The sequence below is a fragment of the Vigna umbellata genome, chromosome 8, assembly GCF_029865625.1.
Source record: "Vigna umbellata cultivar VRB3 chromosome 8, Vumbellata_1.0, whole genome shotgun sequence".
NCBI classification, from domain to species: domain Eukaryota; kingdom Viridiplantae; phylum Streptophyta; class Magnoliopsida; order Fabales; family Fabaceae; genus Vigna; species Vigna umbellata.
The window spans coordinates 7,358,758-7,488,294 of NC_142172.1; the positions used below are offsets into that span (position 1 = coordinate 7,358,758).

The following is a 129,537-nucleotide window of genomic DNA, read 5'->3' on the forward strand; positions in this document are numbered from 1 at the left end:
CAACGACGACCACGTCTTCTTCGCCACCGTCTACACTCTCCCCAACGCCAACACTTGGGTGGTAGCACTGAGACTCCATGTCTCCGCTTGTGACCGTACCACCGCGCTGTTACTTCTCAGGGAGTTACTTACTCTGATGGAAGGAGATCACGGCGATGGCCAGGACAACGGTAATCATAAAGACGAACCTAGTCTGGCCATTGAAGATCTCGTGCCACGTGGCAAGGGCAAGAAGCCTGTCTGGACACGTGGCCTTGACATGCTGGCGTACTCGCTCAACTCTCTCAGACTGTCCAATTTGAAGTTTGTTGACGCCAAAAACCCTAGGTTTTCGCAGGTGGTTAGGTTGCAACTCAACCAAAACGAGACCAAGGGAGTTCTAGCGGTAAGCTTACACTCATCTCATCTTTCTCATCATACATTACACTGATACCAACAGACAAATAACACCCCTCAACAATTCAAAATAATAAACACCCTATTTTCGAGAAAATATCTTAGCAATCTTTTATACCATTTTACTCTATGGTAATAATGGTTTCACACCTAAACGCAGTTATTACGGGTGAGACGGGTGGGATAAAATGAATGGATGGTAAACGTAATAAATGCGATTAGTCAATTACAAGTTTTCTCAGAAGGAAAAATGGCGAAAATACCTTGATTTGGGTGCCTAAAATGATTAGAATTCAAGTATAAACAGTGAGATCATTTATTATCTAATAACTTTTACAAAAGTCAATAAAGTTACTTACCCTGACCTAATTTGAAAAGGTAGGATTTTCAGTAACACAGAATGAGTTTTACAGGGTTGCAAGTTGAGTGGGATAAAACTGTGTGGAGCACTGGTTGCTTCGGGGTTAATGGCTACCCATGGCTCAAAAATGAGGTCCAAGAAGTATGGAGTGGTCACCCTCACCGATTGCCGATCCAGTCTTCAATCGCCCCTCACTGACAATTTTGGTAAGTATATCTGATTAATGATTCACTTTCCGCTTTTATCAAATCAATTACTTACACAATAATATTTTTTCAATTCATCCTATTAATCTGTTCTCGTAAGTTTCTCCCTCATAAGTTGTTGAACCAGTGAAACAAATACACCATGTTAGAACCAACATCCTAATATACATACATACATACATATATATATATATATATATATATATATATATATATATATATATATATATATATATATATATATATATATATATATATATATATATATATATATATATATATATATATATAAAGTACGAAAGTGATCGATCTATCTTCCCATGAATTAATTGCGAAGTTGATATTACAGTTTTGTTTTCTGTTCCAGTAAGAAGATGGTCTCCGCCATTAACCTTCTTTACTATAAACGACAATAAATAAATATGTTTCTAATTGAGAGTGGACGGTTTACAAGAAAAATTTAATCATAGTATTATTACTATTATGGCGTAAAATACATGTATTAATTTTTTATGATAAAAAATAATAAAAATATAATTATAAAACAAATATAAATAATTTATGCAATTTAATTGTACATAATTTTTATTTATTTATATTAAAAAATAATTAAATGTAAAAGAAACGATTTAAAAAATAGTTAAATATAGAAATATCATTTGAAAGGTAAAATTAAAAACATGTTAACACAGAAAAATATTATTGACATAAAAAATAGTAAAAAAACGTATTTATATTTTTTATGATAATAAATAATAATAAAATTATTATTTATTATTGTAATTATTAAAGTAAAATAATTTTTTAATTTTATTGTAAAAGTTTTTATTTATTTTGTAAGTAATTTTATAATTAAAAAATAGATAAATAATAAAATTGAAAAAGAAATAGTTAAATTTAAATAAAAAATATCTTAAAATGTAAAATTTATAAAAAATTTATTTTAATCTAAAAGAATATTTATTTAAAGAATAAAATTAAAAAATATGAAAAAAATATTTTATATATATAAATATATTATTATCATTGTTATTTTATCTTTGATATTTGTAAGGAGATAGATATACCAGTGTTCCCACCAAAATAAATAAGCCCACCAACAATTCTATCCAAAAAAAAGGGAGAGGTGTAAATTGTCTAAATATCCTAAAACAGTGAGAATGACCGGAATACAACGACAGGGCAAAGACAAAAGGAGCATTAAAAGGAATAATAAAAACGTTGGAAGTCCTGTATTAATTGAAACAAAAAATGTTTCCACTGACGAGAAAGGGCTTGCAATGTTCAGGATTTTACCACTCCGCCATTCTGAATTCGCACGAGATGAAGGGAGGGGAAACCCTATGGGAGCTAGCCAAGAGGACTTACCAAACGCTCGGCCAGTCCAAAAACTGCAACAAGCATTTTTCAGACATGGCAGATTTGAACTTTCTCATGTGCAGGGCAATAGAGAACCCTAGCTTGACGCCCGCCGCGTCGCTCAGGACCTCCTTGATGTCGGTCTTTGAGGAGACCGTGGTGGACAACGGCGGCGCCAAGCAGCGCGAGATCGGGGTTGAGGACTACATGGGGTGCGCCTCCGTGCACGGTGTGGGACCCTCCATCGCTATTTTTGACACCATTAGGGATGGGAGTTTGGATTGTGTGTGCGTCTACCCGGCGCCGTTGCACTCGCGGGAGCTGATGCAGGAGCTTGTTGGGAAGATGAAGGCTATCCTCGTTGAAGCTGCAAACGGATACACGGAATAATTCTCCTTGATTTCTCTATGGATATTTATAGTTAAAAACTTGTCATTTTTATATTTGTTACATTAAATTCTTAATTTAGTTTATTTATATAAGAGCTTATTTTATTAGGTAAGGATCATATATTATGCATTTGGCACCTGTTATTTATTATACATTGATACTTCACTCTTTATTAATTTTAATTTAATTCACATCTTGTAATGTATTATTGATTTGATCATTATTAGGGTTTATCATCGTACTAAAAGATAATCAATGCCCTTACATTAAATACAATTTTTCGATGGTAGGAATTTGAACTTAATTATACGCAAAAATATGGATAAGACCCATAATTTTATGCGGGTTAGGCTCACTATCCATGTTAACCGCTTGGAAGATACTTTGGTATATAATTTTTTTGAAAAAGTATAAAATAGTCAATATGAGATTTTTGTGCATTTTGGAATTTTATTATTAATCATCCCATGTGTTGCAAAAGATAAAAGAAAAAAAAAGAAGATAACATTTGGTCGGATATAAGATGTAATATTCCGCAGATAATGTTGCAAGATACATGCAATCATTGAGAAACTTATTAAAAGTGTACTTAATGGAATAAGTTATAAGAATCAAAATATTAACAAGATAAAAGAAAGAAAAAGAATATAACATTGGTTTGATATAAAATATCTTGTAGGTAATGTTGTAACTTATATTTAATCTTCAGCGTGTTGTCTTATTCAGTTTGACCACTGGTGCATGTTGATTCGTCTTAAACATTAATCAAGTTCGACTTGTCTCAAATTTTAATTAAGGTCGACTCGTCTCAAACTTTGATTAAGATTGATTTGTCTCGATCTTTGTCGAAGGTTGAATGTCTTGAGATTGTTAGGTTGACTTAGCTTGACCTTCGACTAGAATTAAATCATCTTGCCTGAATCGACTCATCTCAAACTTTAGCTAGGGTCAACTCATCTCTACTTCGACCAGATTTGATTTGTCTCGAAATTTGGTCATGTTTGACTTGTGTCAATTGTCTTTTTCTGAGTAAACTTTGCTCAACTCGAGGCTCGACCTTTTATCCAAGTCTACTCAGCTTGACCTTCTGTTCACACTGACTTTTCTCAACCATTGTCTTAGTCTAACTCATCTCAATAATTGACTCATCTTTATCTTCGACCAAGGTCAACTTGTCTTTTCCTTCTATCAAAGCCAATTCTTCAAGACCTTAGGCTAGGACCAACTAGTCTTAACCTTTACTTAGGATTGAGTAGTCTTGACCTTTGTCCTAGACCGACTAGGCTAGACCTTCTGCTGGAGTAGACTCGGCTCAACCTTCCAACTTAGACGATTTAGCTCGACCTTCCGACCTAATCGACTTGGCTCGACCCTTTGACTCAAACTGACTTAACTCAACCTTTGATGTTGAAGCTTGAGCCAATTCAGCCTTAAACGAATGATGAGGAGAGTCGACCATGGTCGAGAGTGTAGACGAGTTGACTTGGATCGAAGGTCGAAACAAGTTGACTCGTGTAGAAGATTAAACTGAACTAGCCTGATCCACAAGTCAAGCTAAATATTTTTAAAAAATAATTTTGTCTTGAAAGAAATTAATTTGCTTTATCCAAAGAAGAAAATTAATATCCAAGATATTCAATTACTTCATCCAAACAAAATATTTAAGAAATAAAGATAATTCAAGTGTAAGTAATTAAAAGACAATGTATTTCAATTTCTTAGAATTGTTAAATTTTCTAACACAAACACAAGGTTAGGCTAAGGTCATCTTTCAATGGTCTTTAAAATAGATATAAAGACTAAAGAAAAGTTTGAAGAAAGGATAAAGATGGAGAACATTAAGATAAAATGTACAAAACTAAAGCTTAAGAAAGATAAAGATAAAGCTTATAGGAAGTAGAAAGATCAATACTAAAAAAATGCTTTCTAGGAGATGAAGATAAAAGAAGGAAAAGAAGAAGACATAAAAAGGAGCATAAAGGGGTTACTTAAATGAAAGAGATAAACAAATGATGTTTGTTTAAAGGGAGTAAACAAGAAGAAGCAGAAGAGATAATATATTTTCTTTAATTTCTTTTACTTTATGCATTATTTTATGTTTTATGAAAATTTGTTTGTGAAAACTTGATTTGATGAAATTATTTTTGAAAAATATGCATATTTAAACTTTATTGTTTTAAGCACCATAAAAAAGGGAGACATTAGAGCACAATTCAATAAACCATACTATATTTGACATTGATCTTGTGCTTAACAACAAAACATATGAAACATGATTTTATAAGCATTAGTTCTTTATGTGTAATTGTTTCGTCTGTCTCCTTGGAGAATATGTCTAAAGTTTCTTCACACAAATAACTTTTCAGAAAAGACAAAATGTTAGTCCTATGAAGATGTTACTCTTATTAGGTCTTATGTTTTACTCTAGTTTGGGAGAAAGTTACCTAACTTAGGATTAAAAAGTTGTGTATCATATATTTGCATTAAGGAAAAGAATCTAATGATACACAAAGTACATTTAATGCATATTCAAGCTTGAGCATGGACATAAATAATCAATAAGGAACGAACAAAATAATCAATATTGTTTCGATTATTAACACATCAGAATAGTTTCTAAACTCAATGTAATATTTACATAACAAAGTTTCTAAATATATTTACCTAACAAAATTACTTAACATAGTTACACATAAAATAATTCCTAAATTCAAAATGTAATATTGAATACATTAATCATCTACGAATATTTAGAATAAATTCAGCCCACTGCTCCCGAACATCATTTATGACATGTTGCTCCATTGGAGACGTGTCATCAAATATCTACACGATGAATAGTTTGAGTTAAGTTATAATATTAATGGCTTAAGATGTTAGTTATAAAATGTTCATGTTACCAAATTCCACGAGTCAAACGACATTTGTGAATATAATTTTCTACATGTGCCTCATGACATAATTTTCACACTCAAAGCTCCCGGTTGACACATGAGTACTACAAGTTAAAATTATAAAGTATCATAAAACTTATAATTGTATTTATAGTGTGAAAGATTAACTATTTCTAGAGGTGATATGTGTTCCCTACAACCTTTGTTACCAATAAGGAGTATTGGTAAATCTTGAAGAAATTTGTTTTGATGATGCTACAAGATGTTTAGTTGAAGAAGATATTAAAATTAGTTAAAAGCAATTTGTAGAAATTAAATGTAGTAGGAAATTCTTGTAAACCTTGTAAGCTTGCATTTTTATCTTCAATAATCGATTATAGAATAGCAATAATCGATTATCACAGAGTCATACAGGAATAATCGATTATCACTTCATATAATCGATTATCACTTTTTGAAAACCCTGTAACGGACTTGAATAATCGATTATCACTTACAATAATCGATTATTCATGGCAGTTGGGAGTTGACCTTTGGCATTCAGTGTACTTGGCTATATATTTTGTTTTGGTGAAATTAGAAAAACAACAGTTGAACAAAAAGCTTTTGAGAATACAGTGTGATCTGAGGAAGTTCCAAAAGCTTGTTCATTACATTGCCTGGTCTTGTGAAAAGGAGAAGCTCGCGCTTTGTGGGTCAAAGGTCGGAGCGGTTCTCTTCAAGTTAGCAAAGTTTCTGTTCTTCTGGTTCGTTCGTTCGAAGGAAGGTTTTATCTGTTTTCTGTTTCATTCACTCTATTGTAAACTTGTGAAACTATTTTTAGTGAAAACGTTAATCACTTTTTATAGTGATTAACAACTGGACGTAGATTCTTTTGAATCGAACCAGGATAAAAATTCTGTGTTGAATTTTCTTGCTCTCTATACTCTTTACTGTTTTATACACATCAACTGTTTGGAAATTTGTCTCTAAGTAAATTAAATTTATAAAACTGACCATCTTATTAAGAGTTTGACTGAACACGCTTTCCGCTTTATAAGTTATTCCGCTGTGCAAGATTCTATAACGGTACCGATTGTTCCAACAATTGGTATCAGAGCTTGCTTTGATATTTTTTCAAATCTTTTCGAAAATGGCCGGTCATCAAACTCAAGTATATGCCGAGGGTGCTTCCATCAACAGACCACCACTCTTTACTAGTGATAACTATGCATTCTGGAAAGTCAGAATGGAAATTTTTATGGGGTCTGTTGACAGAGGCATCTGGGAAGCTGTACTAAATGGTCCCTATATTCCAAAAAGAACTATTGATGGTGTAGAAGTAGAAAAACCATACTTTAACTGGACTCCAGAGGAAAATAGAAGAGCTCAATTTGATATTAAGGCTCGCAACATTATTTCATCTGCTGTTGTACTTGATGAGTTTTATAGAATTTCAGTTTGTAAGACAGCACAAGAAATGTGGGAGGTTCTCAGAGTCACACATGAAGGAACAGAGGACGTGAAACGTGCAAGGAAGAACACTCTCATTCAGGAGTATGAGATGTTCAGAATGCAACCTGGAGAAACAATTTCTGATGTCCAAAAGCGATTCATTCACATAGTGAACCACTTGACAGGGTTGGGTAAGACTTTTGATACTGATGAATTAAATGTAAAAATCTTGAAATCATTGGACAGGTCTTGGCAACCAAAAGTGACTGCCATCTCTGAGTCTTAAAATCTTACTCAAATGTCTATGCCAATCTTGTTTGGGAAACTCCGTGAGCATGAACTTGACTTGAGAAGATTGACGGCTGAAGAAGATCAAGGCAAAAGAAAGACACTAGCCTTCAAGTCCGAGATCTCCAAAGGAAAGAACTCTAAAAGGATTGAAGATGATGACTCCGATGATGATGAAGAAAACATGAGTCTTATGATTAAGAAGTTTGCAAAATTTATGAAAGCAAAGGGAAAAGACAAATACCGTGAAGAAAGGAAAGAAAATCATGGATCTTCTTCAAGCATTAAATGTTATGGATGTGGAGAAAGAGGTCATGTGAAGACTGACTGTCCTAAAAATAAGAAAAGTGAAGAAAAGAAAGAAAGAAAGTTTCCAAAGAAGAAGAAAGCTTACATAGCTTGGGAAGAGAATGCTTCTAGTTCTTCAAGCTCAAGCGAATCAGATGAAGAAGCAAATTTGTGCTTAATGGCAGACCTAGAAGATGCAGGAAGCCAAGAACTTATTAAGTCAAAGAAGTCACTGTGGTATCTTGACAGTGGTTGTTCAAGACACATGACTGGTGACAAGAAAAAGTTTATTTCTTTTGAGAAGAAGAAGCAAGGCTTTGTGACTTATGGAGATAACAACAAAGGTAGAATCATTGGAAATGGAGACATTGGAGGAGGAAACACATTGACTATAAAGGATGTATTATGTGTTAAAGGTCTCAAACATAATCTCCTAAGCATAAGTCAATTATGTGACAAGGGTCTCAAGGTAACTTTTGAACGTGATAGATGCACCGTATATTTTAAAGATTCTACTGAAATTGCTTTGCAAGGTGTTAGGCATAATAACATTTACTTGATTGATATTGAAAATGCATCTAGTCATAATATAACATGTTTAGTTGCTAAAGAGGAAAACCCTTGGCTATGGCATAAAAGAGCTGCACATATACATATGCAACATTTGAATAAATTGATTTCAAAAAATCTTGTGATTGGTTTGCCAAATTTAAAATTTGAGAAAAATAAACTTTGCTCTGCATGTCAAAAGGGAAAGCAAACCAAATCCTCATTCTCATCTAAAACTATGATTTCAACATCAAAACCTTTAGAACTTCTGCATATGGACTTGTTTGGTCCATCTAGAATTAAAAGTTTTGGTGGAAACTACTATGCTCTTGTGATTGTTGATGATTACACTAGATTTACTTGGACATTCTTCTTAACCCTTAAAAATGAAGCTTTTAAAGCATTCAAATCGTTTGCAAAACGTGTTCAAAATGAAAAGGAATTGAAAATCAAAACCTTGAGAAGTGATCACGGTGGTGAGTTTGAAAATGAATCTTTTGAAAAGTTTTGTGAAAAACATGGAATTGCTCATAATTTCTCTGCTCCAAGAACTCCCCAACAAAATGGTGTTGTTGAAAGGAAAAATAGGTCATTAGAAGAACTAGCTAGGACTCTTTTAAATGAATCAAATGTGCCAAAATATTTTTGGGCTGATGCAGTTAGTACTGCTTGTTACGTGTTGAACAGAATGCTAATTAGGCCTATTCTTAAGCTAACTCCCTATGAACTGTTTAACGGTAGAAAACCAAATGTATCTCACTTGAAAATCTTTGGATGTAAATGTTTTGTTTTGAATAATGGTAAAGATAATTTAGGCAAATTTGATGCTAAATCTGATGAGGCAATCTTCTTAGGATATTCTTTAACTAGCAAAGCATATAGGGTGTTTAATAGAAGAACCTTGACAATTGAAGAATCAATGCATGTTGTCTTTGATGAAATTGTGGACCTTGAGGTGAACCCTCTTGAGTCAAATAAATCAATTGCAGGTGATGAGGATTATTTGAGGGAAGCTCTTGAAGAGATGTATCTAAATGAAAACTATCCACCAGAAACTCAAAATGAACATCAAGTAGTTGATCCTAAAAGCTATCAACAACCAAGAGGACTTTCTCTGGACAACATCATCGGAGATATATTAAAAGGGGTAACTCCTAGACACAATCTTAATAATTTCTGCTTAACAGTAGCTTTTGTGTCTCAGGTAGAACCTAAGAACATAAAGGAAGCTCTTCAAGATGATAAATGGTGTGTTGCTATGCAAGAAGAACTTAATCAATTTGAAAGGAATGATGTTTGGCAACTCATTCCTAGACAAGATGATTTTCAAGTCATTGGAACAAAGTGGGTGTTTAGAAACAAGCTTGATGAAGATGGAAACATCACAAAGAACAAAGCCAGGTTAGTTGCAAAGGGCTACTGTCAAGAGGAAGGTATCGACTATGATGAAACTTACGCTCCAGTAGCCAGGTTAGAAGCAATTAGATTATTACTTGCTTATGCCTCTTTGATGAAGTTTAAATTGTACCAAATGGATGTGAAAAGCGCATTTTTGAATGGTTTTATTAAAGAAGAGGTATATGTTAGTCAACCTCCTGGTTTTGAGGATTTTAAATATCCTAATCATGTTTATAAGTTAAAAAAGGCCTTGTATGGTCTTAAACAGGCACCTAGATCTTGGTATGAAAGACTTAGTACCTTCTTGATTGAAAATGATTTCTCTAGAGGAAAGGTTGATTCCACCCTATTTATTAAGAAAGTAGGAAAACATATCTTGATTGTTCAAGTATACGTAGATGACATTATTTTTGGGTCTACAAATAATTCATTATGTGAAGGATTTGCACAAATAATGCAAGGTGAATTTGAGATGTCTATGATGGGTGAGCTTACCTTCTTCTTAGGGCTGCAAATAAAGCAAATAGATGGGGGGACTTTTGTCTCTCAAACTAAATATTGTAGAGAAGTACTTAAGAAGTTTGGTATGGATACTTGTAGAGAAGCCAACACACCTATGGCAACGTCTTGCTATTTAGATAAGGATGAATCTGGTGAAGGGGTAAATGAAACCATGTTTAGAGGAATGATAGGATCCTTACTGTATCTAACTGCTAGTAGACCAGACATTATGCAAAGTGTATGTGTGTGTGCTAGGTACCAAGCTAATCCTAAAGAATCTCATCTAATTGCTGTCAAAAGGATTTTGAAATACCTTAAAGGAACCACTTCTTTTGGACTCTGGTATCCATCTGATGCTTCACTTAGTTTAATAGGTTATTCTGATGCAGACTATGGTGGCTGTAAAATTGATAGGAAAAGTACTAGTGGCACTTGTCATTTTCTGGGTTGTTCTTTAGTGTCTTGGCATTCAAAGAAACAGGCTTGTGTAGCTTTATCTACTACTGAAGCTGAATACATTGCTGCTGGCAATTGTTGTGCCCAAATCTTATGGATGAAACAGCAACTGGAGGATTTTGATATCTTCCTTGATCACATTCCTTTGAAATGTGATAATACTAGTGCTATCAACCTAACTAAGAACCCCATAATGCACTCAAGAACTAAGCACATTGAAATTAGACATCATTTCTTGAGAGATCACATTCAAAAGGGAGATTGCCAAATTGAATACATTGACACGATACATCAATTAGCTGATATCTTTACTAAAGCCCTGCCTAAAGATAGATTCTATGAGCTTAGAAGAGAGTTAGGGGTATTAGACATGTCTTAGACTCCACATTTATGGTTCTTTGCAAATTTTTGTAAGATCAGCGTTCATAATTGATTATCATCAGGTCATAATCGATTATTACAAACCTGGGATACATCCTCTACACTAAGATAATCGATTATCTTACTCCATAATCGATTATGAATTTTCAAACTCATACCTGGAAAATCATGAGCAAATAATCGATTATCTTCATACATAATCGATTATCGTACAATTTCTGGAAAGTGACCAACGAGCAGATAATCGATTATCACTTACGATAATCGATTATCACGCTACCAGTTTCAAAAATAAAGCCGTTGGAGACTCCATAACGGCTCAAAACGGTCATAAACGGCTAGTTCTTCCCTTCTTCTTATAAATAGGCCTCTATAATCGATTGTTAGCCATCTCTTTGCACCTAGAAACTACTGAAATCGAAATCTTGAGCTTCAAATCCCTCCAATTTTACTCACTCTCTCAAACTATCACTCCCTCAACCTTTCTCCATGGCAGATTCAAGGAGACATCGCCGCAGAGCTGTTGGAGCATCCTCTTCCTCTCAACCACGTCCGGCAACGATTGATGGATGGATTTCAGATCAAGAAAGACATGCGGACTATGTTTCTTCCTGGCAAGAGAGACGAATCATGGCAGTAAAGTATATTCGCCTTGATTTTTTTCGTTTCTATGGATTTCAATTTCCAGCGCTGTTTAATGATCAAGGACTCTCAAATCTGGTGGAGCAAAACGGTTGCATTTATCCCGATCTCATCAGAGTGTTCTACTTCAACTTGCGATATCGAGATGGGATTATTTCCACCAAAGTCAAGGGTGTCCCTATAATTTTAGATGATGATGTGTGGACCAACGTTGCCCAACTACCCATCTGGGATGATGCTGTTAAAGTTCATCTCGGACTCCAAGATTTCGATCGATTATCGACCTTCCAATCCTTCCTACGTCACCCTGAACAACAGACTAATCGAAGGCAATTGCTTGTTGGAGGTTTCAAGGTTGAAGCAAGGATGATTCACTACTTACTTGTCTGGATCCTATGTCCTAGAGCAACCAATCATGCTCAATGTTCTGAACAGGATCTACTTCTTCTGTATGGGATCCTGAATCACATCCACATCGATTGGCCTGCTCTCATTGCTGACACTATGGTAAAAGCTAAGAAATCCCATTCTTATCACCTTCCTTATGCTCTTCTTATTTCTAGAATCTTGGAGTACAAAGGGGTCAATATTGAAGGAGAACTTGTCCAAGCCACTCAAGTTGTTGGCTCGGAAATTGGCGATACTACCTTTCGTCAGATGGGATTCATTACTAGAGGCAGGGTCCTTATTCACAAAGATGATGATCATCCTGATGTAGATGAAGATGATGACATGGACACTCATATGGCTGACCCCGTAAGTGCCGCTGCTCCGTCTGATGCTGGACCATCCAACATACCCTCCTCTTCCTCAATTTCTATGGAAGAACATTTTGCAAGGTTATCTAAACAATTGGAGGATATGAGTCTTGCACAAAAGACTCACTTTGAGGCGATTTATGATTGGCAACGATCTGTTGATGAGCACATGGTTGATCAATTTCTTGATCTTGATGTTCGCCTATCTAACATCGAGAATCATCTCAACATTCAACCTCCCGCGAGATCTCCTAGTCCTGAGTTTTAGATATAGGTTCTCTGTTAGACTGTTTTGTTGTTTACTTGCCATTTCATCTATGTTAAAATTCAGTCTGTTATGTGTCTTCTTATAATGTACTTTTCTTTTCATAAATAAAATGATCTCTTGATTATATGCATCCTTTGATTAATTGAGGGGGAGATCATATTTAGGGGGAGCCTTTACCATTCGATCTTTTTGCTTCTGATCAAAAAAGGGGGAGAAGAATAATACAAAGGGAAAAGTATAAATTATTACAGGTATTGCTAACCTTGTTGCTGTTTGTTAGCTTATATGTTTTGCAGGTAAGCCAAACTTGCTTTTAAAATTGAATTTTTGATCATCATCAAAAAGGGGGGAGATTGTTACCAATAAGGAGTATTGGTAAATCTTGAAGAAATTTGTTTTGATGATGCTACAAGATGTTTAGTTGAAGAAGATATTAAAATTAGTTAAAAGCAATTTGTAGAAATTAAATGTAGTAGGAAATTCTTGTAAACCTTGTAAGCTTGCATTTTTATCTTCAATAATCGATTATAGAATAGCAATAATCGATTATCACAGAGTCATACAGGAATAATCGATTATCACTTCATATAATCGATTATCACTTTTTGAAAACCCTGTAACGGACTTGAATAATCGATTATCACTTACAATAATCGATTATTCATGGCAGTTGGGAGTTGACCTTTGGCATTCAGTGTACTTGGCTATATATTTTGTTTTGGTGAAATTAGAAAAACAACAGTTGAACAAAAAGCTTTTGAGAATACAGTGTGATCTGAGGAAGTTCCAAAAGCTTGTTCATTACATTGCCTGGTCTTGTGAAAAGGAGAAGCTCGCGCTTTGTGGGTCAAAGGTCGGAGCGGTTCTCTTCAAGTTGGCAAAGTTTCTGTTCTTCCGGTTCGTTCGTTCGAAGGAAGGTTTTATCTGTTTTCTGTTTCATTCACTCTATTGTAAACTTGTGAAACTATTTTTAGTGAAAACGTTAATCACTTTTTATAGTGATTAACAACTGGACGTAGATTCTTTTGAATCGAACCAGGATAAAAATTCTGTGTTGAATTTTCTTGCTCTCTATACTCTTTACTGTTTTATACACATCAACTGTTTGGAAATTTGTCTCTAAGTAAATTAAATTTATAAAACTGACCATCTTATTAAGAGTTTGACTGAACACGCTTTCCGCTTTATAAGTTATTCCGCTGTGCAAGATTCTATAACGGTACCGATTGTTCCAACAACCTTAAATATGCCTCAATAAAATTAAATGTACATTGAAATGAGTGTTATGGAATTTAGTAAAATCAATTATGTGTACACAACAAATAAATTATTAAAAAACTTACGATATTAGTGTGCTTTTAATTGCCAAAGTGTGAAGTTTTGCAAGACATCTCGATACTTTCCTCTGTCATAGTTTTTGTGACCTTCACACTGTCAAATATATCAGAAACACAAACCCATGTCTTTAAATTAAATATCAACTTTAGCTTTCTATCGTTATGCACAAATCGGACCAAAGTGGTTTTTCCAACCCCACCCATGCCTACAATAGGAATCACAAACACTTAAACAAACAACTATAAGTAAAATTGATGCTTAAACAAGATTCTCTTCCAAACTCCATTACTTGCATCACTTAAACAAAGCCTAATATATATATATATATATATATATATATATATATATATATATATATATATATATATATATATATAATTGAAGCTACATTATAAAAATCCAGAGAAGGAAAACAAAATTTTGCACTAATTCAAGTTAAAACCAACAAACCAAGTTCCTTACCTTATTCACCATGACGCACACCAACACACCAAGGAACACCCAACAGACCACGAAGTTCACCACGTGATGAGGGCACACCGCAGACAAGGGCGAAATGCACATCAGCGCACCACTACACACTAGGACACATTTACAAACCCATCATAGTATCGAAGCACTATAGGACCAACCACGACGAGAGCTTCACCCATCACAGACGAGAACTTCAACCACGATGAACAACTTCAATAATGTAAATAAGAGCCTCAATATGAAGGAGAAGGAGAACGAATGATCGACAGTGAAAGAGAAGGAGAAAGAAAGAAGGAGAACGAGAATGACCAAGAAATCGCATAATAGAAAGTATTGTGAGAAATGAGAAATTGAATAGAGATGTAAAATAATCTATACTGATTATAATATCTAACCAGTATAGAAAAATAATCTATACATGTTCTATTTTAACAAGTAAAGGAAAAAGACTTTCTATACCTGTTTTGATTGCAAGCGGTGTAGAAAAGTTTCCTTATATTTACAAACTCTTACTGCGCCATTTTCTATATCTATTCTCAGTATAACTGGTGTAGAAAAGTTTCTTATATCTACAAAATTGCCACGATGCCACTTTCTATATTTGGTGGATTTCAACAAGCACAAAAAGTCGCTATAAAAAATATATTTTCCATTAGTGATTGTTAATCTTGTATTTTGTCTTTAGACATTATCCTATTTTAGTTAATAGACTTATGATAAATTAACCACACTCTTTATGTAAACAAATTGTTTAGACAAGAGTGATTAGGTCTAAATAATACTTAATGTTTAGTCACGAGTGATGATGTGTTCAAAGAATATCTTAGTGTTAGCTGGGAATGACTCCGGTCTCAATAATAGTTTAGGGTTAACAACACTGATGGTCCCTATTTTTTTTGGGTTTGTTCGAAATGGTCCTAGTGTTTTTTTTTGTTCAATGTTGTCTTAAAGAATGTAATTTATGTTCAATTTAGTCTTTTTTGCAAACGACATTTAAATCGTTAACGGCCGACAGTCTAGGTGTGCAAAAGACTAATGAGATGACATTTACCTGCCCATGTGGACACCTTAAGACACAAATGATTTTTATCCTGGTTCGAATCAAAATATTCTACGTCCAGTCGTTAATCACTATGAATAGTAATTAACCTTTTCACTAAAACAGTTTCACAGTTACAATGAAAGTGAATAGAAAATAATAATAACAAACATACATTACTTCGACAAACGAACCGGAAGAGTGTAGCAAAAACCTTCCTTCGACAAACTAACCGGAAGAGCTTCCTTCGACAAACGAATCGGAAGCAACAACTCTGCTAACTTGAAGAGAACCGCTCCGACCTTTGACACACGAAGCGCGAGCTTCTCCTATTCACAAGACTTGATAAGAGTAGGAACTTGCACTTGAGAACTTCCTCAGATTTCACTGTATTCTCAAATTCGCGAAAGTTACCTTCTAAAGTGTTTTGCAAAGGTATATATAGCCTACTGGTCCGAAACTGAAAAGACGCATTACAACTGCCAGTGATAATCGATTATTATAAGTGATAATCGATTATCTACGAGACTTGGAATAATTTAGAATATTTATTATTCAACCCATCGGTTTCAGTTCTTCACCTCCTTCTACCGTTCAGTTTGAATTGCCTTCTGCTGTTCGATTTGAGTTTGACACTGTTCGGTCTTCAACTTGTGTTCGGCCAGTGTTAGTGATCGTTCGGTATTACTAAGTTTCGCCAATGTTCAACTTCGTTCGGTCGCGAATTGTGTTTGACCAGTGTTCACCCTATGTTCGGTCTTGAACTGCTATACACTGCCAAGCCTGCAACTACTACATATCGTTCGGTCTTTGACTAATAGTGACCGTTTGGGTGTTTACATATAGGTATCGTTCGATCTTCTAACTGTGTTCGGCCATGAACAGTGTTCAGTCTTTATCGATGATTCGGTCTTCTAGCTGTATTCGACCATGAACAGTGTTCGACCTTTATCTATTATATGTTGTTCGACCTTCAACTGCTGAGTGACCGTTCAGCCTTAATTTGATACGACCGTTCGGTCACGGTCATGCCTTCCACTGCTTGGTCTTGGTCATAACTTTACCGCTCGGTCCTAAGTTCTTGGTCATGACTGCTCGTGTCTTGAGTGCTTGGTCTTGGTCATGAAGTCTACCGTTCGGTCCTTATGTATTCTCTTGTGCAGAAATGCTTTTAAACTCTCATACAACAGAAGTCTTCTTTTTCTTCACTTTGTAACATCATCAAAATTACTAACTTCAAAACACCAATGCTCCTCATTGGTAACAATCTCCCCCTTTTTTATGATGATCAAAAATTCCTTGTTTAAAAGCATCTTTGTGTATCTGCATAGAATACAAACTTACAAACAGGTTAGTAGTAACTACCCTAGGAGTTTGTTCAGTTTGTTCTTCTCCCCCTTTTTTATCATAAGCAAAAAGCAAGAAGAAGTACTCTCCCTCAAAATGTTCTCCCCCTCAACAAATCAATTTATGCAAGAAATAACAACAAGAAGAGAAAAAAAAACTTAATGTACCATATGAACCGTCTGGTCGGTATCACAATTATAACCAAACAGTGGAGCATGCGTCGTTCGGTAAATACACCAGGCAACTGGCTTAAGTATTATAAAATTTGATTTTTAATAAAGAGAGAGGCAAATACATGATGAAATACCAGAGAATAGAAAAATAACAAGGTATCTAACAACCTTATATATCTCCCCCTCAAATGGATACCAGGTATCACAAGATCATGACATAAGATGTAAACAAAAATTTCTCCCCATAAATGTCATATCCCTCTGTTCAAGCCGATCGGCATGCCTCTGTTACCGCTCGGTGTCTCTTGTCAATACCGTTCGGTTGCCTAGATTACCGTTCGGTCACTATTCCAGACCCCATCTAGCCTATCCTCTATATCTTAACAAAATCGGTTTTGATTGCACTCGAGGATAATCGATTATTCCATGCAATAATCGATTATTTGCGAACCTAAAACTTTTTCTTAAAGCTTAGAATAATCGATTATATCCTTATGGTAATCGATTAAAGATGCTGGAAGTACGAAAAACTTGAAAAAGTTCTAAATCTTAATTGTAAGACAGATCTATAAGTCCTAACTATCTTCTAAGATCATAGAACCTATCTTTGGGTGTTGCTTTTGTGAAAGTATCTGGCAATTGATGCAAAGTATCATTATATTCTATTTTGCAGTCCAATTCTATGCATAATTGTTTACAAATCAGTTCCAATGGTTTTTTTTGCAAATCAAAAATCATCTTTTAGCAGACTCAATTAATCCATGAATTCAACTATCATTTTTTAAATAGTTAAGATATCAATGATTCAGCAACCAATTTATAAACTAAAATGAATGCAATAGTAGCTTAAATGGATATGATCACAGCTGATTAATGCAACACAATAGTGTTTTTAAGATTCACTTATCCAAATCCAATTATATGTCAGTTCAAACAACTCCACCAATCAATTTTAGATATAATGAGTCAAATAACTTCTGGACACTTAACTGGTCTCAAGAAACAGTTAAGAAAACTTGAATAAGGCAATATGAAAAGATTTCAAGATGTTTAGCAATGAAATAGTGGTAAACCAGAATTTAAAACTGGAAAATTGACTCAAACAAGGAAATGCAGTTTCGGCTAACTGCTTTTAAAGACTATTCTGCAGTGCTTTTCACAATGGCAACCAAATAATGGAAGATTAAAAAGACAAGCAGAACAAAATGCAACACAGTTTAAACAACACTTAGCTCAATCATGTGGTGCTCAAACCAAGGCTTTGGATACCACTTGAGGAAGTTACTCCCTGGCCTGGAACATTAATTTCAAAAGCATAATACCATAGAGCTATCTTATCCTTTTGAAAACTTATCCTGCAAAACAAAGCAATAGAGTTTTTGGTCCCCATAATCTCATTTGGGTCCTTTGAGGTTAGAGACAAATTACTTTATAATAGGAATCCAAGCATATTTTCCATTTGGAACATCAAAATGTTTAATTCTACATTTGTTAGAAGTGTGTCCCTTTTTCATACAGTAAAAACATGTGACAACATTTGAATTTCTATAACAGACAGATCCTTTTTCAACCCATACCCTATGGGTTCTTTTAATTTGGTTCTTACTTTTAAGAACACTTTTATTTTTATAAACCTTTTTAACAAGTATAGCCATTTCAACATTATTCTTTGTAGTTGCGACTTCAAGAAGATTTTCAAGGATATCAATATCAAGCATGTGACTCTTACATGAAAGACATTCAACAGGATGCTCAATATTTGAAGAGTCTTTCATTTCTAAATTGCAGATTTTATTCCTTAAAATAACTTCTTCATCTAATGCCTTCTCATATTTAATTTTCAAATCCTTAAACTCATTTTTCAAAATTTTATGAGCAACATCCAATTTTTCATATTCATTTAGCAATTCAAGAAAGGCTTTTTGCAAGTCAAACTCAGAAGTTTCAGAACTAGAACAACTTACTTGGCTTGCAGAGTCATCAATATTTACCATCAAACACAAGTTTGCTTCTTCATCAGAATCACTTGAGCTACTTGAGTCATTATCAACCCAAACAATGTGGACCTTCTTCTTTTTGTGAATTTTCTTGATAATTGGACAAACGACTTTTACATGGCCTCTTTCACCACATCCATAACATTTATAGCTTGATGAGAAGCCTTGATTGTCCTTCTTTTTCTTCAAGAATTTGCTTCCAGATGATTCACCATTGACCATCAAGCATAAATTTTCTTGCTCATTAGAATCGCTTGAGCTTGAGGAGTTTGATGTAGAGCATGAATAAAAAAATGTCAACTTATCCACAACTGTGACTCTTAAAAACTCCCACATTTCTTGAGCACTTTCATAAACATAAACTTTGAAAAAATCATCAAGGGTTAGTGTAGATAAAATTATATTTCTAGCCCTAACATCATATTGTGCCATTTTGTTTTCATCCACAGTCCACAAAAAATATGGTTTTTCTACTTCTACACCATCAACAATACTTTTTGGAATATAAGGACCATTTAGTACAGCTTCCTAGATGTCACTGTCAACAGACCCCATAAAAATTTCCATTCTGACTTTCCAGAAGACATAGTTATCACCAGTAAGAAGAGGTGGTCTGTTGATGGAAGCACGCTCAACATATACTAGATTTTGATGACTGGCCATTTTTGAAAAAAATTGAAAGAATATCAAAGCAAGCTCTGATACCAATTGTTGGAACAACCGGTACCGATTTTGCGCGGCGAAAATATCAAAACAGAGTATGATACAGATTGTTTGAAAGCGAAGAGTTTGTTCAGTCAATTTAAGAAAATGGTTCCTTTAATTTTCTCTTAAACATTTTATCAAACAATTGATGTGCAAAAAATGTAAAAAGTGTAGGAAGTAGAAAAAACACACAAATGATTTTTATCTTGGTTAGAAATAAAAAGATTCTACGTTCAGTCGTTAATCACTATGAATAGTGATTAACCTTTTCACTAAAACAGTTTCACAATTACAATGAAAGTGAATAGAAAATAATAATAACAAAAACACCTTCCTTCGACAAACGAACAGGAAGAGTCCAACAAAAACCTTCCTTCGACAAACGAACTAGAAGAGCTTCCTTCGACAAATGAGCCGAAAGCAACAACTCTACCAACTTGAAGAGAACTGCTCCGACCTTTGATACACAAAGCGCGAGCTTCTCCTATTCACAAGACTTGACAAGAGCAAGAGCTTGCACTTGAGAACTTCCTCAGATTTCACTGTATTCTCAAATTCGCAAAAGTTACCTTCTAAAGTGTTTGGCAAAGGTATATATAGCCTACTGGTCCAAAACTGAAAAGACGCATTACAACTGCCAATGATAATCGATTATTATAAGTGATAATCGATTATCTGCGAGACTTGGAATAATTTAGAATATTTATTCTTCAACCGATCGGTTCCACTTCTTCACCTCCTTCTATGTTTGGTTTGAGCCCTGATTGCCTTCTGCTGTTCGGTTTGAGTTTGACATTGTTCAGTCTTCAACTTGTGTTCGGCCAGTGTTAGTGACCGATCGGTATTACTGAGTTTCGCCAATATTCAACTTCGTTCGATCCCGAACTGTCTTTGACCAGTGTTCACCCTATGTTCAGTCTTGAACTACTATACACTGACAAGCCTTCAACTACTACATATTGTTCGGTCTTTGACTATGTTCGGCCATGAACAATGTTTGATCTTTATCGACCATTTGGTCTTCTAGCTGTATTCGGCCATGAACAGTGTTCGGCCTTTATCTATTATATGTCGTTCGACCTTCAACTGTTGAGTGACCGTAAAGCCTTAATTTGATACGACCGTGTGGTCACGATCATGCCTTCCGCTGCTTGGTCTTTGTCATAACTTTACTACTCGGTCCTAAGTTCTTGGTCATGACTGCTTGGTCTTGGTCATGAAGTCTACCGTTCGGTCTTGATGTCTTCTCTTATGTAGAAATGTTTTTAAACTCTCATACAGCAGAAGTCTTCTTATTCTTCACTTTTTAACATCATCAAAATTATTAACTTCAAAACACCAATGGTGCTCATTGGTAACACATTGTTCCAGTGGAGGAAGGAAGGCTTCCTTGGCGTATAGAAGTTCATTACATTCGTTATACAGCAATAAACATACAACATTTACCTTGGGGGAATACCTATGAGGTATTTATATGCTTCAATATTGACTTCTTTAATTTTCAGCATTTCTCTCACCCAAGCCTGGGGATATGTGCATGTGGCAACCCTCCACATCAGATTCTTTAATATTTGACCACCAAACCTCTTCCTAAAGTTTGCATAGAGGTGCCTCAAGCAGAATCTTTGTTCTGCCCCAGGAAGAAGGTCCTAGATATCTGGCACCAACCCCTGCCCCAATGAATATAGTAATGAAACTTAAAGTTTTAACAAAGCATAAATTAAAAATGAATATAAGTATTACATTTACCTTTTGCTGGTCAGACATCCACATGCACCTCCCACATACTTCACTTCCCCCGAGGTCTTCAATTAATAATTGCAAATACCAGGTCCAATTGTCTTTGTTCTCCACTTCTACTACTGCATAGGCAAGGGGTAGTATTTGGTCGTTTGGGTCCCTACCAACAGTAGTAAGCAACTCCCCCTTATAGTGACCTTTCAAAAAACACTCATATAAACATATAATGGTCCTACAACTCATGAAACTGTCTTTACAAGCTTTGAGACAAACATACATTCTTTGGAAAATTGGGCCACCATTATTAGGGTCAAATTTAACCTTCACTGTTGACCCTGGGTTACATCTTAACAACTCATGTCCATAGTCATAGATCCTTTCAAACTGTTCTTTGAAATCTCCTTCAAGTTGTCTTGTGGCAATTAACTTTCCCCTTCGTGCCTTGGATATTGACACATCGGTATTCCATTTTCTTAATGCTTTACTACGTATGTCGTTCACCTTTAAATTAGGATTGTCAACTAAAGATCTATCTATTTCCTGACTCAACCACTTAGCATTCATCAGTTTAATGTTAAGTTGCCTACTACAAGTATGAGTATCAATTATCTTCCTCAATTGTCAAATTTTGCGTGATGGCAAATACCCATAGTAAGCTACCCATGGACACTTACTTTGGCCACCCATGCATCTGACCTTCACCCTACGGTTATCATTTTTCACAAATTTTAGAGCCCTCCAGCATGAACAACATATCTTCTAATGGCATCCTTAAAGTCATCATTATCGCTAAATATGGTGCCCACTTGCCACTTGTAATCTGCCATGGAATTCTGTTTTGCATATTTTGAAAAGGGACCTACACATACTCTATCCTCGCTGACATCCTCCCCACTTCCACTGTTTTCTGGAGTTAAAAGCACATCAGACTCCCAATCATCATCTAACAAACCCCTAGTTTGTTGTTGGGCTTCATTATCACTGTCTTCATCCACGTATTCATCACCACTCAGATCATCCATTCCTGGTTCATCCTCACTGTCCAATTCCACTTCTTCTTCACTCTCAACCTCAACTTCAACCTCACTGTCCACTTCCACTGCTTCTTTACTCTCAACCTCAACTCCACCAACACTATGAACCTCAACTCCAAACTCACTGTCCACATCCATTGCTTGTTCATTATCAACCTCAACTCCACCTCACTATTTATGAGTATCAATTATCTTCCTCAATTGTCAAATTTTGCGTGATGGCAAATACCCATAGTAAGCTACCCATGGACACTTACTTTGGCCACCCATGCATCTGACCCTCACCCTACGGTTATCATTTTTCACAAATTTTAGAGCCCTCCAGCATGAACAACATATCTTCTAATGGCATCCTTAAAGTCATCATTATCGCTAAATATGGTGCCCACTTGCCACTTGTAATCTGCCATGGACTTCTGTTTTGCATATTTTGAAAAGGGACCTACACATACTCTATCCTCGCTGACATCCTCCCCACTTCCACTGTTTTCTGGAGTTAAAAGCACATCAGACTCCCAATCATCATCTAACAAACCCCTAGTTTGTTGTTGGGCTTCATTATCACTGTCTTCATCCACGTATTCATCACCACTCAGATCATCCATTCCTGGTTCATCCTCACTGTCCAATTCCACTTCTTCTTCACTCTCAACCTCAACTTCAACCTCACTGTCCACTTCCACTGCTTTTTTACTCTCAACCTCAACTCCACCAACACTATGAACCTCAACTCCAAACTCACTGTCCACATCCATTGCTTGTTCATTATCAACCTCAACTCCAGCCTCACTGTCAACCTCCATTCCACCCTCACTGTGAACATCAACTTCGCCCTCATTCTCAACCTCCATTCCACCCACATTATCAACCTCCATTGCATCCTAATTCTCAACATGTGCTTCACCTCCAACACCACTACCCTCAGCACTCTCTGCAGGTCCTTCACATAAGTAAAGAATCTCATCCACATCATTTTCAATTATCACTGGATCATCCACCCCATGCACAACATACAAGTTTACTTCTCCCAAATAATTAGCCACCTTCATCATGTTCATAGCTCCTTTATCATCATACAACTTATGTAAAACATGTTGGACATTGTAATATAATTCTTGTACTTCATTGCAACCTAGATGTTTAAGTGAACCTACTACTCCAAAATAACTCCATTTATCGGGGTCAACGTCCCAATAAACTATCTCCCCACCTATGTACTTAAAGGACACTTCTTTTATAAGGTCCCACCGTGGTGGACCACTACCTGAAACTTGTCATTAGACATCCCAACCCGAACCCTGCAAATGCAAACAGGGACCACTATATTAAGTTAAACTAAGAACTATGGGACCACTATCAACCCTCAAAACGCGACAACTTTTCACATACAACAATTTTACCTATAGTTAAACCCCCCAAAAATGCGACAGCTATCACAACCAAACAATAAACAAAGTCAGAAAATTATAAATCATAACATTAACCTGACTTACGCTTTTTCAATTCCCTCTTCAAACTTCAGCTTCAACGACACCCCAATTTCAACACCACTTTCACCACAATGTGTAATCCCAATTCGCGATTATGAACTAACCCTAACCCATCTTTTTTTAACCTCGCAGAGTACATTACAGTGCCACACAATCCTTTTTTTATCCAATTTTTTTTCCAATTTTAACCTCACATAGGCACGCAGGACACATTATAAAGTTTTCTCCAGAGTGAGAACTGCACCATTAGAAATTTGACGCTGTAACAAAAAATGATTAACTTGACCAGTTTTTTCAAAAGTTGGAACCGTTTTGAACTTTTTAAAAAAATAGAACGATTATGAACATTTCCCTTCTTTTGAAGAACCAAAAGAAGTATTAAACCTAAATATTATTAGAGAAGGTATTAGGCCTAAATATTATTAGAAAATAGTTCTATAAGCCTGTTTGGATCGGGTTATTTACTGTTTATAGGACCAGAAAAAAAAGAGGGTATGAGTTTACAGTTTTCCTATATATGAGAAAGAAGGGTGAGAAATCATATCATGATATGTAAAATTACTCTCGTGCCCTCATTTTTTTTTATGTTTCTCCCTTCATTTGTCTCTTCTGCATTTGAAAGAAAAAAATAAGCACCTATGTTGTCCTCTTCTTTTTATCCTTCTCCCTCCATTTTATGCCTTTGTATTTGAGAAAAAAAAACCTATACAACATCTCAAAAGTAATAAAAATAATTATTATAATAAGAATAATAATAATAAATAATATTTATATTACATTTATTTTATAAATAAAATAATAATAATTTAATATTTTTAAATTTTTTTTTCAATATAACATATTTATTATATTGTTTTATTAATTCAAACAATCTCATTTTTCACTTTTTTTTTTCTTTCTCAAATTCACTGTAATTCTACTTTGAAATCCAAATACTATTAAGGAAAGGTACTCCGCCAAACCCCACCCTACCTGCCAAAACGTGACTGAGTTTTCATCTTGTTTTGTATGTAGGACCATCAATTTGAGGTTACATTAATGGAACACAAACTTTTATCTGCCGATATAAATATAATAAAAACTATTCAAAATAAGAACTTCCCAAAAGCACCCTTCTATCCGAATTTTGTCGTAAGAAAATTAATTATTAATAAATCAACTAGTATTTTCTTTTTCAATTTTTTAATGTATCATTATTTTCAACTTTTTGTTACTTATATATATATATATATATATATATATATATATATATATATATATATATATATATTAATTATATATAGTACATATTTACGGTGATTTGAAAATTAAAAACTAAAATATCTTATAAATGTTTATTAAATAGTTTTTATTATATTGCTTACCTTTTCTAAAAAAGCCCTAAATCATTACTTAAAGGGAACCAGATAATTTCACATTGAATAAAAGAATTAATGCAACAATCGTTTTTCGACGAAATACAGTGGTCCCAAACCATGAAGATGACATATTTTCCACGTTATCTTATCCCCCTTCACTTCCTTCTCCACTTCTCTGTATCACTCACTCGTTACTTTTTACTTCCATCCAAATGGCCCAAAACAGCTATAACGAGGCCCAAAGTCCAGAAACGTCCGAGCCCACCGAATCCCGCCCCGTCGGCGGAAATGAGTTTAGCTGGTGCAAGGCTGTTCCCATCGGCACCGGCGTCACCGTGCTCAGCCTCCTCCTCTCAAAACCACCCGAAATCACTATTCTCAAAAATGCCCTCCACAATCTCCAGAATTCCCATCCTATCCTCCGCTCCAAGCTCCACCTCGACCCCTCCACCAACACCTTCCACTTCCTCATCCCTGCCTCACCCAACGTCCAAGTCGAACACTTCGATCTCGCTTCAACGGCTAGCATCGTCCAGGCCCAGTCCAATGGTCACGATGATCCCTTTCACACACTCCTCGAGGACCAGATGAACCACGACACTTGGCGCGATTATGAACCACGCGACCTCGACGTGCTCTACGCCTCCATCTTTACCCTCTCCCACGACCGATTCGCCGTGTTCCTCCGCCTCCACACCTCCGCGTGCGACCGCGCCGCAGCTGTGGCGCTGCTCATGGAGCTCCTGCGCCTCTTCTCCGACGACGGAACCGGCAATATTGGGGAGGAGAAGGTGAGTTCTGCAATCGAGGATCTGATACCCGAGGGGAAGTTGCACAAGCCTTTCTGGGCGCGTGGATTGGACGTGCTTGGGTACTCGCTCAACGCTTTCAGGTTCTCGAATTTGAACTTCGTGGACGCCGCTTCGCCTCGAAGATCGAGGATAGTGAGGTTGCAACTGAATGTTGAAGAAACCAAGAACCTTCTAGCTGTGAGTTACCAACTCAACCTTCTTTCTTTGTTGTTCATTGCTTTCGTAGTGGTGTGAAATCCTAATCAGTGAATTTGTTAAACGAAAATATATTTTTTATTTGATGAAATGTATACAAATATGTGCTGTGTGTTTTTTTTATGGGTTTTAAAGCATTTTTATACATTTTTAAATATATTTTTTAATTTATTAATCCGGAAGCACAACCATTTTTATTTGAGGTAAGTTATATAACTGAATAGTTAATTAGGTAAAATAAATCCTTTTAAAGATTTTTCTCATGCTAAATGATATTTCATTTTTCTTTTTTTTCTTTCTATTGTAAAAATATAGCACTTACTTTTCGTATAAATTATTTTAAATTATATTAATTTTCTCAGTTCTTTAAATAGTTTGAAGTGACCCTACAGATAAATTAATTATAAATGTTTAAAAAAGGAAATTGTATACTAGGTGAACGTTTTTAAAAATCGGTATAATTTACTCAGTTAATTATTACTTCTAATAGTATACATATAACTTTTTTTTTATGAATATAGAATTTATTTAAGTAATCAAGACAATAATTGCATTTATTCAATTAGAAGTATAGTTAGTATAATATTTTTATTTTATTCTCTTGATTTTCTAATTAATTAACGTAATAAAAGTATTACTGTATATTTTTACTTAACTTTTAAATTTACAGCGGTTAATGTTCTAATATAAAGATATTGTTGTCTTTTTTCTTTGACTTATTTTTCACTATTATGATTGCCTAACAGATAACTAGATATGTCAATGGGTTCGACCATTTAATTATATTTGTATAAACTCTGGTCCTTGTGTTTTAACTTTTACAAACCACAACCGTCCTGTAAAACTTCCACGTTAAACGGTTCAGTATAACGGAAAAGATGTATAACATTTCTTTTACATAATAATTAGACATAATGACGTGGTTTACCCCAACGGTTGTATAGATTAGATATAAAACATAGAGCTAGGACCACCAACTAAGGGGGCAAAATAAAATTCCAATCTCCAAAGCTTCCTTTCAATTCTTTCAAATGTGAGTTAGGATTTGATCCCAACAAGACTTCAATTAACTCTTAAAACATTACACCTTTAGTCTAGACTAGATCAAAGGTCGAAGGATATACCATAAACGGGCCAAACCCGATGGTGAGAATAAATCCAGTTGGACCTAAAGGTTAAGGTAGATTAACTCGAATTGAAAGTTAAAGTGAGTCAATCCAAATTAAAGATCGAGATGAGTCGGTCTAAGTTAAAGACCGAGACACAATATCCTAAACTAAAGATCAAGACGAGGAGTCATCATGGTCTGAAGACCAAAACAACCTGGCCTAGGCTAAAGGCTAACACAAACCAACCTAAAATAAAGGTCATGATGGTAGTCCCCAATCAAAAGTCAAAACGAACCATCCCTAGATCGAAGGTTGAAATGGGGGCCAACTCTCTCAAATTACCTATGTTTAAACTTTACCAAAAAAGGAAAATCTGTATCCACACGGGATGGAGTGGTTCGCATTGTGCAAATACCCAACTCTATACCTAACTTTCGTTCTCAAAATTGGTCATATTTATGTGTTGTTGTGATCCGAGTTATGGATAACAGGGGTGGTCCACAAACTTTTGTTCTAATACCAAATTCTGTTCCTAACTTTTGTTTTCGAAGTTGGTCATATTTATGTGTTGCTGTCACTTCGTATCTTTATAGTAGACTTTTAAAATTTTGGTCACATATGATGTATATGTATTAGTACCCAAAATATGCTTGATTTTTAATGTTATTTATGAAGCCAAAGAGTCTTAGTTCCAATAAATATTTTTGCAATATAGAACATAATCTATCAATTAAAAGATAATTTTTGAAATTGAAAACTAAATATTTAGAGAACACTTAGGCTATATATACTTTAAAATCTGAAGTAATATGAACTTAAATGTGAGCTATAACTAGGTCTATAAGTGCTATTTCAAAGATCCAAGAAAAAGCAAGGTAAAACAAATCTGTATGGCTTTCTTTACAAAAATTCAGCAAATTTATCCCAATTTCTCAAAATCGTAGTTGAATATAGTGAAAATTATGTATGAGATTAATCTTCCTTTTATTAAATATACACATAGGGTCCTCTGTTTATAATATAAGAAACATGGGCTAAGCTTAAAATACAAATAAGAAATAATTACAAACTAACTAAAGATAAAAGATAAATATAAAATAAAGATAATGTATCTAACACTCCTCCTTAAGCTAGTGCATACAAATCGTATGTACCAAGCTTGTTACTAATATAATCTTAGCGAAAATATCTGCATTTGCACTCGAGTGATACCAAATTACTAATGATTTGCAAGACGATAAAAAAAACGAAATATCAACCCAAAAGACTCCCCTGAGCAACAAACTAGGAGATTGTTCCATGTAAATCTCTTCTTACAAATCGCCGTTGAGGAATGCATTGTTGACATCCAGTGGATAAAGAAGGTCAAAAGAGACACCAGTAGAAGAAGTCATGGATGAATAGGAGAGAGAAACCTTAAAAATCTTAGACTTTTAAATCAAGACACCTGAAGAAGGAAACAAATCAACCTCGATACACTAAATAGCTGCCTGAAAGGAGACAGGACGTGCGACAACTTACAAAAGAACGACCTTGACACTCTAAATCGTTGCCTAGGAGGAGACGAGATGTGCTACCATGAACGATGGAAAAAAAACAGCAGATCCACAATTTCAAAAGGTGCTAAGAGCGCGTAGGAGCTTCAATGAAGGCGTCATTTACTGTAAGGTGGTCATTTAGCCAAGACAATCAAAATCGTGTGATCGTCGGTCGAAACTGAAACATCAGTAGTTGTAACGGTAAGCAATGGCAGTAGACGATGGCGTCGCTGCCGGCAGCGGCGGGTGTATTGACAGAGCCAACATAAATTTTTTCCTCAAAAGAATCTTAGGTGTTGATACCATGTTGAATATAATGAAAATTATATATGAGATTAATCTTTCCTTGTGTTGAATATGCACATAGGATCCTTTATTTATAATAGAAGAAATATGAGATAAGCCTAAAATACAAATAAAAAATAATAAAAAATCAACTAAAAATAAAACATAAATATAAAATAAAGATAATATATCTAACAATAGTAAAAAATAACATAGAACTATAAATGCAACAAACCATATGTCCATTTTGTAACATCCCAAATAAGGATACGATAAAACAGTTACTAACTATCATATAAAGTAAAATCTTACAGTCATCCCAAAATAACTATAAAATTTAGACTTTATATACAAACATCCTACAACAAAACTATTTACAAACTACAACTATGAAGATAGATACTCCGCAACATCACCTCCATCGAGAACCTGCTCCAGGGACACCTCATCTGCCTCTGCTCACACCCATAGGATGATCATAGCAAAGAGAGAAAGTAAGGAAAACCATACAACACAAACACAAATAGAAGGGTAAGCTAGAAGAAAAATAAGTAATTATATATGAATACAATTAAGTTTTCAAGTAAGATAACACAACCATATTAAACCAAACTAACTTTATATTTAACCAACCCTTGACTTGACCATCCGGATTAGTATGAATATGTAGCTATGGCAGTTTGTGCACTTGTTGTGGTGAAACAACTAGTCCACCCCAAGCTACCACACAAGGTTAGTCCATTATCACTCATCTTAGGCCAAGGAAAAGCCCCTAGGCTAGGACCTCCCGCTATTCTCACGACATGCCTCACCTCTCTCTACTTTAGAATAGGTGACCATTAGAATGCCAGGATGAACCCCAAGACCGAGCTTCCCATGTTCATACCTACAAACTTGACAATCACCACTGAGAAATTCCTCCTTCGAATTCTCTTCCACATCATTTGAAACCATAAACCTTACTTTCATACTTCTATAATATTCATACGTAATCATACATTATCCACAAATAAATCAAGTTCATTACTTCAACCAATAAGGCACAAAGGAGAAAAAAATGCATGATAACCTGGAACAGTCGCTCAGCGCAACCACTTGTTGTCCAACCACAGACTTTATTCGCACAGTGACCCAACTCGCTGTGCGACTCCAGTGATAGTAACCCCAACCTCCAAACCGCTCGCTCAGCGACCCAACTCACTGTGCGAATAAAATCACCAGTGGTACCAGACCCCAACCTCTTTCTTAGCGCCCCAATCCGCTATGCGAAAGTCTAGACAGTGGTTCAGACCCTCCAAACACACATTGAGCGCAACCATTCACTGATTGAATAAAATTGACAATGCTCCTAGACCTCAACCATTCGCTCAGCGTACCTTCTCGTTGTGGGAATCCTCAAACAGTGAGCCAACCTCCACGACCACTCGCTGAGCGACTCCACTCGCTCAGTGAGTCTACATAATCTGCATCACAAAATCTGCAGAATTACGCAACCTATACCAAATTACCAATTCCAACAATTTTTCCCAACTTCTAACCCTCTTAGATTGTGTTATACACCAAATTCTACTAAACTAAGTGTGCCTAAACTATCCTAGCATCATTCTAAAGTGTTCACTAACCATCTTGCACTCCAAAAACTACAAAACAACAACTTATAGACCCAAATCCCGTTCTACCACTTTTGGCACCGTTTTAAACAACTTAGGGGCTCTAGCATGTCCCAAATAACTTACCTAAACCATTGCAACTGACCATTTGAGTACACAACCCCAGATTCCAAATTTCACTACTCCACTTCCTCAAAACTAACCCAAAACCAAATGTAAACTATGCCTACTCATCACCAAACCTTCTTATAACAGATTTCCGACATATAATACATTCCATCACAGTCCAAACATCATCCAATTCAGTTCATAAACACCATTTATCAATCCATACTCAAAATAGACAACTTACACATAAAACGTCTACCCTAAAACCTCAATTCAATTGAAATAACCCAATACTCATAAATTCATCACACATACAAACTTTAACCACAAATTAAAGTAAATCTAGCTTCCCTTACCTTAGAGAAATCTAGACATCTCTGTAAAACCCTGACAATTGATTGCACCGCAAGGAAACTCTAGAAAAATATACAAATCACCGATTGATGATAGAAAGCCAACCTTAGAACCTAAATTGAGCTAAGAATCAAGAAAGAGGAACTTTCTTCACATGCAAAGACAAAATATTTGTATGATAACCGATTGAAGAAAACCTAGAAAAGAGGAATGAAACTTACTTGCTCAAATCAAGAAATTAATTGGTTGAAAAGGTAGCTCTCGACACCAGGATCGCCTAGACACTTCCTGATCGTCGAACAAATGACCCAAAGGTGAGAAAGAGTAGAGAGAAGTGAGAGAAAGCAAAGAGAACAGTGTTTTAGGGAGATAGAAGTACTTTAAATAATGAACCGAGCTTTAGAAAGTTTTATTTATATTATAAGATTATTTTATAATAAAATACTCAGTCTCATTATTTTAATGCACCTATCTACTCTAATACTCTATTTTCTAGGTTCTTACACATTTTAAAGTCCTACAAATGTAAACTCTAATGCAAGTAGAATAAAATAAATTTATATCTATAAACATTGTTATGGCCAAGGCAATAAGGAAATGTTAAGTTTGCTGAAAATACAAAATTAAAACAAATATATTCATTGAACCTAATTTATTATTACTAGAAGGAAATGAGTTAAAAAAATGGAAATAAAGCATAAGGAAAGTGCTTCCTATGTACAATAAAGCTATAAATGTGTGCACAAAATATTATCAATGACCAATTTTGAAACTCACAAGTTGTGTAATAACATTTTAGGTTAATAGTATTTTTAGTCTCTCAACTTTGATGCGAAATTGGAATTCATCTCTATCCGAAACTTTGATATATTTTTTTTCCTAAACTTTAAAAATGAATGAATATAGTTCTTTTAGCCCAATTATGATAATATTTTTTGTGTCAACGCATTTCCAGCAAATATTGAAGCGAAAACATATCAAAGAGGGTAAACAACTCAAATGCTAGCATGAAATGCATTTGACATGGTAAAAAAAATTTTAACTTAATTTAGTTAAAATAACTATATTAATTCATTTTTAAAGTTTGAAGACTAAATTGTATCAAATTTTCAGATAGGGATGACTTTTAATTTCACGTTAAAGTTCAGAAATTAAATATATATATATATATATATATATATATATATATATATATATATATATATATATATATATATATATATATCCCTAATTGCCAAAGTAGAGCACAAAGTTGAAAATCAGTTTTCTTCCACGGTTGAATTTGGTTTGGTGGCACTCAACTCCCATCATTTTTCTAAATGATCATGGAAACCTTGGCCAAGGAACTAAAATTTCCTCTGAGATAGACCAAGACCAGTAAGTTCTTCCATTTAATTATTCAGAGATTATGGAAGAAGTCCCAAAAAAAGATGATATAGCCCCTGAAGATATGATGAGTGGTACAGAGGCAAGGACACAGGCCAGAATGCAGTAGAGAAGAGAAAAAGAAAAACAACCTAAGGGTTCAAGAGAGAGAACATGAAATTAATGACTCTAATTTCATGACTCCCTTTTCCACGTGTCGATACCATGGCCAAAGATTCAGTAGATTCTTCAAATTTTCTACTTTTAAGAGTTGGTACATGAAGAATTCCTGTTGTTAAAATTTTTATGATTAGAACTTGACAAGTTAAGATTTGATCCCTAATATGATTTTATGAGATCATTGCCCAAAGGATCATAGCCATATTTGTCCAACTTGATTTCTTCATGGGAATGAGCGTTTAAAAACATCCGTAGTTCTTCCACAACAAATGACTGTCAACAATAAAAGGCATCATATCATGATCTGCTTGCTTGACATATACTAGCTTGAGGGTAGAATCATAAGACACTAATGTCATTTGCGAAGATACCTTGAGCCTTCTTCCAAAAGTTGTGCTAGTTTAAAAGTTCCGAGGATTCCCAATGTATTGCTTTCCATATATTGCCACAACATAGCACAACGTTGAAAATCCAGCTTTTGTTGTTGTTGTAGAATTTTCTAATGAGATCTCATTCACATCTTTTGCCAAGTGATCCTGAAATCCTTGCCCAAGAGACCAAAGTCCCACATAAGCTGTCGAAGAAAAATATCAGCTGTAATGTCATATTATGTTCTTTTTTATCTCTAGGTTTTTTAATTAACAACATCCATGCTCTGGATAACATAAGAGAAAAGAAATAGTATTGGCCTTTGTGCCTAATAAATGTTTTGCCTTTTCTAATTAACTTCCATTCTTTCAAGGTGTCTCAGTCTGATTGTTGTGAAGTATGAATATGGCATCTACTCTAGAGTCTGTTCTCCTTTTTTGCTTATGGTCTAATTAATTTGATAAATTAAGTTAAGTGTGAATGACCATGCAGGGATGCAAGTCCAGAGGAATTAAACTTTGTGGGGCACTTGCAGCAGCCGGAATGATGGCATCATGGACCTCTAAAGGCCTTCCTAATTATCAAAGAGAAAAGTATGCTGTTGTAACACTTGTTGATTGCCGCTCACTTCTTGATCCTGTCCTTCCCAGCAACCATGCTGGTAAGCCATATTTTGTAGTAATTATTTGTTTCCTTAGTTATCCTGCTGCTACTACTTTGACATCATACCCAGCTGATTTATACATACATGCCTTCTTTTTATTTTTCAGCCTTTCATATTTGTAATAAATTGGAAAGATTTGTTTCTTTTATTTGTCATAATATAAAGATTTTTAGTTCCTCTATGTACTACTAATTTTTAAGTGAAACTGCAAGACCTTATTAAATTCACATATATTTGAGTGGGCTACAAAGTGACAGCTGCAACATAAACAAATATCAAACCTTGTCAGTGTTCCATGTGTCTTGAATTCTTTTACGTTATTTTAGTTTTTAGAGAGTGGTAAAAGCATTCCTTGGATGGACAGGAAGGGAAGGCTGCTCCTTGTACTATTGAAATCAAACTTTTTCCTATCATTGTTGCAAGTTAGTTAATTAATTAGTCTAAGTTTTTGGGATAGTTGATTCATGACAGATTAGATAATTTCCTGATGCTTGTTCTTTTGAAATATGAAAGCTATGAAATTGGGTACCTCTAAGGCACTGGAGTTTTAATTTTTTTTTTTAAATTATTAATAATCCGAGCGTACAAAGGGATTTTATACATTTTTTAATTCCTTGGTATAATTTTAACATTCTGCTGCCAATGCTTCCCATTGTTTGATTCAGGATTTTATCATTCCGCCATCCTGAACACACATGACGTGGCTGAAGAAACCTTATGGGAGTTGGCAAAGAGAAGCTATACCTCCTTTGTAAATGCTATGAACTGCAACAAGCATTTTTCAGACATGTCTGACCTGAACTACCTCATGTGCAAGGCTATTGAGAACCCCGGTTTGACACCTTCATCGTCACTTAGAACTGCCTTGATCTCTGTGTTCGAAGATCCTGTCTTTGTTGACTCGGGTGAAATGGATGGGGAGATTGGTTTGGAAGACTTTGTGGGCTGTGCTTCTGCTCATGGTGTTGGCCCATCCTTAGCCTTATTTGATACCATACGGAATGGAAAGTTGGATTGTGCTTGTATATATCCATGGCCCCTGCATTCAATAGAGCAGATTGAGGGACTAGTCGATCATATGAAGAGAATACTTGTGGAAGGTTGTAGCAGTGAAAATCAACAAACTGAACCATAAGCCAATGCTGAGGCTGAGCAAGTATGTATAATGTCATGGTCAAACTCATAAACTTCGATTCCCCTTCTATTTCAGTTTGATTCTCCTTTTACGAGGCCGGGTTTTCAAAATGAAGGGAGAAATATATATTACAATTCTCAGTGAAGGATAAAGACATATGCAAGCGCTGCCATTGCATTGTTAAATAGCCTTTGAAATCCAAGATTTCTTTGTTTTTAAAGGTTATTGATTTATTTCATTCTCAATTCGACAATCTTAAGACCAAAATAGGTTAGAATGATAAAGTTCCTTGGTGTAGAAGGTGTTTACATGGAGGAAGAAGCCATGAGTTGGAGAGGAGAAGTACTCTGGTTTCCAATAGCTTTTAAGAGAAGCCAAGTTTTTACAAACCAAGGTTTCTTTTAGAGGAAATTTAAGGGAGAATTTTCTCCATTGGAAGCAGAAATGTGTTTTCTGGAAAGGCTTGTGAACTACATTCATCTTCCAGTTCATGTCCATATCAATATCATCGTCACTCGAGCACAGCTCAACCTTATCAGATATCTCGGTTCCATATTATTTTCTACCATAAATCAATAGAGAAAATAAAAAAACCGTTATTTTTTAAATTTTGAAAAAAGATTTTTCAAAGTAGGTCTTGTGTGTTTCAGATCCGATAACAAAAATGTATTTTTCAATAAGAACATTTCAGAAATGTCAAATTTAATTTTGAAATGAACAATGCGTTTATAACAGAAATTATTTAGACATTAGTAATTGTGAATTTGCATTTGTTAATTAAATAAAAAGGTGTGATATGTTTCTATACTTATTTGATAATAGGACCTCTTGCATTGACATGAAAGATGGCATATAATTTTGATTTGTGATTGTCAAACTAAGGTTGGACAAAAAAATTCAACAACGAAGGAAGATGTGTGTATTATTTGGTTGTGATTAGATAGACTATAAACAAAACTTAAAAATTAGTAACCGTGAAAGTACGAAATGTTGTATTAATTCAAATATGTTTATTTACTTTTAAAAATGTTTTAGTTTAGATTCTTGTAGACTCTATAAATAAAAGTAATTTATTCTTTTCATATGGTGAGTGTAAACAATATTTCTTATTAGATTTTTTCTCTTTGAGTACGCATGTATTCTCTGTTTTGCCTCCTCTCTATTTTCTTTTTTTCAAACCAACAGTGGTATCTAGAGCAAGGTTGATTCTGGGTTTGTGTAGTGAGAAATGACAAATGGAGGTCGAAATTTTCTCGGTAATCTACCAGTTCTTGATGGGAAAAATTATAACCATTGGGTTATAAAGATGGAAGTTATTCTTGGATATGAAGAGTTGCTAGAGGTTGTGGAACATGGTGTCCAAGAAAAGGATGAAGCCGCAAATAAGAAAAAAGATTGCAAAGCTCATTGTCTTCTCCATCAGTGCGTGGATACGGTGAACTTTGAGAAGATTTCCAAAGCAAAAACAACAAAAAAGGCTTGAGATATATTACAGAAGGCACATGGAGGTGCGGAGAAAACCAAGAAAGTGAGATTGCAGTCCCTTAGAAGGAAATATGAGTTATTGTCTATGTATGATTATGAAACAATGGGAGAATACCTAAATCGATTGCAATTATTGGTAAACTCAATGAGAGCGTGTGAGGAGACTGTGACTGATCAGAACATGATTGAGAAAATATTGCTACGTTGTCTCCAAAGTTCGACTACATCGTGGTGGAAATAGAGAAGTCTAAAGATGTAGAGAAGATTACAGTGGAAGAGCTGCAAGGCTCTTTGGAGGCACATGAATTGAAGTTGTTATCGCGAAATGTTGAGAAGGTTGGAGAGGAACAAGCCTTGCAGGCGTAGTTGACAAAGAAAGGGGTTTTTTTTTTCAGGGAAAGTGGAAAAAGAACAAAGGTGGAAGATTCAATAAAGATCCGAAACAAGATCAGAATGAAAGGGATCAATCAGAAAACATAAAGTCTGGTATAGGGAGTTTTAGCAAAGGAAGAGGAGGAAAGAATAATCAAGACAGAAAGCCTATACAGTGTTAAAATTGTGGAAAATGGGGGACACTATGCGCTGATTGTTGGTATGGAAAGGGCAAGCTGAAAAGGGAAACTGAGATTGAAGCTCATGTGGCTCAAGATGAATCAGATGAAGAGCCTGTAGTGTAGATGGTCACAACTAATGAAGAGGGGTTCGTTGATGAAAATTGGTTTCTTGATATTGGATGTTCCAACCATATGACTGGACACAAGAATTGGATATCAAATCTTGATACTAGAAAGACTAGCAAGATTAGGCTTGCAGATGATAACACAATGGAGGCTGCTAGAGTTGGTAATATTGTAATCAAGAAAGAAGGTGAGGAGGTTGCTATAATTGAAAATGTGATGTGTGTTCCTGGGATGAAATGCAATCTGTTGAGTGTTGGTCAGTTATATGTTGAGAGTATATGACTCAAAGAAAAGACTAGTGCTGAAATCACCATTGTCATGAAACAAAACTTTCCAAACAAGATTGCATCCAATGGAGAATCAATGTCTTTCTGCAACGGCTGTAGACAAGATCAGTTAGCTATGACACAAGAGGTTTGGTCACTTGAACTTTTACAGTCTGAAAATGTTAGTTGTCAATAGAATGGTAATTGGGCTACTTGAAATAATTGTTCCTGTGAAGAGTGTTTGCAAGGCAAACAACCCCGAAATGCTTTCAAATCACATATGCACATGAGAGCAAAGGAAGTGCTACATGTGGTGTTTTCTGATGTGTATGGACCTTTTGAGGAGTTGTCTTTGGGGAACAATAGATACTTTGTGACCTTTGTAGATGAGTATAGTCATATGATATGACTGTATTTGATAAAAGTTAAAAGTGATGTGTTTTTTGTCTTTAAAAAGTTCAAGTTGTTGGTTGAAAAGCAAAATGGGAAGGCACTTCAAATACTCAAAACAAATGGAGGAGGAGAATATGTTTCAAAAGAGTTCAAGGATTATTGCACTGAGAATGGAATTCAGCATGAAATAACAACACCATATATTCCACAACATAATGGTTTTGTTGAAAGAATAAATAGGACCATACTTGACATGAAAAGGAGTATGCTAAAATAGAAAGATTTATCACATGCCTTCTAGGGAAAAGCAATGTCCACAACAGTGTATGTGTTGAATAAGTGTCCAACCAAGAAGCTGAAAGACAAAGTTCTAGAAGAGGTATGGTCTGAAAGGAAGCTAGTGGTGAATCATTTGAAGATTTTTGGTTCAGTTTGCTACAAACATGTGCCAAGTGTAAAGAGGAGTAAACTGCAAGACAAAAGTGAGGTCATGATATTTGTAGGATATCATTCCACTAGATGCTACAAATTATACAATCCTATAACAAAGGAAATATGTGTATGCAGGGATGTTGTGCTGAAACATGGAACTGGTCAGATAAAGTAAATGATCCAAAACAGAATGTTTCAATTTTTGAAGAGGAGGAAGAGAGACTAGGTGATGAATCTAATAAGAATAGACAAGTTGATGATGAGGTGGAACCTACATGGCCACAACCACAAAGATCATTAAGACAAATAACTATGCCAAGATCACTAGTGGATTTTGAGATTTTTTCAAATAGTGTAGTAACTAATGAAGGAGATTTGGTGCATTTTGCATTGCTAGCAGAGGCTAAACCCATCAATCATAAAGAGGCATGCATGATTTGTGGAAAAATGCCATGGTAGAAGAATGAGAGTTATTGAGAAGAGTCAGACTTGGGTATTGACTGAGTTACCTTTGAATAAAACACTCATTGACGTTAAATGGGTATTCAAGCTAAAACGCAATCCTAATGGGATTATATTCAAGCAAAAGGCTAGGTTGGTTGTTAGAGTTTTCTTACAAAAACAAGGATTGAACTATACAGAAGTGTTTGCTCCTATGGCAAGGATTAAAACCATAAGATTGGTTGTGGCATTGACTAATGGAAGAAGGTGGCCTTTATTCCAATTAGATGTAAAATCTGTTTTTTTCAATGGGCTACTTGAAGAAGAGGTTTATGTCACCCAACCTTTTATGTTTGAGGTTACAAGGTGTGGAAGCAAGGTGTATAGGTTGAGGAAAGCTTTATATGGCCTAAAGTAGACACCAAGAGCTTGGAATAAGGTGATGGATTTGTTTATGTTAAGCATAAATTTCTGAAATGTCCAGTGGAACATGGTGTGTATGTAAGGTTCTAAGGTGATGTAAATTTACTCCTAATGTGCATTTATGTGGATGACTTATTGATCACAAGGAGTAATCTTTCAAAAATTGAGAAATTTAAAGGATTGTTGATGGCTGAATTTGAAATGACTGATATGGGTAAGTTGAGGTATTTTATTGGGCTTGAATTCGTTGAATCCAACAGTGGAATTATTCTCCACCAAAGAAAATATGCAGAGATCTTGAAGAAATTTAATATGGAGACTTGTAATGCAGCAACACTCTTTATAAACAAATGGTCGGTTCACTCAGGTATCTATGTAATAGCAGGCTTGATATTTGCTTTGTAGTTGGGATTCTTAGCATATTCATGCATTAGCCAAATAAATTGCATTTGTTAGTTGCAAAGAGGGTGCTAAGATATATAAAGGGAACATTAGAGTCTTGAGTTTTGTTTCCTAAAAACTTTAAGATGTAGGATGTCTTAAAGGGCTGGTCTGATTCTGATTGATATGGGGATAACAGTGACATGAGAAACACTACTGATTTTTTATTCAAGTTTATGGGTGCACCGATCTCTTAGTATAGTAAAAAGCAACAAGTGGTGGCTTTGTCTACCTATGAGGCAAAATATATTGTTGGATCTTCTACTGCATGCCAAGTTGTGTGGTTTGCCTCTATTTTGACAACAATAGAGGTGGAATTTAGGAGACTCATCCAGTTGTTTGTGGATAACAAATCAGCAATTAATTTGGCTAATAATCAAGTGTCACACGGATGGAGGAAACACATAGAAAATAGATTTCATTTTTTGAGAGAATAAGTTAACAATGGAAGGTTAAAACTAATCTACTGCCTTATTCAAATGTTTTTATTAAACCTTTGAAGAAGGAAACATTTGGTAGCCTAAGATCTGATTTAGGCTTAGTTAATTTTAGTACTTGAATTAAGGGGAAATGTTGTATTAATTCAAGTATGTTTTTCTACTTTAAAAGATGTTTTGTTTTAGACTCTTGTAGACTCTATAAATAAGAGTCATTTATTCTTTTCATACTCTAAGTCTAAATAATATTTCTTACAAGATTTTCTCTCCTTGAGTGCGTGTGTATCCTCTGTTTTGCCTCTCCTTTGTTTTCTTATTTTCTAACCAACACAAAATGGGACCGTTAGGGATGGCAACGAGTCAGGTCGGGCACGGATAGTGTGATTCCCAAACCCAATCCGCATGTAAAAAATTGTACCCGTACCTGCCCCACTACCCGTCAGATACCCGCATAAAAAAAAACCCGCGGATTTTTTTCAATCCGCAGATACCCGTTGGATACCCGTTTCAACCTGCAATTTTTTTTAAAAAATTAATATTTTATGATTTTTAAAATACATGAGAGTTCACAAGGTTACATCATTCCCCAACAACAAATTGAGTTTAGTTTCCCATAGACATAGAGAAACTAGATGAATAAACGAAAAACATGAGATAGCAAAACCCTAAAAGTAGAGGATGGAAGCTTCCGCCTCCAAATCCGCCTTTAGAGAGTGAAAGAGTGTGTTGTTGTGCTGCTCCAGCCAAAGATACAAAACCTAGGACGCTTGGGTCCTTTAAATAGAACAGAAGTAGAGCATAAACAAAGCCAAGGCCCGAGTCGCCGACGCTCAAGCGCCCCACTTATGGAGCCCGGGCGGTGAGCAGTGATCTTCCACGCTCAAGCCTCCCCGATGTCGCCCAAGCCTTCTACATCCGGTGCTTAAGAGCCCCCAAAAGGGGCGCCCGCGCGATGAGCGACACTTCTTGCGCTTAAGCCTTCTAGAGGTCGCCCAAGCCTTCTACATTCGACACTCAAGCGCCCCCAAAAGGGGCGCCCGAGCGGTGAGCGGTACTTCCTACGCTTAAGCCTTGCAGAGGACGCCCAAGCTTCGTGCAGTTGGCGCTTAAGCACCCAAAAAGGGCCACGAGCGGTGGTTTGCTGCGCTCAAGCCTCCGAAAGGGCGCCCAAGTCTCGAGCCTCTTTCCTTTTGGTGCTTTTTCTGGACCTTTCTGAGCTCTATCTCCTTAGCACTTTATCCCTACTTTCCATATTAACTCATTTTCTATCAAAAACAAAGGGAATCAGTCATAAAATCATCAAATTCAATCTCAACTCTCTTATTCACACAACTTAACAGAAAAACATTATTCCAAGCAAGTTTCTAAGCAGAAAAGGGTGCATTTAGTATTAAAATTTGCATCACAGATAACGGTATGTTCAACCGTTATCACTTACATCTATCAAGATCTTATGCTTATTAAATAACTTTTTATACTCTTGTTAACGACATAACCAAAATTATATATAGGGTTTGTTGAACTATGATCTAGCAAAAACAGTTGGAGATTGTTCTCTATGCACAACACTATAGCACTCATAGGAGAGAAGGACCAAAAAACCTTGGTCAAGACATGCCAAACCTTGGGCCCTACAACATAGTAACATTGTTCAATTTTATTTTCATCCTTTTTTCTCTCTTTGACCAAAAATCACAACACAAATGGGCATAGCCCATATTGTTTATGTCAACTCTGAAGCTTAATAAAAAAATGGGTTAAATATGTTTTTAGTCCCTAAACTATTGGCCGTTTCTGGTTTTCGTCCCTCTTCCAAAGTAAGGTACAATTTGGTCCTCATTCTTTAGAAAAACGTTCGTTTTAGTCCTCAAAATTTTGTTTTTAGTCCTCGTTTTAGTCCTCAAAACGTTCGTTTTTTCGACTAAAACGAACGTTTTTTAAAGATTGAGGACTAAATTGTACCTTACTTTGGAAGAGGGACGAAAACCAGAAACGGTCAATAGTTTAGGGACTAAAAACATATTTAACCCTAAAAAAATTTACAATCCTATGGTGAAAAATTTAACAACGTAATACTTGCAAAAGATAAAGAGTGATGAAATTTTAGTTAATATATATGTATTAATTAAATTTTTATTAAAAATTGAGGCGCAAAACTAACCCACTTATGACTCTAAAAATGATACGAGTTGATTCATGAATTGTATCACAAAACAACACAGTATGAACTATGATGCATAACACAGACTGAAATTTAAGCCAAAGAAAAAAGAAGTATGTGGTTCAAGTCTCCTATGCAAATTGGAAGATGAACGCCACAAATGAATGTGCTTGGAAAGAAATCTTACCAAGCCACTTGGAGGTGCTCCAAAATGAATAAGGATTGAGTTGCCACTTGTACCTATGTGGAAGGGACTCACCCTTGAGGGGGAGATGTTGGTATCAAAGTGTGAGTCTAAGTCCCACATTGGATAGAAATGAGAAAGTAGAGTAGTATATAAAGATGAAAGACCCATTAACCCATTGCTTTAAGGTTTTGGGTAAAGAGTAGTGTTGATCCCTTATATAGTTGGCTCAGATGTTATTGGTGTTTATGTAACCCAAAGGGAACCTCCTTCTCGATAAACCCAACATGAAGATGATACTCACAAATAAGATAGAACAAATCCAAATTTGAATGTGATAAAAGTGCAACTCTCTTATTTATAAGAAGAGAAGTTGATCTCGTCAAGTAGCTAATCACTTCCTAATTAAAAATTAAAGATGAGTATACTACAAGATATCCACTAATTAGAAGCATGATATGCAAGGTACTCCTAATGTGAAGTGTGTTAAAGAAGATACTAAAATGTGTACTCTAAACTTCCACTTCATGACAGTTGCATTGAGCAAAGAACACCTTTCGCTGAGCAAGTTATCCATCATAGGGAACAAAAGAAATCTCATTAGGCACCACCTAATTTTGTATAAAGGAATGGTGAGTGTTGATACATGATTTAAGGTCACGTAAAAAACCACCTAAAATTATAAGAAAAAAGTGTACACATTTTCAATTTCTTCGTAGTAGAGTCTTCATCATTAAGGCTTCATCTTATTTTTTTCCTCTTACTCGTGGTGTTGTTTCATTAGTTTAATGCAAATTTGGTAGTCATAAATCAAGTTAGTGTTAGCATTAGAAAAAGGGGTTTAATAGAGCTTTTAGAATATTCTCACAAAAAAACTAAACTAGACCATCTAGCTAATAAGAAACTAGAAATAATATAACATAGGTTTATTCTTGTTCACCCAACTCATGCGCTACATTTAGTTTTTTCTTAAGAGCAAAACTTAAAAGGTTTCACTAATCAAATAAATGATTGCAACAAGTGTAAAAACCACTTTTGATTATAATGAGTATAAAATCACTTCTAAATATCTCAAGTACTCAAACTACTCCTAATTGTTAGAATTTCAAGTGTGAGTCTAAGTTCCAGATAGAAATGAGAAAGTTGAGCGTTATATAAAGGTGAAAACTCATTAACTCATTGCCTTAAGGTTTTAGGTAGAGAGTGATGTCTATCCCTTATGTAGTTGGGTTCAGATCTCATTAGTGCTGTATTTCCTCTTATATCTCTCTAGCATCTTAATATTTTACTCTGAACAAAAGTTCACTGTATGATCAATATTATTTGTATTTCTCATAAATTCTTATGGGTTTTTTATCTTCATCTTGATGCTTTATATAGGATTTCAAAGATGATACTTGACATGGAAAGTCTTGATTTTGAGGAGTATTTTTCTTTTGATATATATATATATATATATATATATATATATATATATATATATATATATATATATATATATATATATATATATATATATATATATATATATATATATATATATATATATATATATATATATATATATATATATATATATATATATATATATATATATATATATATATATATACACACACACACGAAAATATAATATAGATTGATGTAAGATTGTTTAGAGATAGAGTCATAACAATAACTAATCTACATTGACATTTAACGTGCTGAAAATTATATATTAGTTTAGTATGATATAATTACAAGTATTAAAATATTTAATGATCAATTTGAAGTTTTGATCAATTTCAAAAGGCTTATACATAATTATTAATAGAAAACATTACATTTCTTATATTAGGAGTTAATTAGTTAGTTTCTCACTCTCAAACTATCACATACTTTGGTTTTATTATTTTAGTTATTAATTTAAATAAGTATTCCTCCAAGTTGAGGGTGTCACATTCTATTATTTATTCTTGGTTTGAAGTTGTGTTAGAATTAATTATAATAGGTTAACTCCTTTATTCTTGATTTGAAGTTGAGGGTGTCACATTCTATTATTTATTCCTCAAACTTTAATAGGTTAACTCCTTTAATTAGATATATTACTTTTGCCAACTAAAGGATGTTTTAAAATGACTTTGGAACCCAGAAATTGGTTTTTGGGTTCAAATGAAGAAATAAAGGTTTTCTATTCAAAATAAATCCAAGTTTTATTCAATAGGAGGTGAACATTTTGAAGCGTCAGAAAGGATCAATGATATTGTTTACATGCTGCAATTACCAAGTGATTATGAGAATGGGGAGATCAACCTTCCATATGACTGATTTATTTTTATTTGATGTAGGCGATGAAATTGATTTATGGATGAATGCTTCTGGAAAAGGAAAGAGTAATGAAAATCCAACGTATTAATTTAGGGAGGATCTAAGACATGAGAAAGTTTTGCTAAACCTAATGAAATAGGTAAAACAAGATCATGATGGATTAAAAGTTAAATCATAATGGAACACGCTTTTACAAGTAAAAGTAAAAGAAGGCTCTAGAATTAATACAACTTAGGCTAAATAGTCGATTAAAATTCATTTCCTACTTTCTTTTTTTATGATTTTTTTTTTAATTTTAATCTTCACAGTAGTAACTAATGGAAGTAATGGATCAAATCTAATTTTTCCACTGTGAAAGGGGTGTTGCTCCATCCTCCACCACCACTTCTCCCTTCACCTTTCTAACCTTCTACAAAAAAATTTTAATTACAAAAATAATTTTTTTTTACTTTTAACCCTATTTATTTACTTTAAACTCAAACCCTATCTTTCTATGCATTTTTACTTTTCACTCAGTCTTACCTCCCAACTCTCCTTCTATCTCTTTTCAGATTCTCACCCCCTCAAACTCCACCACATCCGTTTGTTTTAATTACAAAAATATTAATATAATAAAATTATATATTTAATATAATTAAACTAATAAATAATTTTTTATATAATTATAAAATTGTTAAAGAATACAAAAACCATATATAAAAAATATATATTATACAAAAACATTAAAACAAAAAACTAATTATATATAACTGCAAAATACAAAAAAAATATAAATATAAATTAATAACAATAAAAATCTTCAAAAATACATTATTAAAATACATCAAAAATATACTCAAAAATAATACATCAAAACATATAAATTACATTATTAAAATATCTCCAAAATTAATATAAAAAGATAAACTAATAAAAATAAACTAGAAAATAAACATGTAACTTTAAACGGATGTGAGCATCCGTCAACGGATGTCAACATCCGTCAACGGATGTCAACATCTGTTTAAGGCAAAACGGATATCGACATCCGTTTCCGTTTTGTCTTAAACGGATGTTAACATCCACTGAGGGATGCTCACATCCGTTTAAAGATTATACGTTTATTTTTTTAGGGTTTATTACGCACCTTCACAACGAATCATTCAAGCACCACCACACCACCGCCACACACCGATCTTGGCATGGCTGATCAATTGCTTCCACCACCACTTGCAATCTCTCACTAAGCACACCAGCTAATGAAAGTCCATCACACTCTCAGACCACGATTTTATCACAATTAAAGAATGAGAGGAAGAAGTGGAACGTGAAAAAGAGGAAGAAGAGCACAATGAAACAATGAGGGGATGAACGATAAAGAAGAAGAAGAGTGGTCGCTGCATACATGTAAAAGATTGGAGTGGGTAGCGGTTAAAAAATATTAACCCTAAAATTTTACTAAGAATAAAATAGGAATGACAAAATAAAGAGAGGGATAAAATAGGAATGGGATGGTGGAAGGAGCAAGAAGTAGTGGTGGAGGGAGCAACACCCTTGTGAAAACTTTCTTTGCTGGTTAAAATTTTGGCCCCATTCCTCTTTCTTTTCTTTATTTCTTTTATATTTCAAGACTATCCATACATCAAATTTATAAATATCACGTAAAAAGAAAATCATTATATGAAAAAATCATCATTTTTGATTTACACATTTCGTTTTTCAATTTTATCCTTAATAATTATTTCTTAAATGATTATTTAGATATATAAAATAATTATTTTACCAATTTTATTTCTTAAATGATTATTTTTCTAATTTTTTTTTCATTTGACCGTTTTTTAAAACTTAAATTTTTTTAAAACTAAAACAACTATCTGTAATAAAAAATACCTATAAAATAAATAAAAATTATCTTTTATGGTAAATATTTAATAATTATAATTTTATTAATTTTTGTTATTTGCAGTGATCAAATGTACACAACACATGTTTTTAGAAGTGATAATAATCGACATAATTCATCATCTAACAGACTACATATAAATTGACAAACAACTATCATAAACCAACGTATTGGTTTTTCTCTTCATCCGAGGAAGATGTATAAGATCACATCCAACTCATCCAAGATCAAGATATGGTGGCAGAGGAGAGACTATTACAGCATCTTTGTCCATATGCCCAAAAATGGAAAAATTGCAATAAGCAATCGAAACAGCAGAGGTGTGTCACTTTTTCTTTCTCTCCTACTCAACCTACCACCATCTGAAGGAATCGTTGGTGATCCATCCATGGCAAAGGAAGACTTTTTCACGGGTCTTGACCTCTCCAAGTGATCCCATCCACCAAAACTCTGTGCTGCTTCTTGGCTGCCCTTATCAACTGAACCATTATCTTCAACTACCCATGATTGGTACCCATTTTTGGTTCTCTGGTTTTCAGCAGGTTCTTCCTCAAAGATTGTGCCTTTAGCACGGCGAGGTTTCCTCCTCGTCCTGTTCTTGCGTTTTGGTTTGCTCTCTGACTGTCTCCATAATTTATCAAATGCTAGTGCAAGTGCTGACTGACCAAGAGGAAGAGCTAATGCCATGAGGAAAGCTTTAGGGCCACTAGATAGCAACCATGATGCAAGGATGACCGGTAGAGTCCAACCATAGGATTTGAAAATCTGCATTTAAAGAAAAATGGAATGCATCGTAACACATCATGCACACAAAAATATTTCAATCCATCTGTAGACACAAGGTGTTGTAAGCTTATGTAATAAAAATAACAACAGCAACAACCACAAAAATCTGGTAAACCATTAGGTGTTGAAAAAGGTGCTACACAGATTTCTGGAAAGTTACCAATTATGGCACTTCTTTCTCAGTATAAATTTTACCAAAAGAAATTCTGAGTGCTTAATTAATTAAGGCTTTTGGGAAGTATTATACTTTTAAATAGCAAAGCAATGATGGATAATATATTTATAGACAGAATAAATTACACATACATAAGTGATATGTAACTAGCAATTACTTTTGAAAGCTTTTCAATCCTTTAATGCAAGGATAATTAGAAAGTGTTGTGGATATATAATTTTATGGTGATAGTGTTAGGATAGAGAATATAAATAGAAGGATACTGGGGTAAAGGGGAGACATTCAGATTAGTAAGGATTTGTAGGAATAGAGCAGTAGCTCTTTTTATAAAAGGGGAAACCCTTGAGGAAGAGTGTTCTCCTCTCTGGTTTTTTCATCTATTTCAATGAAATATTTTATCTCCCACTCTCAATTCTTGGTTCCTAACCAAAAGGAAAAGCAACACCCCTTTAGTGACTTAAAGAAGAGAGAATAACAATTATGGAAATGAGAATGAGAGTAAACAAGGTACTGATTTTGAGAAAATGCCAATAAATATACTTCAGTTTTGGATTAAGATTGACTGTGCGGCCAGTGGTAAAAATGCTACAAGAATTGTCTAGAAACCAAGCATTAAAAACAATGATCTCTCCACTCTAGGATGGTTTCATGATTTAGTCCCAGCAACAATTATTAATAAGCAAGGCTTGAATCTTCCCTTAATTTTTTTGTTTAAGTTTGGAACCAAAAGCACTTGAGAAAAAAATTAATTTGAATTTCCGAAACATACTCTTACAAAATGCAAAAGAAATACGAAGATAAAAGTGTAAAACAAATGTTCTAAAACTTAGATGCAATATTAATTGTTGATTCATTTTATTTGGGAAATTAGCTCACTTAATTGTGGTTGTCTTAATCTGTTACCAAGCATTCTCTTATTAGCTTTTAATCCTACATTACTTAAGTAGACTCTAGTTTTTTAAATGTGCTTTATCTATGTCATAATCTAGTTTTGTCACGCATTTCTTACATTTGGCTTAGCTTAATCTTGTTAGATACCTTTTCAGTTTGTCTTAAAATTGTTAAGTTTTGTCTTGGACTTTTGTTTTCAAAATCTCTTAACTCTCTTGGTAGAATTGTTTCTCTTTCACTTGACACCCTAGTACAAGAAAATTTGATAATAAACTCGTTATCACTTTTAAAAAGTATTGAGAGAATTGGGGTAATCTTACCTTGTCTAAAATAAAATAGCCGAAAGACTTGTGAAGATTATATTGACTAATTTTATTTTCTAATCCTAATTGTTTAATTTTTGTTTCTTTTCTGCAAATTGTTTTAGGAAACATGTCAAGCTCTTCTCCTCTTTCTCCCATTGCCGTCAACTTCAAGATTGAAAATGAATAATTAAAAAGAAACCACACATGAGATATGAAAAAAGAAAGATAAATCAAAGAATTTGGTGATGCTAGGAGGAGATTTGAAGAAGGGAAAAAGTGTTATGATCTAAGGTAGGGGTAATAATAAGGGTTGGAAAATATATGAGCAGAGAGAATATTTAGTATAAGTTAATTAGAGTAAATAAATATAGTATAAGTTAATTAGAGTAAATAAATATATATTTAGGGAAATATTCAATATAAGATATTTATAATTAAGGATATATGCTAGGATAATATACGGAGAGATATTTATATTAAATATAGGGATATTTATATTAAATATTAAATATAAGGATATTTATATTAAATGCAGATATATTCTAGAGGAATGTTTAATAAGATATGGGCGGGAAATAATTAATATAAATAAGGTTAGAGTCCAGGGTTAAAGACAGGCTTTTGATTATTGAGTTTTGTGACAGACATTATTGTCTTGTGAGGGAGGTTATGCTCCCAAAGTAATTGAAGGAGGTTATGCTCCCAATTATTGTTTACCCTTGTTTATTCAGATATTACCATCAATAAAAGAGATTCATTCATCCATTGTTATTAGTTTATTGTTCTATTACGTGTGTGAGAGTGTGAAAGGGTGTATTTGGCTAGTTTACGTACTCAGGTACGTAACAAAAAGACTCTTCGAAGAGTCAAAACATTAAGAAGAAAGGAGAAGGATTTCATGAAGTCCTTCTCATCATGGAAGCCAAGAGGAAGAGGATCAGCGGGAGCTCCATAGATACAATTGAAGAAGACATGAATCCATGAACTTCAAAGTGTAAAAGCCCAACATCAAGATTCCAAAATCTTATGGTACCAATGATCCAGCAAAGTACATTGAATGGAGGCTAAAGTTGAACAAATTTTTAGATTTTCTAATTTTGATGAGGACTAAAAGGTCCAAATAGCTAGCTTATTAGAATTTGAAGACTATGTCATGACTTGGCGGCACAAATAATGATAGACATTGGGCAAAAGGAGAGGTCATGCGTGGTCTCTTGGGTATCAGAGTAGGTTTCTGTCCCTTAATCTACACATTCTTTAGTTCCATTTGCCTATGATAGTAATTAAAAATTGTTCAATCCAATAACAGTATTGACCTCTACAAAAACAACAGTATGTTAAACATACATTTTTGCTTATGTTTACTAAAATTTGCTTGCTGAGGACATGTCATATCTGGAGAAAACTGTTGAGATCGTTATTCATGGTGAGTTTGGTGCATTAATCTTTTATCATGGTTAAGCAATGTTGTTTTGTGGTCGTGTACCCTAAATTATATGCATTGAAATAAAGCCAACAGAATCTGCAAGACAAGTCCTTGTCTCTAGCAATGGAAATCCACAATAGGAACTACTACAATTCCTGTAGCTTAGCTGAGACAATCCTAATCAGGATACACTGCATCAGTCACTCAAGAGATGACCTCAACAAAAATCCATTGAAAATAATTGTCTGCCAATCTCATGTAGTAGAATATTTTTCAAATAGAAATATATGAATGTGAGGAACGGTTTCATCCTATGACACTCAACTAAAAGATATATTTCCATTACATTGGTTACAAGTGTGAAATTTTGATAGCAAGATGAGCAATATTGTTAGCATTATACATAGAGAAAGCTATGAATATTAGAGAGAAATTGAACACAAGTTTTCCCTCTCCAGATTTCAAAGGCCTGAGATCTCTCCCAAACCAATCTCTCACTCAACAGAATGCGCTAATCTTCTCTCACTATCTCTGTATAGCCTGTCTGTCAAAAATCTGTTATATGTTTAATTAACAGTCACTAACTCTAGCTCTTGCTCCCTAGCTAACAGATTTCATATCCCAGCCCATTAGGTCAAGTTTCTAACAGAATACATTACATGAAGGATTAACAGAACCCATGGTTACAAGACATTTAGGTAAAGGGTCAAGCCAATACTCGAGGTTTGTCTGACAATAAAATCAAATTAAATGTATTAAAGTATGTCTGCCCCAACCCATATGTATTTTTCCATATGACACACCGTTCTTGTGTCAGCTCCATGCATTAAAACAGCTCACAAGAAAATATGTGTGACATTTAAGGTCCAGAGCCAAAATGCCTCTCTTTCTTGTAGTAAGAGAAAGATATGATACTGACAGAATATGCAAATTATATCACTTTTCAAGCTAATCACAGTCATGGCAGCATGGGCAAATGATGGGAAATCATTCATTAACACAGTAGTATCTTCTTTGACACATTTTCACACTTCAACAGTATACGAGTCCTGATTTCATCATGAATGGTAAGGAAACAAGAAAGAAATTAAAAAATCTTTACGAGTATGTAGTATCTGATTTAGAGCAAGGGATGTTGCTGTAGTTAAACTATAAAGCAGGAAAAGCCTCCAAGTTAAAAATAACCTTTGCAGAAAAACTTGCATCCATCTCTTATCATATAAAGTCGTGTAAAGGGGTTCAATTTGATGACTAATTAGATGCAAGATTTTGTAATATCTACTCAACCAACTTGGAGTTTCTATCATGGATTATAGAGTTTAAATTATATGTACTATCAATATAACTTTTTTACATAAATATTTGATGAAATTCATCATTACCACATCATAAAAAAATGAATACGATGATGTAATAAAATGATCAAAATCTATTGCAGGTCTTCCTATACACGATGCATACAAATCAGTTCTAGTACATAAAATTTATTTACCTGTGCAAACATTCAACAAATCTTAAAATTGTAAGACACAAGGTAATATTTTACTCATTTATCAATACACTTCCATCTATACCCATAAATTATAAAAAGCGACCATTCTCTAAACAAAACACATAACTAAAAAAATGTCTACCTTCCTTATAAACTACTTATATCTTCCATATAAAAATTAAAAAGGCATCATTCAAACAATTCAAAACACCAAGTCTCACACTCTCAGATTATGCTTAATCCCGTAGCAAGCTGTTACACACGTAACAGAGAAAAAATAAAGACAAATGTTAACCAGTACTTTTAGGATACCCTGAAGGAATGTTTTTGATGGAATGCATAAATGCACGTTCCGTGTAATTTTCACTGCATTCTCGTTTTATCAATGCACTTCCATCTATATCATAAATTCTAAAAGGAAATCATTCCCTAAACAAAAACATTACTAAAAAAATGTCTACTTTCCTTCTAAACTACTTACATCTTCTCCATAAAAACTAAAAAGGCATCTTTCAAACAACCCAAAATATCAAGTCTCACACTCTCAGGGATGCTTAATTCCGCGGAAGCTGCTACACACATAACAGTGAGACAAAAAAATAAGACAAATGTTAACCTGCACTTTTAGGATACCCCGAAGGAATTTTTTTAATAGAATGCATAAAAGCACGTTCCCATGTAATTTCACTGTATTCTTCAGTAATTTACCATAAAAATAAAAAATAAAAAAATCTTATTTTAATTCTTCAACCACATTTGCAAGGCCCAAAAAAAAACCAAACACGGACTTGATACGGAAACAATATAGAGAGATAGCTTCACCTGCAGAAACCAGACACCATCAATGGCTTCTTCCACAATTCCACTAGAAATGTCTTCTTCATCTTCCGGGAATTCTCTTTCCTCATCAGACCACCAGCGTCTCTTCCTCCCATATCCTTGTTCTTGTTCTTCCCGTTCCTTGCCTCTGGGGCCGTTGGAGGTGAAATTTCGGGGTCGAAAGGATTCGGCGTTGGAATCCCAACGTGGGAAGTTGTTGGAGGAGCAAGAGACGAGAGAAGGGCAAAAGGGTCTAGCCAGAAGAAAGGGTCGCCATGAGGAAGATAGCTGTGAAGGTGGAATAGGGTGACCCAGAAATTTGGAAGAGTACCAGTAGCATTGGTGAAGATGGGTCTCCATTCGACACCACACCTCTTCATTATCTTTCTTCGTTTATTTCACAAAATTATAAAATGTCCGAAACTTGACATAAAACAAATGTTTAAATACAATATATATATATATATATATATATATATATATATATATATATATATATATATATATATATATATTTCAATTCATCTATAAAATGAAATATTAAAAATAAATTAAATTTTAGAAAATATTGTGTAAATTTAATTTGTGTTTTGATGACAACTAAAATTATTTTTAGTTCTCATTTATGAAATATAAAAAAAGTGGATTAGAAAAAAATACATGGTTTAATAGAAATTTATAGAAAGGATGAAGAAATAATACGTTTTTTTTTTGTTATCTTAGTTTGTAATACTTTTTTTAGTATAATACTTTGTTTAAAGAAAAATTTATAAAAAATTATTTTTAGGTGATAGAAATAAAGATATAACTATCGAAAACAAAAATAATAAATTAAGAATTAGGATAACATGATAATAATTAGTTTGGGATGTATATTTAAAAACATAATTTTTTTTTGGTTTGGATGATAGGTTATGTATTCTCATTTCTTGTTAGTATAACTACGAAAGACATAATATCTCAACTAGGTTCATACTTCATCCATGAATAATCATGATTCATAAGGATATGTATGGAAAAGAAAGAAAGAAAAAAAAATGAGAGACCAAATCCAAATCCAAATCCGTATAATCAAAAGAACATATATGGATGTAAATCAAACTTATTTCTAGAAAAAATCTTAACTAATATAGGTAGAAAAACTTTCAAACAAGTCTTTATTATTATCATTATTGCAAAAGTTACAGTTGATAGACAATGTATAACTCTTTCTATTTAATAGTGTAGTAACTCAAATGTTATGGTTTGATGACCCATTTAATTTTTGCCATGGAACAATTGATGACTTGCAATAGAGTATTTTGTCCAAGGCTTATAAACTATTTAAAATAACTTGATTTATCACAAACATATTATTTACACTTTCACCATCCTTTATGGTAAATAATTTGTGTGGACGAGTGAGGATGACAATTTTTAAAAAATGAACATTTTTATTCCCTTCGTAGTTAACTATTAGGGAGTCCCATATTTCCTTTGAAATATGTGCTCTTTCTTGTATTCATTTTTAAGTGCATAAACGAGGGTGTACCTAGTTTTGTTATTTAGTGGCCTTTGTATTTTTGTTTTCATAGTCCTTCCTTGGAAAGTGATTTTAGTGTCTCCTCTTAAGATGATTAAGCACAGTAGACTTAATGTATATCTCTATTCTATCTTTTCAGTATGGGAGTTTTCTTCCAAGAATGGAAGGGGTTTAGGGAAGGATGATCCTTCATAAAATAGTTGGTTCCATGCTTGTATCTTTAGACTCAACCATTTAGATCTTAAGCTCGGATACCAATTGTGAAAAACAAAAATTAACACTAGAAAGGAATGTTGAATTGTGTTTTACAATTTCACAGTTTTTTGCTTATATTGTCTAAGTAGGCATAGTCAGATAATTTGTAAGTTGATGTGAGAAAATATATCAAATTTTTTGTAAAAGTTTTGATGGCATACCTCTGGCCATGACCTAGCATATTCATGAAGAGTTGGAGAATCTATGGAAGATGGGCCTAGACTCTTTCTCTTGGGTCATCTTAAGTCATCATGAAGATTTAGTAGAGTAAGAATAATTCTGGGACTTGTATTTTTGGCCAAGTAGTCTAGATTTTATATTAGCTTTGTATTTTAGGCCAAATAGTCTAGATTTTATTTGGGCTTTGTATTATGGGGCTAGTAGTGTAGAATTTCAATTGAGCCTTGTATTTTAGGCCAAGTAGAATAGGATTTTGACCAAACAAGTCCACAAAGGGCCAAGGCCCAAAGTTGACTATGCTTGGACATCCAAAAATGGGTGTATTGACCAAGGAGTCAACATTTTGGCTAAGCTTGGAGGACAAGGGAGCAAGATTTTTTCCAAGGCATATGGAGGTTTCCCATTGGAGGGTTTTCCTCCTAGTTAGTGTCCATGTGTCACTCTAAGAATGAGAGTTTTTTCATAGGTAGTGGCCACATGTCACTCTCTCATTTTAGAGGATTTTTTCCACTTGTCTCCCTCTTATTAGAGAGAATTTCTCCTTGCTCTCCAAGCCAACCAAGGTGGCTCTTTTAGGTTAAAGTGTCTGTCCATTTTGAGACACCTTAGCCTATAAATAGAGATGCCCTCCATCATGTAATCACCTTTGATTTAGAGTAAAGTTATGCTATCTTTTTTATGTCATACTACTCTTTTAAGGTCACCCTAGGCTAGAGCAATCCAAATGGCCTCCTCTAGCCACCTTCCTCCAAGAGTTGGCCCAACCTCTCTTAGAGAACCATTAAACACATCTTCCCTCACCATACAAGTCACCAAAACCATGAGCTATCAACACCTTTCACCACCACCAAATTTTGCAACCTTAATCCATGAACTTATGGCTCAATTTGCTTATAGATTTGGCTTGTCCTAGTTAATGCATTGCCATCATTTGGTATAAAGAGCTTTTGTTCTTCAAGAGCTAAGTCTTTTGGTCCTTATCTGTCCTTTATTGTTCTGTGTTGTTGATGTTATTTATTACTTGTCTTGTGTTCTTTCTTTCCATCTATCATTGTTTTTATCTGGAGTAAACTGTGACAATTTTCAAGCTTAAACTACATCTAGCCCAATTGTCCAAAAAATATGTAAAATACTTAGCAAAGGTCAGAGCTATCAAAATGTTGTCATCAGCGTTTTCCAAGTTATGTTTTGGTAGTTTTGGCTATTGTTTTGTGCTTTTTTCTTTTTTTAGTCATTCCTTAATGTTTTGTTTGGTCAATACATGTTTGTTTGAGTCATTTTAAGTTTCAAATCATTCCATGTTGTCTAGAGTCATGTTTAGTCCTTTTGATGTCTCTATTTCCTAGTTGAAACTTTTGAAATTCATAAAAAATATATATAACTTAGTTTGCAAAACTGAACCATATACAACCATTTGAGGGTCTTATCTTTGATGTCTTTGGTTCATTTGGTTCATACTTGTCATTAGATCATTGGCAAGCTCTTAAAAAAATTTTCTCTATTGACGTTTCTAGTTTTCAACTCCATTTTGATTCTAGTAGGATTTTCTTTTATGTTGTGTTTATTGTCATTGTTGCTTTTAAAACCCATATATCATCTTTGTTCCAAGTGTGTGGTGGTTTTATTTTGAACCTTAAAAGAATGGAAAAAGAAGTGAAAAAGCTTTTAAGCATAAGGCTTCAAAGGAGTACAGAAAGAGAGCCTAAAAAGTGCTAAAAAAAGTGTGTGCTTTGACCACTACCACTATTTTTGTGAAAACTGTTTGGAACATTTTGCTCACTGTTTTTGGGATTTTTCTCTTCACTTTCCAATGGCTAAAAGTCTTGGCTATGATGTTCAAAGAGTGAGCTTAGTATCCCATTTGCTCAAAGTTGAAAAGAACCACCCACTTTTCTTCTAGTAATTTTTGTTTTGTGAATCTATTCTAACACCTTTTATTAGAATTTCTTTTGAGTGCTAAGATTTCTTTCTTAACCTTTAATTTCTTGCTTGTCTTCTTGGATTTCTTAGTTTATTTATAATTAAATTCCTTTTGCAAAGCCTTTCTTGTTTTTGGACTGTTTTATTGCTTTTATTCCTTGTTTCTTCTTGAACAATTTCAGTTTTGGTTACTTTGTGTGGTGTAGGTTCTTTTTGTGAGGTGATCCAATATCTTAGAGGTAACCTTCTAGGTGGTGGAGACCCAAAGGAAGCTTGAAGTCTAGAGTGGTAGCCAAAAAGAAAGGAGAGAAACACCTTGGGAGGTAGCTTTGATTTGGTTGTAATTTTTGGCTTTGTAATCTTTCTTTCTGTTTTTCTCTTGTAACTCACGACCTTGTTAGGTGTCTTGGAGGAGTCCTTGGTGCTCAATCCCATCTCCTGACAAGAACCTTTATTTCTTAGTAAATTTCGTTTTTAGTTGGTTGGTTGGAGGAACCAAAGTTCTTCTAACTTAATCATTAGACCACACAACTAGTTTATTTGTTTTCTTTAATTGTGATAACTTAGTGTGTGTCAACTTTAATTTCAACTTTAGTTCCCTTTGAGAAATATGGTTCAAGAGTGCCTAAGGTAAACTTTGGTTAGGAAAGGTTTGGTATTTAAGAAATTCATTATGATTCACCTCCCTTTCGTGGAAGTGAACTTGGGTGTCTTTTGCCTCCTTAAATCTCTTAAGGAACTTTCTTTGAAATTTAGGTATTTGTTTGTTGCATTAAATCTTTTTGAAAACCTTTAAGGATGTCTAAGACTAATTCCTTCGAAATTGGAAGTGACTCTAGTAAGGATGTAAAACCCACTTTGAAAAATTTAGCAAAAGAGCTAAAGTCACTTAAAATTTGGCAAAGGAAAGAAACTCTTTTCAAAGAAAAAGAAAGAATTGAAAGAGAAGAGTATCTTGCTAAGTTGGAAGAACAACTTAGAGTCCTTAATGAGAAACAACCAAAAGTCCAAGAGGAAATAGAAAGAAGGGTTAAATATGTTTTTAGTCCCTAAACTATCAAGCGATTTTGTTTTTAGTCCCTCTTTCAAATTTTGGCCCACTTTGATCATTTTCCTTAAGGAAACTATAATTTTTCATCCTCCAAAAACCAACGACGTTAAAAAGAAGCTGAGGTGGCTAACGGTGGTGTGTCATGCCATTTTTTTTTTCTGACACTAAGTCAATCTTTCCATGTTTCTCTCCTTCCCTCTCCCTTTCGTCTCCTTCCTTGCATTTGCAGGTCAGTCATGGGTTCTAAAGCCTCATGAAAACCTTTCAACTCTTTTCATCTTTCAATTTGCAACTTCTTCAGAGAAGGACTGAACACCCATCTTGGGAAACGACCACCTCTATATCTTGTTAATGTCAAACTCACAAGTTGTTGGGTATCTGGTTGAAGCACTTGAAGAATCTCCTCAGCTTTTTCTCTTAATTTGTTTTCTTCATTTTTGTCCCATGACAACCTGAACCCCTTCAATCTCTTACTTGACATATTGGCTTCCATCGTATCCTCTACACTTTTTACTCTTCCCAGATGCTTCATCTCAAGATCTTCTCTGAGTCTCCTTCTTCTTAATTCCACCAAAAGAAACCCTCTTTCGTTGCCAAAAAAGAACAAGGTTAAACTCCTCAGGGAAATCAACTTCCCATCTCAGGAGGCAAGCTTGATAATTTGTGGCAACCCTTAGAAAATAGCTTTTGAAGACATTTTAAGTTTATCAAATTGTCGGGCAACTTTTGGAGATGTTTACAGTGATTTAATTTAAAGATTTGCAAATTCAACAATTTACATAGATATTCTGGAAGAGTTTTGAAGTCACTCTTACAAAGATTCAAGTACCTTAGATGCTTTAAATCACTGATTAAAGGTGACAACTCTCTCTTTAGTCGTAAATGAAGCACCCGCAAAGAATGACATTTCAATACATTAAGAGAAAGTCGATCACTACACTAATTTGACATTAGATAAGTCCTCAAAAAGTTTACATGCTGCCACTTATATGAATCGAGGTCAATTCTCCAGAGAGATGGTGGATTCTATTATGAATAAATCCTTTATCACCTCTTAAGCATTCTCCTTACTTCCACCCTTCTTGTTCATTAGTTTGTGAACGATCCCCAGTCCACAGTTTTCATCGATTGATGATGGGACAAGGTCAATCATCCCCACCAGGCAGCGTGCAAAGAATGCGATTCAACTTGCGATGTCGCGACTAGAGGACGAGATGCAACACATGTTGATTTGCAACAGGATCCCGCTCGATGCCATGAGCCGCAACGGTTCGATCGGGAGGGTTTCCTTCTTGTTCGACTCGCACGACGGCGCCATCAACGATACCCTAGAGAGCTTCGGTGAGGTCGGCTCAAGTCGCTTCAACGAGTGAGGCGCGAGCCTCGGCGATGATTTGTTCGTCGATTTGGTGCAACCCAAAGTGGTTTAGGATCTCAGGTAAATTATCGATCGCATGGTTAGGTATGGATATGAGAGAGAGTGTCTTCAAGTTTATAGTAGTGTCCGTCGCGATGCTCTGGATGAGTGTTTAGTTATTCTGGGTGTTAAGTGATTGAGTATTGAAGAGGTTCAAAGGGAGAGAAGCATGTTCCATTGACTCAGTGTCAAAAAAAAATGTGGCACACCACCGTTAGCCTCCTCAGCTTCTTTTTAATGTCGTTGGTTTTGGAGGACGAAAAATTATGGTTTCCTTAAGGAGAAGGATCAAAGTGTGCCAAAGTTTGAAAGAGGGACTAAAAACAAAATCACTTGATAGTTTAGGGACTAAAAGCATATTTAACCCTAAAAAGAAGTAAGAGTCATACAAGGAGGAGGTCTAAAACTCTAACTCAACTCACACACCATGAGGTAGATAGTAGGCTTGCAATCCAATACTATTAACCTCACCCACATAGAACTCATGATGGAGAGCACACTCCAAGAGAGTTTAGAATAGACCTCTCCCCATTTCCATGGTAAAGAAGATGTTGAGGCATACTTAGATTGGGAGAGGAAAGTTGAACAACTCTTTGAGTGTCATCAAGTAAGTGAGGAGAGAAAGGTCACGTTGGCCACATTGAGTTTCCAAGGGAATACCATGTATTGGTGGACCTCCCTTGTGAGAGTGAGAAGACTCTTTAATTTTCCCCAAGTCACCTATTGGAATGACTTGAAAAGTTTCATGAGAAGAAGGCACAATAATCAACCTAGTTCACAAGAGCACACGTAAAAAAATGAGGAAAGTGAGAGTAAGAGTGAGAGAAGTGGTGCAAAGAAACAAGAAAGCGCTAGTGAGGATGCCCATCCTTGTGAGGGAGAACTTCTTATGATGAAAAGGGTTTTCCATAATCAACCTAGTTCACAAGAGCACACAAAAAAAGATAACATCTTCCATACTAGATGTAAAATCTTAGACAAAACATGTTCCCTTGTTGGAGATAGTGGCTCAAGTTCAAATTGTTGTAGCACTAGGTTGGTTAACAAGCTTGGATTAGCTACTTTTCCTCATCCTCAATCTTATAAACTTCAATGGATCAATGAGGATAAGGAATTGGAAGTTAATTAGCAAGTGATGGTCAAGCTATCCATAGGGAATTATGAAGATAGTGTGCCATGTGATATACCTATGAATTCTTGTCACATTTTATTGGGAAGACCTTGGCTTTTTGATAGAGAATCTCTACATAATGGCCACACCAATGAAATAAATATCACTCACAATAAAAAAGAAGCTTGTACTTCATCCTCTCACACCTTGTCAAATGGAAGAGGATCAAACACAAATGACAAAGAAAATAGAAAAAGAAAGAGAAAAGGAAGAAGGTAAAAAGAAAATAAAAGAAACCTTTTGTTCTAAGTGTCAAAGCATGATGCACAACTCTCAAGAATTCCCCAACAAGAAAATTATGATGTTAAAGGCAAAAAGCTTGTGTAAAAGTGTAAAGGTCTCCTTGTCATCTTCCTCTAGAAGCATGGCAAGAAAAGACCCAAAGCATCCTTGTATGGGAAATAAAATTTTCAAGAAAAGTGCTCCAACTTTCCAAGACCTTAATCATTCATTGGATTTAAGGTGCATCCTTATTGAGAGCTATATCCTTCACATACTCAGTATTATAACACTTCTTCTAACTTGTGTTATAAAATGAGTATTTGACCCTGGTGGAAAAATAAGGAAGAATTGAAGATTATGAAGAAAAGTAAGTTGCCTTTAGCCCATGTTGAAGATTTGAGGGCAAATCATTTTCAAGAGGGAAGGGATGATGGCATACCCCTTGTCATGACCTAGCACATTCATGAAGAGTTGGATGAATCTATGGAAGATGGGCCTACACTATTTTCTTGGGCCATCTTAAGTCATCATGAAGGTTTAGTAGAGTAAGAATAATTTTTGGGCCTTGTATTTTTTGTCAAGTAGTCTAAATTTTATTTGGGCTTTGTATTTTGGGCCAAGTAGTCTAGATTTTATTTGGGCCTTGTATTATGGGCCTAGTAGTGTAGGATTTCAATTGGCCTTGTGTTTTAGGCCAAGTAGAATAGGATTTTGACCAAACAAGTCCATAAATGGCCAAGGCCCAAAGTTGACTATGCTTGGACATTCAAAATGGTTGTAATGACCAAGGAGTCAACATTTTGTCTAAGCTTGGAGGACAAGGGAGATAGATTTCGTCCAAGGCATGTGAAGGCTTCCCATTGGAGAGTTTTTCTCCCAGTTATTGGTCATGTGTCCCTCTAGGAATAAGAGTTTTTCCATAGGTAGTGGCCACATGTCACTCTTTCATTTGAGAGGATTTTTGCCACTTGTCTCCCTCCTATTGGAGAGGATTTCTCCTTGCTCTCCAAGCCAACCAAGGTGGCTCTTTTAGGTTAAAGTTTCTGTCCATTTTGAGACACCTTAACCTATAAATAGAGGTGTCCTCCATCATGTAATCACCTTTGATTTAGAGTAAAGTTATGCTACCATTTTTGTTCCATACTACTCTTTTAAGGTCACCCTAGGCTAGACCAACCCAAGTGGCCTCCTCTAGCCACCTTCCTCCAAGATTTGGCCCAACCTCTCATAGAGAACCATTAATGATGGAATCCATTTTGGGAACTAAATGGAGATCCATGAAGGGAGCATGAACTTAAGTTAAGGCTAGGAGAAGAAGAAGGACTTTCAAGCTTATTCTTGGTTTCCCTTAATCCTTAGAAGACATTGGACCTCTCATAAAGAGTCATGGTAAAAGAAGATGGAAGAAGAAGATGGAGCTTGAAGGATTTTACTCTTATGGAGAATCACTTACTAATCTTCTTCTTTTATCTTTGTAAATATGTAAAATTTTGTTTAGCTTTGTTTTAGAAGCTTAGTAGCTTTTAGAGTAAAGTAGTGCACCATAAACCTTGATGTAGGTGAATATGTACTTAAAATGGGTCATAGGAAGCCTTTGGAAGCCTTTAGAACATGTTAACATCAAGGAAGGCTCTTATATATTGAACTTGGACGGTAGTTAGGGGGGAAGGCTCCTAGACATTGAACTTGGATGTAGTTAGGGGGAAGGCTCCCATTCATCCACCCTTTCCATAGGAAGCTTCTAGTTCATTTCTAGTGCATTAAAATGCTAGCCTACTCCTTCACCTATAAAAGGAGAGGCAACTTTTTATAATTTTTTAGAACTATTTTGAATGCTAAAGTTTATTTGCCAAAGTTTCAAGTCTCCTTCTCCTTAGTTCTCACTCTAAGAAATGTCTTTTTCTAGACTTTTTCTTACCTTCTACTTCAAGGTTGGCCTCACCTCCTAGAAGAACTTCTACCTAGACCATCCAACACCATCAACTACATCTCTTCATCTTGAAAAGTTTCTGCAACATTCATCATCTCACATGGAGTCCATCCTTTGAAGAGCTTCATCAACGCACCTTGGAGAATATCTCTTGTTGAAGAAGCATCCTTAAAGCAACCTCCATCAATTAAACACATCTTCCCTCACCATACAACTCACCAAAACCATGAGCTATCAACACCTTTCACCACCACCAAATTCCGCAACCTTCGTCCATGAACTTATGGCTTGATTTGCTTCTAGATTTGGCTTGTCCTAGTTAGAGCATTGCTATCAAGTTTAGTTTTTATTTCTCCTCTCTCTTTAGTTAGAAGTTATTAGACACAATATAAAGTATTTGGAAAGAAAAAAATATAAAGTATTTGGAAAGACAAGTGATTACATAATGTAATCACCTTTGATTTTGAGACAATATAAGATTAAGGTGATTACATGATACTCAATATTTTTTTATAGTGGTTTGCTTGACCACACATATCCACCTCTTAACCAACCGGTCCCACTAAGAAAACTAATATGGTGAAGTACACTCGAATATTGTTTCTCCAAGTTACTATTGGGTTAACAAAGTATTTTATCAACAACTCACATTGACGCAAATCTCTTAACAACATATGGTGAATACATTCTCTACTTGTAGACTGAAGTTTTATAATATTCTTTGAGTACATATTAGCTTAAAGTCATAGTGTACCTATTGTTTGATTGGTTAACATATGTTTATCAAATGAGGTGGAGCTAAACAAAGTGCTTTATCATATGCTAAACGAAGCATACATACTCGTGATCTGAGTGTACATATTCATGTTTTAAACTCTAAGCTTTATTATATTTAATTACTGAATCAAAATAATGTGTTAGAAATTTTTGCTTTAACAAACTTGCTATTTAAATATTCACATATATTTGAGTTTGCACTTATTTTTTTGAAAACTTGATTTGTTGAACATATCTTTTGAAAATATCATGTTCTAACTTGAATGTTTCAAACATAATGAGAGAAGAGAGAAAAAAATGTTAGAATAAACAATAAACAATAAACAATAAACAAAAAAAGTAAAAAATAAAACTTAATTAAAAATATAAAATCTTTGAATAATTAATTAAACAAAAAATGTTTAAAAACTTAATTAAAAATGTCTATATTTATGAGACACTTTAAATTTAATTACACCATAATACAAATCCTGTAAATATAGAAAGTAAATATATGTTATTCTTTTGATATAGGAAGCAAGTAATAGGATCCATAATGTAGCAGCAGTGCACAGGCAATTTAGACATAGAGATGGGGAATGTGAGCTATTATGGGCCAGTCCTCTCCGTTTTCCTTCTCACATCGCTTGCTTAACTCAAGATTGCAATCTAGAATACACAATACTTCCACACTACTAAGGCTTAGGCTTGTTGGAAGACGCATCAACTTGTAACACCCAACAATGTTTAATTCACGAAGCAAGGCAAGCTCTCCAAAGCAGTCAGGCAAGGATTCCATGTTTGGAAGATTCCTTAATGATAACTTCTTTAATGCAGTCATATATTGCAAACCTTCCACCTCATCACATCCGGTAATCCCCAAAACCTCAAGAGATGTTAGGCATTGCAAACCTGCCCACACTTTCACCTTAGGAAGCCTCATAATTTCTAATGTCTTGAGAGAGTGCAAACCATGCAGAGAAAAGTTTGGACAATCGCTAACTTTAAGTGTGAAAAGGCACGGAAATTGGTTTTCTCCATCCTCACTTGATAACCTCATTAGGCTTGGAAGACTTTCGAATGATAGATATTCTAGAGCCATGAAACCAACATGATCATCATCATCGTTGGACTCTTCCTGCACGTATTTTACATATTTTGCCCCAGCTATCAGCAGCCTCTTTAGCGAAGGTAATTTCCTCAACACCGGAAGTTTTATACAGTTTCTGCAAAACCACAGCTTTAGATAAGTTAAACTTTTGAAACAAGGACTAGACATCCATTGTGGGAAATTGACACCTTGGTAACCTTCCAGTCTCAAACTCTGGAGAGTCTGACTACAAGGTTTAAGGGCTTCAAGAACCTCCTCGTCATTTCTTGCTAACTCCCCCTCTCTGAAACCCTCCCATCTCAACGTCAACTTATTCAGCTGCTTACTTGACATATTGCTTTCTTTGGCATCATTCATACTTTTCACTCTCTCTAGATGTTTGATGTCAATACATCCTTTAAGCTTCAGTGGTCCCAATTCTGCCAACAAGAACCCTCTTCCCTCGCCAACAATGTACATGGATAAATTCCTTAAGGAAGTTAACTTGCCCATATGAGGTGTCAAGCGTGATAGCAACTTGCATTCTTTAAGAGACAGTTGTTGCAGGGCTTTTAAGCGTACCAAACTGTCCGGCAACTTTTTGAAAGTATAACAATAGTCTAATTTTAGTATCTGTAAATTCAGTAATTTACATAGGGATTCTGGAAGAGTTTGGAAATTACCACGAGAAAGATTTAAGTACCTTAGATGTTTCAAATCACCAATTGCAGATAAGAATTCTTTCCGTGGTTTAAACTGAAGCAGCCTTAAAGAATAACGTTTCACCACGTCCGGAGAAAGTTGGACATTTTTTCCTAAGTAAGTCCTTAAAGATTTCACTTGATGCAACTGAGCTGGATGAAGCTCCCATCCATAGTCTGAGATATGGTGGATTCTTTTTCTTTCAAATAAGGCATGTATGTCATCGTCTTTTGTGATACAACAAACCTCCTCTGCAACAAATTGTGCAAGATCACAAACAAGATCATGCATCTTGAAACTTTCAACTTCGCCAAATTCATCCTTCTCAATGTCTTGAAAAAATGATCTCCAGTACAATTCATTCCAGATACCATCACCTACATCTTCAGCATCTAACTTTCCATCAGAGGAAATGAATCCATTAGTCATCCAAAGTTCAACTAAATATTGCTTTTCTATTCTTTCATCTTTGGGAAATATTGCACAATAAGCAAAACATTGCTTAAGATGTATCGGTAAGTTCAAATAACTTAATCTTAAGGCAGGCATTATATTGTGCGTTAAACCCCAGATGTTGCTTTCCTTAACTTTGAGCCACTCTCTTACCTCTCTTTTGAAGCGTAAAAGACCTCCTAGCACTTTTGCTGCCAGAGGAACTCCCCCACATTTCTTTACTATCTCCTTACCTATCACTACAAGCTCCTCCTGTTGTACTTCATCCGCTACAAAAGCTCGGCGTTTAAACAATCTCCAACAATCATTGTCAGATAGATTTGATAATTCATGAGGTGGCACTGTTCCCATTATTGCAGCAACCTTTGTAAGACGAGTAGTGACCAAAACGGAGGCACCCAACGCCCCACAAGCCAATACTGATTTCAACCTCTCCCAACTTTCTGGATCATCGTCCCATACGTCATCCAAAACAAGTAAATACCTCTTATTTTGGAGCAGATCTTGAAGTTTTCTTTGCAGTGGATCTAGATCTAAATCTTCACAGGCATGCCCAGACACTGCTTCAATGATAGCTTTGGTCATTCTCCTCAAACCAAAATCTTCCGAAACACATATCCAAACTCTTGGTTCAAAGTGTTTTCTTACCCTCTCATGATTGAAGATGAGTTGGGAAAGTGTTGTTTTTCCAAGTCCACCTAAACCTATGATTGGATAGACTGATAAATTATCATCATGAGAAGCATCATGAACCAAGAAATCTATAAGTTTATCCCGATCTTGTTCTCTTCCATACACATGTGGTTCGGAAATGAATGAGCTCGTTTGGCGCCACTCAATTACTCCACTTCTTCTCTCGGGAACCATCTCGGCCAAATGAAACCTAGTCCTTTCATCAGCAATTTCTTCCAATCTCTCGCATATCCTTTTCATTTTCTTGGCTATTTTATAACGGAAAACAGTACGCTTGGGATGAAAAGTGGAGAAGCCAGAGCATTTTACCTTGTTTGATGGACAAAGTTTGACTCCTTGGTACTCCAACCTCAATGCTTCATAGGCACACTCGTCCAAAATGTCATCAAGAATGTAAGTGGCTTCTTTTAGCTTTTGTAGCCAATCCTTTATAGATCTGTTGGAGAATTGTTGCTCCTCAGCATCTGCAAGGGTAGCCTTGATTGTGGTGAACAAGCTGGCAAGCCTTTCTAAGTCTTGATCAAAATCCAAAAACAGTCCCAACTCCTTTTGAACAAGTGAATTCAAATTCCCTAGCACAACTTCAATTACTGCTTCAGCCATCTTCCAAATTCTTATTCACAAAATGAAATTGCAAGATAGATTGTATGCTTCAGAAATGGAAATACAATGATATCTTCAAGTGATAAAGAGGAGACATAACCCTCTTATCAACCAACACATTTGAAAAGTCAGAGAATTAAACATCACGTTGTAATATATGAAATTTAGAAAGAAAAAATACAAATAATTTTAAATTTGTGGTTGGTCCAATACTCATGAAAATTCCCTTTAGATTTATGTCTTGATTAATGTTGGATATTTTTTCTACTTTTATCAAGTGTACTGAATTATTTGTAATACATAAATAACATGTTATATCCACGTATATTTATGCAAAATTTCAATTAATTTTAATTTGTCACTTGTAATAAAACTTTCGATAAATAGTGTTTAACAAATCCCTTGAAATAGTTATTATTAATTATCATAATATTATTGAAGAATGTGTAATTTTTTAATAAATAATTATTTTTTCTCTTGTTCAATTTTTTTTAGGTATCTAATTTCTCTGTCACTCTCTTTTTCCCATTTCATTTTGAAACAATCAAAACAATTTTTCTTCCCAAAATTACAAATTCTAACATTTATATTATTTAAAAACTCGATTTTATGTCAAGATAAATGAAGATTTGATAAAAAGAAATTTTATATTTAAAATTGAAAATACGTAGAAAGAGAATATAGATGTAAGCTTTTGAATGAATTTTATCATCTTTGTCAGCAGAAATAACCACATTAACGATGAGTGTTGCTCCATGCACATTACCTATCTCTACTTGCACCTCTCATTTTATATATTTTTTCTTCGTTTATTAAAGTCAAAACAAACTTAATGATGAGTTAATGATTTTCCAACAACAAACAACCCTTAACTCCTCTGTTTGTATAAACTCAACATACACCCTTTTCCTATTTTTTCACTTTCTTCACTTCTTCACTTCTTTACTTAGTATTATTTTCTTCATTTATACTGTTTCATTGTTTCCTGAGTTGAAAGTTGAGAGCTTGTGTTTTGTTGTAGTTATTAGAGGAGGAAGGTGGAGACGAAGGTGGTGACAGAGTTTATAAAGACACTGGGATTAGTTCATGTAATATGTAAACACCTTAAGTGATGTTGGAACTACGGTTAAGGATTCACCAGCATTCTAACACGGATTTTATATTGTCGCAGATTGAATTTCAACAGCCCTCAACCTTCGAAGTTCGGTTGAGGGTGAACGCATTTCCAACTTCAAACTTCGTTTATATATTTGAATGTGTTTTTTATTTGTTATGTTTTGTATCGCACTTCGACTTTGAGTGTTTTTGTTTTATCATGTTTTAGTTTTAAACTAATATATATATATATATATATATATATATATATATATATATATATATATATATATATATATATATATATATATATATAATGTTATACGTTGTTTTTTATATTTAGTTTGATGTTGTTTTAGTTGTATGTTGTTTTAATTTTATGTTTTTATTTAGATGTTTTAGTTTTATGTTGTTTTTTTATTTCGTCATATATATTTTTACAATAAATATGTTTAAAATATTTTGTATTTAAATTATAATATGTTAATGTTTTATGTCATTATTTAAATTGTAATAATTTTCGTTGTATTTTATTTTTTATGTTTTATTTATTAAATTGTAATAATTGTTATGAATTTTTAAATATTTTGTTGTCATTAATTGTGTTATGTGATTTTTTATACATATTGTTACTACTGAGTAGGTTAGACTGACCGGCCATGCAGGGGTGGTGGAAGTCAATCATTTCCGGTCGGCCACTAGAATAATACTCGTGTGAACTCTCCAGTCATTTGTTGGAGACAATCTTCGTTTGCTGGAGACAACCTTTAAATGTCAATAAATGCATAATTAATGATGTAACGGTCACCGTGGAGTGGTTAAGATTTGCATTGATCGTCATTAAGAGGTAAATTAATGGATTATATTCCTTGAAACCCTATAAATAACAACTGATTAGGAAGGTAAAAGCTCTGATTTCTAATTTTAACTAGACTTATGGAGATAAATTCTTACTTGAGCGTCGAAGTGTTTCTTGCAGGTCACCCCCATTTTGGCATTGAGAGAGGAAGATCCAAGCGGTGAGACCAGAGCAAGGATGACCGATCAGCAGAGGCGGAGCATTCCCGAGCAGAAGCAGCAGGAGTTTTCCTCGTCCCATTCCAACAGAAACATTTTGGCACCCACCGTGGGGCCGAGGATTTTTGAAGACACCATATTGAAGCCATAAGGATGGAGCAGGACCCGACAGCGTTTATGCATGAGATGAGAAGAAGAATGGAGGCAATGCAGGCAAAGATTGAAACCCTTAGGGGCGAGCGTGATGCGGCTAGAGGGGCGTAAGCTAATCAACAATCTTCCACACGCGCTGCAACACCACCTATCGTAGAAATGCCGGAAACGGAGTCGGACTCGGAAGAAGACACAAATCCTGCCGGTGACAGTCATCACCAAGGTGAGGGTTAGGCCCGCCATCAAGGGGAGGATCATAGCGAGGTCGGCTCGCGTCGGACCACAAATCGTCCGGTCCCAACCGGCCGAGTGAGAGCACTTCATCCGTTCACAGCGGCGGTCATGGAGGAACAAATTCCAGAGAGAGCATTCCTAGTCCTGGAGAAGTATGATGGAGCAGGTGATCCGGAGGAGCACTTGAGGTCCTTCGTTGACGCTATGACCACCTACTCCCCCAATGAAAATGTGTGGTACAAAGTTTTTTCCTTATCGATAAAGGGAGAAGCATTAGCATGGTTCCATTCACTTAGACCCTTAACCATCAACGATTTTGCTACCTTGAGGGACATGTTTGAACGACAGTTCTCTACTAGTAAAGCTCGAAATTTGACGTACCTGGAGTTGACGAACATTAAGCAACAGAAGGGAGAAAGCCTTAGAGATTTCATGGATTGGTTCAATAAGACCGCTCGACAAGTAAGGGGAGTAGGCAAGAAGTTTACAATTAGCACTCTGGCCACCGCGTTGAGGCCTTCCCCTTTCACCGATAATCTGTTTGTAGAACCCCCATTAACCCATGATGAGTTGCAAGAAAGAGCAGCAAGGTTCATCAGAATAGAGGAGATGAGGGCTGTTAAGAGGCGACAACAGGAGCAGAGCTCAACTTCAGGGCAAGAAAAGAAGGAAGGGAAGAAGTCGTTCGTGCTTGGCGAACAGCCAAAAGGCCAGAAATACAGAGATGGTCCAAAAGGGGCTAGATTTGAAAAGTATACCCCGTTAAACATGCCAAGGGCTAGAGTCTTGCAAGAGGTCTTTTTTGGGCCTCTGCTCGAATCATTGCAACCTCTCTCCTTTCATCTAAGGTGTCTAACTCCACTCGGAGTTCATCATTGTTATGCTGCAAACTTTGAATCCCTCGTCTGATGGTAGGTTCCCCTACCTCTACCGGTACCATAACATCTGTTCCATATGTAAGGTTGAACGGGGTCTCTCCGGTTGTACCGTGCGGTGTGCAACGGTAGCCCCAAAGAAATTCTTGTAGCTCATCTACCCAGGCCCCCTTAGCACTTCCTAACCTCTTTTTCAATTCTGCCACAATGACTTTATTAGCCGCTTCAACCTGTCCGTTCGTCTGTGGGTTCTCCACCGAGCTCGTTACATGCTTGATTCCTAGTCTTTTATAAAAATCCCTCAATCGTTTATCAATGAATTGTCGTCCATTGTCTGTAACTATTGTTTTGGAGATTCCAAATCGACAAGTAAGTGTCCACACGAACTTTTGAACCCTTGCAGCGGTTATTGTTGCGAGCGGAAGCAGCAGGAGCTTTCCTCGTCCTATTCCAGCAGAAACACATATTATATTGTGTTTTCATTTGTTTAATATTTTTAAGTTTTTATATTTGTTATTTAAATTGTAATATTTATAGCAAGTTTTTTTAATCATTTTGTTTTTGATAATTTTTGTTCTTTATGATTTAGTAGTTAATTTGTTGTTATTAAATTTTTGTATTTGTTATGAATTTTGATTTTTTTTATACGTATTAATGAAGTTTTATTTATTTTTGAGTAATTTTTTATTCATTTAATATTTAGTTTATAATATTTTATGTTATTTTGTATTTATTATATACATTTTTTATGTTTTAATTTTTTAACTTTTGATTTAATTTAAAATATTTTATGTTATTTAGGATGTATTAGTTAATTATTTAGGTGTTATTTTTTACGTAGTAGTTAATATTTTGTAATGAAATATTTTTATTTGTTATTAAGTTTTTAATGTGTTAATGATTTGAAGTTTTATTTAATTTTGAATAAGTTTTAATTTTTTATTTAGTATTTAGTTTAGAATATTTTTTTTATTTTGTATTTATTGTATACATTTTTTTATGTGTTAATTTTTTAAAATTTTGATTTAATTTATATAATGTTTATATTTGGTAATTTTTAATTTAATTTTAAAATATTTCCTTAATTTGTTATTTGTTATTTGTTATTTGTTATTTGTTATTTGTTAAATTTTAATATTGTAATGTTTATTGTAGGTTGTATTTAATATTATTAGATGGATAACTATTCATTTCTCGATTCTCAAATAAATTATAGTTTTATGTCATAATTTTCTTCTTTTCTAAATGAAGTTTGTGAGGGTGATTACACAGATAAGTATTCCATTGATCAAATATTCCCATCACGCGCTGATTTAATTGAATGGGTTTGAAATATTGCATTCAAACTTGGAATTGTTGTCGTGATTATAAGATCTGACACAACAATTGGTGAAGTTGGAAGAGAGACATTCATTGTGTTAGGCTATGAAAGGAGTGGGAAGTATAGGAAATATAAGCCAGATGTTTAGCCTTTTGTATTTGGCACAAGAAAATGTGAGTGTCCATTTAGGTTGAGGGGTAAACCTAAAGGACAAGGTTGGGTGTTAAAGGTTATGTGCGACTATCACAACCACGAATTAGCAGAGACTTTGGTTGGTCATCCTTTCACGGGGAAGTTAAATGTCGTTGAACAATCATTTCTTGTTGACATAACTAAGAGTTAAGTAAAACCCTCAAATATTCTTTTGACTCTCAAAGAACATAATGAAGATCACGTGACCACAATAAAGAAAATATATAATGCGAGGTACACTTACAAACGATTTCTAAGATAGAGACAAATACATACAATGGAATAGATGTTTGGACGATTCTAACGTGGTAAGTGACTTGTTTTGGACACATCCGGATTCAATGCATTTGTTGAATTCATTTAATATTGTCTTTTTAATGGATACAAAATATAAGACGAACAAATCTTGTCTTCCGTTGCTTGAGATTGTTAGAGTCACATCAATTGGTTTGACATTCATAACCGCTTTTGCATTGCTTTCAAGTGAATGCCAAAATAATTTCACTTGGGCATTGGAAAAGTTCAAAAGATTACTATTAACATCATAGGGCAGTCCACGCATTGTTGTCATTGATAGAGACCTTGCTTTTGTAAATGTCATTAGCAATGTTTTTCTGAGACATATCATATGCTTTGTACATTCCACATTATGAAAAATGTCAAAGCGAAATGCAAGATGTTAGTGGATAATGTTGAGGCATGGGATGTCTTGATGGAAGTGTGGCAAAATGTGATGGATTGTGACGACTAGCCAACCATCAGAGTGGGATTCATGACATACCAACAATCTAGAATCAAGCGACCCTCTACGACGAACTAGGGGCACCAAGATGTCATCAGGAAGGTGTCGCCTCATGCGCGGTGCAAGACTGGGTCAATCATCGTCGTCGGTTGGAGTGATGTACGGGTGAGACACCCGCCTAAACTACATTAGGTATCCATCAACACACGCAGAGGGCTCATGAGCTTCAACGACACCAGTAATGGAATTCTCTACATACCGCAACCAATTTAGATCAATCGTAGGAATGTCTGGCATCAGAAGACTCTCAGGTGACCGTGGTATGATCTATTGAAAATCGAACTGACGTAACACACGTTCAGGCAGGTGTCGATGAATCATGTCGTCTAATCAGATCCATCCCGAAAACATACATATGGCCATGAATGGGCAAGTACGTTTGTGCGAAATGTATGGATGCCAGATGACCGCATCATAAGTGAGCCCATCCAGATATGTTCGCCCCTCTGTCAAACCCCAACCATGCCTTGGAGGTATGTATCGTGAAGCTCATGGATCGAGGTCTATGTACCTCCCTAACACTTCTCTCCTTCCCATGCTAGGAATGTGCTCATATATCCAACTCTACAAAAAACATTACTTAAATTGTTTTATACATTCCTAAAAGATATGAAATAAATTTCCAAAATTAAAATATACTTATAAATGAGTCGAATATCCAACTATCTGCCTGACATCAGTGAAGTTAGCATCTCCTAGCTGCTCATAAGTATGTGACAGTGTCACTACTCCCCAAGCATATCTCACATAGGCATTCAAGTCTCATAAGAGAAGAAGGTACGAGACTCGAATCAGAGTGTCACTCTTATTAGTAAAAATTGTGCATCTAAGCAGATGCAACAAGTAGGCCTAGGAAGCTCCCAAAGCTCCACCTCGATGCAGGTAGACCTCTCGGAGCCAGCTTAGCCTAACTTTTGGATCGCGTGTCTATTTCATCTCAGTTGTAGCTTTGGAGTGGTCCATGCCAAGCAACTCCATAATTTGAGATTGAGCCTCCTTATACTCTAACTCTTCGAACTCACAAAATTGACCCATGATGGGTAGGTGGAGCAAATTATGGATGTCATTTAATCTGATGTTCATCTCATCTATCGGGAGGTGGAATGTATTTGTCTCCAAGTGCCACCTCTCCGCAAGGGCAATGATCAATCCATGATCGACATACTTTTATGATATGTTCACTAAGGAAACCAAGCCCGACATGGAGATATAAGGCTTAATGGCCTCATGGTACATTCCAAAATGTTTTAGTTTTTTCCCATGGGAGATCACCTTGATCTCCCTTTGATCCTACATAAAAACATAAAATTATATAACAAAAGTAAATAAACAATTAACGAACAATTACCATTTAGGTTGATGAGTAACTCGGTCTTGCCATATGGCAAATGCAACATGTTGTGTATAATGGATAAGCAAAGAGGTGTCATGTGGACCTCTTGGGACTCCACCATCTTCATCTTCATCTTCTTCCTCACCAACATCCTCTTGTTGAACATCCTCTTGCTCAACATAGTCATCCTCAGCATACCCCTGCTGTATATACTTGTCATGATCCTCATGCTCATGCTCATGAATGACATTCACACAATATTCTTCTACGCGTCTTCTATGAGCAAATGTTGTAGATCGTCTCCTTTCATCATGTGATGAAGATGAAGGCTCACCATGAGAAGATGAAGCCTCACCACGAGAAGATGATGCACCTCTAGTTCTAGTTATTTCTATTAACCAATTATATGCAAAATAAATTATATTATATTTAAAATATAATAACAAAAAAATTATAATTACATAATAATAAATATTGAAACAAAAAACAAAGAAATAAAAAAATAACAACAAAAATTACTTAATAAATAAAAATTCAATAATTACAAATTATAATAAAAACATTAAAAAATAAAAAATAAATTAAGAAACTAATAAAAAAAAGTCAAAAATACAACAAATTAAATTTAAATTAATAAACAAATAAAAACTAAAAAAATACAAGAAATAATTAAATAACAATTCATATTAAAAAATATCAATAAATAATTATAGATTCAAAAAAATTAACAAAAAAATATAAATTTCCAAATTAACAAAAAATAATTAGATTATAAATAATCATTAAATAAATATCAAATATAAAAATAAATACAAATTAAAAAATATTAAAAGATAAATATAAAAGTATCAAAAAAACCAAAACAAAAAACATAATAAATATTATTTAAATATCAATAAATAATTATAGATTCAAAAAAATTAACAAACAAATATAAATTTCCAAATTAACAAAAAATAATTAGATTATAAATAATCGTTAAATAAATATCAAATATAAAAATAAATACAAATTAAAAAATATTAAAAAATAAATATAAAAGTATCAAAAAACCAAAACAAAAAACATAATAAATATTATTTAAACATAAAACATAACATAAAAATTATATATACAGAATATACAAAGATAAATATAAAATATTAACAAAAGAAATATATAAAATATTAACAAAAAAATATAGAAAATATTAAAAAAAAATATATTAACAGAATATTTAATACATATATTTTTTAAACAAATTTAATATTAAAAATAAATATAAAAATACTAAATAATATACCGCATCAAATTAAAATTTACAATAAATCAAAGTAAAATTTAATTAAATATAATAAAAAAAATAAAAAATAGGTAACCGCATTCGAAGTGACTACCATCAACCGCAATTCCTACTCCGACACACACTCAAGCACAAATTATGAACAACGAAAAACATTCAACCAAAGCACATCACAGATCCAACCACACAATCATACCATTTTCATACATAGCACAAATCCAAGCATAACATCATACCATTTTCATACAATGTGAAAGCAAAAGTTGAGGAAAGAAACTCCTACCTGGACGCCAAGCCAAGCAACCACAAAGAGAGGAGGAAGAAGCACCACTGCACCTCACCAACATTGGATCGACCACGACAGAACGGAGCACTAATGGACATTGATGGCCGCGATGAAGGCTTTGCTGGAGGGAGAAGACAGTTTGCGGAGGGAGAAGGAGAAAGCTGAGAATGAAGTGCGGCAAAGAATTCTGAATGACAATGAGAGAGGAGAACATGAGGTGTAGGGTTTTTGGGTCTTTTAATGGATGCACGCGATTAAAGAATATTCTTCTATTTACTCTGAACTTCTGACAGGGAGCAACATAAAAATTTCAAAAAAGCTTGAGGTACATAAAGATAGAGATGAGGTACAGGAGAAACACTCCATTAAACATTATCGAAAAGATCTTAATATAGATCAAAACTACTTTTGTTGATTATCTCGTCTAAAACCTTTCATAATTGTACAACCTTTTTAATTAATATATTTACAATAAACTTCAAATTTGCAAAATATGATTTCATTTTTATCTAATAAGAATTGTGATAGAAATAGAAATATAAAAAAAAAAGGCAAACTATTCCTCACACTGGTAGTGTTATGTCCAGTGCTATGTATTTGTTAAGAAGAAATAATTTAGTATTTTTTTTACTGAGGTTCTATTCTTAGTTCTTGATTATATTATGATTTTTTAACTTATATTTTTTTAAAATACACACACACACACACATATATATATATTATCTTTCATGCAATAAATATTTTAAATATATCCACATACTTTTATCATTCAAAATTTGTTCTCAAACTTCATATCATGAAATATAATTTAAAATATTAAATTAAACATATTTTCAACATTTTAATTATTTGAAAGTAAAAATTAAGAAGTTAACCAAATTATGTTTTTGAAAATATTGAAAACATGGAAATAAAAACATTTTAAAAACTATAAACAAAAATTAATTTGTTTTTCTCAAACCATTGAAAATTATAAAAAGAAAATTAATATTTGTAATTGACAAATATTCATAAGTGATCAAAACTAATAGATTAAAAGCAACAACCAATTGTTGTGATTGATATCAATAAAGGATATAAACTATAAAATTAAATAAGAAAGAACTAGAACAAATTAACATAAGAGATTAATTATTTCACAGACTGTATAACTTTAAAATAAAATCCACACATATTAATACAAAATATGGCAAGCATAGATATCACACATTGCACCATCATTTACCACTATTATAAAAGCACTGGATTGCTAGCAGAGTATTGTATTGAGATTATATGCACTCTCAATCAATGATTTAAATCACAATTCTCCTCGTTTGAAAGAATACAACCTACAAAAGAAAACTAGTGGTAGTATTATATCTTAATAATATATTTATCAAACTGAAGAATCTAAATAGTTTTGTGAAAAGTCAGTTTGAAAATTCAATAAAAAAATAGTATTCATGATACTAATTTCACATTATTAAAATAAATATGTCCTTGCAATACATCAATAAAACATTAATCCTTAAAGTAATAAAAAAATATTAAAATACTAAAGAAGTTACCACTTCCAAACATCTTTAAAAAAAAATCATGTTTCGGATATAGGGTCGACGTCCTATATTCAAAGCACTTAAGATTGTGTGAATGACCGGATGGACCTTGAAGACTGGGCGAACCTTACAGACCGGACAGACGAAGCATTTTGAAGATCAGACGGACGAGGGGCTCAGAGTGGATAAACGCTGCTCCATGCACTAGGTTGAAGACTAATCAGACGTTTCTCCATACACTCCAAGTGGTCGTCCTCCTCTTTCTCCAAGTCGGGCGGGCGGACACCTGTCAAAGGCACTCCGACACTCAAGTTAGTGATGTAACTGAGCGGTAAGTAATGCATGTATATAGTGCATCCTATGCAGTCTATTCCCAAAATCATACCTGGGACCTTTATTTATACTGGTTATAATGGGCTTTTACCTTTCGCCGGCCTAATGACGACCCAATCACACCTTAATCTTCATTAGGGGCTTTAATGAGCTATCGTTTGTAATCTAACCATGTGGTCGGCTCGACCTAAGTGGCCGGTCGGCTTGGTAGGTGGGCGGCCTGATGGGCGGTCGGCCTAATAATCAGCCGCTCACTCGGCCTTGTCTGAGGACTGTCTAGTTTAGTGGTGAGGGGAGACCATTTGGTAAGCGATGGAGCATGGAGACCGAACGGTGCCAGTCGATGCATGAGGGAGCAAGGAGACTGTACAGAACAGATCAAAACATAACCCAGAAGAATGAAAAATATGGAACCACATTATAATACTTTCTACGATCCTAAAATTAGAGCTACATTTCCAAAATAGAGATTAAAACAACAATTTTTTTCGTCGTTTTTGTTCACATTGCATACTGGGTGACTAGATCTCCAACTCGCGAGTCTACTACGAGTCAATCGAGTATGAGCGAGTCAACTACGAGTCCATCGAGTCTGAGCGAGTCGACTACGAGTCCATCCAGTTTGAGCAAGTCTACTCCGAATGTATTCAAAGAGAGTTTGCAAACGAATCAACTTGTGAATGAAAGCCAAACTCGTAAACTCGTACGAGTTTGCAAGTCAACTCGCTAGTTTGATGACCATGTTTATTAGCAGCTCGTTGGTTACAAATAAATAATCAAGGTTTAATGTTTCGTTAGGTCCCTATTTTCGTCCAAAATCGCAAATAAATCCCCTGCTTATTCGGTGTCTCAATTGGGTCCTTAGTTTTGTAAAATTGAAACAAATAGAGGTTTTCCATCAAATTGGACAAATGGCATTTAATATGACCTTATGTGGCATGCTGAGAGTATTATTTAAGCTTACGTGGCATTAAAAACGTGTGTGATGTGTATTTTGTAATTTAGCAATTGAAAAATGGAGTACAAAGACGGGAAATCAAATTTAATTAAGGACAGCCCCTTCTTCTACAATTGAGAAATCGAAAACTGGAGCTTGATATTAACACCATTCAGCCACCATCTTCATCACCCTCACAACAAGAATTTCAAAAACCCATAAAATCAGGAAGGCAATGTCAAGCTCGTCTTTCCCCTCCAGAATCCCAAACTCGTCTTTCACCCACAACCAATACCACTCGCATTCTCTTCCAAGTCAACCTCTCCACTTGCACTCACATCCAAATCAAAACCACATTCTTCTTTAACATCAGGTGCAACTTCATCCTTCTTCTCAATCGTTGAGTTCTACACCTTCAAACCCTCACCATCCTTAGCAATAGCCTCGCTCTTCACAACAACCTTTTTCTTGCTAACAACTTCTTCGTCTCCAGAAATTGTCCCCAATCGCGGTCGCAATCTCAGCCCCTCTCTCATTTCTCACGGAACCGTAATTCCAGAAACACCGTACAGTATAATTATTAGGGTAAACCAAAACAAAACGCAACAGCAAAAAATATTGATTCCATTCTGACCATAAAAACTACATGTACAATTGTGCAGATGAAGCAAAACGCATGTAAGGTATGTTTCCCAATCAGCCTCTGAAACCGGCTACAAAAAGAAGAGCGTTAAAGAGAAATCGAATAGAAAAAACAGATCAACATAAAACGCTTGCACAGGTTTGGAAGCTTACCAATGTGAAACCAATAATCAATCAAAATTCCCAATTTTACGTTTTAGGGTTTTGAAATATAAGAATTCACCATGGGGTGTGTGGGAGGAGACAACACCGCCACCAACGCCGTTAGAGGAGGAAGTGAGGGCGTTGCCGTTAGTGCAGTGATTTCCACCATCGTAGTGGCAGCGATTCCACCACCCATTACAGGTTGAAGAAGAGCCGGATATCATTATCCATTAATTCTATCACAGTTTTCTTCAAAAGAATTTTCACAAATGTTAATCCGAAGAGAGGGACTAATGTCAATTAAAATTTCCCCAATTTCTTAATTCAAATATGAATTTACACGTCAATCATCTAATTATAATATAACTATGCCACATCATTAAAAATAACAGCATACCACGTACATGCTAGTCTAACGGCGTTGAGTCCAACGACAATGTTCTATTTGTTTCAATTTTTCAAAAACAAAGAATCAATGGGAGACCTATTTGAGATTGAAAAAAAAAACCTACCGAAACATTAAACGAATAATCAATAAAAAAACCCACTACATAAAACTTCATATTAATGCTTAAGGTCTTACGTGAACTTTAATTATCTTTTTTTTATATGGTATTTTCCTCCAACCTTCAACAATTTCAGAGTCTTTATCTCCGTTCACTCTACACCACCAAACGCTACACTCGAAACCACTGAGCTTCTCTTCCCCTTCTTCTGCATCACCTACATCCTCTCTCCCTTTGCAACTACACAACTTGGACTTCTATCCTTTAAAGCATCAAAAAACGTTGTGGGTTTGCTTGTTCTTTAGTGGTTGAAATGCATCAAACAAATCCTTGAGTTTCTTTGTCGTTCAAATTTTCAAACTCATAAGACAAAGCCTTCAATTTGTTTTTCATTCAGAGTTATAAACGCGTCAAATCAAACCTTAAGTTTGTTTGTTCTTCTTAGAACAAATGGAGTACAAACAAAAGTCCTCCATTTGTTTGTCCTTAAGATTTCATCGAAGTCTTTCATATTGACAAACCTATCTTTTTGTACGCGTAACCAAAAGTCGTAATCACAAATCGTTTCAAAATATTCAATCAAAAAATATATTTAGAAAATATAAACTCGCATGCATGTTTAAATAAACAAGTAATAATTAGTTTTTGGAAAGAACAGGGTGTTACAATTTTAACCTGATTAGCCTTCTTAATTTACTTCCACTTTCACGTACAATTTCTTTATTACATAAATAATGAGTATCTAGATAAAAGTTTATTTAGAAATATCATGAGAAGGTTAACACCATATTGAAAAACAAATTAAAAATTATGTTAATTAAAAATTTACAATAAATTTGGATGAGTTTGATAAAGAAAAAATTGACATCGCTCCATCATTAAGGTAGATGTGTTGTATATGTTTTCAAATGATACAATAAGAATTAATTAATCATCTAGCTAATCTAAATAGTTTAACATAATTGAGTTGTAATTAAATCAACCTTAATCAGAAGCTTATGAAAAAAACTATAAATACAGGTTAGAGGTATACTTGTTGTTGAGACATTTTACAACACATTTATTAGAATATTAATTGCTTAACCTATCAAACCCAAGCTGATTTAAAGATTGAAGTATCTTTAACATGTATATCCAATCGATTAGAGAACAAATCATGAACAGGAAGAGGACAGTTAAAAAAGTAAGCGATAATGATTGAAGTTAAGTTGTCTTTGAATTGGGGTTCTATTTTTGGGATTCTGACATTGGGTTTCCTTAATTGGATTGAGTTTCTATTTTGTTTTGGTGGCACAATGGTTGAGGTTCTTCGTGCTCTTGTGATTTAAGGATTTTAGGATTTTCGTTTAGGATTGAGGGTTGTGATTTGGGAATTTCTTGTGTCTTGTTTCTCTTCCACAGATGGTTAATGGATTTGGGGATTAGGATTTTTGAATTGGAGTTTTGATTTCTGATTTCACGTTTTGGAATGGTGGTTTGCTTCCAACCTAATTGTAATTTGCTTTAACCTTAATTTTAACTTTTTCACATCAATAACTTTAAGTTTTAACATTTCCATGTCAATTAATTTGAGCTTATCACGTAATGAATAATTAGACAGGTCATTCAATATTAGTTTAGGTGGGCATTACATCGTTAGCGATTTTAACGTCGTCAGCAAAAAGTACCAATTTGAACTATTTTTACAAAACATTAGACCACTATGAACAACTCAAAAATAGGATGACCACTTTGAACACAACTAAAAGAATTAGGGACCAAAATTGATATTAAGCTAAAATGAATTTATTTTAGTGGATTGAATATTCGTGTGATTTCAAAATTTAAGTAATACATTCACATAAATCCAAAATAATGTCATTTATCTAGGTTTTAACAGTCTTGGGTAAGTAAATTCGAAACGAAGAGCACATAATACTCATGTAAATCTGATGTTGGTCGTAGATTATTTTAGGTTAAACCCCTTTAGTTGTTCCTATTTTTGTGGGTTTTTCCCAGTTCGATCCTCGTTTTATTAGAATCTCCAATTTAATCCTAAAAAATGCTAATTAGAGTCAATTGGGCCCTTGCTGTTAAATTGACTTAACGGGGTTAAGTTTTTTATGAGGTGGAAGGTTGACGTGGCAAGTTTTTTAAACATAACATTCACAGAGCTCTACGTGGAATTTAAAAACATTTTAACATTTTGATTAAAATTTTTAAAAAAAGTCATATTCCATTACAATGAAGCACTACTCAGAAATCCTCTTTCCTGTCAATCACCCAGACCCTAAATTCAGCAATAGCTTTCATTCCAGCATCTGTAATTCCTGCACATTACACAACAATAACCATCATTAGAGAACCCAATCACGCCTCAGAACCACCATCATCTTCGTCGTGCACCATCGACCTACAATCAAGTAACCACAAAATCAAAATCGTGACTCCGCCATGTTCGCTTTAATTCATCCCCTTCCACCCAGCATTGCGAGAGCAAATCGCCATCATGGCCAACATAACCAGCGCTAAAGCTTTTCCCATTGCAACCGAACTCATCATCATCTATTTTCTTCTCTGTTAAACCATTTGAAACCTGTAAAATTCCAAACTAGTTATTTTCCCAACCAGCTCTATTTCCCCAAAATTCGGTCACGGAGCACCGATCTCCAAGAGGAGTTTTGTTCCGGAACTCGTAAATTGAACTCAAAATTCTCGAAATAAATGGATTTTTTCTGCTTTTCACACAACGTTGCTTTTAAACTCCTGCAAAGCCAACGTGTAAATATTCTAGATTTTGGCGTAAACAGGTAGAAATGCATTAAGCCCAAATGCGGAAACAGGAATTGCTTCCTTTTTTTCCTTCTTGATTTTTGCAAATATATGCTCAAAAGCCATTCTAAAACCCCCCAAATCTGAAATCACATTCGTTTATGAAAAAGACAAAGATTCTTGATATAGAATCACAAATTTGAAAAGCCCCAAATTAGCCACCAACCCTAAATCGCGCTAGACACAAAACGGAGACTTTCGAATCTCCATGGAACCTACGAAACACCTTTAACTCCAATCTCGAACCTAATTTGATTTTACTAAACCCTAATCTGGTGGTGCTTAATTTCATGAAAACCAAATTTCGTGATGAACATCAATTGTTAGGGTTGAAGATGATGAACCCTAATTTGGGTTTTAATTTTTAGAAATTTTTTTAATTATATATTCCACGTATACAGCGTAGAGAATGTCACGTTTAAAAAACTTGTCAAGTCAACCTTTCTCCTCATCAAAGACTTAACTTTGTTAAGCTAATTTAATGACATGAGCCCAATTAACTCAAATTTACATTTTTTAGAACTAAATTAGAAATTCTAATAAAACGAGGATCGAAATGAAAAACCCACGAAAATAAAATCAGGTTTAACCATTATTTTATTCTTTCCCACTACTACTAGCTAGAACATTTCCATTGAAAACATCCATTTGACTAATCGAACAACCACAATTGTTGCCACTGATTGCTGAGGTCACTTTTCTGGCACTGGATGCCAGTTGTAAAATGTAAGTGACACGTTTGATTACTGAAAGTCTATAAGAAAATGCATCGGGATAGACTAAAGTATTGAATTATTGATAGTTCACTATCATACCGTCAAAAACTAATTTATAAGTCAAAATTATCATACTTGAAAATTGTTTGCACAAATAGCTTCAATTGAAACTAAAGCTACCAAGATCAACTAGCCAACATTAAGACCAGTGTTATCTAAACTCCGGCCAGAACATCCAATAATCATAACCCCACCACAAGGTCATAGTTCTGATGCATTAACAATAACCACAGAAACAAAAACAAACTGACACACATGGCAGATGATCTGTTTCTGCACTTTTAAGCAAAATCTTCAAAAAGTTTTCCTAAGTCAAACTTGCCATTGTTGCATTCAATAGCATTCACCACCTCTTGAAATGTTGAAGCAGAGCATGGAACCACTAGGCCATTCCTCTGAGCAAAGCCAAATTCATTGTAGGCCTTCTCCAGCAGCATCTTGAATAGAGGGTGGGAAAGGTAGCTGGTTGGGACCACATATCTCTGCCGTTCATCACCAACGTAAAGTGCTAAAAAACCAGTTGGGGTTACGCCAGACCCAGATTCCTTTTCCTCTTCATACCCCTTCAGCAAACATTCTTGGTAGAGAGTATCAGGCTCTGGCTCAGCGCCACCGACAGCCTTCACTTTCTTCGCTAGTTTCTTCAAAGATACCATCTTTTTCCCTAGCATTTTGCTTCAGATAAAACTTAACATCAAAGGGTTTTTTGAGAACGTTGAAGGGGATGTGCATATATTGAGCAAGTTAAAGATGGGAGATTTAGATTTATATGTAAGAGAGGTGATGAGAGACAAATGAGAGTACAATGGGGAATGTTGTCCTTTTGAAAAGTCCAATGTTCTATGTTTGAATAATAACGTTTTTGAGTGTGGAACAATATTCTCAAGTTTTTCAAGTTGTCTTGCTGACTTAATAATAGTTAAATTAAGAGACTAAATAAGATAACTTGGTAATAGAATATGGAAAAACACACCAGCAATGTGTGGCACACTACTACTTCAACCACTTTAAAGTTTAGTAGAGTAGCAGCATGACAATACAATTGGTGAGTCTAACGTCCACATTTGTTGGTTGTGAATTATTAGGTGGCAAAAGTGTACCTGTCATTGAAGTGGAGCATACCCATGTCTTGCTCCAGGATAAAAAAATTATTAAAAAATGGTGGCATTTATAATTAAACATTTGATATTATTCATTAAAAATTATGAGACCACACTAATCCCGTGGGCGTGATTATTAGTGGTCCACTAATTAGAGTCATGGTTGCTTGAATCTCCAAATGGATTACGGTTTAATTTTGACTTCTTATATTCTCCTATAAGAAACTATATATCAAATAAAATCTCAAGTTAGAGAAAGCCACAAAAAGGTGAGCCACGAAATGGGCAGAATTAATGTTTCTAGTACTGAATAATAGTGTTTTTAAGAGCCGTATCAAAATCTTAATTCTCCACCACTCTTTTGCTAGGAAAGAAAGTTAAGAAATATTATAATAATGGTTGGATATCCAAATTTAAGTTCAAGTATCACCTTCACTTAAGTTTTCAGTTTAAGTATCGTATTAAAATTAAATGATATATAAAAAAAAAATTCATAAATCAATTGTTTTAAAGTTTTGGGTTGAACAGTAATATCAATTATTTATGTCGAATGAACTCATCACTCATTAATTATCTTTTTTTGGTGAACTTCGTTGAAAGATCTGTTATTTTTTTTTGGACTACAATGTATAGATATATAATGGAGTTCTTGTGATACTTTAGCTTTTATATACACATACAAAATTTTCTAAATACAATAATATGCATACAATGGACCTTAAAGTTTGTACTTTAAACAAAAAAAAAAAATCTATGAAGATTCCTACATAACAAAACTACCACAATGGTATATAAGCAAACAAATTACCAAGAGAAGTATACAACACATTGATCTATTAAGATACTACAGCATAACACTAATCCTCTACTTATAGGCTAACGTCACAAATATGCCTCTATATATATGTCTATAAAACTCTTCATTTTATTTAAACACCTATAACAATTTTCTTAAGGACTCTGGCATGAATGGTATTGGGTCCATGAGAGGTATCCACAAGTGTGAGTCTTCCTTAGTAGAAGCTGAAAACTACTTCGGCAACAAAAACAAAGCACTCTAGACCACAAAGTCTAGGTGATAGATCATAGATCCCTTTACAAATACCAAGTTATTCTTCCTAACTCAAAAATGTCGTATTAATCTCTCATCTTGCTACACCTTCTAATGAAAACCTCTCTATGGTATATTTGATGTAAAAGGACTTATATTTGAGGAGGAGATTGTTATGATACTTGGGTGTGAGAACTCATATGTATTGTTCGCTTTGACAATTGAATCTTTGTTACAATTTTGTTCTTAAAAGACACTTAAAGGATTAAAGGTAGACAGTATATTTAAATTATTATTTGTCTTGACTCTTAAACGATGTAAGATTATTATATATCTGAGATAATTGATTTTCATTTTATAGAATTATCTAAATTTGCGATTTTGAATCTACTATCTACATCTTTTTCAAAAGTCACTTTCAACACAATGGTAAGAGTTTTAGAAATTTAAAAAAAGTTTTAACATGAGGCATGAATATACCAACAATAAATGATGTGAAAATAAAATTTGAGTTTCAATAAAATAAAAATGTCAAAAAGTAGGAGGTACTAAAATTTGAAGATTCATTAGTTCAAAATAAATAGAGAAGGAAGTTATAAAGAAAGTCATCATTCCCTAAAAAAGAAGAGACCACGCTCATGGCTACGTTGCACCCCTATGAAGGATCATGTTGAAAAACAATTATATGTTGCAATTCTACAAAAAAACCATATGGATGAGGAAAAAGACATGTGTCTTCACACATTGAAACCGAGTAACCATCGAAAAGATATATAAAGTAGGAAGGCTGGTCTAAAAGAGGCCGATATATTGGTGTTAACCTCGAGCTTCTTCTCTGATCTTTTGAGCTATTGACATTAAATATTTTAAATTTGTTCTGCACACTAGTACAATCAGGGGAAACGACAGCGGTTATTTTTGTATATAGGCAGCGGTTTCCGAACCGAGGCATATTCAGGCGAGGTAAAAAGTCTAACACTTTTGGTCTCGGTTGTGAACCGAGGCATAAACTCACCCCCTACTGCCTCGGTTCATCTCTAACCGAAGCATAAACATTTAACGTTTTTTTAATTTATTTTTTTCGTAGCACATTAGGCCTCGGTTCTTCGTAACCGAGGCATAAAGTACCACTTTACTGCCTCGGTTGTGGCCCAAACCGAAGCAGTAGGTCTCGGTTTTTTTTTTCTCCTCCGCTACACATTCTGCTTCGGGTTTGACCATAACCGAGGCAGTAAGTGGGCTTTTGACTTCGGTTTTTACCAGAACCGAGGCATATAAGTACGTTTTTTTTTAAAATGGAGTCTGTTTCTACAACATTCCCAATCACAGAAACAGACCTGCATATCTTTTTATAACCAGAACAGTCCAGAATATTACATAAATGTATATTTTAAATGAAATTCATATTAAAACATAAAATATATTGAATGGAATCATAAATCAAATTCTTAGAAGCATAAATCAATCCAAAATGTAATCATAAATCAAGTTTCAAGAATAAATCAATGCAATGTACATGTTGAATTTATAGTAACGTAGAAAAGCATAAAACAACTTAGAAACATAAACTTAAAACTTAGTATATCCTAATATCTACTACATACTATTATATAAATGAATTACATATCTAGCAAGTGTTTTCCTCACAAGTTGGATTGACTTCTCTAGAATTGAAGCAGTCCTATTAAATCTCTGCATAAAGTACAATGATTTCAATTAGTGTATATGAAATCCAAATAGAGAACATAAAATTCAAACCTAAATATTACCGTTTCCCATCCAGTGGTGTAATGTGCACGAATGATGGTCATCATCCAAAACATAACGTAGTAACCACATTCATATGACCCCATTTGTCTATTACACTACAATATATCATCATAATTATAAAATGTTAAGTAACATCATTTGAATGGAAGCAAATGTAACAAAGTATGGACTAAAATACCAAACCTTAAGAGGAACCCATGCAAGCTTTTTAGCTGTAGCAGTAGATCTCCCAGATAACATCATATGTGCTGCAAGGGAACTATCAAAAGAAATTCTTATAGCATACATTTATATATAAAAAAAGGACCAGACATTGAGATTCTTACCAATCTACTGCATGTCTAAGAGGGTTGGGAGGAGACTTATGCAATGAACAAAACCAAACAGCCGTGTTCTCCGGTACGGAGATCACAAGTAGCTGCCAATGACACCTGAAATTGGTAATAACTTATGAATGATATACCAAAATTAATAAATGAATGTGTTGAAGTTAACAAACTTCACTTACCCATGTATATAAGGGAGAAAATATATCTCCTTCCCCGTTCCAAAGCAGGTGGTGATGTATGTCTGGATATCATCAAATTTATTTCTCTCATGAGTCATAGAAGGGTCAATGAACCCATATACATCGTTGAACCCCTTCTTGTTACTAACATCAAACATATACCTAAAATGAAGAAATAATATGATATAAGTAAGTTGATAAAATACATGTATATATAAAAGTTTTCATAAACTTACATCATCCACAGCTGAATGAGTGTAATATTAATTTCATCTCTCCCCGACGCAAGCTCCCTAACATCTTGCTGTGCAAGTACAATGGGATAAGAGCTTCTCTTCCAAATGTAGTAGAATCCCAATGTACATTCATCGGCACCTCTGAAATGAGTTTAGCAAGGTCGTCTAACGCACCAAGAGGGTCATCCTCAGATAAATGAGTCTTCTTCGGTCTAGGACTTCCCTCTTGACCTATCTGCTGTTAAATGCAAAAATGGGGGATATAACGTCAATTAGAAGTAAATATTAAAATTGAGAAGTATATAGTACGAGTGTTTACCAGGGGATTAGATACATGACCAACCAAATGTCTAGGCCAGGCGACAAAGGACCTAAATGTTTCTTCCACAGTGAAGAACTCATCTGTAGGCACAGGAAGAACGGCATCTGCTATGACAACTTCATTGACCGTGACCTTGACCTCATCTTCTGCAAGCTGTACCCCATGCACTACAGTGGCTGTCTCATACACTGTACCACGAGCCACTAGCATGGTCCCAGTATCAGAGAGAATATATAACTGACATGGACGAGTGTCATCCATGTCGTCTCCTGGGGCACCGGCAGCTGAGCAACTTCCTTTACCGCTTCTACCTGTCAAATTAAATGTTAGTTTATGCAAAAAGTAAATTAGTAAGCAAAAATAAATAACCTTACCTGTAGGGGGCACAGCATGTTCCGCTACAGGAGATGGTGGAGGACGATTGCCATAATCCTCATAATGCTGCTGGAACTGGAGCGCAACCATTTCAGCAACTTCATCATATAACTCTGCTCGAACCTTCTTTGTGATCTCCTGCGTCATCTCTTTTCTTATTTCGTCCTTCATCTTTTCATATGAATATGGACGCGAGGAAGACCCAAAAAAATGTCGTATGCCTATGCCAGTCCCAGCAGCACGCACCCGTCCTGGGTGCTCAGGTCGTCCAATAGCTGTGGCAAGAATATCTTGACGACCTTCTTGTGTGAATTGACCTTGGGAGCTCTGCTCAACCAAGGAGTCCTGTCACATAACAAAAGTTCAAAGGATTTTTAATATGCATGTTAGATATATAACAAAATTAATGTAATATAATAAGAAATGACATCTTACAATTCTTTCAGATATTTCTCTGGCAGACTCGGAAGTGTAGGAGCCCGATGGTCTCACACGGGCTAACTTCCACTTGTCGTGCCGAGATGGTGGTGAAGGAGGAGGAAGAGGGTCATCACCCTCAGAAAGTGGAAGTCTACTATCTGACTTCTGCTTCATTATTTTCTCTTCAAGCTTCCTATATCCACCACGAGACAGGAGGTGTGGATTTTTATTCTAAGCGCTTATTCCCTGTGCTTTTGACCTTTTTTCTTGTGACAAAATTAAACAATTGTTATGGTAAATAATTATGAAGGATGAATTGAATGATTTTACTACACTTACCTGCCACGCCTCAGAAGAACGAAGCACTACAAACTGACGCCATGTTTCTTCGTCAATTGCTGAATATTTGGAACATGGATTTTCATCACTTTTTGGTCCAAATATATATCTAGACGTCAATTTTGTCTTAAACCCCCGAAATCGTTCTGCAATTGCAGATAAACACCTATTCCTTAAGCTCTCGACGTTTGGCATATCAAATGTTATCTGCAACAAAGAAAGTAATAACCTCATATAAATACAGATTTATCAATATAATGAATATAGAAGATTGAGCAATATTGCTTAACTTACCAATAGATCTTGCCAGATGAGATTCCGATCAGCCTCAGAAACATGGTCAAACGATGGAGTAAGTATAGAGATACGATCACGTGCCAATACTCCAAGGTAAGACCTAAATACATCTGCATTTGGGCCAGATGCAACTCCAGTGACCACGTCAATAATGACAGGTGTCCTCTCACCTGCATTTCTTCTAAGTATTAGCTGTCGTAACCTCGTTGCTCCTCTCGTCCGTCTAGAAGTGGTGGGGACTTCATCGCCCGACGAATGAGGTGACTCAGCCATATATCTGTCACAATAAATAAGATTAAATATAAATAAAACACTTATAAATTGTGCAATATATTATTTAACAAAAGCCATAAATATTTACACAAACATGAAATTCATACATAATCATATCGATTGGTCATATATATATTCCCTCATTGTGATCTTCTCGTATTGCTTGTATATCATCAATTAGAGGGTCGTCATCCAAATTTATTGTCGTTTTAAATGGATGGTTGTCAGCGATATGAATATTACTTAGATTCTCTTCTTTTTCTTCAATTTGCCTTTTTCCTTGGAGAGCAACATACCAATGGTCAGATGCAGGATCTTTTACATAAAAAACCTGACTTGCTTGATATGCCATGATGAACGGTTCGTCTCTATAACCAACCTTTCGAAAATCAACAAGTGTCATACCAGATTCATCTATTTTGACACCACTCTTATTGTCTATCCACTTACATTTGAAGAGTGCAACGGAAAACTTAGTGTAATCAACTTCAAATATCTCTTCAATTCTACCATAGTATCTCATGGAGCCAACTATAGGATTTTGATCTTTGGATGTGGAAAACTGTAGCGACTCAGCTTCTAGACTGACGCCACTATTTTGTACTGTGCTTTTATCATCCAAAGTTTTCGTATAGAATGTGCAATTATTAATTTCGTATCCTGTACAACATACAACACCAAACTTCAAGCCATTTGCTAACCAGAACAAAGTCTCAGAGGACCGTGATTCTTTCGAAACTTCAGATTTGAACCAGGACAAGAATGTTCTGTTATGCTCCATCAACTGCCATTTCTTTGATTGTCGTGGATACTTGTCCCTTACAACGGCTTTGTGAGCTTCCAAAAATGGGATCACTTCATCTGTGTTGTTTAATATGTATAAATGTGCTTGCTTCAATTCTTCACGAGTTTTCGTCACCACATTCACACCTCGGATGCTTTTACTTGTAGAATATCTACTCAACCATGATGTCCGAGGGACTCCTATCGGATTTGCTTTAGCCATATACTCAGAGCAAAACTCAATACTTTCTTCAGCAATATATCTTTCAATCATCGAACCTTCTGGACGATATTGATTTTTGACGTACCCTTTCAAAATCTTCATATAACGCTCAATAGGGTACATCCATCTTAAGTATACTAGTCCACACAACTTTATTTCGCTGACCAAATGAACAAGTAAATGCACCATGATGTCAAAAAAGGATGGAGGGAAAAACATTTCTAGTTGACACAAGATGATGATAATTTCGCTTTGAAGTTCATCTAACTTTGTAGGATCGATGACTTTACTACAAATTGACGAGAAAAATGAGCACAATCGAGTTATGGTCAGCCTAACTTTTTTGGGCAAAATTCCACGAATTGCCACTGGTAACAACTGTTGCATTAAGACGTGGCAATCGTGAGACTTCAGTCCAACAAGCTTTAAGTCCTGCATTGACACTAAGCTCTTGATATTTGAAGAGTATCCTTGTGGTACCTTGATACTCTTTAAACAAAGACAAAAACTTATCTTCTCTTGTTTGGACATTGTGTAACATGCAGGGGGCAAATAAGTACGTTTACCAATCTCTCTTGGTGACAATTCTTCTCGGATCTTCATGTCAACCAAATCCAAACGCGCATTCACTCCATCTTTTGTTTTTCCCTGGATGTTTAGTAGTGTACCAATCAAGCTATCACAAACATTTTTCTCAACATGCATGACATCTATGCAATGTCTAACATCTAACTTTGACCAATATGGAAGATCAAAGAATATTGATTTCTTCTTCCAAGGGGTCGCTACAGAAGACTTCTTCGACGTTTTCCCAAATATATGATGTACTTTATTAACTTTCTCAACAACTTCAAGTCCAGTAAGTGGAATGGGTGCATTGTCTTTCTCTTGTTCTCCATTGAATGCTTTCTTTAACCTTCGATATGGATGATTAGATTGTAAAAATCACCGATGACGCATATACACTGTCTTCCTTCCGTGTTTTAATTGTTGAGCTGCAGTGTTTTCTTCACATATAGGACATGCTTTATGACCCTTCACACTGTACCCCGACAAATTACCATAAGCTAGGAAGTCATTAATGGTGCAAAATAACATGGCATGCATCATGAAAGTTTCTGAAGCAAAGGCATCAAATATTTCAACCCCATCAACCCACAACAACTTCAAGTCTTCAACTAGTGGCCTTAGATAAACATCGATGTCATTTCCAGGCTGCTTTGGATCAGATATCAACATTGACAACATCATGTACTTTCTTTTCATGCACAATCCAGGAGATAAGTTGTAAATTATCAGTATAACGGGCCAACAACTGTGATTGGTACTTAAATTACCAAATGAATTCATTCCATCAGTAGCTAAGGCAAACCTAAGATTTCTACATTCTTCACCAAATTGGGGGAATTCTTGATCAATAATTTTCCATTGCTTTGAATCAGCCGGATGACGAAGCATTCCATCAGTTGTTCTCTCATCTGCATGCCATCTTAGGTTTTTAGCGTCTTTTGGATTTGCAAACAAACGCTTAAGTCTGGCAACTAGTGGAAGGTACCAAACTACTTTCAAAGCAGAACCATTCTTTTCTGTGATGCCACCTTCTTCACCGTTTTTCGACTGGTATCGTGATAACCCACATTTTGGACACTTTATCAAAACTTCATTCTCATTCCTATATAATATGCAATCATTCGGACATGCATGTATCCGTTTATATTCCATACCCATCGGACAAAGAATTTTTTTGGCATCATAATTACGATTGGGTAACGTATTTCCATCTGGCATCATTTCATTCAACAACGACAACAATTCTGTAAAACTCTTATCACTCCATCCATTGCTCGCCTTTAAATTCATCAGCCTTAATACCGCTGACAACCGTGTGAACTTAGTTGAACCCGCATACAAAGGAGTCTCCGCATCAGTGGACATCGTTTCATACACATGCGCTTGGGCAAAAGCTTCTGCGCCAACATCGCGGATCATGTCCTCTAAGTTGTCTTCTTCTTCTTGATCTTCCATATCTATTGTGGAATCATAAACATTTTCAGTTGGAGAGACAGTTGGAAAGTCTGTTAATTCGCCGTGCCATATCCATGTTGTATAACTTCGTATGAAACCATCACAGATAAGATGTTCCCTAATATCAGTTGCGTTCAACTTCCTCCCATTCAAACAGTTCACACAAGGACATCTGAACTTGACTTCATCATCACCACCACTTGTACTCGCATTACGTTGCGCAAACTCTATAAAGTCTTCTACCCCTCTCTCGTACTCAGTGCTGATGCGGGGTAAATTAATCCATCCTCTATCCGTACGCATGTTTACTGAAATTGTTTACACAATTTCAATAATCTTGAATGATCACTTTAATCGTGTTTGTATTCAAGGTGTGACCCTATCCCATTCAAGAAGATTCACTTTTTTTAGTTTATTAAACATATCAATTTTAAACAACATATCTTAATGTTCACGAAATTTTGCCAGCATTTCGCATTGGTCTTCAGGTTACACGAAATGAAAGTGATTATAAATCACAATCAAATATGCACCCGAAGATCAATACAAAACACAACCGCAAAATTTCATGAAATTTAAGACATGTATATTAAAATTGATATGTTATAATAAACTATGAAAAAAGTTATTACTCTTCTTAAACTGTCCAACCGGACAATTCAAGATTCAATACTTATAAATTATTATTACTATCTCCTTTCTATTCATTTTTAAAAAGTACATTTGTTTAGAAAAATCTGGAGATAGTTAATAATTTTTGTATTCAATCTCAAACGGGAATCTAAGGCTAATTCAAAACGACAATATATCCAAACAAACAAATATTTACATATGCAACATACATCAAGTAAAAGGAAGCAAAGGACCATTAAAACCACCACAGACAGATATCAATCAAATATATATATATATATATATATATATATATATATATATATATATATATATATATATATATATATACGTGTTGGCCTAAAGTCAAGTGCTTCATGACTCAAAACACAAGTTATGGCCGACATCTAGGTCAAGTGAATCTAATAACTTGGGTTTCTCTACTATCTTTTTATTTTAAGTCTTCCAAAAGTAATTGATAGGTTTTTAGAATATTTTTTAGAATGGACTTTATTGTTCAATTAAAGAATTAAATAAGTAAATTTATTATTTCAATTTATTATTGTCTCAAGATTAAGTTTTTTTAGATGTTTTCAATTTTCGTGTTAGCTTTTTAGTTTAGAGATGTTTACTTTTTAACTCAATAACCATTATAGTTAAGATATTTTGGGTTATGAGTTGAATCTCAAGTATGGACTAAATAATGTATACATTTTTTTCCATTAGAATTCCAATAAACTGGTATCATGTCAAATCATTACAATTCCATTACAATTCCACTAAACACCTTTTACAATTTGAGCAAAATCTAAGCTACCAAAGTCATGATTTTCTTCCAATTAACTCGTGCATTGGGACCTTTTCTTGTTTGTCTCGGATCACACACGCATACACATTGTTACAACATACACTTACATCATCGTTTCCTATTCATTCCAACACTGTTACAGCAGATAACAACAGTTTCAGAGTGGGAAGCTTATAAGGAATCCAAGCAAAAAGCAACAAGCAACAAGCAGACATCTCTTTCTTCGTTCAAACGAATATCAATCGCCACAGACAAACTCTATGAAAACGCTTTTAAAAACTTACCGTGGCGGGAACGATGGCGGAAGCAGTGCTTGGAGACAATGGAGGCACGGCGGCACGACGGCGGACGCACGGAGAAGAAAACAATCGCGCCTTGGTGGTGGAGGCTCGCCCAGAAACGCTGGTCGTCACGGAGAAGAGAAAGCACAAGGAGGTGTTGAAGAAGAAACCGTAAAGGAAATGGCCACCCGACTTGGACAACGCTTCGCCGGAGACAATGGAGGCACGACGGCACGACGGCGGACGCACGGAGAACACAACAATCGCGCCTTGGTGGTGGAGGCTCGCCTAGAAACGGTGGTCGTCACGGAGAAGAGAAAGCACAGGGAGCGTTGAAGAAGAAACCGTAAACCCTTCTGTTTTACGGTAAAAACGTAACCAATACTGCCTCGGTTTTACGAATAACCGAGGCCTAAACCGCTTAAATTAGGGTTTCGGCATCGGTTCGGGGATAACCGAAGCAATATATGTGGACAAAATGCATTTAACACAGACATTTGGCAGATGAAAAGTCTGAACGCACACGTTTACGCTTCGGTTCACTACTGTAACCGAGGTCATATGGTCTTTCGGTCTCGGTTCTGTGTAGACCCGAGGCAATATCCTCTTCACCAAAAGCAGTTAGTCTGACTACTTGCAGAGGTGGTTGAGTGGCAGAGATGTTTATGCATCGGGTGGCACAGTGAACCGAGGTAGTATCTATTTTAGGCACCGGTTCCCCAGCAACCGAGGCATATAACTTCCCGTTAATTACCAAAAAGCCACCGCGCTTTTATATGCTTCGGTTTTTGGACAACCGAGGCGTATTGGCCGCATTTAAAAGTTGTTTTTTTACTAGTGGCAACTCCAATATTTGAGCTATTGATATTTCATATAAGAATTATCAATATTTTTCTTTGCTTGTGAGTATTGTAGTCTTTCTTTGTTACCGTTCAGAGTTTTAATCGTTGAATTTTTGAAAGTTTTTCTTTTTCCATTTTTTCCTTTCGATGGCAGAATTTAGTTATCTTAAAGACTTGGCACGATTAGGAAATAAATTGTCAACTTCCTCATCGAATACAAAAAGGGAGTAACTTAGAAGGAACTGGAGACTTTTGTTCCAACAATAAGTTCAAGGTGAAAAGAATATGGGAGCTCCAGAAATGAGACAATTTGTTGAATAAAACTTTGAAATGCTCTGAAAAATAAATTCTTAAAATGTTTGTTAGTAAATGATCTAGAGGGATCATGTACTAGTTTAGAAAATAGTTTTTGAAATATTTTTGGTCCCTTAACTTTTAGGGAAAATTGGAATTAGTCCCTCTTCAAAACTTTGGCCTAATTTAGTCCCCAAACTTTAAAAATGTGTGAATTTAGTCCTTTTAACTAAATTTTGTTAGGTTTATTTGATGTTTCAAGTGCGTTTCATGATAGTATTTGAGTTGTTTATACCGTTTGACACATTTTTGCTTCAATGTTAACTGAGAAATGCGTTCGAAACATCAAATAAAGTTAACAAAATTTGGTTAAAAGGACTAAATTCACACATTTCTAAAGTTTGGAGACTAAATTAGTCCAAAGTTTTGAAGAGGGACTAATTCCAATTTTCACTGAAAGTTAAGGGATCAAAAACATATTTAACCGTAAATTAAATTAAATATAAATTAAAATATAATTTTAATTAAATTTAACATTATAAAATATAAATTAATGTTAATTTTAATTAAATTTAACTTAATAAAATGTAAATTAAATTTTCATTTTTATTTTTTGCGGGTAGCGGATATACGCGGGTACGAATAGTATAATACTCGTACTCGACCCGTTTATAAGCGGGTATTAAAATATCCACTACCCGCAACCCGCGAGTAGTAAACATTCGCGGATACCAACTATCCCTCGCGGACATGAATTTTTTTGTCATCCCTAGACAGGGTGGGTTGGCCCTACCCGCTTTTAGCAGGCCAAGTACGAGATATGCTAAAATGAGATGGGTTAACTTGCGTTTTTGATCCCTATGCCACATGGAGTACTTGCATCTAACATGATCTGTTTACAAATTATGATCTTAAAAATAAAAAATATTCATATTTATAATTTGTTATTTATAAACACTTAATCAAAATCATCAAGACTCTATTAGGCTTTATCTTCACATTCATCTAGATCTTTCATAGACAAATTTTAAATTTTAGACTCATATTCATTTTAAATTGGCTTTTAATTTATACATAAAGAATTTTATGTGATGAATAAATTTATATAATTCCTTTTTTCTTTCAAAAAATCAGCTTTAAGAAAGTTTTTTGTTCAAACATACTTTAAAAGCCCTAAATTATGAATAAAACTTATTATCTGCGAAAGCAAAACCCTATTAAATTAAGTAATATAAATAAAATGTTGTTTATTTAGAAAAAAGAACTTATGTTTGTGAAAATCTAATGTTTATAACATCATGCTTTATACTTTGTTGTTAAGTGATAAATGACTAATTTACTTAATTTGATATATGTTTTTGGCAATAAAACTTGAATGACTTTGATTAGTCTCCTTTTAATTTACAATGCAAAATGGTGTATGGAAAATTGATTTAGTTTCAAATTTATGTGTTTTTTTTATTGAATTACAACACTTTTTACAAGAATACAAGAGTTGGTACCTGAACTCCGGGTAAAACGCAAAATGGTGGTTATGGAAACATTTAAATATGGTCTATATATTTGAAGAATCAAAGCATGTTGAGCCAAATAGGAAACCCTTTGGTGAAGGAAACATCAAAGATTGGATCTAAAGAGCTTAAGCTTCATTAGGAAGAGTTGAAGCACAGAAGAAACCCTTTTAGGAAGGAAACCTTAAGGTACAACCGCTAAAGCAAAAGTCCAAACCATAAGAAAATCCTCTAAGGAAGAAAACCTCAAAGTTGAGCACCCAAGGATGCAGATGAGTGTCAGTTCATTCTTCTATAAATAGAGAGCTCATGTCTAGGTTTAGGCAATAAGTGGAGGAGAAATTTGAAATCATAAGAAAACACTAGAGGGGGTGAATAATGTTTTTAAAATCTTTCGCATAGCAGCGTCTAATGGATTGTAAGAGATATATAATTTAAATAAGATGCTCGGGTGTAGGTTTTTATGATGTGTGTATACGAAAAATGTTTACCAAAGCAATAAAACACAAATTTTATACTAGTCCATTCAACTTGAGCTATCTAGTTCTCCCTTAAGAACTCTTAAAGGGTTTAACTAATCTTCAAGAAAATTACACGAGTTTTACCTCTCCAGGTTTACAATGAGTATTCTCACCACTCTTGGTACACCTATTAAACACGACTCGTTCGAGCTTAATCACTCATGGTATGCAAGTATTCTAACCACTTCTGGTCTTAACCCTAGACAATTCTCTAGAATGTTTAACTTAATTAAGTTAAACACCAAGTGTTTTAATTCCCTTCAGAATGTACAACACAATCAATGTTGTGAGCAAATACAGATTAATAACTCTCAAAGAGAGAATGAAAAAAATACAAAGAAAGTTGAGATATTTCTAAGGTTTTTCTCTTTTATAAAATTTTAGCTTTAGACGATGTATGAGTATAGTAAGCTTGTTTGAGCATTCACGAGTTCAATACCCTTCTTATCTTCTTTTCAAGATTTTTCCTATTTATAGATTTTCTTAGGAGATAATAGTTAGACAAAGCAGTTGACTTCATGTAGAGTTGATACCTTTTTTTAAGTGAGAAGTCAGACTCAAGTCTACTTTGCAAAGGTACAATGTTTTGTCATAGTTTTTAGCAAAACGTAGCTTGTACGATGTGTCAGAGCACAAGACTACAAGGGAAAGATTCCTAGAAAGTTCTTCATATCTCTCAACGTCTTTTTCTTAGGTGCAATGAATATGATCAAGTCTTTATGCTTTTGTGATTTGCACAGATATCAAGAATAAGGTATACAAGTGTTAACTCCTTGACAAGTGCACTAAATCGTTCAAGTAATATACATTGTAAGTCCATATATCGTCTTCTAAGGGATTTTTGCTTATTTAAGCAATTATGATTACTTACTAGTTTAAGCAATGAATATAAACTACGACTGGCTCAAATATACTGCAAACATATAAAGTTACTAAATATAAAGATTATAAAACAATATGGGTAAAAGACTCATTAGGGTCGGATTTCATGACCTAAACTCTAAGCACTCATCCATACAATATTTCTCATATTCAAGGATTCACATCACAAGTATACAAGCCCTAATTCCTTAAAGGCAAGTTCTAAACCTTTATGTGAAGATACTAATCCCTTAGATATTCAAACACAAGATTTACATTCAGAAAAGATGTCTAGAATGACCAAGAGCCTTGGTTTATGTCTATAGCCAAGCCTCTTGGCTGTTCTATCCTTGTCTAGGTTCCAAAATATTTTCGAATGACCAGATACCACCAAAATAGAAAAGATATTACATCATGTAAGTGAAAAAAAAGGATAGAAAACAAGAATCATGGAAAATATTCTATTGCATAGAAATAACTACAAAGAGTTTAGGTACATTACATTCAACCCCAATGAAAGGGAGTTTAGCTACTTCTGTACATTCTAGAATACAAGGATGGATTGGATGATGAAAAGGATGAAGGAAGATGAAGTTCTTGAGCCCTAGAAGTGCCTCAACCCGTGTCTTGAGCTTCGGCTGCGTTCCTATGTCCAAAACTATCTTTTTCTTCAACTCTCGACACTTTAAAGGGTCAGTAAAACCTTGTTTATGATTGGGCCACCAAATCCTCTCGCTGGGCGCAAGGTAGCTTTTCATACACGTGGCATTTTCCAGCTTGCTGGGCCTCTTAGCTGGGCTAGTGTTGCCATGCTTTCGTTGGGCGAGTGGAGATGGTTAGCTGGGCGAGCCACTTCTCACACCAACACTTTAACATGCTTAAATCTTCCAATTTCTTGCAAAATAACTCAAAAATAGATAAGTATCTATCTCTATAACACCTATATACAAGTCTTACATCTTTTCATGGAATTTAACACAAAATAAATGATAAAAAGACAAATACAATGTTTTAATAAGTGTGAATAATAAGTAATTATCACACTTATCAACAAACATTAAAGAATTTTATCGTACATGCATTAAATATTTTGAACGTTCATAAGCGTTAGGTCGTATTGCATGTTCAAAACATTTTATCATGTGTCATTTCAACAATAAATGCATCGTTTAGTACAGCGTTCAACATATATGATCATCAAATGATGTAAAAAATTAAATTCTTTATTTTTCAAAGTTGTTTGAGATAGGCAACATTTAGCGGTCTTTTGTTGGATGGTACATTACATAAAACACTTGATTGAATAAACATTGTTTTGAATAAAACACATTTTAAGCTTTAGTGTTATCATTGAAATAAATGCTTATGTTCATAAAAGGCTAGCTTGTAAGACGCTGTTCGTTTAATGTTTTTTGTTAAACTTCAAAATCTGAGTTGTTAGATGGTCTAGTCTCTAGACGATCTTGTCTTAACAAAATTTTAGGATAGAATGTGTAGTATGAAAATGGTATTAGAGATTTATGCGACTAGAGAGATGTTGCTCATATTGTAAAAAATGTATAATTAATTGTTGTTGGATTTGAATTGCAACATATTACTCATCATGAATAGTTGAGCTTCCTTGTGATTATTGAATTGAACAATAACTTCTTCATACTCTCTTTTCTTTTATGCAATCATATTTAGATGTTTATATTATACATTGATTTACTTTATTCATAATATTGGCCTCGGAGTATGCCTTAGAGGTTTATCTAGTTGTTGGAAGGTTCTAGGAATAATATTTCACTAGTTGAACTAACTAAATCAAACCAAATATTGTAAGTCACCAAGGATGAGATTGTGTGTTTACCTGCACTGCTTTGACTCTTAATTCAAGTATTGAACATATCCTATAACTGAGTTGGTTGTTCTAGACTTATATAGACACTACACAAGGAATCTTCGTGTTCTTGGCCTTAAAGAACAGACAAAGTAATATTCATCCTTAAATGATCAACAAGAATCACTACTAGACTTGAGAATATATCTAAATGGTCATCGAGAGAGAAATTACCCAAATAAAAAACACACATTCAGCTTGAGAGTTTTTCTAGTATTTTATACTAGTTAAAGCGGTAAGTTGCTCTAAGTTTTCTTTTCCTAAAAAAGTATTATATTTTTATCATAAATTCATTAAATTCATAAGTAACCAATTCTCATTACCATAATTTGTATTTATAAGTCAAATGAGTTTGATTTATTCAAAAATATAAAAATAGAATGTATATTAAGTTCAAAAATTATATGTCAATGGCCTTTTTTTTTTTTGTCTCCAAACAAAAAAGTTACTAAAATAGGAGTAATAAGGAGAATGGTTCAAAAATAACTTTTAGAGCTCAAAAACTAATATCAATTTTCAAATTGCTTAAATATTAAATAATATCCCTTCAAAATATCAAGACACAAATACAACAATGTTATATAGTGTTGAATTAACCCAATTTTTCTCATCAAAATTTTCATTTACAACAATATCTTTCTAACCTCACAAATATCTAATACTATGTTCCAAATGCATATCCACTTAATACCTAAACTTTTAAAACATGAATTATTTATTTATAAAAAATAAATTGACACTTAGTTCCATCCTTATATACTAAGAATTATAATTTTCACAAGAAAACCAAATTGAATCTGATCTGTGCGTACCAATAGAAGAAAATACAATTCCGACCACTTCAAATATTTGCAATTTCCTCACGCCATTGAAGAAATTCTCCTATCAATTCAGGAAAGTTCATTGCATTCAAGTGTACAAACAATTAACAAAATCCAATCATGGTACTGTTCGCAATATTTCAACGAGCCTAAGAAGATTGTTCCATTGAAATTCAAGGCACTACAATAGAGTATGATTAACTTGTAACCTGTTGTGTTTCTCCTTCTTGCGCCAACAAACAGATTTCGGATTTACCGTTTCAACAATTTTGTTTTACACGTGACCCTGATGATATCTCCCAACAAATAGAAAACATTAGAATCCAAAATTGCTATATGTAATGTAACACAAAGTGCATTCTAGAACATTTTTCCAGATGTTCACAAATTTTTTGAAATTAATCAAATAAATGTTGGATATAATTTATGATTATTAAATTACTAAATAAGGAAATACTAACCTTCCGCATATTGTTTTGCATAATTTCTATAAAAAAAATTAATAAAATAAAAAATGCAAAGAAATTAGAGATGCAAATAACTCTTATATTCATCTTGATGAACTCTACGATAAAGAGAAATTTACTAATAAGTGATTGAAACATTCGATATTTTTACTTTAAAATCACATTTATTTTTTATATTTATTTTATGAATAAAAGTTTTAAATTAAAATAATTTTTTTATCAATTTTATTATTTTTTAAATTTAATCTTCACTTTTCTAAACTTAATAAATTTTTTGATTATAAAACTACCTACGAAATAAATAAAAACTATTTATATTTAATTTTATAATTATAATAAGAACAATAATTACTATTATTTAATTATTTTTAATTAATAAATAAAAATGAACATATAATATGTTTTCACTTATTTATAAATAATTTAAAAGTGATTTAAGAAAATTATTTAAATTTTAAAATCAAACAATTCATAGTTTTAAAAAAGTCTTATATATTTCATGAGTCCAAAAGACTCAGCCAATAAGTTTGTTAAAAACTAATGCCTAAAATAGAAAAAAAATACAATATCCAGTAAAGGTTTAATCCAAAACTTAGAAAATAGTTTCAAGGTCCAAAACCAAAATTATAAAAGAAAAATATAAAACAACTTTATCTTAACTTCAAACCTCTTTCTGTAATTCTTTATTGTTTTTTCCGTGCTGTTTTCGTATGATCTCAACCGTTTTGCAAACTTTCTTGACTTTCTGAACAACACTATTATTGTTATTTTTATTTTATCCTCGAAGTAAAAATTTATATTTATCCTCATTCTCATATACATATGAAACTTGTAACTTGTGTTTCCTCCTCTTTACTATTGAATAACAAGTATATCTTTATCTATATTCGCTTTTTTTACTATTTAAAAATCAATTAATTAACTTATTAAAAAATCATGAAAATAATTATTAAATATTTAATAATAAAATAACGAATTTCATATTAAATATTTAGACAAAAATAATATTTATATAAATTATAAATGGAGTATCAAACAATAATTAAATAAAAGTGAAATGATTATACAAAATATATATTAGGTACCTACACTTAAATAAAATTTTATAACAGCTGAGACAATAATTAATTTTGAAAACGCTAAATAAACAAAGTTGATAAAATTAAAAAATATTTTTTAAAATTATAAAAAGGAAAAAACGTACAACATTAAAAAATATTTCAAATTTATCGATACTTTCTCTTTCTAAATTGGAATAAAATCTATTTTTTTATCTATATCTATCTATATGCAACTACTTTCATACCTGTGTATAAAGAATATTGTTTGTAAAAACATATAATATAATAGAGTATTAAAGTTTATAGGTATATTAAAATAATAGACCTGATATTATATTTTAAAATAATTTAATAATATACATAAAAAATTTTAAACTTCTCTTATTACTTAAATCACATTTTATCTCTCTAAAATTCTTTTTCATAGTTCTCTCTACTTTCTCTCTAACTTTTAAGACTGTTTTGTGGTTAATTGAGACTTGTTAGAAGTGTTAGATTATTAAAGGGGGAAGAGGGTTCGTAGTTGAAAATTTCAAGTGTTTTTTGTGTAAAAAGAGGGTTTTGAGTAGTGAGATTTCAAATTAGAAGTTTTGGACCATAGGTGATCATTTATAATTTGTTATTGGGTCTATTAGGACTTGTTCAAGTGGTTAAGTTGTAGAAATTTGGTGTATAAGGTGTAAATATGAGTTTAGGTGCTTTGAAGTGTAAAAAACAGTTTGATGCAACCAATCTTGAGTCTAATGATAAAATGAATACTTATTTTCACTTATAAATATGTTTTCCTATTAATTTTAATGTTTAAGGAACTAACTTGATCAATATAATAAGTTATGGGAGCATAAAAATCCATTTTTGAAGTGTTCTGGGTGTTGTCATAAGGCTTGGGCACCCCCTAAGCATCCCTAGGCACCCCCTGAGTGCCCCTGTCCAGGGATCTGGCGCCTGAGCGCCCTTTTAAGGGTGCTTGAGCGTTACTACACCTGTTTTGAGTTTTCAAGTTTTGAAAAACTCAAATTAAGGGTTTTGGATATCAATTTTGGACGTTCTTTAGGTCGTTTTGGGCGGTTTTGAACCCTTCTAAAGTTGTTGGTGAGGGTTTCCAAGTTGTTTTCCTTACCTAAATGTGGTTATCAAGATGTCTTAAGGAATATTGTGTTAATATGTGACTTTTAATGACTTGTAAGGGTGTTTATGGTTGTTTAATGTATAATGAGAAGGTTTCATGTGATGGTATGAAATGTTTGTGTGAACTATATGTGTAAGAATATGGTTATGTATTAGATGTGATGATGATGTTCAAGTAATATGTGAACTATATGTGTATGAATATGGTTATGTATTAGATGTGATGATGATGTTCAAGTAATATGTGAAGTGTGGATTTTAAGTATCATGTTAGAAAGGAACTCCAAAGAGGAATATCTTAGTTGGTTATGTTGTGTTATGTATTTAAGTAGGGGCTCCTAGATTGGGGAATGATCTTGACACTCTCAATAACTCCATTTCGTGTAGAGATGAGTGATTATGTCTTGGAGAGTAGTAGGAGGTCTTAGTCTATGGTCATTGGTATTGGTCATAGATGTTTGACGGATTAACCTTTGTGTATGGCCTTATTGGTGGTGGTTGAGGATGTGATTATTGTTATTTCTGAGCAAGTTTGCTCCACCATAGACAAGTACAGGTTCCCCATGAGTCTGATATCAATGCATCTATCTGGATAGTTTAGATTACCCTTTGATCGAGGTCATACCCGAATCAAATTAATATGCAATTAAAGTGCAATATATACTAGGAAGTGACTCCTAGGTCATCTCTTAAGGACCAAATGTGGTTTAAGTAATAAGTCAAACACATACTAGGGTGGGGGGATTTGGACAGTTTGTGTGAACTTAAATTAACCGATTAAAACACTAATTAAAGACGATTGGTCATTAGTTCAGTTACAATGCTTCCAATCCTTGATTAGCAATTGTCGGTATCAGGACAACTGGTATCGTCGAGTCGCGTAGCGAAATAAAATAGCGGAAAGCGTGTTACGGTCACAAATTAAGTTAAAATAGTCGGTTTCAAAAGTTTATTTTCTTAGAGAAATTTTATCAAATAGTTGATGTGCTAAGAGTTTAAAGAGTGTAGAGTTCAAGAAAATCAACATAGAAATTTTATCATGGTTCAAATCAAAAGATTCTACGTCCAGTCGTTAATCACTATGAATAGTGATTAACCTTTTTCACTAAAATAATGTTTGTACAAATTACAATATATGAAGTAAAGATTAAGAAACGAGAACACCTTTCGTTTGACAAACGAACGGAAGAACCTTCCTTCGACAAACGAATCAGAACAACTTGCTCAGCCAACTTGAAGAGAATCGCTCCGACCTTAGACACACTAAGCGCGAACTTCTCCTATTCACAAGACTTGACTTAAGCAACTCTATCACTTGAGAAGTTCCTCAGACAAACTGTATTCTCAAATGGCATAAATCCCTTTTCACTCTCAAAGAGCTTCCCTTGGGCACAAAGCTCTAATACTCTCAAAATGAAAAGTTAACCCTCTAGGGGTTTTAAAACAACTATATATAGACAACTGGTCTGAAATTGAAAAGACACATTACAACTGCCAGTGATAATTGATTATTGTTAGTGATAATCGATTATTCAAATCCATTATAGGGTTTTTCAAAAAGTGATAATCGATTATCCTAAGGAACAATCGATTATTCCAGGGACATGGGCAATTCTCATCAGGACCAGTGATAATCGATTATTTGAAGTAATAATCGACTATTCCAGAGCGAAATGGTTTTTCAGGAAAGCTCATGATAATCGATTATTCCACCATATAATCGATTATATACGTAACTATCTTAAAGATACGAGATTTCTAAGTTTTACATGTTTGAAATCTTTCCTAATACATTTGCAAACTACAAAAGTGCTTTTAAAACAATTATAACTTGATTCTCCGAGTTTATTTCTTGCAGCATCATCAAAATCATTTATCTTCAAAGTACCAATGCTCCTCATTGGTAACAATCTCCCCCTTTTTGATGATGATAAAAAATCTCTTGTTTAAAAGAATTTCTAAATATCTGCACAGATTTCAAACTTACAAACATACAACATGTTAGTAATAACTGCACTAGTTTAGAAGTTTTCTCCCCCTTTTTGATCATAAGCAAAAAGTAAATAGAATCTCCCCCTCAAGTGTTGCTCCCCATCAACAAAAGAATGCAATTCAAATATTATAAAATTGTTGAGTACCAGATGCAATTCAAATATTATAAGGGGAAAAGAGTAATTGATCTAGAATATAGATAAATAACAAGATATCAAACAAACTCATATATCTCCCCCTCAAATAGGTACCATTTATCACAACATTATGACATAAGATGTCAATATAAATTTCTCCCCTTTTTATCATATGCAAAAAGATCGTTAATAAAAATTCCTCCTCAAATGGTTCTCCCCCTCAACAAAAGAATAGATGCATTTCTTTCATAACCGAATAAAATTTAAATTTACATAACATGAAAGAGCAAAATACATCATGAATTACAAAATGGAAATTCAACTCTAATCAAGAAATGCAATTAAGACTTAGAAAGAAAGGGTTGGAGGATAATCAGGAGGTTGAAGATGTCAATCAAAAAATTTCTCTCTTTTTTTTATCATATTCAAAAGATCATCTAATCTTGATGTGCTCCCTAAATTAATTAAATATAAAATAACTTAGGTCCTTTTAATTCATTAAAAATTACTCCCCTAAAAGTAATATTTCCCTTTAAAATAAAAAACAGATTCAATTTTTTTTTACGTTTTAACTTAAGATAATCGATTATTACACAAAATAATCGATTATTTACGAGTCAAATTTGTACATTAGAGTGAAAATAACCTTCATAATCGATTATCATCCCTTGGTAATCGATTATTTACGTTAATTTTCGAAAAATGAAAATTTAGGCCAAATTTTTAACCTAAGACACATCTAGCATTCATAAATTATTTTCAAAGCTCTTAAAAATTACAAGGATACCATACAACTTTCTTTTCTTTTCGAGAATTCAACCTGCAAAAGAAAACAATAGAGTTTTGGTCCCCATAATCTTATTTGGGTCCTTTGAGGTTAAAGGCAAATTACTTTATAACGGGAATCCAAACAAAATTTCCATTAGGAACATCAAAATGTTTTATTCTACATTTATTTGAAGTGTGCCCCTTTTTTATACAGTAAAAACATGTGACATCATTTAGGTTTCTATAACACACAGTTCCTTTTTCAACCCATACTCTACGGACTCTTTTAATTTCGTTCTTACTTTTAAAAACACTTTTGTTTTTATAAACCTTTTTAACAGGTATAGGCATTTCAACATTATTATTTCTAGTTGCAACTTCAAGAAGATTTTCAAGAATATCAATATCAAGCATATGACTCTTACATGAAAGACATTCAACAGGATGTTCAACATTTGAAGACTCTTTCATTTCCAAGTTGCAAATTTTATTTCTCAAACTTACTTCCTCATCTAATGCCTTCTCATATTTAATTCACAATTCTTTAAATTTCTTTTTCAAATTTTTATGAGCAACATTCAATTTTTCAGATTCATCAAGCAATTCAAGAAAAGCCTTTTGTACATCAAATTCACTAGTGTCAAGGCTAGAGCAACTTACTTGGCTTGTAGTGTCATCAATATTAACCATCAAACACAAGTTGGCCTTTTTATTAGAGACACTTGAACTAGAAGTGCTTAATGCATTATCCTCCCAAGCAACATAAGCATTCTTCTTCTTGAAAGACTTCTTTTCTTCACCCTTTTTGAGGTTTGGACAATCCGCATTAACGTGCCCTTTTTCTCCGCAACCATAACACTTGTAATTTGAAGAAGATCTTTGTTTCTTCTCCCGGTCCTTTTAAATTTATTCCTTGCCTTTAGATTTCATGAACTTGTTGAATTTTCTAAACATGTGAATCATATCTTCATCGTCTGAGTCTCCATCTTCAGATTCCTCATCCTTTTCTAAACTCTTATTTTTTAAATGTTCAGATTTGAAGGTCAATGTTTTCTTCTTTCCATGGGCTTCCTCAGCACTCAGTCTATTCAACTCGAGCTCGTGCTCTCTCAACTTTCTAAAAAGCACAATCATAGGCATGGACGTTAAGTCCTGAGACTCAGTTATTGCAGTAACCTTTGGTTGCCATGTCCTGTTCAAAGATTTCAAATTTTTAACATTTAATTCGTCAGTTTCAAATTTTTTACCTAAAACAAAAAGATGGTTGACGATATCTGTGAAGCATTTTTGCACATCAGCGATGGTTTCACCCTGTTGCATCCTGAACATCTCATACTCCTGTATCAGGGTGTTCTCCTAGCACCTTTCACATCGTCGGTTCCTTCATGGGTTACTTGAAGAACTTCCCACATCTCCTGAGCCGTTTTGCACACTAAAATCTTGTAAAATTCATCTAATACCAAAGTAGAGGATATTATATTGCGAACTTTTATATCAAATTGGGCTCGTCTATTTTCTTCAACAGTCCATTGAAAATATGGTTTTTCTTCCTCTACCCCATTCAAATTTACAATAGGAATAAAAGGACCATTCAAAAACAATTTCCCAAATACCCCTATCAATGGACTTAAAAAAAATTGCATTCTTATTTTCCAAAACGCATAATTTTCCCCCGTAAACAAAGGAGGTATATCAATTGAAGAAACTTCAGCATACATTTGGTTATGATCGCCCATTTTCGAAAAATTTGAAGAACTATCAAAGCAAGCTCTGATACCAATTGTCGATATCAGGACAACCGGTATCGTCGAGTCGCGTAGCGGAATAAAATAGCGGAAAGCGTGTTACGGTCACAAATCAAGTTAAAATAGTCGATTTCAAAAGTTTATTTTCTTAGAGAACTTTTATCAAATAGTTGATGTGCTAAGAGTTTAAAGAGTGTAGAGTTCAAGAAAATCAACACAAAAATTTTATCATGGTTCGAATCAAAAGATTCTACGTCCAGTCGTTAATCACTATGAATAATGATTAACCTTTTTCACTAAAATAATGTTTGTACAAATTACAAGATATGAAGTAAAGATTAAGAAACGAGAACACTTTTCATTTGACAAACAAACGGATGAACCTTCCTTCGACAAACGAACCGGAAGAACCTGCTCAGCCAACTTAAAGAGAACCTCTCCGACCTTAGACACATTAAGCGCGAGCTTCTCCTATTCACAAGACTTGACTTAAGCAACTCTATCACTTGAGAACTTCCTCAGTAAACTGTATTCTCAAATGGCATAGATCCCTTTTCACTCTCAAAGAATAGGACGTTCCGACCTTTCCTTCTGTTTTAATTTTTTTTGTTTGAGTGTAGTACATTTTCTTATAGTATGTTTAGGTGTACATATGAAGTTTTCTATTATAAATGATTTATGGATAATTATAATAGGAATTTATATATTTTCCTCGAGTTAACTATTGTGCAAGGATCGCGATATGTTGACAACGCAAATTTGACAACGTTTTGACAAAAACACGTGTTAAGGTTGTATTGGGCCATTTTGAATATTTTTTTTAAAGAAATCTGATTTGAAAAAGGGATCAGGGTTCCAGATTTCATTATTCTAAAGGCAACCTTCTTCGTTCAACACTCTTTCCTTTCTCAATTTTAGGGTTTCCAGATTCATTTGAACTTCTCTCTCCATTTTGTGCATTTCCCCTTTTGTATTGAAAGTTGACAAGAACTACCCAGGCCTGACTTAAGCACTCCCCAAGGTTATTTTGGAGTCCTTATGACTGTGTTTTCTAGATGGATCACCCCTGTTAATGATGGTTCAAGGTATCCACAACAAGAAATGGGTGGTTTGGTCAGTCCTATGTGTAGGGAAGACCCACTAAGGGTGTTTATAGGTTGAGAGGTGAGGTCCTACACCATTGACATAGGACAAATGCAGTTATGATCGCTTACTAGGACCTTCTAATTGCTTACTAGGGGAAAAATCCTCTTTTGTACTGAAAGTTAACAAGAACTACCCTGGCCTGACTTAAGCACTCCCTAGGGTTATTTTGGAGTCCTTATAACCGTGTTTCCTGGATGGATCACCCTTGTTGGTGATGGTTCAAGGTGTCCACAACAAGAAATATGAAGTTTGGTTAGTCCTATGTGTAGGGAAGACCCGTTAAGGGTGTTTATAGGTTGAGAGGTGAGGTCCTACACCATTGGCACAGGACAGATGCAATTGTAATCGCTTACTAGGACCCTATAATTGCTTACTAGGGAAAAAATCTTCTTTTGTACTGAAAGTTAACAAGAACTACCCAAGCGTGGCTTAAGCACTTCCCAAGGTTATTTTGGAGTCCTTATGGATGGATCACCCCTGTTGGTGAGGGTTCAAGGTGTCCACAACAAGAAATGTGAAGTTTGGTTAGTCTTATGTGTAGGGAAGACCAAGTAAGGGTGTTTATAGGTTGAGAGGTGAGGTCCTGCACCATTGACATAGGACAGATGCAGTTGTAATCGCTTACTAGGACCCCGTAATCGCTTATCAGGGAAAAAATCCCCTTTTGTACTGAAAGTTGACAAGAACTACCCAGGCTTGGCTTAAGCACTCCCTAGGGTTATTTTGGAGTCCTTTTGATTGTGTTTTCTGGATGGATCACCCCTGTTGGCGATGGTTCAAGGTGTCCACAACTAGAAATGTGAAGTTTTGTCAATCCTATGTGTAGGGAAGACCCACTAAGGGTGTTTATAGGTTGACAGGTGAGGTCCTACACCATTGAATCAAGACAGATGCACTTGTAATCGATTACTGGGACCTTGTAATCGCTTACCAGGGAAAAATCCTCTTTTGTACTGAAAGTTGACAAGAACTACCCATATCTGGCTTAAGCACTCCCAGTGTTATTTTGGAGTCCTTTTGACTGTGTTTTCAAGGTTTTCTGGATGGATAATTATTGGAATACTTCAAGTTGGAATACTTCAATATTAAACAAATAAAAAAGGAATAATGAAGGGTATTGAGTAATGAAAAATTATAACAATATTAAAAACCACATACATTAATAGGAAAACGTAACAACAGTTCATCAAACCAGAAGTTTTGAAATTAAAAAGTACATAACAGTATACAATGAAATCTAATCTAAGAAGGTGGTTGTCGATCCAATTGATTGCAGAAGTTAATAAGTTCTTGCTCTACGACTCCAATACGATTTTCAATTGTCAAATCTATCGCCCACGAACGTGTGGAGATCTTGTATTTGTTTGATGACTTCACTCGATGTTGCATAAGAGGTTTGTTCTGGATTTTGAGAGGGTTATCGGACTTCATGTTCTTCATTACAAATTTGTGGTTCTTCATTGCCTACTTCTTGTTCTACATTGCAAACATAATCTTTGTGAACCCATATTCCTTCAGCATTTTTTTGATAACCAAATGATGATAGAACTTCTAAACCAATCCTTTGTTTAGTCTTAACTTGGGTAAAAGAATCACTTGGTGTAAGGACACCAAAGTGTTCCATGAATGTGGTAATTAGATGGGGATATGGTAGTTGGGCGTTGTCCCTTGTAGTCCTTTTCATCCTGTTACGAATGAAATGCCCCCAATTAATCTGAACAAAATTGAACATTGCCCACAACAACATAATGTCCTCTTCTATTGTCTATGCAACATTGGTTGAACGAGGAACTAAGATACGACAAAGTACATAATGAAGTATCCTACTCTGAAACTTCATATTCCAGGCCAGTATTCTATTGTGTATGTTTGCACTTGGTTTACAAATCAATTGCCTAGCACTAACAAAATTGTATTCCTCCTTCCACTCATCAACAAGATTTCCTTCAAAACAAACACCAATAGAAGGGAAGGAAGTGAGTTTATGAAAAAGAGATGGTTTGATTGTCATTTTCACCTTTTTGACCTCGATTTGAATTACTCCCGAATCGGAAATACGCATATTGCTATAGAAAACTCACACTAATTCGGGGTAGTAGTGGCGTCTATAAGAGACAAAATCATTTAGCCCAGCATTTGGCAAGACCTCTTAAAATTCGAATTTCCTAGGTTCAAAAAATTCCTCAGCAAGATACTTCCCTTCTATGATTGGATGCTCAAAGAAATGTGCAGAGAACCTTTCATATTGGTCGTCGTTGGAGAACAATTTGTTACTTGTAACTGGTGGCGGTAGTGGAGGGGATGGCAGCGGGCGACGACGAGGCCCCCCTATCGAAGACGAAGCCCTTAGTTTCTTGTGAGCGCGATCTACCATTGGAGGTGATTAGGTTTTTAAAAGGGGGAAGGAGTTTAAATGGGTTGGAGGTGATTAGGGTTTTGAAAGGGGGAAGGAGGTTAGATGGGTATTTATTTCGAATGGGGTACTAGGTGATAGAAGAAACTGTTAGGCGGAATGTGATATGTATGAAGGAAGTAAGTTATGAAACGTAGGGTAGAGCAACGTTATATGTATGGCGTCGTTTTGTAATTGATTACAATACCTCTGTAATCGATTACAATTTCAGTGTAATCGTTTACTATTGCTAGTGGATGTGCTACCCTCTATTTTCAAAGATTGACTGTGTACATTGTGCACATCATTCCAGTAACATCCTCGCACAACAATAACAGAACAAATAACAGATAATCTAATAACCATATACATCAACATTGTGGATTATCAAGATTTTTATGAACAATAGATAACAAGGATATAAACCCAATTGGAGCCACTTTAGATAGTTGGGATAGTTGGTGTGTTTGGGTTGAATATTCCACAACCTATTGGGTTTGTCTAACATTATATGTTGTGGTTTCCTAATTACGCAAAGGAACATATATTACCAACATGTAACAAAATGAATTAATAAATAAAATATAACATCGTTCAAAGTACTCACATTTTGTTATACTGTTGTTGTTGAAGTATTTTTCCTTCAAGTCGTTTTCCCTTTTCTAGTTATCGTTTCAACGGTTGACTTCAATCTGTTAGTTCTCGGTCGGCCTTTTCGCTTCACCACTACGGGACTGCGAACAAGTACATCACTACTTCCACATGTAGTGTAGGATGGAGTATTAGTCACGGGATTATCATACCTTAGTTGTCCTTCCTCACTTATGATTCAGATTTACAGGCAGCCCCAACTATGTCATAGAATCGCTTACATAGTGATTATTATCTTTGCATCTTGGGTTCCTGATGCAAAGAACTGTAAGCTACTCTAATGAGTGTGTGCTTTCTTCGAATATTTTTTTTCCAACGGCGAAGAACATATTTGGAGGGGACATTGTGCATATCTTCCTGACCGAGAACCAATAGGGAATGTCGACAAATGATACCTCTAAACTCAAATAATAGGCAAGAGCAACTTATATCGTTTGTAAGAGGATCAAATTGCACATGGTAATATTTTGCCGCATATTTTCCATCCCACATGCATTCCTCTTTGATTGTGTACTTCTTGAAAATACAGTCCTTCACCGTGTATTTGATGAAACAATTCATCCTCGACCGAAACTCAATTTGTGCTTCCTCAAATTTTGCATGTTTGTACTCAACTTGAAATTGTCTATCAATTGGTGATCGAGACCCACATGCAGCCGTGGTATTGAGGGAGGAGAAGTCAACTTCTATTTCTTTTTGGGCCTTGAATTTAAGAGCATTATCATACTGAACCACAAATTGCTGAAGTGTGGTACTGGAATTGATAAATCCATCAAAGAAATTGGGGATTTCCCACTGGTAAGCGAGTACAGGTTGCTTGTAATCGATTACACAAGCACCTCATTGCCTTTCTTCCTCTTCCTCCCAACACCACTTGGATGCAATAAAAAACAACCAATTTTGTGGACACACTAATTTGGTTCAAGGACTTATAAGTACAACCACACATCCTTGGTGACGAAAAACAACCAACCAAGTCAAGATTTTCGAAAAAAATACACCAAATTAAGTCCAACCTCTAATTGGGGAATGCTTCTCCCACGGTAGGGGAGTGGTGCTAAACTTTCTTTAAAAATTGGGGATTTTCCACTGGTAAGCGATTACAGGCTGCTTGTAATCGATTACACAATCACCTTACTGCCTTTCTTCCTCTTCCTCCCAACACTACATGGATGCAATAAAAAACAACCAATTTTCTGGACACACTAATTCGGTTCAAGGACTTATAAGTACAGCCACACATCGTTGGTGAAGAAAAACAACCAACTAAGTCATAATTTTCAGAAAAAATGCACCAAATTAAGTCCAACCTCTAATTGGAGAACGCTTCTCCCACGACAGTGGAGTGGTGCTAAACATTCTGTACAAATTGGGGATTTCCCACTAGTAAGCGATTACAGGCTGCTTGTAATCGATTACTCAAGCATCTTAGTGCCTTTCTTCCTCTTCCTCCCAACACCACTTGGATGCAATAAAAAAAATCAATTTTATGGACACATTAATTCGGTTCAAGGACTTATAAGTACAACCACACATCCTTGGAGATGAAAAACAACCAACCAAGTCAAGATTTTCCAAAAAAATGCAGCAAATTAAGTCCAACCCCAAAAAAAAATGCAACAATGTAATGAATAAACTCTGTCACCCAAAAACACAGACAAATTCAATGAAATTGAAGAATAATTAATCAGGAAAAGTTCAGATGTATTGAATTTTTGTCTGAGAAGTTCACATGTACAATTAACCAAACAATACACTTTCCATATTATAAATTTGTACAATGTTTATTCATTTCCTATACAATAAAAATCTAAACTAAAAATACGTTTTAAATGCTATAGTAATCCAAAATGTTGTAGCGTTTCAAATCTTTGGACGTTGTCGTTGTCTAGGATCCAGTCACATATATACTTTTTCCTAAACTCAGCCAAATCCTCCTGAAATCAACATATTGCAATTTAGAAACAATGTCAACACAACGATAATATAATATTTACAAATTCATACTTTAACTTACATTTGTATAATCAGACATGCTTTTGCCATCATATTTGTCCTATACATCCTAGAATTCAATAGATTTCATCATAATTACACCACAATCGTATCTATAGCAATGAAACAAATACATACATTACTTTTGTTAACATACATTAATGGAAACACCAAATATTTCAACACAAAGCTAATATAAAGTTACGTGTTTGGTTGGAGTGGGATATTGGCTTGTTGAACTAACAATGGACACCTGGAATCTTCAAGTGTATTCCTCAACAAACCCCAAAACCGTTGAAAATTTTGAGCCTGTCTTGTATACAAATATCAAAAGTAAGTTCAAAATAACTACACTTTAAGCAATGCCCATTCATCATCAAATTTATTTCTGGAATGATTCTAAAACATACAATGCTTTTGTCAATCTGACAACGTCCTCTGATACCATTGGGCAGTGAGTCAATGATAAAGAACTGAAATGTGCAGACCTTTAGTGCATAGCACCACCAATGACCATCACTTACAATTGGGATGAAGACCTACAACATTTTTGGAATATGTCAAAAATTTAACAATCGCATAACAAAACAAGTATCTACTTACAAACTACAACTTACTCACCCAATCTGCAGACAATAAGTCTTCCACTACAATCAAATTGGCACGAAAATATGGCTGGTAATCATGAAGTTTCCACACATGTTGATTGGCTGGACGTCTCCTATAATCGTGGAGTACATGGGTCTTCAACCAATAAACATTCATCAATAAACAACCATGTCAATATTAAATTATACCATCCAAAAAACAATGCCCTGTAAATAAAGCTTTTACCCCAAACATAGTACTGAATACAATCCTCTTTATTACTCCAGACAACCTTTTCTCAAAGTACATGAACATTGCTGCTGCAAAAATTAACACCTACAAAACAATAAACAAATTTACCATCAACATATTCAACTTTGTAAATTGAATAACATCAACATTAATTAAATTCAAGTAAGTGTATAATTACCAAGTTGTCAACACATTGCCTTGGCCCTAAAGAGCTACATTCAGATGTGGTCAATAGTTGACCCATTATTTCAGAGACATAGTTGAAAAATCAACAATATTAAATCAGGTACCAATATCATTGTTCAATAATAAAAAACACATTATTATGTTACCTTTGTGGAATGTCTCTTCATATCACTGAGTTGTACAACTTATCCAAATCCACCATTGTTGAAGGATCACCAACATAAGTACACAAAGGCGGTATGGACAAGGGTTCAACATGAATATCTCCTTCATCATCATCAGCAACGTCAATGACAACTGATGGATGGTTATGGGTTACACCTTCTTCTTCTTCAACCGCTTCACCTGTAGGTTCTTCATGTGCCTCACCTGCAGGTTCTTCATGTGGTTCACCTGTAGGTTCTTCATGTGCTTCACCTACAGGTTCTTCATGTGCTTCACCTGCAGGTTCTTCATAGCCTTCATCTGCACCTTCTTCAGTCCCCTGACCCTCAACATCATCATCAGCTTCATGACCTGAAGGATATTCTTAAACCTTCCAAGAGTTTTGACGATGACGAAGTTCTTTCCTAACAGCTGCAATATTATCTATTAGATTTCTTATCTTTAGGTTGTTCGTTCTAATTTTTCAGGTCTTTCTTCTTCACGCCTACAACCTTAAGGCCTTGCTACCTCATCCATATTGAAAGCACTACAGATGAGGGGCATTTGACGATGATTGTCACTAAGGTACCAATCAAAATGTACCTATAACAATGAAAAATAAAAACCTCAATCAAATAACAACAACAGAAATCATAAAAATAAAAATATAAGATGTTAACAAACTTACTTACCTCGCTTGTCTCAAACAAAACATCTATTTTTTTCGTCATTAATTTTAACGAACAAAATCGCCTCACGCGCGACAATACCTTGCGAGAAGAACGAGCATGCAAAGCAAGGCGTTCATATGCCCAAAGCTACAATCACACCAATAATACTAATGAAACAAGTAATTACAATGAATTAAGTTAATACAATAGACACAAACAATAAATCGTATTACCTGCAAAACAACAACATTGCCACTTATGCTCAAGGACTCAGCAATCGCTCCAGACAATATTTTCTTACCACATGTACAACATTAGTCCAATCATAATTAGACAAACTATCTAAGTCATTTAACTAAACAAGGCATGTTAGAAACATATTTTGACTTCCTAGGAAAATAAAATACACAAAACAAACTAATATATACAAACGACATACCATATCTACCTTAATATCATCGTTAACTACAAGCACATTAAACATATTTATGATGTCTTTTAAAGTCGTTATTTTTGAATTAAATGATTCACCAACTTTACCAACTATTGATTCATCGTAAGGCACATTTAAACCCCCTACTCCTACATCTAAAGTCATGAATACATCGATCACAGTGAAAGACACCAGTTGTTGACTAACTCTAAACGATTGATGGTGGCCAACCCACCAACATACCATATATTTCAACAATTTTAAATTGACCTATGAGGGATCTACAATGGTGGACCCAAGCGAGATAGAGACAACACTTCAATGACGGAGAGAGAGATGACTTCCTCTAGAGACAATGGTGGACCAAAGCACGAACGAACAACGGTGGACAGAGACAACACTTCAATGGCAGAGAGAGAGTTTCGAAGGAAGGAATGTCGAAGGCAGGAATATGTTTTCTTCGGAATATTCTTTTTGAAAGTGAAAGGCGCCAAAAGGTTCTTGAACATTCTTTTCCCCAAAACGTCCTCGAAGACAAAATCAACCTTTTAAAATTTTTTAATAAAAACACGTGTCATTGTTAAATTGTTGTAAAAAATATGTTGTTAAAGAAACATTTTCCATTGTGCAATATCAAAATTATGATATATCCTATAGTAGTTAAATACTATAAAAAAATTGGGATGTTACCGTTTTAACTAGTGTATACATTTTCTTTTTAATTTTATCTTTTATGTAATCATTATTTTAAATTAAAATAATTATATTTTAATTCAATTATCCTTTTAAATCACAATTTATTAAAACTGAGTTAGTTTTTTAAATTAAATAAGTTATCTACGAAAAAAAAGTATACACATATGCGCCTAATGTATGTATTTTCATTAGTGCATTAATATTATAATACATTATTTAAATGAAATTAAAAAAGAAAATTATTAAGTTGATTATAATTCAAATTTAAAGATAAACTTTTTCACCTTTTAAATTTTATGACTTTGATATTATATTATTATATTATAGTAAATCATCAACGTCTTTATACAATTACGATCATAAAAGTATAGTTATGTGAATGAGTTAAAAAAGAAAAAAATAATTATATAAAAATTATTAAAACAATAATAGACATGATGAAAAAGAACAAATAAAAATATTAAAAAGTAAAATGATTAAATGTCTATCACATAAATGATAGGGTATGTCATGGAGCGATATTGAAAAAAATGTATAATTAAAGGTATTCTCAGATAAAAAGTACATTGTAAAAAATTGTCTAGATATCAAACTAGTTAAAGTGTTGAGAAATAATACAAATTGTTTGATTGAAAAAAAAAAGCTCTTTAGATAAAATAAAAATTAAGAATAAAAAATATAAGTTTTTCTATATCGTAAATGAATGGTTTAGACTATTGAACACAAATGAACACAAATGAAGAGAGTCAAACACTTCCATATAAAAAGATAAATAATAAATAAATATTAAAAATGAGTAGAAATAATTGGATATGAAATTTAAAAACTATTTGACTCATTTAAATTGAGACCAACGTAAATATAAAAAAAATGTATATTCAAAATTGTTGTCAAAGAAAAGAAAATACTTTTTGAGAATGTAAATTTTTTTTGTTAAAATATAGAATAAATCAAACAATTAAAATAAAAGAAAAAATTATGAAATTCAACAAATATTTGTGTCTTACACTAGACTTTGTGAGCTTCAAAAGTTACATCTTAGCTATATGTAAAGCTTGAAATGGAAGGCTGGTGAGTGACATGATTTTTCAGTCCAAAATGAAATCAAACTGTTGCAAACATACAGACTCTTTATATTTTTATATATATATATATATATATATATATATATATATATATATATATATATATATATATATATATATATATATATATATATATATATATATTTGTTACTATATTAGACACCTTTTATTTATATAAAAATTTTGATCATTAAGGAAAAGAGACAAAAACTTTGAGGGAGAGAGTGAGAGTTTGATTGAGTAAAGAATTATGAGAGTTTAAGAGTGTTGTTGAAGGACATTATTTATTCTAGAAAAACGTCTTAGCGGTAAACCCAAGTAAGGAAAGCTTACCTTCTTGATTTTGTTTTCTTTTCTTGCCATGTTATTGGGTATGTTGTCGGAGTATTGATATGATGCTATGTTGTTTAGGTTTGTTGTCAAGTTGTTTGTGATGATTGTTGAGTCATATGTGTTGTTGGCTGTGTTGTTCCGTTTTGTTGCCGAGTTGTGTGGTTGGTTATTATGATGTTTGAATATGAATGTTTGCTTGTTGTTGGTTGTATATATGTGTGTGAGGATAAACAGGCTGTTGTGAAGTCGTTTCACTGTACCTAATAAATCTAGCAATGATTCTTTTTGTCGTGCTATTTGGGAAAAGATTGTTTTTGACCTTGTATATGAAAAGAGTGTGTTGTTCGATTGTTGCATCTCTTTGTATAGAGAAATTATGTTTTATTTGATCTTCGACTCGTTCAAATGCTACACCTATTTATATGTAGATGAAATTTAAAATCAAATATATATATATATATATATATATATATATATATATATATATATATATATATAACAAGCATAGAAAGACTACAAAATAATAAGATTCATAATTATAAATAAACACCAAAAGATAAAAAGGATATATATTTTTTAGTTTTTAAAGAAAGGAAGGTTAGAATACAAGTGTGACTCACCTCGTTCGTTCATTGAATTTAACTTACTTTATCATTCACTATTAGTATTTCAACAAGTAAATTGGTTTAAGATTCTTGAAAAATAAAATAGCCAATTTATGACCCACTATATTAATAAAACAAAAAAAATAATAATAGATAATATATTAGTATTTAAGTTAAAAACAAAAAAGAAATGATTAAAATATTAATATATTAACCATTTTATTTGAAGCTATCAAAGTGTTACTCCCTAACAAGAAATTGGTCTTGAGATCGATTTTTCAGGCTTGAAGAGAAACTAATCTTCTTAACTATATGAAATGAAAAAAAATGGTTTACTATAATAATATTTTAATGGGTTTGTTGAGGAACAATTTCTTTCCCTTTTCTTATATATTAAATAAGGAGAGATGTCGACAATATTCTCTTTCAAACTATGCGGAAAATAAATTATTTTATAGATCTCTAATGATATAAAACATATCTCTCTTGAAAAATTTAAAAGTCTGCTATCATATATATATATATATATATATATATATATATATATATATATATATATATATATATATATATATATATATATATATATATATATATATATATATATATATATATATATATATATATATATATATATATGCATGTTGACATTTGAAAAAGTGTGAAACATTATAAAAGTGTGAAAGGTTGAGGTCTCCAGCTATCCTCCTCTAATAGTATCACTGTGACCACTATTCATAAGAAATTTTTTTTGTCTCTCTTTTATAATTTCCCTCATTTCTCTCCCTACTTTCAAAACTATATTATAAATACAAGTGAAAATACGTGTAACGAATGGTTCACTTTTTTTTAAGATAATGAAAAATAATATAATTATTTGTTGTTATTGTGATTATTATAATTATCAATTAAATATAAATAATTTTTATAGTTTTATTGTGAATAAGTTTTATTTATTTTATAATTGTTTTTAATTAAAAAAATGGTCAAATAAAATATGATTAAAATTTTAAAAAATGTCACTTAAACAGAAAATTAATAAAATAATTATTTTAATTTTAAAAGTTTTTATTTAAATAATAAAATTGAAAAACAAAAATAGACATCATAAAAATTAATTATGTTATTCATTTTTAAACTATTATAATTTTGTTTCTTTTCTAAACTAAATTATAAAAAAATTTAGTCTCTACATCTTACAAAAATAAAATATTCGTGGAATAATCTTTTTCTAAATATTCGAGGAATCATCTAGAAAAAGAAAATTGATAAATCAAAGTTAGAGTAATTTTTAACATGTTTTTATAATAATGATTCATTGAATTCTCTATCACTAAAATAACAACCATAAATTCAGTACAAAATGATCTATTAATACCAAAATAAAAGAAGAAATGTTAATGTAGTTTTCAAGACTCCACCAAAAGTGTTTCTACAAAGGACGTGATCAATAATAATTTTCAACATCTTCATCGGTGTTGATTTTAATTTAAACTATTAAACATGTTTTAAATAACTTGAAGAAACCTAATTTCGTTTCGAGATGTTATTTAAATATAAAGGAACGTTAAAATAGTAAATTTCATTTGGTTACTCTACTTATTTTAAAAGAATTACATCACATCTTATGATCCATTAAATAGTATATATCACCAAATCTAAATTTGGATTCTATCGAAACCTAACATGGTTTTGTAACCTCACATGCTATATTGGAATTTTGAAAAAAATGCAAAATATATTAATAGAAAAAAAAATCAAAATGGAAAAACGTCTTGAAACCAAGACGACATGGTAATGACTTTGACATTCTTCAATTTATTTATTTAAAAAATAAGTAATTTTTCATTTTCTTATTAAAAATAAGTGGTGTTATGTAGTAAGGTATTTATAAAATATCTTAGATATTCATTACATAAAATATCTTAAACGGTTAAAAGCCACTAACCCTATTTTTAGGTAAGGTGGTTATTTTTATTTTACTTATAAATACAATGACAGGGCAAAAGTTCAGGTACGTTCTCTTTATGCTCTAGAGATCCTGAATAATATTTCAGAGCAGTATCGTAATCATTCTCTTGAGAGCTTCAGCTCCATAACTCACATCTGACTTGAGCGTCGGAGTATCTTTGCAGGTACCTCCCCCTCCTTTGGCGAGTATGAAGAACAACAATGATTGGAGAAAAGCACGCGTCCCAGACAACCAGCAAGCAACCCAGACAGTCAAGAGCAACAAAGACACACAGGAAAATGTACACCGAAACATTTTGGCGCCCACCGTGGGGCCGAGTGTCATCTCACAAAAACCGCAAGAGGAGCACTCGGCCTCAATGAATCACCTCTCCGGATAAAGCTACTCCAACAAGATGGAATCGCGGCATCGCCACCAAGATTCTCCTCCGCGAGCCGTGACGCCACTGTCATTACCAGATCGAATGACGCCTCCAGCGAGTTTCTCTCCTTCTTCTCCCGTGAGCCATTAATGCCAGTATACATCAGCGAAATCACATCCCCAAAACGGGTCCACCCATCAGCCTCCGCCGCGCCACCAGCCGCTGCTGTCACAGGAGCACCATTATTAGGTCACCTTCATCGTCTCCATGATTGCACAATCCGCAAATCAAAAAACCCTAAATTCCTAAATCACCTCCCAAACACTATCACGCTGATCCCACGACGGTGGTGGAGACCACGGAACTCCTATCCACGGTGTATCTCAACAACCCGCACCAGCACCTTCATTACCCCCACCCAGTCACGCACACTCGCCACTGTCTCCGCCCAAACCGGCCGCCGCCGGCTGCCTTCAAACCGCTACCAACGAGCCCACCGTCAAGACCATCGTCGGCCGTCACCGGAGCTCTTCCCCTTCTCCTTTCTCGTGTGCGAGGTTCTCTCCGTGCCGCGTCTTCGCCATCTGAAGGAGCCCAACCTTCGCGAGTCGCGGCTGATGCCACCAAGCCAGGGCCACCGCCATTCGTCGAGCTCGTCGCCGGCCACGGAATCAGTCTCCCCTTTTTCCCCTCTCCTTGCGCGCGAGAGGGATAGTCTTCTCCTCCATGAATCGTTTCTTGGGCAAGCTCAGCCACCGTGCCAGCCAGGGCCACCGCCATTCGTCGAGCTCGTCGCCGGCCACGGAATCAGTCTCCCCTTTTTCCCCTCTCCTTGCGCGCGAGAGGGATAGTCTTCTCCTCTATGAATCGTTTCTTGGGCAAGCTCAGCCACCGTGCCGGCCAGGGTCGCCGCTCTCCGTCAACCAACCCCAATTCGTAAGAACGGGAACAATCCTCTACAGTTGGTGATGAGCCTAATCCGCAAAGAAGACCACCATTTCCGTCACTCACGCTCTGATCACAGGGTCATGGTTCATCCACCAGACTTCAATTTTTATCTCCATAGAACTTAAGGATACAGAGGTACACCAGAAATCGCAGAACAACGGGAACCCTAAATTCCCAAATCGCAACCCAAAGCTCAATGGCGCCGCCGCTTTTTCAAATCACTGCGTCGCTGTCAACGCCATCTTCACGCCTTCAAAATGGCGAACTCTTCACACAGGAATCGAAACCCCAAAGAACAAAATCGAGATTGAGAACCGAAAACCCTAAATTCCCAAATCAGTGACGAGCCCTTTCGGCGCCTCCAAGTACGCCGCACTGTCAGACCCATTCTCCACGTCTTCCGCAACATTCGCGCGTTCCACGCGTAGTTCGGTTTTGCCTCCACGTCATCCAACCCAGTTTCCATTCCCCAAACCTCAAACTCCATACGAGCGTTAACAAACTATGTGTCGAGCGTCCAAACCGTCCTCACGCTCAACCGCTCGACACTCCATGTGATTTAGGTCGCTCGACAAGTCATGGGACGAACGTTCGTCCACTCAGCCTCGCCAAACGTTCTGCCTTTCAGCTTTAGGGACGCTCGATAAGCAATAGCTACGGGCGTTCCAACCTACGTGTCGAGCATCCAGACCGTCCTCACGTTGCTCGACACTCCATCTGGATTCGGCCACTCGACGCCAACAACGTTCGCTCTCTTGGGGCAAATCGTTCGGCCATTATTAACGTTCGTCACAACAGCGTTCGTCACTACGCTCATCATTAACGTTCGGCCTCAAGGGCCCAACACTCACTCACTGATCATTCGGCCATCATTCCATCTCTTTGACGTTCGCTCTCGCCCTCCGGATTGGAACGCTCGACAATGCCTGTGGACGAGCGTTCGAGCAAACGGTCGTTCGTCCTCGCCTTCGGATTCGAACGCTCGACAATCAGTATGTGAACGAGCGTCCAAACAGTCGCCAGTTCGTCCTCGCCCTTCTAATTCGAACGCTCGACATACGGTCGTCCATGACCGATTGCCATATTGTCGACCACTCATGATAGACGGCCTACGACCATCAAACCGATCGCCCACTTTATCGACAACTGTTCGATCATCCGTTGCATCGACGTTCGGCAACTCGGCCTCAACCGTTCGTCCATTCGGTCCTCAACGTTCGGCCATCCGTGGCCTCAACAATTCGGTCACCAAACTCAATAACGTTCTCTTTATGCTCTAGAGATCCTGAATAATATTTCAGAGCAGTATCGTAATCATTCTCTTGAGAGCTTCAGCTCTATAACTCACATCTGACTTGAGCGTCGGAGTATCTTTGCAGGTACCTCCCCCTCCTTTGGCGAGTATGAAGAACAACAATGATTGGAGAAAAGCACGCGTCCCAGACAACCAGCAAGCAACCCAGACAGTCAAGAGCAACAAAGACACACAGGAAAATGTACACCGAAACAAGTGGTATTGTTTTTTAAATTGTTTTTTTTAAATGTTTATTTTAAATTTAAATAATGAGAAGTGATACAACAACGATTATTTTTTCACGTTATATTAAGGCAAGGTAAAAAAGAAGAGGCTTTTAACCTCGATTAAGAACTGAAGCCAAAAGTTGAAGCTTTTGTTTCGATTGTAAAAAATAGATACTAAACAAAAAATAATAATTTTAGATTTATGACATCGGTTCCAGTAGCAACCGCTGCGATAGACCCTGACAAACTGTAAATAATTATTTAACTTTCAGTATCTATGACTGATCCTAAAAATATCTTAAAAATGAAATAATTATTTAAAATTTGTCAAGATCTATGGCAGCGGTTGCTATTGGAACTGATGTTATAGGCCATTTTCTACTTTTGTTAATTAATTAACTAATGTCATAGGTCCAACTTTATTTAAATTATTTTATTAATGTAAAGATCTATGACCTCGATTGCATCCAAAATCGAGGCCACAAACCCTTTTTGCCTCGATTTTTACCACAATCATTATTTAAAGTCAACATTTTTGTTAAATGTGGTTATGTTTTTGCGACATCCTTTATCACAAAAATCACATAAACAGACCTATACATAATATATAAAACACGTACATTAGAAATACTGAACACAATATATTTTCTCAATAAAATAAATAATTATATATAACCATATATATTTCATAGTATCTCAATGTTTTAATATTCTAATGTATATAATATTATAACCTAACACCTACGCATTATTGTATAAATATATGATATATTTTGCAAGGACTTTCCTTGTGAAATTAATGGTCAGGTCGAGAGGTGGATCATGAGTCTTGAATATCTAAATAAAACACAATTAATTCAATTAGTATATATCATTTCCAAACAAGGGATAATGTTTTTTTTATTAAATGTAAATATTACCGTTTTCCATCCACGTGTAATGTGAACACAAATAAGTTGTTGCCATTCAATTCATTACATAGTAATCACACTAATATGAGTCGGTTTGTTTGTTATACTACAATATATCGTTACAATAATAATTAATTAACAAAGATAGCTAAAATAAAAAAAATTATAAGAAAGTATTGACCAAAATATTAAATCTTGAGGGTCAACCATCCAAGTTGTTTAGCATTAGCAATTGATTTCCCTAACAACATCATATGTGCTACAAATGAACTATGATAAAATAATGTATTAGGGTGCACTTATATAAAAAGTAAAGTTCATAACATTGAGGTTCATAATATTGAGGTTCTTATCAATCTACAACTTGTTTGAAATGTTTGGGAGGAGACTTGTGTAATGAACAAAATCACACAACAATGTTTTCTAGTAGGGAAACCACAAGTAGTTGTCAATGTTGCTTGAAATAGATAATAACTTATTTTTTATTTTTTAAAATCATAGATGAAACTTTCAAGTTAACAAACTACACTTACCTAACAAAATAAGGGAGAAAATATATATTCTTCCCCCGTCCAAAGCAATTGATAACATATTGTTGGACGTCATCAAATTTATTGCCTTCATGAGTGAGTTGGGGGTCAATGAACCCATAGACATCATTGAACCCCAAATTGTTTCTGCATCATTAGACATCGTCTCATACACATGCACTTGGGCAAAAAATTCTATGCCAACATTGCAAATCATGTCCTCTATTTTTTCATATGGAATCGAATACATGTTTAGTTCAGGAGACAGTTGAGGAGACCATTAAAAAGTCTATTAATTTTTTGTGTCATGTCCATGATGTATAACATTAAAGGAAACCATCACAGATAAGATGTTCCCTAATTTCAGTTGCGTTCAACTTTCTTCCATTCAAACAATTGACAAAAGGACATCTAAATTTCACTTCATCATCACTTCTACTCTCATTACATTGCGCAAATTGTATAAATTCTTCTTCTCCTCCTTGTACTCAATACTGATGAGTGAAGCATTAATCCAATCTCGATCCATACATTATATACTGAAATTGTTTACATAAATTTGGTAATCTTAATGATCACTTTGATCACTTTTGTTTTCAAGGTTTGACTCTATCCCATTCAAGAAGACTCACTTTCTTTAGTTTATTAAACATACAAATTTTAAACAATATATCTAAAATTTCATGAAATTTTGTTAGTATTTCGCTTTGGTCTTCAGGTTACACGAAATGAAAATGATTAAAAACCACAATCAAATATGCACCCGAAAATCAATACAAAACATAGTTGTAAAGTATTCATGAATTTTAGGACATGTATATTAAAATTTATATGCATTAATAAACTAGAAAAAAATGGTTACTCTTCTTAAAAGTGTTCAACTGGACAATTCAAAACTCAATACTATAAAATATAATCAGTAGTGCAAAAATAGCGTATAATGTTTGTTAACACTCCGACAAGTGTACTGAATCATATCAAGTAATAATAAATGGTAAGACCAAGTATCGTTTCCCAAGAGACTCACGACCTAGACATTCATGTGGTTTCTTGATTAATTAAGACTTGCAAACAAAATTATAGTGTTTATAATGCAGAAAATAAATATGAATGCAATTGTTGATCAATTGACTTGAAGAATGCACAGGTGATTGATGTATAAAATATGGAATGATTATGTTGTTGGGGTTTCTGACTTATCCTATCCACTCTCATGTATTTATGAATTCTTCTTCTTCATTAATGTTAATGCCACTTTCTAATTTACCTTAAACCCGATGTCTCGGTGAAGAAAGCCTACTCTTAATTACTAGTTCACAATGTCTTGTATCCCCAGCAATTGATTATGCATTACATTCGCACAAAAGCTTAAAGGCAACCAACCCTCTTATCCCTATGTCTAGGTAATATTGCTTTTGGGAGAATTTCCCCAGTTCTAGATTTTCCCATGTGTCCATATCGACAAAATCAATAATCATGCAATTGAATGAATTAAACAAAGCATGCATAGAGCGTAGAGGAAAAACCCTAACAATTAATGAAGTAAAGCATTTATAATATAAATCAATTCAATACATGAGAGTTTCAAAGGATTACATCGTTTCCCCAACAGCAATGGAGGTTTAGTTCACCATAGACATGGTGAAACTAGATGAAAATATGAAAAAGAATGAAAGATAAAACCCTAAAAGTTGAAGATCGGAGCTTCCGCCTCCAAGGGGTGAAAAAAGTGTTTCTGCGCCTCCTTTTGTCCAAAAGATATGAACCCTAAGTCGTCCAAAACCTTAAATAAAGTGCAGAAAAAGTCCAAGCCCATGAGACTGGCGCTCAGCGGTAGCTACGGCACTCAACTGACGCTCAGGCGTGAAATAGTGGTTGCAACACTCAAGTGACGCTCACGGGTGGCGCTCAAGCATGAAACAGTGGTTGCAGCACTAAACTGGCGCTCAGCGGTGGCGCCCAGGCATGAAACAGTGATTACACCTCTAAATTGGCGCTCAGTGCCCCAAAATGATGCTCAACGCTATCTGCGATTCTTCTATGTGCTACTTTTCCCACCTTTCCTGACTCCAACTCCTTACTCCTTCAACTTCTTCATCCAATTCATCTTAATTCCTGTCAAAACAAGGAAAACCAAGCATAAAACCAATAATACCACCTTCAACTCTCTTATTCTCACAACTTAAGCAAAAGCCTGATTTCAAGCTAGTTTCCAAGTCACAAAAGGGTGTTTTTAATATCAAAATTAAGTATAAAAATAACGGTATTTCAACCGTTATCACAACCCCAATCTTAGAACTTTGCTTGTCCTCAAGCAAGCAAGATATAACTCAGTTTTCCACCAATCAATACAATGGTTCAAAACATTCAAAAACTTTTTCTTCCAAGACAAGTAATTACTCAAATCAGCTCATCAAATAGAATTCAGTCAAGATGTACACATGCCTTGATTAAAATCACTCATCATAGTATTCACATAATCACATAATATTCAACAGATGCTACTCTCATGAATGATCAATTAACTAAGCATAGATGTACTCATGTATTCATGGAACCATTCCTCGTCAGACAAAGTGTTTCACTCAATCACACAAGTGTATATAGAGGTCACTCCTTCACTCTGCCTATCCCAATGTCACATAGAACAAAATTGCCTTTCATTTACCACCATCAAACATACTCACAAACAAGTATCATCACAAGGACTTTTCCATGGCTTGTAACGTGGCTGGGCTAACAAGAAATATTGATTTTTCAAGATCACAAAATCCTTGAGTTAAGAGAGTCATTCAAAAATTTATCATTCAAATATAATATCTCTATAGACAAATCAATCTCACTCATTCCCATATTTCCCCTTTTTGCATCGAGCTTTTCTTTCTTTGCATTTTATTTTCTTTTCTCTTTTTCATACTTGCTCAATACTTAGCTCAATGCTTTTCATTACTTTCCTTTTTCAATTTTCCCAATCAACCCCAAACTTGAACCTTTATCAATACCACACCATGATTCTCAACTTAACTCAAGGTAAAGATTTTCACAAAGGATTTTTATAATCTATTTAAGGCTTAAGGTTCAAAAAGGGTAGAACACTTTGTGCTCTCTTTCATTTGGGCAAAAATCATACATTGGCTAAGAAAAGGGTCATAAAAATGACCTTGATCATATGACACAAGTAAGCAAGTAGTTCAATCATAGAAACCTGGGTAAAATCATTCATGCTTTCAAAAGAATAACAATCATTCACAACAACTACTCTGGAGTTCAAAACTTCACATATAAGCTAATTCAATGTTCCACATACACCAAATACACATCCTGCTTAGCATCATAATCACAATCATAACATCATGCATCTGTTCACACAGTTTGTGAACAACTACCTGTATATCAGCATTTTGTGCAACATCTCAACATCAATAAATGTCAAAGCATCATCAAACAATACTCATCACACGCAAATAAATATCAAACCATCGCATCAGATATAAGTCTCAAACTGAGTACATCAACCCCTATTCTAAAAATATAAGCAAAATAAAGTTCAAAAACAAAGATAAGAAACATCTTATTCTATTGCAAATAACATTCATCAGTAAATGCTATCATCATCAATCTGATTCCTCCTCATCATCATCATCTTCCTCTTCTTCATCACCATCTTCATAATCATCATCTTCATCATCATCCTCCATAGTTGAAGCTTCAGCTGCTCCAGCTCCACTAGCCTGTGTTTGATCCTCTGGTCATCCCACCATAGTGTTAAACTCATCCATCGTCCATTACCGCATAGGGGGAGTATCATACAACCCTATAGTCATCTTTATAGTGTCCACCTGCCCTCTATGCAATGCCTCCATCCTAGACTCCATCATGGACATATACATGTCCCTAATTTGAAAAGGCTCTACATCCTGAGGCTGTGCATGTGCTGGTGGTGGTCGCCTCCTATGAGCTCTAGGAGGATGTGGTGGTGACACTTGATGGGCTGCCTCATCCATCATG

General features: G+C 34.4%; 9 protein-coding genes and 1 long non-coding RNA gene across 10 annotated transcripts in view; 3 read left to right on the plus strand and 7 right to left on the minus strand.

Moving 5' to 3' along the window:
* LOC124831745 (uncharacterized) overlaps positions 1-2,920 on the plus strand; it is a 3,363-nt gene extending 443 nt beyond the window's left edge. The window contains exons 1-3 of the mRNA XM_047305827.2: positions 1-385; positions 810-963; positions 2,252-2,920. The exon at positions 1-385 is cut by the window's left edge and continues 443 nt beyond it. Coding sequence (XP_047161783.1) covers positions 1-385; positions 810-963; positions 2,252-2,712 — 1,000 coding nt within the window. The 3' untranslated portion in view covers positions 2,713-2,920. The remainder of the gene's footprint in view (positions 386-809; positions 964-2,251) is intronic.
* Positions 2,921-25,269: 22,349 nt separating this feature from the next.
* On the plus strand, positions 25,270-35,528 carry LOC124822504 (uncharacterized). Its single transcript, XM_047294513.2, has 3 exons — positions 25,270-26,253; positions 33,682-33,850; positions 34,519-35,528. Exons 1-3 carry the CDS (start codon positions 25,477-25,479, stop codon positions 34,986-34,988), a joined length of 1,416 nt encoding a protein of 471 aa, XP_047150469.1. The 5' UTR covers positions 25,270-25,476; the 3' UTR covers positions 34,989-35,528.
* An 11,010-nt stretch (positions 35,529-46,538) lies between these two features.
* On the minus strand, positions 46,539-52,828 carry LOC124822505 (uncharacterized). The gene is made up of 2 exons (XM_047294514.2): positions 52,418-52,828; positions 46,539-47,285 (listed from the first exon to the last, which is right to left on the minus strand). Exons 1-2 carry the CDS (start codon positions 52,772-52,774, stop codon positions 46,776-46,778), a joined length of 867 nt encoding a protein of 288 aa, XP_047150470.1. The 5' UTR covers positions 52,775-52,828; the 3' UTR covers positions 46,539-46,775.
* Positions 52,829-63,212: 10,384 nt separating this feature from the next.
* Positions 63,213-66,779, minus strand: LOC124822508 (disease resistance protein RGA2-like). Its single transcript, XM_047294517.2, has one exon. The coding sequence runs from the start codon at positions 66,377-66,379 to the stop codon at positions 63,419-63,421; it is 2,961 nt and encodes a 986-aa protein (XP_047150473.1). The 5' UTR covers positions 66,380-66,779; the 3' UTR covers positions 63,213-63,418.
* Positions 66,780-68,986: 2,207 nt separating this feature from the next.
* On the plus strand, positions 68,987-69,787 carry LOC124822506 (uncharacterized). The gene has a single exon (XM_047294515.1). It carries the CDS (start codon positions 68,987-68,989, stop codon positions 69,785-69,787), a length of 801 nt encoding a protein of 266 aa, XP_047150471.1.
* Positions 69,788-70,914: 1,127 nt separating this feature from the next.
* LOC148193948 (uncharacterized) lies at positions 70,915-75,282 on the minus strand. The gene is made up of 2 exons (XM_088097682.1): positions 74,967-75,282; positions 70,915-73,792 (listed from the first exon to the last, which is right to left on the minus strand). The coding sequence occupies exons 1-2, from the start codon at positions 75,181-75,183 to the stop codon at positions 73,413-73,415; spliced, it is 597 nt and encodes a 198-aa protein (XP_087953808.1). The 5' UTR covers positions 75,184-75,282; the 3' UTR covers positions 70,915-73,412.
* A 2,502-nt stretch (positions 75,283-77,784) lies between these two features.
* LOC148193949 (uncharacterized) lies at positions 77,785-78,995 on the minus strand. The gene is made up of 2 exons (XR_015781325.1): positions 78,573-78,995; positions 77,785-78,490 (listed from the first exon to the last, which is right to left on the minus strand). It is a non-coding gene; the product is annotated as an uncharacterized LOC148193949 (long non-coding RNA).
* A 3,678-nt stretch (positions 78,996-82,673) lies between these two features.
* On the minus strand, positions 82,674-83,501 carry LOC124822507 (auxin-responsive protein SAUR19-like). Its single transcript, XM_047294516.2, has one exon. The coding sequence runs from the start codon at positions 83,325-83,327 to the stop codon at positions 82,938-82,940; it is 390 nt and encodes a 129-aa protein (XP_047150472.1). The 5' UTR covers positions 83,328-83,501; the 3' UTR covers positions 82,674-82,937.
* A 3,398-nt stretch (positions 83,502-86,899) lies between these two features.
* On the minus strand, positions 86,900-88,165 carry LOC148193950 (uncharacterized). The gene is made up of 3 exons (XM_088097056.1): positions 88,018-88,165; positions 87,641-87,954; positions 86,900-86,995 (listed from the first exon to the last, which is right to left on the minus strand). Exons 1-3 carry the CDS (start codon positions 88,163-88,165, stop codon positions 86,900-86,902), a joined length of 558 nt encoding a protein of 185 aa, XP_087953182.1.
* A 1,306-nt stretch (positions 88,166-89,471) lies between these two features.
* On the minus strand, positions 89,472-91,073 carry LOC148193951 (uncharacterized). The gene has a single exon (XM_088096009.1). It carries the CDS (start codon positions 91,056-91,058, stop codon positions 89,472-89,474), a length of 1,587 nt encoding a protein of 528 aa, XP_087952135.1. The 5' UTR covers positions 91,059-91,073.
* Between the last annotated feature and the right edge of the window lie 38,464 nt (positions 91,074-129,537).

What these genes read in the sequence shown, in the direction of transcription:
- LOC124822504 (XM_047294513.2), top strand. Translation starts at nt 25,477, where the DNA reads ATGGCCCAAAACAGCTATAACGAGGCCCAAAGTCCAGAAACGTCCGAG. An exon ending in AAACCAAGAACCTTCTAGCT is followed by an intron (nt 26,254 to 33,681) that starts GTGAGTTACCAA and finishes ATGACCATGCAG; the next exon opens with GGATGCAAGTCCAGAGGAAT. An exon ending in CCTTCCCAGCAACCATGCTG is followed by an intron (nt 33,851 to 34,518) that starts GTAAGCCATATT and finishes TGTTTGATTCAG; the next exon opens with GATTTTATCATTCCGCCATC.
- LOC124822505 (XM_047294514.2), bottom strand. Translation starts at nt 52,774, where the DNA reads ATGGAGACCCATCTTCACCAATGCTACTGGTACTCTTCCAAATTTCTG. An exon ending in ATGGTGTCTGGTTTCTGCAG is followed by an intron (nt 47,286 to 52,417) that starts GTGAAGCTATCT and finishes CTTTAAATGCAG; the next exon opens with ATTTTCAAATCCTATGGTTG.
- LOC124822508 (XM_047294517.2), bottom strand. Translation starts at nt 66,379, where the DNA reads ATGGCTGAAGCAGTAATTGAAGTTGTGCTAGGGAATTTGAATTCACTT.
- LOC124822506 (XM_047294515.1), top strand. Translation starts at nt 68,987, where the DNA reads ATGGAGGAACAAATTCCAGAGAGAGCATTCCTAGTCCTGGAGAAGTAT.
- LOC148193948 (XM_088097682.1), bottom strand. Translation starts at nt 75,183, where the DNA reads ATGTTCTCCTCTCTCATTGTCATTCAGAATTCTTTGCCGCACTTCATT. An exon ending in TTGCTTGGCTTGGCGTCCAG is followed by an intron (nt 73,793 to 74,966) that starts GTAGGAGTTTCT and finishes ATTGGTTAATAG; the next exon opens with AAATAACTAGAACTAGAGGT.
- LOC124822507 (XM_047294516.2), bottom strand. Translation starts at nt 83,327, where the DNA reads ATGCTAGGGAAAAAGATGGTATCTTTGAAGAAACTAGCGAAGAAAGTG.
- LOC148193950 (XM_088097056.1), bottom strand. Translation starts at nt 88,165, where the DNA reads ATGACGCAGGAGATCACAAAGAAGGTTCGAGCAGAGTTATATGATGAA. An exon ending in ACATGCTGTGCCCCCTACAG is followed by an intron (nt 87,955 to 88,017) that starts GTAAGGTTATTT and finishes TTAATTTGACAG; the next exon opens with GTAGAAGCGGTAAAGGAAGT. An exon ending in GTCATGTATCTAATCCCCTG is followed by an intron (nt 86,996 to 87,640) that starts GTAAACACTCGT and finishes TGTCATTGGCAG; the next exon opens with CTACTTGTGATCTCCGTACC.
- LOC148193951 (XM_088096009.1), bottom strand. Translation starts at nt 91,058, where the DNA reads ATGCATGTTGAGAAAAATGTTTGTGATAGCTTGATTGGTACACTACTA.